The sequence below is a fragment of the Leopardus geoffroyi genome, chromosome D4 (genome assembly GCF_018350155.1).
Source record: "Leopardus geoffroyi isolate Oge1 chromosome D4, O.geoffroyi_Oge1_pat1.0, whole genome shotgun sequence".
NCBI lineage: Eukaryota > Metazoa > Chordata > Mammalia > Carnivora > Felidae > Leopardus > Leopardus geoffroyi.
The window spans coordinates 68,898,837-69,043,015 of NC_059342.1; positions in this window are offsets into that span (position 1 = coordinate 68,898,837).

Below are 144,179 nucleotides of genomic sequence, written 5' to 3' on the forward strand. Positions count from 1 at the left end.
CCGGGATCACGTGAATTGATTGATGCAACCTTTCTGAAGGGCATTTTGGCAATATATGTCAATATGTGTCAAGAGCCTTAAAGATGAACATACTGTTTTTGACACAGCAGTTAGAATTTTATAAGTTTGTCTTTTTTTTTTCATATTTATAAGGGTACTCTTTAATCCACATCCCTTATTTCCCCCCATCCCTCTGCCCACATCCCCTCTGGTAACCATCACTTTGTTCTCTGTAGTTAAGAGTCTGTTTCTTGGTTTGTCTCTCTCTTTTTTTTCCTTGGCTCATTTGTTTTGTTTCTTACATTCCACATATGAATGAAATCATACAGTATTTGTTTTTCTCTGACTTATTTCGCTTAGCATTTTACTCTCCAGGTCCATCCATGTTGTTGCAAATGGCAAGATTTCATTCCTTTACTGAGTAATATTACACTGTGTGTGTGTGTGTATGTATACATATACATATATGTACACATATGTATACGTATGTATATATATATGTGTATACATATCACATCTTCTTTATCCATTCATCTATGCATTGACACTTGGGCTGCTTCCATACCTTGGCTATTGTAGATAATGCTGCTATACACACAGGGGTGAGTGTATCCCTTTGATTTAGTATCTTTCTTTCTTTCTTTCTTTCTTTTTTTTTTTTTTTTTTTTTTGATAAATACCCAGTAATGCAATTCCTGGATCATAGGGTGGTTATATTTTTAACTTCTTGAGGAGCTTCCATACTGTTTACACAGTGGCTGCACAGGTTTGCATTCCCAGCAACAGTTCAAGAGGGTTCCTTTTGCTTCACATCTTTGCCAACACTTGTTGTTTCTTGTGTTTTTGATTTTAGCCATTCTGACAGGTGTGAGGTGATATTTCACTGTGGCTTTGATTTGTAATGAGGAATGATGTTGAGCATCTTTTCATGTGTCGGTTGGCCATCTGGATGTCTTCTTTGGAGAAATGTCTGTTCGTGTCTTCTGCCAAATTTTTAATTGGATTGTTTGTTTTTTGGGTGTTAAGTTGTGTAAGTTATTTATATATTTTGGATACTAACCTTTTATCAGATATGTCATTTGCAAATATATTCTCCCATTCAGTAGATTGCCTCTTAGTTTTGTTGATTGTTTCCTTTGCTGTACAGAAACTTTATTTTGATGTAGTCCCAATAGTTTACTTTTGCTTTTAATTCCCTTGTTTCTAGAAAAATGTTGCTACAGCCAATGTCAGAGAAATTACTGCCTGTACTCTCTTCAAGGATTTTTATGGTTTCAGTCTCAAATTTAGGTCTTTCATGCATTTTAAGTTCACTTTTGTATATGGTGAAAGAAAGTGGTCTAGTCCCATTCTTTTGCATGTAGCTGACCAATGTTCCCAATACCATTTGTTGAAGAGACTGTCTTTTTTCCATTGTATATTCATTCCTCCTTTGTTGAAGATTAATTGATCATATAACTGTGGGTTATTTCTGGGTTTTCTATTCTACTCCACTGATTTATTTTTTTGAAAAATAAATTTATTTTTATGCCAGTACCACACTGTTTTAATTGCTATCACTTTGTAGTATAACTTGAAATCTGGAATTGTGATACCTCCAGTTTTGTTTCTCTAGAAATTTATATATGTATGAGAGAGCGAGCGAGCAAGAGAACATGTACAAACAGGAGAAGGGGGCAGAGGGAGATAGAGAGAGAGGGAGAATCTTTTTTTTTTTTTTTTTACTTTATTTTATTTTTTAAATTTACATCCGAGTTAGTTAGCATATAGTGCCACAATGATTTCAGGAGTAGATTCCTTAATGCCCCTTACCCATTTAGCCCATCCTCCCTCCCACGACTCCTCCCGTAACCCTCAGTTTGTTCTCCATATTTATGAGTCTCTTCTGTTTTGTCCCCCTCCCTGTTTTTATATTATTTTTGCTTCCCTTCCCTTGTGTTCATCTGTTCCGTGTCTTAAAGTCCTCATATGAATGAATTCATATGATATTTGGAGAGAGGGAGAATCTTAAGCAGGCTCCACCCTCAGCATGGAGCCTAATGTGGGGCTCAATCCCATGACCCTGAGATCATGACCTGAGCAAAAATAACAAGTCGCACCCTCAACCGACTGAGCCACCGAGGCACCTCTAGACTTTTATCATATAGACATATCATAGATATACACAAAGGTTTAGCCATAAGACTGTTCATCTATTGGATATAAACTGTTCCAAAGTAGGAAGCTATTTACATAGTGTATTCATAGAACGGGATATTATAGCCATAAAATATCTGTTCATCTTCCTGGTTTGTTTCTAAACCTTCTTTAGCATCATATGCAGTTGAAAGAACATGAACTTTGGTGATAAAAGATGCTTATTTAAAGTTTTCATTCCGGGGTGCCTGGGTGGCTCAGTCCATCAGGCATCCAACTTCGGTTCAGGTCATGATCTCACAGTTCGTGGGTTTGAGTCTGTGTCAAGCTCTGTCTGAAGCTCACTGGAACCTGCTTCAGATCCTGTGTCTCAGATCCTGTGTCTTCAGATCCTGTGTCTCTGCCCCTTCCCTGCTCACGCTCTGTCTCTCTCTGTTCTCAAAAGTGAGTAAACGTTAAAAAAAATAAAAATTTAAAAGAAAAAAAATTAAAGTTCTCATTCCATCTCTTTCTAGGTGTGTGGCTTTTCAAGTCACGTGAGCTTCCGAGCCTGTTTCCTCACCCGCACGATGAAGTCAGAAATAATAAATACCTAATTGAGACGTGCATAGTACGTTGCCAACTCTTACACCATCCAGAACTCATGACTATGGCAATTTCTTCAGCATATAGCTGAAACCACAGCCAGAGCTGTCCCCTGGCTGTAAGATGATTCCTGGAGGGTGTGTCTGCTCTCCTTCCGCCTGTGGCAGAACAAAATCCCCCGGCCACCTGGTCCTCTCTACCCCTGACCCAGAGTCCATTTAACACAACTTCGGCACCCAGGGAGCCAGAGGAATGGAGGGCAGTGAGAACATCCCGTGACCGAGCCGTTCACATGAGTGAGGGAAGTAACCTCAGACACCAGTCCCCAGAGTTCTCTAACTGGGGTGGCAGGGCCATGGTGGTTGCCATAGCTGTGTGCTTCCTGTAACATCTGCTGCACGTTTTGATAATTCACTTACATTTTTTTTCAATATTGTGTTTGTGAGCTAGAACAAGTGGGGGAGGGGCAGAGAGAGGGGGGACAGAAGATCTGAAGTGGGCTCTACGCCGACAGCAGAGAGCCCGATGTGGGGCTTGATCTCACAAACTGGGAGATCGTGACCTGAGCCGAAGGCTGATGCTCAACTGACTGAGCCACCCAGGTGCCCCTGATAATTCACTTTTTAAAAATGAAATGAATTTATTTGCAAAGGAAACTTCACATCACTACAATAAATGAAAACCAAAACAAAGTTGCTTTTGCTAAAGTAGAAGTGAACCACGACAGACACAGTGATCACAAAATAAGGAAATTAAGTTCTAGGGACTCCTGCTTAGTCCCAAGATATGTCCTCAGTCAAGGAGGAAAGGAGCAAGTGTAGGGAGCTGTTGACATACAAGTACCAACAGGGGAATTTCTCTTTGGTGTGTAATCCGAAGAATAAAAGGAGAATTGAGAAGTGATTACCTTTTTTTTTATCCAGTTATTCTCTTTTAGGCTTGCGATTCCTAAAATTATTCCCCATAGGGGTAATTGTAGCGCCTACCCTTTGAGAAATATCGATACATCCGGTCTCCCACCTTCTCTCTGCCCCCCCCCCCACCCCATTTCATAGATGGGAAAAGTGTGGCCCAAGCAAGAGAAGAAACCTGGTCAAAGCTCACCGAGAATCAGTGGTTGAGCCGTGATGGACCCAGTGCCCTCTACCAACACTCCAGTACGCCTCACGAGAAGGCGTGGTTTTAAAAGATAAACCAAGACGAGCAAAAACAAGCTCTGAATCACCACGGTTTTGACTTGAAGAGATCACAGCTGCTCTTTTGAATTTGTGGTTCTGCTTTTAGAGAAAGGACAAAAACACCACGTAGCCTTCAAAGAATATATATATTGACTTATAGACTTTCTTTGAAGTGGCCTCTACTTTAAGGGTAGAGTTTAACATTCAGCTGAAAACAACACAGACAAAGCTGCTTCATCGAAGGTGTGTCAGGATCAGATTCGAGTTAAATATCGTCGTTTTTGCTGCGCTCACACAGCACTCTGTATTTGTGCACTTCTTCACAGATCGTGCATTCACAAGGCGTTTTCACACACTTTGGCTCACACTGACATGGTTATCATACCAACCACGGGAGAGGGGTTCTAATTCTTCATGCGCACCTCTGAGGGTGCTTGGAGTCTTGAAAGGGGAGGGTCCTTCTCCCCCGCATGGCCCCAGGACCGGGAAGCCAGGGAGAAGGATAGTTGATTGGGACGGCTCCAGTCACCAGTCCCTACCCCCCCGGGGTCCCCAGGGAGGTGCTGTTGAGGAGGAAAGAGAGCCCCAAGGACAGTGACTTGGCCGGCTTGCCTGGGAAGGGCACTGGGCTCTGTCACCTGCCCCTGAGAAGGCAGCCGTGCTGGCCTGGGCCAGGGAGAAGCTTCGATTCCTGGAAATGCACATCAGCACATTCATTACTGTCTTATCAGCAAAGTGCAAAGGAGGCCAGAGAGCAAGGGGACGGATCCTATTACTCGTGACGAAATGCCCTTCTGGTCAAGTATGAAAAATGTTTTAGGAATGAATTCCCAGCCATGGTGTGAAAACAGATGTTGGATTCTTTTTTTTTTTTCTTTTCTTTTTTTTTCTTTGTTTTCCTCCTCTGACACAGTTCAGGAAGACAGGGGCAGGAATCAAACGTTTGAAGCCTAGTTGCTCACGTGTGTAAAGGGCCCTGAAATAATGTCAGAAGAGAGGCTTCTGTGTCAAGGCTGTAAGCGCTGGGCGAGTCTCTCTCCATTCCCTTGTTCTACGTAAGGAGAAACTGAGGCCCATTTGAGAGGGCAAGGAGGTTCCCAAGGTCACGCAGCTTGGTTGGGGTTCTTTGAACCTTTTGCAACAGTCACGAAATTGGGGCTGACAATCTTGAATGGGGACATAAAACAATGAACTTGAGAAAAATTAGGTTTTTATGACGGGAGTAAAATTTTTACCTAGTCATTTTATTTTTTTTTTTCTTTTAAGTAATCAAGCAAAAAAAAAAAAAAAAATAAAGGAAGAAAATGTTCTTTCTCTCAAAAATGATTATGTTTACGAAGAAATAGAAGCAGCTGTGGAGGCTTCCAACTACAGCCTCCAGAGGCAGAAGGACTGACCAGGGAAAAGCGGTCAAGGTTTGGTGTTAAGTACAACCAGGATCGAAAATCCTGCTTCTGCCATTCAGTCGCTGTGTAATCCTAGGCAAGTCTCCGAGCCTCAGATTTTTCTTTACAAAATGGGGATACCGATGCTTTCTTGAAAGGGTTGTTGTGAAGAAAATTGAATTACTATGAAGAGCTAATGTGTTCGAGCCCTTCCTCTGCGCCAAACACTGGGCCATGGACTTTCGTGGATGATATTCATTTGGTCTTCCCAGTAACTCACTGACCGAACTACGGTAGGAGTCTTATTCTATAGATAAGGATATGAGGACTCCAGGAGGTTACGTAGCTACTCACTTAGACCACTGAGCCAGGAAGGAGCAGAAGTGGGACCTGAACCCATGCTATCTGACTGCACAGCCCGTGTAAACCCATACAGGGTGACTGGGATAGCAGCCACGTGTGTTAGAGGTGCAGCATAAGGGGCAGCCAATATTGGTATGATTGAAATAAACATTTCAGGGCGCCTGGGTGGCTCAGTCGGTTAAGCGTCTGACTTCGGCTCCGGTCATCATCTCTCAGTTCATGGGTTTGAGCCCCATATCAGGCTCTGTGCAGACAGCTCAGAGCCTGAAGCCTGCTTTGGATTCCTGTGTCTTCTTCCTCTCTCTCTGCCCTTCCTCCACTCTGTCTCTCTGTCTCTCAAAAATAAATAAAGGTTGAAAAGTTTATTTTTTTTTTTTAATTTTTTTTTTCAACGTTTATTTATTTTTGGGACACAGAGAGACAGAGCATGAACGGGGGAGGGGCAGAGAGAGAGGGAGACACAGAATCGGAAACAGGCTCCAGGCTCTGAGCCATCAGCCCAGAGCCTGATGCGGGGCTCGAACTCACGGACTGCGAGATCGTGACCTGGCTGAAGTCGGACGCTTAACCGACTGCGCCACCCAGGCGCCCCTGAAAAGTTTATTTTTAAATAAAAAAGAAATAATTGTGTTTCACTTCACTTGGGTTATGTAACATCACAAAAGCTGCATCCTTCTGAGATCATGATTGAAAAGAAGTTAGGAAAGTAGTACTAAGAAATATTTGAGGACGAAGCCCGAAGTCTCTTTGATATATGGGATGAAAAACTAATATACAGGCCGTGGCCTAGGGGTGCCATCGTGAAACGTTTGAAAAAAAAATAAGGGTTCCTATATCATAAAACTAAGAGTGGAAATCCTACATTGAGTCCCTGCTATCGATCTTCCTGGGGGGAACTGAACTGTCCTATTTCTCCGCTTTGAATGGGAATTATCCAACCCACTGAAGGGATGTTGGTTGCCTCATTCCCTGGTCACAAGGTCAGGTTGGCTACTATACGTAAATGTCTTGACTGAAACAGATGGATCACTACACAAAAAACATCTTTTTTAAAAAAATATGCATCCTTGGGGCGCCTGGGTGGCTCAGTCGGTTGGGTGGCCGACTTCGGCTCAGGTCATGATCTCACGGTCCGTGAGTTCGAGCCCCGCGTCGGGCTCTGTGCTGACTGCTCAGAGCCTGGAGCCTGTTTCAGATTCTGTGTCTCCCTCTCTCTCTGACCCTCCCCCGTTCATGCTCTGTCTCTCTCTGTCTCAAAAATACATAAACGTTAAAAAAAATTTTTTTTTAATAAAAAAATAAATAAATATGCATCCATTATGTGGAGCCCATGGGAGAAAAGTAGTGACAGTGTCCCTCCTTGATGAGAAAGTTGGGTGCCACTCACCCAGGAGCCAGAGCCATTTCAGTTATTTTATGACCAGAGGCTGTTAGGACTGGCAAGCAAGTTCAGAAAATGCTGGAGGACCCATTGACCTATAAACCCCCCGATCACTGGAAAAAACTAGATCCGCGTCTGCTCTATTGCATCATTTTAAAGCAGTAGATGGAGCTGAGAGAGTGGACAGGATTTGCCCAGGATCTCCAGGGAAATCGAGGCAGGTCTGCGGTCCTGAGCTGTTGTCCCATCCATAATGGTTTTCAGACATTGTGGGTGGGTTTTTGGAAGGGTTTTCTGAGCTCTTGTCATTCAATAACCCGAGAAGGCTTCCTGGAGGGTGACTTAAAGTGTCACATGAAGAAGTATATGCATACAGCTCAATGAGTTTTCAGGAGCCCGTGCGACCAGCACCCGCTTCATGAAACAGGATGTGACTAACAGCACAGACCCCATATCTTGTGCTGTGTTGTAGTAACTACCACTTCCCTGAGGGGTAACTACTATCCTGAATTCTAACATCATAGATTGATTTCGCTTGTTTCTGAACTTTTTTTCAATGGAATCTCTGGGATATACTCTTTTGTGCTTGGTTTCTTTCGCTCAGTATTGTATTTGCGATATTGTAGATCGCACATTCTCTTTGCTGTATAGTTTTCTACTCTGGATGTATCATAATCCACTGACCCAGTCTGTTGATGCACATTCGGTTACTATGCATAGTGCTGCTGTGAGGACCCCATTGTGTTCATTCGGTGCATGCATGTTCACGTTTCTGCTGGGTACATTCAGGAGTGGAATTGCTTGGAGAGGATGGGGATGAGAAAACTGCCCCAAAACGCTGGGGGAAGCCCCTCCAGCAGAGGAAGGGTCTGTGCCCAAGCATGAGGTGCCAAAAAAGCAAGAGACATTGGGGGACGCTGAGACACCTGGGAAATTGAGCATATGGTGCCCATGAATCCTGAGCAATGGAATGCTCCCTCTCCTGGGACAGCCCGCCTCTCCCCCCTCACCTCTCTCTGGCTAACTCCTTGTTCTTTATCATTTGAATCTCAGCTTGGAGGTCACTGTTTCCTGGGAAGCTTCGTGACTGCCTCTGCCTGGCTAGTTCTTTCCTCCGAGCTCCTGCAGCCTGGCATGGTTCTCGTTGCACACAGTACTGCCCCCACTGCACTGCCATTGTTTGCTGAGTTTGCCTTTCTCCTCTTTAGACTGTGAATTCCTTGAAGGACAGATGGGTTTGGCTCAGTGTCTTCTGTTTGTGTCTGATCCACTCTGCGCTTTCTCTGTCCAGGGAAGCTGACCTCTGTGGACTGCATCAAGAGGCCTCCTGGCGCTCTGTTTCTGGCTCTGGACAGTAGAGGGGTCCCCTCAGAAGCCTGGCAGGAGAGAGGAGAGTGAAGGCAGGTGATATTTCACTTAGCCCTTGCTCTGCAGGGTTGTCTTGGGCTGGCCACATTCCCTGCAGAAGGTCATAGCATCTCTCCAGCTAAGCGACTCTCACTTTGGGACTCACAGTGCACAGTCTCGAAGCTTCTTGCCTCAAGGAAATGCACTATCCTTGTGGTTCTCTGACTATTCAACCAATCCTGTTTGGATTGTCCTGGTTTATGTATGCCATCTGCTGGGACCCTGTCTGATGCATGCATTTTATTTGTTTCCGTACTATCTAGCACATGGCCTGGGATATGCTAGCTATCAGTGAGGGTTTATTGGCTAAATAAATCGGTGAAGAAACAGGAAAGAATGAAGATGGGGGAGTTGGCCAGAAGCCAACAGTGCAGGACCTTGAATGTCCTTCTGTGAAGTTTAGACGTTAATCCTCAAGACCAGGTGTTGTAACTTCAAGTGTTACCATGGGGGCCGGGCAGGTATAGGTGGGGGCTGTGCAAACCAGGAGGTGAATGCTGTTTATATTATGCCTTCGCTATTCCGCACCAGCCCGTTCACGTTCTGCAGGAACTCGGACCCAATACAGCCAGATCTTCTGATTTTTCAAGAGACATCAGAATCCTGATTTCTGATTTTTCTTTCTGTGAAATTTCTGATGGTTTCATGTGAAATGCCAAGGTTTAAATGGTGTCAACATTTCAAATTTTAAAACACTTTGCACTGACAAATAAGGCATGACTGCTAGCTTGTAAGCTCTCTGCAGCCAGAGGGGAGCCATCAGACGGTGTGAGGGCAGGAAGCGAGGTGTTCAGATACTACACAGCACTGTGAAAAAAGGTATCTCCAGTAAATGAACTGCAGAGACCGTGGGCCCTTTGGTCTTGGTCCCTAAAGCAGTTCAAATGTGCTGAGAATCTCTTACACTAAGAACACTAATCTTTCTCCATGATGGTTTTTTTTTTTTTTAAATCAGTTTTTAGTTCTAAAAATAGTGGTTGGTGGATTTATCCACTTTAGTCAGGTTCCCAGCCACTTTCTCTATTTCTGCTTCAAGCTGGGAGCTCTGAGTTCTTTTGGGTTTTATCAAATTATACACTGTGCAAAGGCATCCATTTCACCAACAGATGGACTTAATGTGCATGAAAATACATGCCTTTTAAAGAAACTAAATTAGTAGTTCCACTTCTTTCCCCTTTTATTAAAGACAGAGTCCTAGCAGAGCTCTCTGCTATAAAGTCAGACTTTACAGACATCAGCAAAATGAGATTTATTTGGATGGAAATCCGACGGAACATCAGACGTGTTGTTCGCAACACTGAACCTGCAGGTTTCACGTAGAGATTCGGAGGAGTCTGGCCCCCATAAAAACAGAAAAGGGAGAGTAAATTTTTGAGAAGTTTTAAGTCTGCAAGAGTCAGAGTTTCTCTTGAAAGACTGGGTCAAGGGCTCCCTTTGATCCTGGGCAAGATGGCGTGAAGATGTGGAAGCTGAATGCCGCTGGCAGTGTCGTGCATGAAGCCCTGGGACGGGGTCAAAGGACCTAGATTCTCGTCCTGACTTTGTCCCTAAGTCATCCTGCGACCTCAGACAAGCTTCTCCACTCAGACTGCCTGATTTCCCATTTAGAATGTTGGGGCAGACCTACTCTGTCCTCCCCACGAGATTTTTCTTAGAGGAAGGAAAAAGGAAGTATGGTAAAGGAGAACCCCTTCTTTCCCAGGCTTTTGTGTTTTTATTTATTATACACAATAACATGAATGCATTCTGACTGTGAAATCTCAATCAATACCTGAGCTGAGCGAAAGTGCCAGTTTGTGCCCCCTTTCCCTCATGTGTATTTGCCCTTGATTTTTTATGAAATTATATATATATATATATATATGGAGAGAGAGAGACATATAATGTAGACATTATGGTGCCTTTTTTTGGTCTCATAAACAATTTGCTAGAATAAAATGTTCTATGCCAGAATATACGAATCACCCACATTCTTTTGGATGGTTTCATTGATGCCGCAGTTTGGATGCACCGTGGTCTTTTTTCTTTTTTTTTAAAGTTTATCTATTTATTGAAAGAGAGAGAGGCGGAGAGAGAGAGGAGGAGAGAGAGAATCCTACATAGGCTCCACACTGTCAGCGCAGAGCCTGACGCAGGGCTTGATCTCACAAACTGCGAGATCGTGACCTGAGCAAAACCAAGAGTCGGACGCTAAACCATCTGAGCCACCCAGGTGCCCCTGGATGCGCCATGGTCTTTTTAATTCCCTAAGAATGGGTGATATGGTGCTACCAGTGTTTCATTGCTACCAATAAATGCAGTGTTTATGTCTTTGTACTCATGCGAAAGTATTTCCCGGGGGTAAGTATCAAGAACTAAACCCGCTTGATCAAAGAGAATGCACCCTTAACACTTTTATAGATACTGCCAAATTGCCCTCGGAACAGTCCACCAATGTGCATTTCTGCAAGCAGAATTTAAGAGCACGCTTTTCCCTCTCCCTCACTGACACCAGATATTATGAAAGCCTTTTAATTTTTGCCCCTCTGATGAGTGAAAAATGAAATCTTGCTGTCATTTTAATTAGTACTCCCAGATAACTAGTAAGGCAGGGCAACTTTCCATATATTACTGGCTATTTCTAAAGATGAGACCCTCGCTATATGTTAGAACAGCGACATGAAATGATGCTTGTAGTGGGATGAATGGCCCCTCCTGTTACAACCAGAGGAGGGCTCTGGGAATGCAGAGGGGGGCTGCTGGGAAAGGACTAGGGCACAGGTGCTGGTCTCTGTGTCCATCCGAGTCTGATTAGGTGACAATGGCAGCATTTGAGTTTCTCTGGGTGTCAGGGTAGGAGAGGATAGGGGAGACGTACCCTAAAGTAAGGCTTCTGTCCTAAGCACATCCGTGAACAATCTCTCTGCATTACTCGCCACTTTATCCCCATTTCTGCTGGCCTAGTACAGGTCTTCAGGAGCCCCCTCCTGGGCCCTTGTCTCCTGAATCATCTCCCACTTTATTCTGCAACCAAAGCAGCACGCGGGACTACTGCCAGATTTATTTCCCCTTGAACAGCTCAGGTGATGGAACTGCCAGCTCAAGAACTTTCCAGTCCTGTGTGATCTGGCTCAGACATAGCTTCCCAACCTTTTTTGTTTTGGTCCTTTAAAACATCTTATGCTGCAAATCAGGTCATTCATTTATTCTTTAAACCATTTGTTGATGACCACCTACCACGTGCCAGTATTGTGTCAGTCACTTGGGACACAAAGTCAAACAGAACCATGCCCCTTCCCTGCCGTGGTCTGCTCTGGAACCCTTTTTGCTTTTCCTATTGATGCACCATGGGCACGGCGTCCAGGAAGTCCTTTTGGAGACAACGTACACGTACGAGATCCTATCAGCTCCTGATTACATCTCGGTTCTAGATACTTTTGACACACTCTTGACACTAGCTTGCTGACACTCTTACTTGTCCCTCATTCTGGAAGTTCCTCTGGGCTCGGAGGTTGTCTTACTCATCTTTGGCGTTCTCAAAGGGCCCAATATTGGGTCTGTCAGGGCTCCATGATTATTTGCTGAATCCTACTGATACGGAGGCTGATGTTCTCACTGAGCTGGCTGTGTGGATTTCTTCCTCTGAATTTAAACAAATGGGATCTGAGAGCAGTGACTCTAAGCAGTTTCAGAACCAGAGCTGCATACAGAATCCCCTCTGGGAAGCTTCTAAGTCTCAATGTCCAGCTCATGCCCCAGACCAACGGAGTCAGAACCGTGGGAAGCGAGAGTCAGGCATTCCTACTTTGCAAAGTGCCTCATGTCCCTTTAACACACAGCCTCCTTTGAAAACAGCTGTCTTCGAGGTTAGGTTTGTTCTTCTCCAGACTGTGAGTTATCAGCCTGAGGGGAGTTTTGCACCCTGGCTATATTATGTATAAAACGGCTTTGCTATAATAATTTCTTTAGAAGGAAAACTTGGCAATTTTACAAAGAAGGATCAACGCGTAAGAGCAAGAGTGGCTTTACTGCAGGCCAAAGTTCAAAAGTTATATTTCAGAAATGAGGGCCCGACCTAAGGGAGAGCAATATTTGGCAGAATGAGGCTGTAAAAATTTACCAGCAAGCAAGTAAATAAAGGATCTAAGTGCTATGAAGCACATGGTAATAAAGAAATGCTAGCCCGTTGCCTTTTACCAAATACTAGCCCCCACACCAACACTGCTATTAATCCAGCGCTATCTGGAAAAGTTGGGCTGGGCGGGCTGTCCCTGATTAGATTGTGCAAAACACCATCAGCCGGCTGTTGAACCAGAAGGTAGTTGGGGAAGGAAGGGGAGGAGGAAGAAGGAAGATTGCTCCTAGTAAAATCCTGCTCTGACTCCCTCGAAGTGACTGGATTCATTTAGAAAGAGGAGGCAAACTCCCACGTGGAATCCCCGAAATTATGTTCTGTATTTGTGTTACAATCAGGATTTGTACTCCATAGTTGGCACACGCACACACATTTCATCCTCACCAGAGCAGCGTAAATGCCGCACAAAGCAAACTCGACTTCTTAAATTCACTTCCTGACATGTGCGCATTCTACCAACACTCTCTACCCTTGGCTCGCTGAGGGGTAAGGCGGACAAAAAGGAAAGTGAACTCAGTGGTTGGCCAAAACACATGGTAGCGCTGGCTGGTCATGCGAAGCAAGTTCTGGTTTTAATGAGAAGCATGGCCTCTCGGTACAGCCAGGGCCCTGGTCCTCCCAGCGTATTCAGTTGTATGAGGAGCCCAGTTGCTTTGAGCTTCACTGAACTCCACGCATTGGGGGTCCACTGGAATGTTGTACTTGGGACGCGCGGCCGATGCTACGTGAGAATGAGTGGCGAGGAACGGTGGACACACACCGTACTTGTATCTCTCCGCTCACCTGCTTGATCCCGTGTCCCCTCAGACTTTGCTTCCAAACACGTTCAAAGATCAAATTATTAACCATTTCAAGATGGTGCCAACAGGGCATTCAACCAAATGCGGAGCCTTTCTGAGTGCGGGGCTCCATGCAACTGCACAGATGGCACCCTGAGAAGGTGGCCCTTGGCATAGTGGAGGGAAATGCACTGTGATGAAGGACAGTGTGGGACAACCTTTCAGAGAGTGTCATGCAGGGGATGTGCTATTCATACCTAACATGCTAATTCCATATCTGGGCATGTATCCTAAGGTTACGATCATAATGTTTTCTTTAAAAAAAATGTTTTTTTTTTAGTTTTTATTTATTTTTTTTTCCAACGTTTATTTATTTTTGGGACAGAGAGAGACAGAGCATGAACAGGGGAGGGGCAGAGAGAGAGGGAGACACAGAATCGGAAACAGGCTCCAGGCTCTGAGCCATCAGCCCAGAGCCTGACGCGGGGCTCGAACTCACGGACCGCGAGATCGTGACCTGGCTGAAGTCGGACGCTTAACCGACTGCGCCACCCAGGCACCCCATTTTAGTTTTTATTTATTTTTGAAACAGAGAGAGACAGAGCATGAGAGGGGAGGGGCAGAGAGAGAGGGAGACACAGAATCCGAAGCAGGCTCCAAGCTCTGAGCTGTCAGCACAGAGCCCAATGCGGGGCTTGAACCCACAAACCGCGAGATCATGACCTGAGCCGAAGTCAGAAGCTTAACCGACTGAGCCACCCAGGCGCCCCACGATCATAATGTTTTCTAAAAAGCATTACTTACAAAGCCACTCATGACAGAATTACATAGAACAATTAACAAGTAGATATAACCGAAATACATAACAGCAGCAAAAAAGAATGGTTAATTAATGGGCATTTCCTTGATGGAGTATTTTGCAGCAGTATTTTGCAGCAGTATTTTGAAAATCCATGGATTTCAATGCAGGGGGAAAATGTGTCTGCTTAAGTGTTAAATGGAAAAACAAAATGATATAATATGACATCTGCTACACGCTCTGAAGTATCCCCATATATATCTCCAAGTACAAATGTTACCCAAATACTTTAGTCTCTGGGTGGTAGATTATGGGCACTTTCTTTGTTCTACTTTCCATTCCTTCCAAACTTTATTTGATGAACATTTATTCTTTAATTATGTTTTGTTGCAGCCTGATTTTTCTGGAAGTCCGCACGACTTTAGGGCTTCGAGGTAATGATGCAAGGGCTAGCAGGCAATTTTGTGTGTTTTATACAGCTCATGGTGTATGCCATTCTTTGCCTTTTCCTCAAAAGAGCATGGTTCCTATTAAAACACTTGGCAAGGGAGACTGAGGAAGAGGTTAAGAGGGTTCTTTGAGGAGGGATGTTTGTTGTTTGTTGGTTGGTTTTTATTTTTTGTCTGTTTGGGGTGTGGATTTTCACTGATCTGCATTAGAGTAAATTGAAAGTGATTGATGATGTCCGCTCTGAACTGAGAGAAGCTTGGGTGATACATGAAGTCCATGGGATGGAGATTCAGAAGGACCTGGGTCTGTAGTCAGTGTCACCTCTTACTAGCTGTGTGACTTCTGAACCTCAGTTACTGCAGCTGTAGGATGAGGATGTGCCCCTCGATCAGAGGGTGTGCTGTTAGGACATTGAACCATTAAGACATTGAACTGGATGCTGTGTGCCCAGGACCTGTCCTGGGGCAATCGCTCTGTGAAGTGTTGTTGTTGGTTGCACCCAAAGCCCCATATCCCATATTCCTCTAGGGGATTAGCAGGCCAAGGTTTGGCAATTGGAATGGCAAATTAGTTTCCAAATATATTGTTTCCAGTAAAATTATCTTTTCAAAACAGTTTATGGTCTTTCATGTCTCAAAACCACAGAGCTTATTGTTCATATTTATAGCCTTCCATGAAGTGTTTTTTGTTTGTTTGTTTGTTTTTGAAGTATTCCAAGAAAAATAAAAGAAGTTTCTGTCATGGTAAAAAAAAAAAAGAAAAAAAGGATCTTCTCCTTTGAATTCTATAAGTGGTCAAATCTAATGACTAGAAAAAGACAGAAGCATCTAGGAAACTTTTACTACACATCATAAGCAGAGTAAGTCATGATTCTGTTTGTTGTGTGTTCATTCATTCTTTCATTTACTCACACACTCAGTGGGAGTGCCTGGGCCTGGGTACTGGGGACAGAAAGATGAATAAGGTGTGATTCCTCTGCCCACCATCTCCTGCACCTTTGTTGTCTGGTAGGCAGCCTTTAAAAGCAACAATTACACCACTCTGTATACAAAGAATGTGGGAGCTGTGGTTGGGGGCACCAACTCTGGCTGAAGGCGTCGAGGATGGCCTCTCTGAGGACAGAACTTCACTCTCCCACATTCCTTTAGAGCTCTGGCACCTTCACCGTCACCACCACAATGTAGCGTAGATCAAGGCTGACCCCACCCTGGCCGTGCATGTTTGGCCGGTCAGGCAATCCAAAGATGCTCCTCTTACCACTGTCAGCATTAGGGCCTAAGGTTTGGTCAAGAGGCAAAATGAAACTGAGTTTTCCAGATTCCATCTCCCTACATGCCCTTTGTAACTGAGAACAGCCTTTGCAAATGTGCTAATGGGTTAGTCAGGCTATAAAATAAGGGCCTTGCTTGTGGTTGAGCATCTCTAAGAGACCAAATGGGTGAGAGGAGTACCCTTTTTCTGTCCCCCCTGAATCAGAATCACTTGCACAATGGATCCCTGGTTATTCTTGCACACAACCTAATATTTTTCAGAATCACTGATGCAAGAGACAGAAGAGCTTGGTTTTGTGGCATGGGCAAGTCATTTTATGTCTTTGAGCTTTAGTTTCCGCATCTGTAATTTGGTGCATGAGAATAATACTTCCCTTGCAGTGTGGCGGTGAGATTGGACAAAGTAACGTGGTGGCCTCACCTTGTAATGATAAAGTGCCTCATGGTGCTTCATCTTCATTATTCCTTTTCAAGACAGTGAATGCTCTTCAAAGAGCTCTTAATTGAATGAAAGTCCTTTTATAAATTTGTCGGGGGTGCATGGAATAGTCTTTATACCTTCTGGTCCAAGCTTTAACTTTGGAGGTGCTTCCAGCATAATCAATTTGCATTGAATAAAATGTGTTTTGGAACTACCATGACAGAGAATACCTTAAATTTCTTTGTGAGTCTAGTCTTGGAAGAGACATATAAACAAATAATTCCAATGCAATTTGAAAATAATGATGCTAATCATAATAGAAATATTAAAATTAATAATAATGATTATAATTAACATTTTTGGAGCATTACTATGCACTATGAGCTTTGCTAAGTGTTTGTTTTCTCATTCAAGCCTCATTATTATCCCATAAGATGGGCAATCTTGCTTGAATCTTATGGATGATGAAACTGTAGCCCCAAGAGGTGAATGACTTGCCCAAGGGCATACAGTCAGAAGTAGGAAAGTTGAGATTCAAATCCAAAGCTGTCCGATTCTAAAGTTCTCCTTTTTCTATTGGTCTACAGAGTCTCCAGGAAACTAATGGTTTGCGTTCACAAGTTGTCAGATGCAACTCAGTCTGAAGTCCTTCATCTGAAAGATGCATTAAAGCATAACTTTTAAACTCTTGACTGCAACCACAGGGACAAATTGATCTAACATCATGACCCAATGCATACACACACACCACACACGCACGCACACACACAGGCAACATAACTATATATGTTTGTGTGTGTGCATAGGTATGTGTATGCATTTTTGTGGAACAACTCACCTTTACTCTAATGGGTTCTTTTCCTTCCTTCTTTCCTTCCTTCCTTTCTTCCTTCCTTCCTTTCTTCCTTCCTTCCTTTCTTCCCTCCTTCTTTCCTTCCTTCCTTCCTTCCTTTTTTCTTTCATCTCTTTTTTTCTTTCTTTTTTTAAATGTTTGTGGTGACCCTGTTGATTTGATTACTTGCTCATGGGTCTGAACTATGGTTTGAAAACCCCACCTTAAGGGACAGGAGATTGAGAACAGCTTCTCTTCTGTAATATGAAAACTATGGGCAGGAGAGGGAAGGCAACCTGAGAAAGATCTCATTGTTAAGCAGCAGGAAAAGTGGTTTACACTAAGGCCACTCCACTGCTAGTCTGGATTTTTTTTTTTCTGTTACTAGGTCACCATTCTAAATGTTCTATAAACAGAGCAATCATTTTGAATCCAACAGCCCTAGATTTAAATCTGAACTCCACCTCGTCTAGCTATGTGACTTGAGATGTGACTTCATCTCTCTAAGGGGCAACCCCTTCTCTGGAAAAGGAGAGTAATAATACCTACCTATCAGGAGTATTGTGAAGAAGAACTGGTATTAAGGGCCAGTACCCAGTGCGCATTAAGTGCTCAATTCAGGTGAGATACCCAGGTAGCTGGGGGAGACCTAAGGTGGGGGTGATGAAGGCTGGGAGTCATTGTAAGGTGGGCATTAATGTAACCTCATGTATCCCCAGGATCAAGTGCAACCCGAGGATTTTAGATGCAGAGATGGCATTTGTATATGTTTGTGTGGTACAGTGGAGAAAATGTTGGCTTGGGAGCCAAACGGACATGGCTACAAATCCCAGCTCTAGAACCTTCTAATTTCAGTGAGGCTTGGTTTCCTTACCTGCAAACTGGGATGTTAAAACCTCCTTCAAAGAGGTATTGTGGGGATTCGTTGAGATATTTTTTCCATATTTTCTTCTTCCCCCCTGACCCGACTTAGAGATTTTATGTATCTGGGGATTTTATTTTACCTTTTTATTATGAAAAATTTCAAATAGACACAAAAGTAAAAAGGCATGGTAAAATGAATCCCCGTGTATCCATTACCAAATTTCCAGCTTTCAGATGACACTAGAGCCCAGGCCAGCTTGGCAGGAGCCCCTCGGGAGGCCTTGGGTCAGTGGCACCCAGCTGAGCCACATCCACATTCCTGGCCCTTGGAGACTGACCCATGATGAACTACTTGTGTAAGATTGATTTGTTATTCAGCAACAGAAAACTACCATAAGAATCAAAGAGAACGATACATATTAAAGCATCTAGCTCGGTGCTTAACACATGGTAAGTGCTCACTAAATATTAGTGATATGTGGGAGCAACCCCTGAACAGGAAAGCTTGATACTCTGTGGCTAAATCCTACAGCTGAGGAGCGTGCATCTGGTACAGGAGGCTGGGCGAGAGAGCTCCCGATTCTGGAGCCGGGGAAAAGTTCACAGAAGAAATTGGGGTTTGGGTTGTACGGGATGGACAGCAATAGGAGACAGATTCGCAATGAGAGTGTGCTTCGCAGGGGACACAGTACAAACAAGGTCAGGTGGGGTGAGCATGCCATTTATTGGAGGAACAGTAAGCTTTGCAGTGTGGAAGTTTACATGGCAAAAGCTGAAATTGAAGCCAGACCGCAAAGGACCTTGATTCACTAAAATATACTTTATATACGCATCTCTAGCTTTTCAAAAGTTTGTGTAACACCACTTTACTTTTCCAAAAGAATTACCCACATGAGGACCTGTTTTTGCTAGAAAACGGAAGAGGATTTTACATTTGTATTGCAGTGACCCTTTATATAGTGCACATCCCCAGCAGCAAGCGTGGCCCCACCAAGCCCCTTCCCTGGGAAGTACACTCAGCATCTCAGCATCAAGCCTCCAGAGCTCTGAGCTGCATCTGTGAGCATCTGTGCTTTATCTCGAGTTATTCTGTTCACTGTTAGCAAGATGTGTCCTAACGTACCAGGAAAGCCTAAGAGGGTTATTTTTTGGGTCTGGGAATGCTAAAAAAATTTCCTTATAAATCGATGGCAATTGATTCTTAGCTTTACCTCATTTTGGCTTAGGAAAGCTTTCGTAGGAATGCTCTACTTTTGGGGGGTGGGGGAGCCTACACGGGACTCACATTTCATTTTAGGACGCTCACTAGAATCACGTACTCAGCGAAGTAGAAAAGATCATAAAGGTTAGGTAATTCTTTGCCCACTTCCTCTCTTTTTCTGACAGTCTTCAAGGAAAGGTTAATTTCAATATTCACTATGGTGCTTACCTAAGTCCATTTTCACTCACCTAATTGTTAAATAGGCAAGGTAGGCAACCAAAGAGGTCTCATTAGGCCTAAGTCATCTCACATGGGAGTGCAAACCACCCACACTGGCTGGCATTGCTTTTGTCATATAATAAAATCATGCTCCTCTTGAGCAGCTGGTATTTCCTCTAATCTGACAGACACTATGAATCATACATCCTTGATAAGCGTTTCCCACTTTGTTTTTAGCCTTTGGAAAACTCAGAACATAATTTGTATCCTGACTTCCTGCTATGCAGTGCTGGGAATCAGTCTTCCTGGGTCTTCTTTCAAAGTTGCTAGCTATTTTGCCATTCTCATGATTTCTTTGATGATTTCCTTTGTATTATCTTGTAGATTCTTTTAAGTCACTTCAGGTTATTTTGGGGGAAGGCAGGAAATGGGCAGGGCTAACATAAATGTATATAAAGGATCATATTAATTCTGTGGAAGTAAAAACGAGGAAAATGCAGAATGAATCTCTATGTCCCTCAGTAATTCAGCAAATATTTGAGTACTTTCTTAGAAAATACAAGAAGGGATAAGAAGTTTTAGGAGAAGATGGCGGGCTACTTTTAGGACAGGCAAATTTGGGGTCCTTCTGGACATAATGGTGTTCAACACTGACTTGGTTATTCAAGTATGAAGTTCAAGAGCAAGGTGGATTCTGGAGAGAAAGACTTGGAAGTCATGAACCCATTTGTTGAAGCCAAGAGAGAGATGGCTCATCAAGAATGGTGGTGTGGACTCATATGCAAGCAAAAGGAAGAGAAAAAATATATGGCCCTTTAACAATGCAGAAATTATCCCATGACTGATGGCATACATATGCACATTACCCATTCACCCTTGCAGCTCACAAGTGAGTTGTGTAACACCATATTGACTCCTAATATGGAATCATATTCATGGATGTGAAATGTCAATTCATACTTAGTACTAGAAAATGCTTTCGGTGATATATACTTTTTAAGGATTTATTTTCTTTTCCTGTTGAGTTTCTACATAATTTATTTTCCCCTGGTTTAAAAACAAAAGTACAATATATTTGGACAAGGGATGTTCTGCTATAAAAATTATATGCTCAAGGTTGATGGGAAAATTTTGATTGCTTCAGGGTTCATTTTTTTTTTTTTCTGTGTTTGGCACATCCAAAATGAAGCAAGTTCGTATTATGAAATATTATGTTTTCTTTTTTTTATTTTAATGAAATGCTTTAAAATGTAAGATCAGAGCTGGCTTACCACTATTTCCCAAGTAAAACACCATCAAGAACAAATATTACAAAGGATCTGAGTCTTCTTGTTAAGTAGTCTACACATTTACATGAAAAAAGGATTTTTTCAAAGTTCCCGCACTCCTCCACACAGTGCTGGTTAATTAACCAATCATAAATAAAAGATGAAAGTATGTGAACCTCAAATCCTTGTGTTCTGGAAAAAATAGAGCCACAGAATAATTAAAATAAATTTCACTAATGAGAACCAGAAACAATGACCAGTGGAAATAGTGAAAACAGCTGGGTCTAACAGGTCAAAACTTCACAGAAAATGAACAATGGATTATTCCAGCTTTGCTACTGTGGCTGCTTATGGCCTTTGCACTGGCTGAATGACCATTGGTGGGAGCAATGGGGAGCTCTTTTCTTCAGAGCCCACTCAACCATTGACACGTTCTTTCAGCTTCATTGGCTGAAAGGGTTTAATGTGCCTTTTCACCTGGCTTCTACCTCTCTGCGGATATATTGGAATTCCCTGCCCTCCTGCTGGATTCCACCATCTTGAAACAGCCTGTTCCTCACTGAGCCAGGAGTAGACACTCCATCCACCCACTGCTATTGCACAGCAGGTGGCTGAGGTCAGGGTTTCTACATGACTTGATCGACCTGGAGGTAGGAATGGATCCATTTCATCTTACGTGCTGCTTGTAGCGGTGTCTATGGCTAGCAAAACCCATGTCTCTGTTCTAGGTGTCAGGGTAGATACATTTTTCTAGGTGTCTTCAATTAGTTTTGGCTCTGGGGTTGAGTTCTGGCTGAAGGGTTGGCCAGAAAGGATGTCCATGAATGCTTTTCATGCTGTGATGTGCGCATACATCACCCAGAGATCTTGTTAACATGCAGACTCAGATTCAGTAGGTTTGGGGTGGGGGCCCATGATTCTTCATGTCATTGAACTCTCAGGTGATGCCAGTGCTGCTAGTTTCATAGACAATACGTCAAGTATTAGGAATAGACACTAATTCCAGCCTGGCCATGAAGGGCCCTATGAACACTTCCACGATCTCATAGCCATATCCGCGTAGCTGGAAGCGAAGCACTCAAGATGCTGAGATTCATAAGAGATAGAAGGAGACGGGATTGCTGCCTCATTGACTGAAGGAGTTCTGCTCTGCACAGCTGCCTGACCCTGAGGGACTGCAGGTAGAGTGAGAGGTCACCTGTTACTGTGTTATGCCTTCAGTGTCAGAGTTTACTTGTTACCACAGCAGGGCTTAGTCTAATTCTCTCTTATCGACTGTCTTTTCTGACTCTTTCCTTGGCTTAGGATTTTGAATTAACTTAGTAAACTTGCCACATACCAACTTTGTACTGGGTATACCTCTAGGTACTGGAGAATGCATTGATGAAGCAGGGAGAGTCCTTTCTAGGGCTGGGAGGGGAGATAAGAAATGGGGTCGCATAAGGAGTCAACAAGGTGTCAGGGCCTAAGAAGTTTGCTGCCTCAGCTTGGAAGGGGGGATGGAAGTCCCAGCTGTGGACCTCAGAAAAAGAATTTCTGGAAGTGATTGCATTTGACATCAGCCTTGAAAGATGGATAAGGTCTGAACTTGTAACCATTAGGATAGGGAAGAGCACATCAGGGAAGTTAAAAGGATGGAACAGCAGGAAGGCGCACAGGGAAGTGTGAGACCTGCATTTGGGACCAAGTGTCGGATGGAAGATTGTGTAAGGGAATGAATGGTAGGAAGGCAGGTCAGGGTTAGATCATGGAACACTTTGAATGGCAGTCTGAAGAGCTTGGAGTTTTTCCTGAGGATGCCGGGGAACTCTTGGTGGGTTAAGCAGGAGAGCTCTCTCACTGGGCACAGTGAGGGGGGAGCAGAAGCAGAAGGTCCTGGAACCACTCTTTCCCCTCTGCTGCTGTGGTAGTTCAGGTACGAGATGCTGAGCACAAAGATTAAAAAGAGAAGTCTCCTGCAAATGCTGCAAGGAAGAGAGGGTCACATCTTCCCCACCCTCATCCCCTCTTCAGAAATGAGGAACTCAGGCTCTGAAAGGTGTATCTTGCTTAAGACATTAAGCCAGGGAGTCAGGTCTTAGACCTCCAGCTTCTTACTCCAAGATCCACTTTGGTGCAATGTTACTGCAGTATCACAGGCATCCCCTAGGGCTGTCCTTGGTGAGCCTGCATCGAACTAAGTACAGCATAATGCATACCTTACAATTTGGCCACCATTTCACATTTGAATTTAAATAGTTTTAGGGGCGCCTGGGTGGCTCAGTCGGTTAAGTGTCCGACTTTGGCTCAGGTCATGATCTCATGGTCTGTGAGTTCAAGCCCCGTGTCGCGCTCTGTGCTGACAGCTCAGAGCCTGGAGCCTGTTTCAGATTCTGTGTCTCCCTCTCTCTCTGTCCCTCTTCTGCTCACCCTGTGTCTATCTCTCTCTCTGAAAAATAAATAAACAATAAACAAAATTAAAATAAGTAAATAGTTTTGAGTCACCTCGATCAGGAAGTTTATCAAAACTCTATTTCACTGTGGCCTGCCAACAGCAAGTTTAAGACTCACTTTGAAAAACTACATTTCACTCCAAAGGGACTTCATCCAAACTTGCTGCTACCTCTTGGGGGTCTGTACCAGACCTAGGGGAGGGTTTAGGAAAGATCTACCTATCCCTGCAAGGACTCTTTGTCCCATGGCTGGACAGATAAGAGCGATGAGGAATCAGCTTCCACCCTTCTTTCCCGTCCTCATCTTCCCCAGATCCCAGGAGGGGTCCTATAAGCCAGTGAAGGAGTTCAGATCATGCACTCTTGCCCAGCGATGACTGTAGAGAGATACTCTTTCTGCTAAAGGGAAGGCTTCTCGTATCTGTTGTCAGACAGAAACTTGTCTGAATCTTATAGCTGCTGCTTCCTTGCCATCTGATCTGGAACAAATGATTTACTATCCCAAAACCAAAGTTTCTATGGTTTAAAATGGGGATGGAATTTTTCCGCCAGAATCATACAAGGGTTCTGTGAGATCCCAGTGATGAAGTTCTGAGCACGGTGGGCCATACACCATACCAAAGGTCCAGTCAGAGTCTATGCTGCTCTCCCAGCCCTGGGGGGCGGGTACTGCGGTAATGTTCCTTGCTCTAACAATTCTGAAAGTTTTCAGTAGCTTCAGAATAATAAAGCTTTATTCCTCACTCACCAAGCTGTCTCCGTGGGTGTTCCTGGTCGTCAGCAAGCCTTCCACATGGTGAGTCAGAGACACAAACTCCTTCCACCTGTGACTTCTTTCTCTGGGCGGGGAAAGAAGAGGGGATGGAGGAGGCATGCCTTGGCCCAGGAGGGAGACACATCACTTCCGTTCATTGGTGGGAAGCAGTCCCGTGGCCCCCACAAGAAGCTAGGGGTGTGTGCAAGCGGGATCACTAACATGGCAGCCACGTCCCGAGGAAGGTCCGTGCTACAGAAGGGGAGCAGGAATCCCTGGGGGACAGTGAAATTAGTTGTCGCTACCGCAGGAGGGGGAATACTGAGGCAGGATTGGACTGTGGACCTAGAGGCCGGGTTTACAGAGGTGGAAACGTGTCAGATTCACATTTCTTTCCTCTTAGTGTCTTGTAGAGCTCATTCTGGCAGATCCTGCCCCATTTGGAACCTGGCTGTGAGCAAGAAAACATCTGTGGTTGGAAAGCGGGGGCAGTGATTCAGGCCTGTTTGGGACTCGGAGAGGATGTCCTTGAACCCTTTGCTCAGCAAACAACTCCCTCCCACAAGGATGTGAGAGGTCATCTGTCTGTCTGCTTTGACACTTTCACCCAGTGACCTTCAGGGCTTCAGACACCTTCCCGGTAAGTTGGAGTGCACTCAGCACAGACTGTCCTTGGATTTGACCATAACTGAGTCACTGAAGGTCCGAGTGAGAGGAGAAGGCAAAAGCAGACAGACAGGCACTGAGGACGTTGCCATCCCAGACCTGTGTCGTGTAAACAAGCTGTCTGCTTCACAGCCAAGGAATGAGCCCGGACGTGGGTCGGAATTGGAGCCTTGACAGCTAATGCCCACAGCCTTTGACTGTGGAGTACTGTGTTCAAATGGGGCACATTGCCCACAACCAGGACACGGGGGAGAGGCAGGATGGTGGGGAAAGAATGCGGCTTTGGAATCAGACACAACTCCCTGCCGCTTACTCAGCTTTGTGACCCTGGATAAAAGTCGCCTGTTCTTTCTGAGGCTCAGTTTCCCTGTCTGTGAAATTGACACGATGGACCTCAAATGCTTCAGGACAGGCTAGCACATACATACAGCTAATATTTCCCCCCCTTGTTCCCTCTACGTGGAGGAGAGAAATCTGTGATCTCTCCAAATGAATTAATTAAATGGTAGTCAGTAGCCACCATTTCTTGAGCTCCTTTTCCTGAGGCACTTTGTTCTTGCAACACCGTGAGATAGGTGGCATTCCCATTTTATAGATCTGGGCACTGAGACTCAGGGTTTATAGCAGAGATAGTGACTTTGCTCTTTCTACTGCCCTGTCACTGAAGACAGAAAGAAATAAAGCAAAAAGAACTAAACAAAGGAACATACGGGGGCGGGGAGGGGTAAATGTCAAGTCTGAAAGTCTGGAAAGTACAGTCTTTAACCCCAGTCTAGCCTTGGATATTAGAATTTTCATTATGGTCTACTTGCCTCTCTGTATTATTCATTTGTATGTTCATGCATCAACGTATCTATGAGTAATGAATTAGCAAACATTTACTATGAACTTCTTAGGTCCTAGAGCCTTGCTAGTTTCAAAATGTGGTTCCCAGGCTGGAAGCCTCAACGTGGCCCGGGAGTTTGTTAAAAATGCAGAATCTCAGGGCTCACCCCAGGCCCACTGAGTGGGAATCTGCACTTTGGCAAGATCCCCAGGTCATCGATAGCATACACTCAGGATTGAAAATCACGCTACTGACGCTTCCACCTTGGCATAAACATTTATGGAGGCCCCTCCTCTTCCCAGGACCCCTGTCTTCCTAGTCCATACAAGGAACAGCGGGGCGGTCTCAGAGCAGGCTTTGTCCTGAGCTTCAGTGCCTCTGTGATTGCTTACAGCCTGGGTTATCCTGCCACACCGGATACGTGGGGTACACCCTTGGCCCTGACGAATGGGAGGTGCCACAAAAAGGCTGCCACCTTAGAAAGTGTTTGGGGGCCCCTTATCCCCTTTTTATCTGCTGCACCCAGCTTGTGGCCACAGGGCTTCAGCTGATGTTGGAGCAGCAGTATCCGAAACCCGAGACCTCTCCACGTGCTTTCCAGATACTTCTCATATCACCGCAGCACCCACAATTAACCCACCATTAACCTTGGCATCAAAGTTGTCCACACAATTATTTATTAGGCTGGAGTAGGGATTCCATGACCGTAGGATAACTCTGCCCCCTCTGTCCAACTGTGGACAGAGATTGTCTGTGGGGATTCTAGAGTCATAAAATATGGAAAATGGAAACAGCCATCACTCACTTCCTGTCCCATTTGAAAGAAGTTGGCTATTTAATAGGCACCAACTGAAGATTAGGCAGAGGGGCCAGGCACGCATTAAGTTCGTTCCCATGAACACTCGGGAAGTCCTGACGATATTTCCCATCGTGGAGCATCTGGCACATGCCAAGCTCCGGGAGGAGTGATGGCACAACCCTTGTGAAATTCTCATGATACCTTTGGGTAGGCAGCATCATTCCCATTTTCAGCAGAGCAAACTGAGGCTTGGAGAGACTACGTAACTTGACCAAAGTCACAGAGGCAGTGAATGGTAGTGCAGGGCTACATTCATGCATTTTTCAAAACTTGGCGTGGGAATTTAAATCAGGGAAACCATGCACTTTTCACAACCAGGAGTGGGAACTGACATTCAAATGAAAGAAAACATCATCAATGAGCCTCTGGAATGTATTCCATAGGCTTTTATTCCCCTGTCCCTTCTGAGATGGAGGGAGGGGAAGGGGTAGGAAGGATGGGCAGAGTTAGTCAAACCTGGGGTTTGGGGATGAGCTTGGATACACTCATGTCCTGATTTCAGTATATTCAGAGCCATCCCACCACTGAGCTTCCTCACTTCAGCGGACCCTGGTTGAACTCACTTTGGACCAAGAAAGTGGCTGGTGCTGGATGAACTCACCATCTTAGCGTTTGCCCCACCTCCCACTCTCAGCCAGCAAGTGCTAATGGCAGAAGTGCTAATGGCTAAAGCCTCTCCTGATTACCTGGCATGTGGCACAGGCAGCCCAACAGACCAGTATGGAGGCCTCACCACCTGTTTCCCAGCTGGGCTCTGCCTCCCTCGAGAGCCTGGCTTGGAAGCTTAGAGCCTTGTGTAGGACAAACGGAACTGTACTGAGGGCCTAAGCCTCACAGTGAAGGGCTGGCATCTTATTAACTAAACAAGCACGAAAGAGTTGCTGATTCCACATGAAGCTGCTGTATGTACTCTTCCTCTGGGAGCGCGTAGAGTAAACCCCGAGATGGAGGGTGGATCCCCCCCTCCATGGATCAGCTCTGTGATTTTTGTCCAAGTCGAGTAATGTCTTTGAGTCTCAGGTGCTCTTGTTCAGTGGGACCTTCACATGAGATACACACTTCTTGTCTTGGTACAGGTTCTGACTGTGAGTGGGTGTTCAATCAATAGTTGCGATGATAGTTCCATTTCACTGCTTGAAGATTACTTGAATATAAGCATTTTATTGTATTCACTTATATTCACCACAACATTTTGCACTCGAAGTTGCAGAAATCCAACTTCAAACTAGCCTAAGCATAAATGAACAAACAAATGAAATTTTATGTATCTGGCAAGTTCAAGGATGATCTACCTTAGGGCTGGTTTCAGGGGTTGCAGCTGTGACATCAGAGCTCAGCGTCTCTTTACCCCTTAACTCAGTGCCCTTCTGGGTATTGATTCTGTCCTATGGATAGGATCTGGACACCGAGACTCCAGATTCACATGTTTTCTAGTTTATTAACTTCCAATGCTCATTTATCGTTCCAGGCAAGAATTTGTTTGGCCTTGCTTAGATTAGACAAATACCCTGGACCAATCACTGGTGCTAAAGGCACAGAGCCCTGAGATTGGCTGATCTAGAGTCACGTGACCAGCCTTGTGATCAGGAAGGAGATGCTGGCAGAGGTGGAGACGGTAGCTCTAATGAGGTGACAAAGAACGAAGAAGGGAGCACTACCAAAGGCAGGAAGGGTGCTGGGCAGATGAGAAAAAAAGGCTATCCACCCCACCGCAAGAGCACTAGAGGAAGCAAGTACTTGCTCCTGCTTCTTCCTTACGTCTCACTATGAGTCAGTGTGAGTCCGGGATGGTTGTTTCTAAAGTTGTTAAAGTGAACGCTGTTGGTTTAGAAATAAATATATCTTCCAAGCAGAGTAAAATAACTGAGGGAGGAGCTGAGGGAAGGGAAGAAGCTGAGTTGTGCAAATCTGAACTGTAAGTAGAACCCCCCCAGGCTATGTCTGTCACTTTGGTTTAGAACACGTGGAGCTCAGGGCAAAATTTCACTCAACCAGCTGGGTATCATATGGATGTCCTTTGCTCTGCTTGCTTTTAGATCAGTGCCACGCACATCAAGATGGGTGGTATGCGGGATGCCTTCTCTCTTATTTTGAACGCCCTCTTTATTGGTTTTACTAAAACTTTCCAAAACAAGGACGATAGCCAAACACCAAAAGCCAAGCCAATGTCACATGAATAGATCTTTGGCCCTATGAGCTTTCACCTTGCCTGCTCTTTCTTGGCCGACAGTCGTGTGCTGTGTTAGCATGAAGCTGGGCAGGTTGGGATTGGCTTTTGCAAGCCAATAAGGAAAAGGCCATTATGTTTCTTTTCTACCCTTGCCAGCCCTCTGTGGTGGCAGGAACCAAGGTCTTCCTTAGGAGCTTTTCCCTAATATTTCATTTGTTTGACAACTGCTCGTTGAACACCTGTTTTGTGTAACAGGCTTAGGAGATGAAGCACACACGTGTAAGCCAGATGTGCATCGTCCTTCGTTTTCTTACTCTGCTTCTTCCAGTCCTCTCAGGGTTCCCCCCTGCCAATGTGAAGAAGGCTTCCAGCACCTCTTTACTCAGGATTCCTAAGGGGAGATGGAGGAGGGAGATTGCTTTGCACATCTCGGAGCAAACAAGTTACAACATTCTCCTGAAATATTTTCATTCCTCCATGTTGGTTCTGGTGTGTGGCCATATGCTGGGGTCATGGGTTTTCTCTTTCCCTTTTCCCCAGCCTTGTTGGTCCCAGTTTCCTCCATCTCAATACCCGATCCCTCCCCCCCCCCCACATGCTCATCCCTTTCTCTTTTGTGAAGAACTCTTCATCTCTGCCTCAGTTTTACCTCCAATCTTTTCTATGTAAATGACATCATAACAGAACATAACAAAAAGGTCCCAGTTTCTGGGATGTGCACTCTTATAAAGCAGTATTAATCTGTTTATCAGCCCCATTCAGAGCCCAAGGGCTATCGTGGTATTTCTCAAGTGTACTGGGAGCCCCTACCCCATGATGTTGGTTGAGAATTAAAATTCCTGGACCCTACCCCAGATGAACAGAAACAGAATCTCTCTGGAGAAAAGTCATGGTTCTCAACGCTGGCTGCATAGAAGAATCACCTGTAAAGCATTTTTAAAAATGGTCCCCAGGGATTCAGATATGTAGTCTGGATTTGCAATCGTTGGGGTAGAAATACTTGCATTGTTTATAAGCCACTGAAGTGACTCATATGCAGCTGAGCTTTGTATTGTGGGGATGCCCGGGAGAAAAGATAATTTCCCACCGGAGTCAGGGGATGGTGGAGTGAGGAAAAAACTTCCTAGAGTAGGTGAGTGGTATTTGAAGTGGACCTGAGAAAATGGGTGGGGTTTTTATCAGCTGTGGACCAAAAGGGGAGAGCAGACATTTCTAGTCACTACTGTTCAAACTCCAGGTTATTTAAAACAGAGGTGATGGCAGCCCAGTTTGGAGCATAGATTTAACCCTGAAATGGCATGGTCACCACCAGCTCCCTCAGAAGGTGCTGGGGCAGGAATGTGCACCAAATCAGCTGAGGCCGACACAGACAACAATCAGTCACTGTGGAGATGGGCCGCTGATTGCCTTCCTCAACCTAATGCCTGTTTGCTTAACTAATAGCAGTGAGAGTCCCCATTAAGGGCTGTTAACGCTCCAAAATGCCGTTTGTTGAGCCTGCCAAAGTGATAAGTGATGCTGGTATTTACTCTCGTTCTCAAGGCTGATGTTCAGAAGCTTAAAACACAATTTTGAAGTGGTTAGCTTTTAATGAAGAGACTAGTCAGGTCTACAAATATGCCAATGGTTTGGAAACAGAATCGCTAACACTAAAAGTCCACAAATGCTTGTTGGCTCATAAAGGATTTGCTTGATTATAACCACAAGGCACACAGAAACACACACAATACCTACTCAGACGCACACATTTCTTTGTATCAGCATACACTCTTAAGATCAGTGTTCTCTTATGCTCAGCTCTGAGCTTACAATTTAAGTGTTTCATTTCCCAGCTACACGAGTGAATTGCCCATACCTGTGTTCAACAAGGAAAGGAAACACCGGGATTGCAGGAGACATGAAATGAATGAGAGATTGCTTATTCCACACGCATATCCTTGTAACGTGAGCAAATGCTGGCTTTCCTTGCTTTTTCCCACTCTGACTCCAAATGTATGCCCATGGAATTTGCCAGTTATTGGGTCAAGGGGACCTCTCCTCTGGTGAAGTATAAAACCATTAAACAAATGTTTCCTCTATGTTTGTAAGCGGCCTGCCTGCCTCTGGAGTGGCACCAAACGCATTCTTGTGCCTTGACAATGAAAGGTTGTCTGTGACTCCTTGTAGGATTTTAAGAATCAACCAGTAGACTTCTGCATGTTTTAAGAGCCCCAGAACCAAAACTGGAGAGGTGGCTTTAGGGGATGGTAATAAATAGTCACATAATTTGTGTCCAAACGAGGACTTCTTAAGAGTGAAAGGATATACTATCAATAATTACGCCAGGACTATAGGTAGGACACTTGGTCTTCTCAGAAAAAAAAAAAAAAAAAAGATTATATTTATTGAGCTCCTACTGTATGCTAGGGATTTAAGTCATCATTTAATAATCCTTCTATTTAATCCTCAGAGTAACTTTAATAGATATTGTTATTCCCATTTTATAGATGAAGAGATGAAGGCTCAAGAAACTCATGTAAAATGGCTCTTCAGTCATGTTCTGGTTAAAGCAGACATGAGTAGAGAGTTGGACTGAGGTCTGACTGCAAAGTGCCCAACTTTGCACTATACAGTTTGGATTCTCATCCTGTAGTTCAATGTCGTCTTTTTCTCCTTCTCCTACTCCCTTCTCCCCCTGCCCCTCCCCGTCCTTGTTTTCCTTCTTCTCCTTCTTCTCCTTCTTCTCCTTTTCTCCTTCTCCTTCTCCTTCAACAAACTGGGTTCTAAGGAGATCTATGTTGCTGGTTAGCTGCCATATATGTTCCTGAAGGCAAGGAGAAGACCAGTGGGGAGAGCCACATAAAGAGTGGCTTCATCTTCATGGTTAATATGTTGGCTAACTGAATAGGCTTTCATTTGGGGGAGGGCTTTTACTGCTTGAAAGAAAGAAAAAGAGAGAGAGAAAGAGAAGGGAAAGGAAAAGAAGGAAGGAAGGAAGGAAGGAAGGAAGGAAGGAAGGAAGGTTTCTAAAATTGAGACCCCTTGTTTTGAAATGATAAAGCTGAGCTCCAGAGAAAGTTCCTTACCCAACATCCCATAGCAAATCGTAGAGGCAACAATGATCTGGAAAACCCATGTCTTTTGATTTTCACTTCATGTTCTTTTTGCTACACTTTGCTATATAAGAAACACATTTTGAGAGGATATGTTGTTGGCTGAAGCTATTTCCATATTTTACCTCATTTTGACAGTGGCAGTGAAAGCTGTTTTTAAATATTGACCAAGAAAAGCGTTCGCAGATTTCAGATACACAATGGGGGAGTGTATATGTTGAATTTTGTCGTGTTTCTTGGTAAAAAGAAAGGTAGTGTTATTGAATTTTGTTTTTATTTACCATGGTCCTGGACTATCTAAGGAAAATTAAGTGATTATAGTTTCAGGTTGCAAAGTGGAGAAAGCTACATTCACTTTTCAGTAAAGTAGGATTGGGGGAATGGAGTTGAAAAGGAAGCCACAGTCAACAGTAGGCCAACCACGCCCCTGCAGTAATTGCTGCTATGCATGTTGGACAGCGGTTATGCTCCTGAGCAATAAATAAGATGAGGCACTGGGGTAGCCAAGGGCATGGCATTTTCTTCTCCACCTTGAAATTATCTTCCTAGTCCTTGCTCCTGAGCCTTGACTATGGTGTCTTTGGGAAGTAGGAAGAAAAGCAGTTGATAAGCCCATTCTCCAGCAGATTTCTCCAGACTTTTCCAGATCCTTTGCAATTTGGGTTATAAGGTCAGATTCTGGGGCTCCTGAGCTCTGCTGCGCATCAGCTCTGAGCTCTGGGGGTGATGCTTTGTTCTGGGCTGAATCTTGGTAGAGTGCACAAACAGTGGCCTCCTGAATACATACCCAGAAATGAGATACCTTAAAAATCCTTGGTTTTATTCTTCTATAGTATGCATTTTAAGAAATTCAGGGGCCAATAGGTAAAGAAAGGTATTTCAGAACGGGAACAGATATAAAGAGTGGGAAAATCACGAATGAAGAAGTGTGAGGTGCAAAGGGGAGAAAAACAGATTATATATCCCCCAAAGAGATTATCTGTTACAACTACTTATTGAGTGACATGATGAACATGTGATTTCATGCCACTCTTGGGAACTTACCTATTTCCCAAAACCATGAAGAAAGAAATGTATGTGTATGTACTCTTATGCCACAGTGGAACTTGGCTGGCTCTATGGGCACTCTTCAAGAAAAATCGCCCTTGGAAAGTGATTCTGGCTGTGGTTGGGAGCCCCAGAACATCTCCCTGACCAGAGAGCTCTCTGGGAGTTGCAGTGGTTCACTTACAAATACAGAAAACAGAATCCATAGTGATTCTTCAGGTGGAGACTGAGAATTCTAAAGAAAGTTCAATTCATTAAAACTACTTTAAATGTTCAGGATTATGGAAAAAGGGCTCGGCAGAAGAAAGGAGGGAGTTTCATTCTCTGCTGCCTTATGGCTAGCCTGTACTTTGGTTTCTCATTACTGACCTTAAGAGCAATTATATATATACATAAATAATATTATGTATATAATTTCCAAGAGGGCTCCAGGAAAATCTTGCAAGACAGTTGTGGAACAGATGAAAAATACTGGATTGAAAATCTGAAGACCTGCATTTGGGTCTTGATTTGGTTACTTACAAAATCACTAAGTCTTGGTTTCTTCCCCTATAAAAAGGATTATACTGACCTCACAGGATTGTTGTAAAAATTAAATGAGAAAATGCATGTAGAGATGTGTTATAAAATAATTTCGTATTAGATATGAAAGACTCTGATATTTTTAAGAGAGAATCTGATCCATGTAATAAATGCCAGTGCATTTCAGCCAGTGCAAACCTTGTAAACAGATCTAATATATAAATTTATAGGCACACACTGTTACCTAGCCATGACTTACGACAACCTGGAAGGTCATCTTTCAAAACCAAAAGGTCAGAGCTGATGACAAGGAGAGAGTGGACTCTGTTTCTTTCCCAAGCATGAGAAAGTATAGGCTGCATCTTCTGGAAGGAAGATGTGCTCTTTCCACCCAACTGTGACTAAAGGCAAGCAATGAAAGTACCCTGGTATTTGCACAGGCTTTTTACAAGGAGCGTCTGGGAGTCAAGTTGACTTGCATTCTACGCAAAGCTTTAAATTATTACCCATTAGCATTAATGCCTCTGTTTCCAATGAGGCTATTCAGTCCATGGAATAAGGAAAAACTCCCCTTTTGAAATAAAAACTTCAGTCCTGGGGTGCCTGGGTGGCTCAGTTGGCCAAGTATCTGACTCTTGATTTCCGCTCAGGTAATGATCTCATGGTTGTGAGACCGAGCCCTGTGTCGGGCTCTGAGCTGGGCACGGGACCTGCTTAAGATTCTCTGTGTCCCTCTCCCTCTGCACCCCCTCCACTCTCTCTCTCTCTCTCCCTCTCTCAAAAAAAAAAAAAAAAAAAAGAAAGAAAGAAAAAGAAAACCTGTCTTGCAGAGAAAATTCACTAAAATGGTACATTCATGTTTTGTTTTGTTTTGAATCATCCCAATAATAGGTGGATACTATTTTCAAGTGTGGATGATTAATCTGATGTTCCTTTAGTACTGCCTAAGATTGAGGTCCTAATGGTGGCCCCGCTTCTTGTACCATTGGCCTTTGAGGCGCAGAATCATATTTCATCTTTTTAAAGGACCCCGAACTCTCAGGAGCTAGAGAGATGGTTTGCCTTTGTTTATTTGTGTGGTCAGGAGGAGTAACTGAAGATTGCTCCTTCCAGGAATTCAGATGCCTGGATTTCTGGAATGATGAAAGAACAGAAGAGGAGGGATTAGTGGGCTGCTTTCTCCTACTGATCCCACGTCTTACTGACCTCTTGGAATGTGGCTCAAGGGCAGAGTAGAGGGTGCTTCTGCCTGGGGACCTGCAGACTCCACAGTCTGCAAGTGGAAGGATTGAATGATCATATCTGTGTTATAAACTCGTGTTTTCTCAAAGCCCAGCATCTGGCACAGGGTAGGCACTCATTAAATATTGAATGATTGGATAGTAAGTGAAAGAAAGCTTTTCTGAACGTCCCTTAAAGATGACACCCCATGAGGGGAATAGAAGGCACTTATGTTAATAGGAATGTGCACTGTGTTTGCATGTCTTTATTTCATTCCACTTTGACTCAACTAGAGAGAGAGAGAGAGAGGGAGAGAAAGGGAGAAAGTGATATGCATGTGATTCCTACTGAATGGAAAAGGAAGCAGAGGATCATAGTGTTCAAGCTCCTCCCTCCAGGTCACAGCTGGGCAGGTCTCAGTTTCAAACCTAGGTCTGTCTGAGAAGAAGGAAAGCCAGCACTCTCTCTACTCTGCTGTGCTGATCAATGCCCACAGTGTGGAAGCAAGGAGGTCCATATTCATGAAGATGGGAAGTGAAGTGGGGATGTAACTAGACATCCAGTGGAAGGGCAGTCATGGCATTTTCTAGTTGCTTTGAAATCCGGGTTCACACATCTGGCAAACAGGGTTTGTTTGTTTTGTTGTACCTGTAGATGAAATTTGAGTATCCTCAAGCTCTCTCACTGGTGTTCTGGCAGGTGTAAAAACATTTCTTGGCCACTTAATATACGTTTAGATGCTGTTAGAATATCCCATGTGTATCCTGTTGTATAATTCTCATAAAAACTCAGTATGCTATTACGACCCCCCATTTTACAGCTGTACAAACTGAGGTTCAAAAGAATGAGTTATTTCATTGAGGTCATACACTGTAATTGACAGAGCCAATGTGTGAATCTAGAAATGTCTATCAGTTAAGTATTCTTTTTACTTCTTAGTTTGATGACATTGCAATTGACAGAAGAAAGAAGAAGAAGAAGAAGAAGAAGAAGAAGAAAAAGGAGGAGGGGGAGGAGGAGAGGGGAGGGGGGAGAGGGAGAGGGAGAAGAAGGAAAAAAAGGATTCCAACTCATTCTTTAAGAAGCAGACAAACTGTGCCAGGAGTTAATCTATTCAATTTCTAGGAAAAACTGATCATTATTGACAGGATGAAAAATACTGACATTGTTGTGGTTGATCAATCCTGGTTTAGTTTTTAAGGTTCCTTCTCACATGTTCCCTCATTCAGCAAATATTTATTGAATGGTTCCTCTGTGCCCCCTGGTTCTCTAGGCCCCGAATACAACTGAAAAGAGAACGAAGTCCAGCTTGCCTCCTAGGTGGGGAGAAAGAGACAATACACTGTTTTCATTCTATTATTTGATTGCACAGCTGTATTAAGACACAATTCACGTATAAAACTTATCCATGGTGGGGCACCTGGATGGCTCAGTTGGTTAAGCACCTGACTCTTGGTGTCAGCTCGGGTCATGATCTCACAGTTTGTGAGTTTGAGCCCTGCATCAGGCTCTATGCTGACAGCATGGAACCTGCGAAGGATTCTCTCTCTCCCTCCCTCCCTCTCTGCCCTTCCCCGACTTGTGCTCTCTCTCTAAATAAATAAACATTAAAAATATTTTTAAAAATTCACCCTTGGTTTTTAGTACATCACAGTGTTGTGCAGCTATCATAGCTGTCTGAATCCCAGTCAAGTGGATATATAATTTGTCAGGAGTGATAAATGCTCCGAAGAGAAACAAGTGGGGTGAGGGTGACTGTGCTGCTGGTCTACCTGCAGTGGTCAGGACAGGCCTGCTGGACAAAGGGATATTTGAGCAGAAACTTAAATGAGGTGCGGGAATGGGACATGGACATCTAGGCACAGAAAAGTCCAGGTAGAGAAAACAGTGCAAGACCCTGAGGCACAAGCACACCCTGTGCTCATGGAAGGGTAGACAAATCAATGACTAAAGGCCAGAGGGCTAGAGAGAAGACAGTCTCATCCATGAGTTGTAAGGGACAGTGTGTCAGAGTACCTAGTGCAATGCCTGGTATACAACAGGTGCTCAATAAATGAGAACGGTGGTTATGATGGTCATTATCCCTGTTCTCGTCTTAACGATGAGGCACCTTGCTTCCTGAGCACAGGAGCTCTGACTCACCTTTGCATCCCCCCAGAGACAAGACCAATGCCTTGCACTTAATACACAGTCGTTAAACATCCATCTGCTTGGTGAAAAAATAGAATTTAATCTTTAAAATAATAATCTTTGTTTGTTATGAGAACAGGCAGGAATAAGTGCCTGGATGGACTGATAAATCATAAAGACAAGTTAATATTGGCAATACTGTTAAGTAGTTCTACCGAAGAGGCATGGGTTTCTCTAAGGCCTTCAAAGTTCCTATTTCCTTAAGAGATGGAGTGAAGAGTTTTGTTTTGTTTTGTTTTGTTTTGTTTCTTTCCCCAGCCCCCGGTTTGAAGGCAGCTTTGTGATGGGGTTTCTTTATAATTGGGCGAGGGGGTGTCTGGGTCAAAGTGACAGCTAACTTGTGCTGCTATTACAACACATTACATAAATAACTCTAGATAATTGCTACCATCCATCAATTTGGGGAGATCAGTGGTGAGGGACGCTGCCAGTTTCTTGGAATGAAAACTAAAGCTGCAAATAGCCCATAAAGTCACACTTGCTAATCAATGCCAGTGTTTTTAAGGGAGGGCAAATTGGTCTAGTCACCAATTCAACCTTGAGAAGGATTCCCCTGTGTATCCTTCGTATTGCTTTGCAAGACTTTGCCCAATCCTCACTTAGAATGTTTTTTTCTTCTCTTTCACCGACTTTTCTTTTTTTTTTAATCACAGTATTATTCTTAGCTCTGTCTTCCCGTACGTTGCAACCTGAAGCCTTTGCTGAATTGGCTGAGGACAGTTAAGATTTCTAATGGGTTTAGGTTAATCTGACCACTATAGGCAGCTGAACAGAAAGAGCATCCTGGCTCCTATGCAGATCTGGGGAGTTCTAAATGTGCAGCTTTCGTCTACACGGGTTGAGTTAACCTGATTCTTTTTGAATTCTTTATTTCATTCTGGGTTGGCAGAAGACTAAAAACCAACCAACAAACATCAGATAGCAGCACTCAAGGAGTGTGACATTTGCAGACAGAAAGGATTCTCAATGATCTCCTCCTGCTCTTGACCCCAATTAATTTAATACCCTGGGTTGTAAGCACCATGAGGCAGAGGCCACCTAACTCCAGGCCTGGGACAATGTGTCTGGCACAAAGTGGCAGAATAATCTTATTGAATTGACCCTGAAGTAATGAAGTCACACTTTTGGTGACTGAAAATGAAATTGAACAGGCAGCTCCCACAGTTAAGTCTCTTTTGAGCAGAGATAAATGGTCAACAGCTTGCTTTGCAATAACCCAGGAAACTCTGGAAACTCTTAGAATATAGGGCCCTTGATTACTTCCCATGTGAATGGACCACAAGGTCTTCTCAGGGGTGGTGATGGGGGTGAGTGTGTATGCTCAACAGGTGTGCATTCCAAACACAACGAAGAACTTTCCATTGCTGGCACAGGGTCTAGTTTTTTTTCTCCATGAGGAGTTTGCCCCTTTTGTAAAAAATCCTCTTTCCATCAGAGTATCCCTTTAGGTGCAAGCCCCTTACATCAGGGCGAGATGCGGGGCCTGTGAATTCCCTTTTGCTTCACTTTCCCTGCTCTAAGTCTCACAGTTTGTCCCGATAAATGTTGGATGTTCTTCAGGATGTTAGACTCTATTATATTAGTCAGAAGTACTTTTGTGAATAATTAGTAGGAAATTAAAGGATTCAAGGGTGATTTGGTGTTTCCAGAAATCTTTAGAAGTTCTTTGACGGGGGAAAAAAATAAGTAACTCTTGCTAAAAACCCTCAAGCCAAGGGACATTGTTCTTTTTCATGGAAAATTGCTACTTACAAGCATGCCATAAAATGTGTCATACTTTTGGGTCAACAGACACAGAGCATTTAAATTTTCTTGGGCCAAACAAGATGTTGCCGGTGACAGTTTTACCTTTTCTAGGTGCCAGTGCAAAGGGCTGATCCCATCAGTAACTCTCCCTTCCTGCCAGGCAGCCTACGGTAACAGCAATGATAGTGTTAGCAAGACTATCTTCTCTTTGAATGGCACTCTATGACTCCCGAAGCTTCATTCATTTGCATGATCCTTTGGTCTTCATCACAAGCCACAAGGATGGTTGAGGCAGGTGCTACGATGGTGATGAAAGAAGCCGAGGACCACAGGGTGTGTGGGAAGTGACTCAAGGCTTCATAGTTAAGTGGCAATGCCAGAACTCAGGTCTCCCTGTTCCCCAGCTGGCACCCTTTCTGCTCTAAGAGGGTCTCTGAGGAGAGGAGGGACGTGTATTCTCGACTTTAATTTCTGTTCAAGGCTTGGTTCAATCCAGAGAGAGATTCCCTGTGCTCCCAGGAGTCTGTAGTAGCATTTGCCCAACCCAGACCTAAACAAAACCAAGCCAAACCCAAACAAATAGAACAAGCAACATCTTGGCTGACCTTGTCAGGCCTGCTTGCTTTGGGGCTTGGTTCCCCAAAGCAGGCCTTGGCTCCATGACCATCACCGCTCATCTCAGGCTTGTCCTGTGCCCTCACTTTCCACGGTGAGCACTTCTGTCCCTGGGGCTGCCATCTACAGGGTCTGGCCTTAGAGCCCCTTTCTTCTGCTCAGCTAATTTGTCCTTGAAGTCATCACTTCTCTGCTGGGCTTCTCACTTTTGTGCCTTTCCTGCCAACTGTCCCTGCTCTACCTCAAGGCCTGCGTCTTCTTTCATTTGATGAGACTTTTGGGCTTCTCGCTGTTCTTTTCTCCTCCTCGGTCCATCTTCTCAGCTTTCCAGCATCTTCCTAAACATACGCCTGCTTTCTGATTCCCATCAGGGGAGGTCGCAACCTATGGAGCGTGGCATTGGAGTCCCAGCCAGCCAACCTCACCACCCTGTCTTTCACCATTTCCTTGAATGGAAACCCCAGCCACACTGTCCTGGTCACTGCCTTCATTATCTTAACTACACTCCCTGCCTCTGGGACTTGGCTCACACTATTCCCAATGTAGAAATCTAACGAATCAGCTTTCAAGGATTATCGCGAGTACTGTCACCTCCAAGAAAACTTCCAGTCACAGCTCCTCCAGAAAGGGAGTCTTCCCCCACCACTGACAGCTGATGCGAAGGCCTCTCTTGTTTGCAATATTTACGAATCTATCTGCCCTCATTAGGCTGTGAATTCCGTGAAGCTCAAGACTGGCCCTTAGTCATTTTTGTATGCCCTGCATCTGGTGTGAAATAAACACGCAAAGGTTTTCTTTTAGCTGAATTTGGCCCTAGGTGAGTTATATTTTGATGGCTCGACTATCTATACCCTCTCCTCCATGATAGGGTTATCAGGGAATATTAGAATATCCGTAGCTGGCTGGTTGATATTTATTTGTCAAGGGTAGCAAGAGAATAAAGTAGGAAAATGGATACTGGACTTGGGGTGCCTACCCTTTGTGGGCCCTCGACTTTTGGGCAAGCCTGAAGGAAACACTGGCTGGAGGAAAAGGGGGCTAACTTGAGGGAGCTTCCAGGAAGGGGACTGGGGTACTCATGTTTCCAAATACACATACCACTGGTGGCACTGGTGGCATTATTCTCAGAAAGGAAAGAGATGGGGCCTTGGGACTGGAAACTATCTTCTAGTTCTGTGTTATCCCTTGGGCAACAACCTTGGACAAGCCTCTTAGCTCCTCTGAGTTTGGGGGTTAATTATGGCTCTTTCATAGATTTATTGTGGGAGTGGTTCTTAAAAACTTGGACTGGGCCTTTAAGTCAAGGAAAGACGTCGAAAATATTTGAGATGGAAAATGAGTTTGGTAAGTTGGTAGTAGCAAGATCAGACACTTTGAAAGGCTATTTATCTAAGAGAAGTAAAAACATACGTTCACAAAAGACTTGTAGAAGAATGTTTTCAGTGGCTTTATTTATAGTGGCACAGAACTGGGAACAACCCAAATGTCCATCAATGGGAGAAAGGACAAACTATGGTATCTTCATACAATGGAATATTACTCAGTAATAAAAACTAAACTACTGATATATGAAACAACAAGGATTAATCTCAAAAACATGTCGAATGAAAGAAGTCAGACAAAAAGAAAGAGATACTGTAAGATTCTGCTTATATGAAATTGAAAATCACAGGTTGAATCTTTGCCGAAAGGTATGGGATGATGGTTGTCTATGGGGCTAGAGATGGGAATTGGCTGGTAAGATGAGGGAGTAGTCCAGGCTGCTGATAATGTTCTCATTCTTAATTGATGTGTTTATTTTGTGAGTGTCGGTGTTTGTTAAAACTCATCTAAGGTCTGTGTAGTTCAGCTTATGTTTGTCAATTAAACAAAAAATGAAAATCCTGAGAAAAATTGTACAGAATCATTTTAGGCCAGACTTGGGAACTGGTGGCATGGGGAATTCACACCATTGACAGTCAGTAGAGCCCCAGAAGCAACTCCTCTGCAACCTAGAAACATCAAGGGAAGTTTCTAAGAGAAGAAGACATTTGGGATGAGTTATGAAATATAGATAGGAATCTACCAGATGGACCAGGGATTAGAGTTTATTTCAGGAAGAGAGGAAGGAAGAGCCAGGGCCATGGATTGAAAAGAGTTAGAAGCATCTGAACCTACAGGTGGGAGGTTGTGGTAGGGGAGCAGATCAGCACAGGAGGTGGAAGATGAGGTCACAAAGGCAGCTTGGGTGACCCAAGGGATGGTGATCTCAGCTGCACAACAGGGCAGGGGACACACAGGACCAGATCTCAGAGGAGATGTTTGCAGACAGAATTTGGGGAGAGTGGTCAGCATAAAAGGAACAGTTAAAACATTTGGGAATGGATGAGCTGACTCAGAGAGTTAGAAAAACACACAATATACAAGGTCAGCCAGGCTAGCCTTTGGCCGGGACTCAGTAGCTGAGAATGGACATGAAGTTGGCTTCGCGTGCAGACTGATGGAGAGAGAGATCATTCTTTCTTCCATGAAGTGTGCAGGGACAATCAAACGTGGTGGCCTTTCTTTCTGAGCTGGGTGATACTGCCTTTGTTCAGGAGCTCTGCCGTGACAGAAGCTCATACACTGCGTTATTCAGGCTGAATGGACAGAGACTGTGTCTCAGCACACGAGAAAAGAAGTCCCAGGAAAAGAACGACATCCTAAGATGACCAGCCGTTATGCTGTCTGGTGCCTCCTGATGCCTATTATGTAACTCCTCCATGCCTCAATTTTTCATTTGTAAGAAGAGAATATCACTACCACAGGACTCTTACGAGGATTCAGTGAGTTATATTTATAAAGAACTCAGAATGGTTCTTGGCACAGGATGAATGTTATATAAATGGTTTTTCACATAAATACATGTAAATTGTTAAATAAAAAGCAGGGTTCTCAATGAAAAGAGCTATAAAACAGAACTTCCCAAGTATTCTGGTGGTTAACCGGTAGAAGAAAATTTCCAAAGGAAGAACAAATTAAGTTTTGTAATTAATTCATATTGTGGAATAATTTTAGAATTATATGAAAGTTGCCAAGTACAGAGAGTTCCTCATCAAAATAGTGTTTTTCAGTCTGTGCCCAGTACTAACAAAGTGCTAACCTGGGCTCAGGGATGGGAGTGGAGTGGGGAAGGAGTAACCATACAGTAACCACTCACCCAGTCTCTAATATCTGTTAGAGAGAAAAGCCGATTTTATGTTTATGCATTCATTCAGTAACCACGGAGAGCCTCGTAGGTGGTCAGCACTGTGATAGGTGTTGAGGAGTCAGTGGTAAATTCCCTCATCCATCAAAGACTATGAGCACCTGCTGTGTTCCTGGCCTTATGCCAGGCACTAGGGATGCCACAGTGAAACTCACTATCTATGCAGGTTGTTCTTATGAGAAACAGAAAAGAAAGAGAGATGCAGGCCAAGCATGATGCGAGCTTCAAGGACAGAGGGTCATTTCTAATTGGGCTGAGGCTTCACGGACAGGGTAGTCTTTGGGAGACTGAGACGGGTAGTTGGAAAGCCTCACCTCCCTCCAATAAGGGCAGCTGGAAAAGATATGCAGCCTTTAAAAGGCTTCAGACCTTGTACCTAAACCTGAATTTTTGGTGATATTATGCTATATGGACTGGGGAGTAAGGGGATTAAATCAGTTTATTTCTTAGCGCCCATGTTCCAGAAAGAAGGAGGTGGTGGGAAGGTGGGAGGGAGGGAGAGAGGCAGGGCGCCAGGGTGGGTGAGAGAGAAGAGAGAGGGAGACTAGGGGAGAGAAGAGAGAATGGAAATTAGGTTCTCTCTTCCCCTTAGGGAGAAGCAATGTCTGAAGGATGTCTAGAAGCCTGGTTCAGGCCTTGAACATTTTGTGACTCAAATCATCTATGGCTGCTGATTTCCAAGTTCTTCCTGCATGAACACAGGGACTTGTTCCTTAAAATGACCTAAAGACTGTCACAACGCACTCAAATCAGAAACCACTTTATTTTTAGTTACTTTCTCCCCTTCCTCCTGCAAGTGACTTCTTGTATCAGAGGAAGGCGGCACATAAACCCTGTGGCCAGCTGACCTTGTGCCCCTGGAGAGAGTGAATGCCCACAGCCAGGAGAAGGGTGGGCTCCTCTCTGTGACGCTCCTGCCCCCTCCTGGCCCCCCCACTCTTACCTGCTCTTGCTAACTTCTCAGATACTCTGAACTTTCAAAGGACAGAGACAATGTTTGAGTAGTCCCTAGCACATGCCTGACACACGGCAGGTACTCAAATCCTCATAAATAATTGGCCAAAGGACCATGGAAGCTTCACGTTCTGCCAGAATTGCGACGCGAGCCTCAGATTGTGTTGCTTCTATAAAGACTTACAAGGGCTATGTTATTCCAAGGCAGGCCCATCGTGGAAAACAAAGAGCCAATAGGCCCTCTGATTCTCTCCAGTTCACTGACATGTCTCAACCTTTACCAGTGCCTATGTCTGGGACCAAAATTGTCATCTTCAACCCATTTTCCTAAACCTGCTTTTAATTTCTTTTTTTTTTAAAGGACACCACTTTCCTCTCAGATAATCAAATTTAAAAACTACGAGAGATTCTCAGCTTTTCTTTCCCTCCGCAAATGAATTGCTACCAACTCTGTGAATTCTGCCATTTCAATATTTCTCTAAAATACTCAAGCCCTTATCATCCACCTGAGAATAATCGCCATCCCCCCCAGGTGAGTGTCATGCCCCCAATATTTCAGAGCAGTCCTGCTAACATGCACAATGGACTACTTCTCACTCTGGTTTATACCTCCCCACCCCCGCCTGGGGGTAATCCCTTGCCTTTCATTCAGGTCCAGGATTCAGAATCTGCACGGTCATGAACACAAGTCACAACTCATTCATACCACTTTGCCCCATTGCCCCCATGCCCCAAATAACTTGTCAGTCATAACAAGTTATTTCTTAAAAACACCAGCCCCTCTCTTATTCTGTGCTGGTTGAATCTTCTCAAAGCTCTGGGGAGGGAGAGTGAGATTTGGCAAATCAACTCATTGTGCTGTTCCCACCACTACTTTTGACATGGAAAAGCCCCAAACTGGGTAAACTCACTGCCATTGAAATACCATTGAGGTCATTGTAGTGCAAACCATGTGAGCTCAATACAGTCAGAAATTTTGCATCTCTACCAAAAATAAAATAAAATAAAATAAAAAATAAATAAAGGAAAAGAAAAATAAAGAAAGGAAAGGAAAGGAAACAAGGAAAGGAAAGGAAAGGAAAGGAAAGGAAAGGAAAGGAAAGGAAAGGAAAACTGCAAGTTAAGTTCAGCCCTTACAGAATTTATAGTAGTAACCCAGTCACTAGAAAGCCAATCAAGGCTCAAAGCCCAGAACTGCACTGGGAGAACACCCAGTATGATCTAACACCTATTTCCAAATTATAGTTAATTTTTATGACACCATGGACCTTAAAATATGATGTGTTTCCCTTTACTAAATACCAAATGCCTAAATACTTCTTTCCTATAAACTTTCATTATATCCTTCAAGTAAAACCTAGGAAAAAGAGACACAAAGACAAGGATGGTTGAGACCTTTTGTCATCCAATCAGTTTCCCTGCCAGGATCATTGCGAGCTCGACTGGAGGGGTTCACACAACCCCAAGGCAGGTGGATGTTGAGTAGGGTGTTTAGCCCAGCTCGCTGAACCTACAGGCAAGTGCAGCATGGTCAGGATCCTCTCTAAATAACCGGAAGATCACTGTTTTTTGGCCTGTGAGACATTAACCAGGTTTGTATCCAATCTTGAATCTTACTCTTACATTAATTTCTCATTTGAACTAGTTTTAACATCTTGTTAATTAAGGAGAAGAATGAAGTCTTTGACACTGTTTTATATGTGTAGGAAAGGCACGCTTTTAGCTTTGCAAACATTATACTTTAACGATGTTCTTGACACACATGCTTTTGAAAATGGGAATGAGCTTCCATGTCAGATTTGTCTGGCCCAGCCTCACCTTGCATCTTCGCTTTGGTAGAAACTTCTCTGCCTACTCACACCCAAGTTATCACTGTCTACTCTGCTCTTCCCTCCCTCTAAATATAACCTAGAGTAGAACACAACTACTTTGCCTTATGGGTATTTACATGTAGACCTTGCCCTCCATCTCTATCCACAAGGCTGTGAGCCTTTTGAAGACAAGAATTGAGTCTTCTTTCATTACATACCCCCTCAAGCATCTATCGACCCAAGTGGGCATTCAGATTTTAGAATGAATGAGGGGTCAGCAGATAATGGATGAATAAATGAATAAATGAATTGGGCATGGCACTTGGAATACAAAGATGAATAAAATCAGTTGACCTGGTGAAGAGATGAGCTTGCATGGGGATAACCAGTCCTGAGCTCAGTTAGATATATGTGTGTCTTAGTTTTAATTTCAAATCCACACATACTTGAATTTCCTTTGGCCTGGTCCCGTTGTTGTGTAGCTATGTACTTTTTGTTTTCCCCATAGGGATGGCTGTTTGATGATTATTGTTTGAACAATGCCAACTAATCAGTTATGTACATGGGATTTGGGAGCATTGATCTATATTCTTTGGAAAAGGGTACGTTGTTATTTAAAATGTAGCATAGGCCAAGTGTCATTACTAACATATCTCATAAGAAACCAGATGTTGCCAAGGTTTACCTCACTTCACTTAAGTACCAGTCACCATAAAATTACATTTTGTCCAATGTTTTTGGATTGAAGTTTAGTATTTGTTGTAATGCGATTATCTTATTATCTTAATTATTACTGGATTCTCAGGAAACTTTCTCCATGTTCCAAGTGGGGGCTAGGGACTCCTCACTTTGCTCCCACAGCTTCTATGTGTGTTCCGCCTGTCTCAGTATTGTGACCTGGAGTCGCTGAATGGTAGGAACCATGTTTTACTCATCGTTGGCCCCCAGCACCCAACACGGGGGCCTGGAACTAAGTAGGTGTTCAGTGATGGGTGGTTGATGAACAGGATGAGAGCAAAGAGCATGGGCTCTGGTCAAAACTCACTTTCGCTAATGATCATTTTCAAATAAGGATAATATTATGACTCCCATACAGATAGAAAATAGCCATGTGCTCCAAATTTCATGTAGCTCATGAGTCAGTGAGGGAACTGGGCAGATGTTAAAACCGGAAGAATCCAAAGAGCTGGCACACGTCTAGATGAGGAATATTGAAATGAATGTGCAAATGGAGGCAAAGTCTGCTTCTTTCACGGTCAGGAGAAAAGCCCGTTGCACCTCTGTAGATAGGACAGGATTTACATGTCTATAAACAAGGATTATTTTGCATTGCTATCAGTTATCTACAATTCCAGAGTTGTAAAATAGCTCCCCTAGAATCAGAACCAGATCACCTGGAAGGTGTCTTCTGGGCAATATAGGTTCCCATTAAAGCACAAATTTTCCCCTGCGGTTCAGCTCTCACCTGTGCAGACAGGTCCTGAGATAGGGGCATCACGTTCAGAGAGAAGAGCACTCTCCGACACCTGGAGACTCGAAGCCCTGTGTTTCTGTAATGGGAGGAAAGTCCCTAGAAAGAAGAGTGTAGAGGTAGGCAGTAGCCAGACAGAATACATCTGGAAGGCCAAGATAAAAAGTATGGATTTAATCTAAAACTTTTAATTATATAATCATAGCAAATATATATACATACATATATATACATAAATATATATGCAATACGTATATATATACATACATATATATGCAATACATATATGCAATACGTATATATATATATACATACATATATATACAATACGTGTATATATATATATACACATACATATATTCATATATATGCATATATTTCAAGCATTCAGCCCTAATTTGTGTACCTTTATTCATAAATTAGGCACATACGTTATAGTACCCGAATACTTCTATGAGCATGAGTTTGGCCACTTCTTGGCTGTGTGATCACAGGCAAGTTACTGTACATAGCTGTGCCTCAGTTTCCCTGCCTCTAAAATATGATGGTGGCCCAGAGCTGCTGTGATGGGGCTTAGCAGATTAAGTGCTCAGTAAATGTTAGCTTGAAAACATTCACAAATAGAAATTAAAATGAATGAGATATAACATAAAGTGCTGACGTTTGTCTGTCTGTGCTCAGTGGATCAGCTTGAGCACCCACAGGTGTATGAGCACGTCATTCCAGAGGTTATACCTAAGAGGCTTGTTAAGGTCTGTGGGTTGTAGAGATGGGGGTTGCAGCAGGGAGAAGTGTCAGAGGCAGGGAGGCCAGGAGGCAGGGAGGCCAGCATTGTAGCACAGGAGGGAGCTGACATGGGTCTGGGCACATGGGGGGAGACGCGAGGATGGCTCACTGAGGACAATGGTGGAGGCCCTTGTCCCATAACCTTTGGACATGGACTTGGTAGGCATGCCAGAATGAAGACTGGGAGAAGATCCTCGGTGGGAGAGGTGGATAGTGCCTAGAACAAGCTTTGGAGTTGGGAAAGACAGGAGGTGAGAAAGAAAAGAAAAAGGCAGAAAAAGGATAGAGCAGGAGGCTTGAGGGGCAGTGGGCTGGTCTCCCATTGTCCCCACGGCTTTGGGAGACACTGGCAGCTTATGATGCCTGCCGCTTGCATTAGTATTTATGACAGACTACAATGGGCTAAAAGGGAGCAGATTTTGCTACCCCAAAATATGTCTCTTTGACATAAGGCTTTTTTGAGCTGAAGGCAGTTAAAACGCAGCAGATTCAGGAAAAGGTCTTTTCCTCCCCATCAACCGCCTAAATTTGCATTGGAAAGGGGGCCTGTGCCAAGAAGGGAACGATTACTAGAGATACCCCTTTTTTTCTTTTAAACCTAAGAAACTTATCTGCACCACAAGGCAACTTTGTTTTCCAAACACCTCTCCCGTCCTGTGAACGAATGGCCTTCCTGCCCTTGACCCCAGACCCAGACCCAGACCAGTACCCCTTCCCTTGGCTTAGGATGTTATATAAGCCTCAGTTCCCTGGCTGCCCTTTGGATCTCATGTTTTTATAGGGCTCCTATATGTATGAAAATGTTTTTTCTCCTGTTTATCTGTCTTATGTCAATTTGATGACTAGATGAGCCCAAAGAATCTAGAAGGGTCTGAGGGAAAATGTTGTGCCCCTTCAGGGCCATGGTGTTACCTACTATTTCCAGGCCTGCTATTCTGCACAGAGACAAGGCTTGTTACTTTACAGACAGTAGTTTCTTTATATAGTCTTCCCGGGAAACCTTTAAGGGTTATTATCATCCCCATTTTACAGATGAGGAGTCAGAAGTTGAGTGGCTTGAACTGAAATGAGAAGCTTAGTAAAAGCACCCTGCTTTATAACCCCAAAGAGCACATGCTCTTTTTCTTCTGTACCCCGCTGGCTCCTGCTAAAACTTAGAAAACTGTGCACCCTCTTTATGCCCTGGGTATCCCAGTTCTCAGCATCCTTTCAGGGAAGAGCTTTCCCTCAAACGCTGGGGTACCTGTGTCTAATGAACAGGACACCTCCACACTCGCTTGCCAGGAAGTTCCCCCTGTGCATTTCCACCCTCACCTAGGAAACAGAGAGGAGTGGGGAGAAGCCCAGGCCAGGAAAGAAATTCTCCTGTGGCCCACGAGACCAATCAAATATCCCCTAAAAAGGCCTGGCCTGCACAAGTCAGGGTGGTAGGCTGGTAGAACCTAATCTTTTAAGAAGATTCAAGCGCAGAAGGACCGGCTGAGACTCTCCGGGTACCTCAGGCCATTGCAAAGGAGGCGAGTTATAGACCTCCTGTTACCTGTTACCCTCACCGGAAAAGGCCATGTATGTGTTTCACGTCCTGCCCTCCACTCCATGTCTTTTCATTGCAGAATCTTCTTACTTCGAGAGAACTGGAGAAAATCTACCTGGAAATAGGTAAGTTACAGATGAATGTAGTGCATAGATTTAGAATATGTTTGACCATTTTCAACTCTTCACGCAGACCTGCATCAGATGGTCCAACAGGAAATGAGAGGAAGCTCTGGGACCTGCTTTAAGTAAGAGGCCGAAATGATATCTAAAGTGAGTGGCTTACCTCTCTATGACCTCAGAAAGTTGAGGAGCAATTTCTCACCCATCTTTGGTAAATGAATATTTAACATGTGGTAAGCCTGTGTCAATTGTGCTTTTAAAATGCTTACCTTCCCCCTTATCTAAGGCTTCTGTTTGAGCTTCCTGGTAAAAGGCACCCAAGGCTTGTTGAATGAATGAATGAATGAATGACTAAGAATCTTTTTCACCCCCCCCCCCCCCCCTTTAGTACCAAAGGTCAGTTTAAGCCAGGCCCTTGGCTGAGTCATCACAAACTCCTGGAATTACTCATAAACATGCAGTCTTACCATAGATTACACGTTTGCCGGAACCAGATCAGAGGTAGTCCTGTTGAAACTATTTCATTTAAGCATGGGAGGTGCAGTTAGGGTTGTGCCTGTACATTGTTGAGTTCTATTCCGGATCATGACTGTGATGATGGCTCCCGGGATCGCCCCATTCACTAACTTGTGCAGAATTAAAACTCTTGCACAGACGTGTCTCACTGACAGGGGATAGATTAGCCTCTCAGCAGCCTTTCTGGAGCACGTGGCGTGGACTCAGAAACGGTGATGCCGAGGTTCAGAGATGTTTTGAAGCCTCGCCAGTCTGTCCTTGGACCATAGAGCAGACGGGTGGCCCCTACACCACAGCAGGAGCGGCTTCTCTTTAAAAGGGGATATTGTTCTTTCTGTTCTCTAAAGAGGCAGCTCAAGCTCATTTGAGGTTACAGAGAAATCAGCTTCCCGATTTAGGGGAAATTGGAGCAGAGCATGTGAAATGAAAATCAATACTTGGGAGTTTTCATAGAGTCCTCCTTCTCCTCCTCCTCTTCCTCCTCCTCCTCCTCCTCCGGGCTAGGCACGTAGCATTCTGGCAAGTTCAAGATGTTTTAAATTCAGGCTAATTCATTTGAAACAGCACGAGAGAGAGAGAGAGAGAGAGAGAGAGAGAGAAAAGCAACTAAATCCAAGTGTTGCAAACTCCTTTAGCAAATAATTGTGAAATAGCGTTGACTTTGCCAGTTCCTGTTTTCATTTTCCATAAATCTATTCTGGTATCATTTTATTCCCTTGAAGTAGATGTAGCAAGTTCTCGGTGATACCAAATAAGACAACAAGAGGGTAATGAGAACCTCTGCTACTTATTGAATAACAGCAGAACCCTAACTCCATGTTCAACCTAGAAAAATGCTCTTTTCAGGGAAAATTCAAAATGTTTTTGTTTTTTTTTTAAATTTTTTAAGTGTTTATTTATTTTGGGGAGATAGAGAGGCAGAGTGCGGGGAGGGGCAGAGAGAGAGGGAGACACCGAATCCGAAGCAGCCTCCAGGCTCTGAGCTGTCAGCACAGAGCCCGGCGCGGGGCTTGAACTCACAGACTGTGAGATCATGACCTGAGCCGAAGTCGGACGCTCAACCGACTCAGCCACGCAGGTGCCTTCAAAATGTTTTGTTAAAGCGACAACACTGCTTGCAAACGTCCCCGAGCCAGTGTTGACACACGTGCAGTGAGTAGGAATGATAAGCTGGAGAAGCTCAGGGGACACCAGGTCCCAGGAACTCGCAGCAGGGTGGGGTGGGTGAGCCTGCCACTGTCCAGTGGCGGGAGCCCGGGTCGGTGACTTTGCTTCTCTGAGCCTGAAGGCCCCGTTCGCGAAGGCCAATGGTGATACTGGTCTCAGAAGGGTCTCCAGTTAGTCCCAAGGGTGGGGAGGGGCCTCCACCTAGTAGGAGTCAGAGCACGGTCGCTGTTCTTGTTGTGAAGGTGGGGGAGAGAAAGGATGAAGAAAAAGAAGCCGAAGCTTTGCTCTCAGGAGGCGCGAAGCAAGGGAGTTTTAAAAACGGGAGGGAAATCCTATCAGAAGCAGATTGCTATGGAAGCAAAACAGCCCGCTATCTAAGTGAGGCTTTCGGGATAAAAATCTGACACCCAAATTCTTTCCGTGTGCTACTCCCAGTCCTGCCGAGCAGAACAAATGGAAGGCATTTACCTTTCACCAGTCCTCCCCCCGTGCCGGCTTTTGACGGCCCATCAGTTCAGGCCTCAGAGCCGGCCACAGGCAGCCCGGGCTGGCGGGATCCAATTTGTAGGCTCTTCCTGGCCTGTTGCTTCCTTACTGCAGGCCCACCTCGCCAGGCCTCACGATCCTCCCTCCGGCCCCTTTCAAGCAGAAAGGCACCTGGCGGTGGCCGTGCTGAGTGGGGAAACGCGGGCATCCATCTGTCACGTTCTTTCTTGTCATGCTGGGCTTTTGCAAGATCGGAATTAAAAGGGGATCAAAATGTCACTCCGGGGTCACCTGCCCTCATTCTTTTCGTCGGCCTAGTAGGAGCTCCAAAAGCCCGCTAGAGCAACGAGTGGAGGTCAGGCAAGCATTTGATGTCAAGAAAAGACAGTGTGGACTGGAACATCGCGTCTCAGCAGACTGCCTCGCCTGCAGAGCTCTGGGCAGTCCCAGAGAACAGTCTCAGCTGGCCAAGATCACAAAATGAGAAGCACGCAGTTTTTTTATCTTCCTCTCAAAGCTGCATCCCGCGGCTGTGCTTGCTCGTGGCATCCCCGCGATCACTCTCATCTCCCTGTTGCCTCGTAACTCCTGGTTCTGTGTTCTGGTCACTTTACCTCCCCCACTGCCCTCCGGGCCATTAGCTCCTTAAGGGGGGGGGGGTGCTGCGTATCTTGACTCGCTGTGACACCCTGGGCTAACGTGGCCCCGGCACCAGCTGGCGCTCAGCGTCTATTCCCAGGATGCACGACTTGAAGTGAATGCTGGATTCTGCCTTACAGCTTTTTATCCCAGGACTTTGGGTCCTCAATAACCTTTGAAAAGTCCCATTAAGCTCTTTCTAGAGGAACATAGAAACTTGTATTATAAAAGGTTCGGCTTCCAGCTCAGTCCATTCATGAAGATACAGCATATATTGTGGGCCTGGAAGGCCGTTAGAAATCTAGTCTCTTCGTGTTACCTGATGAAGGTGTGGACACCGGGAAAGGGGTGAGAACTGGCATTTGTGCAAGGAGGTGGCAGAGTCAGCATGGGAACTCGAACAGCCTGTTTCGTTGAAAAGGGCTTCCCATACCCTGGGAGGCAGGATGGTATAGTGGTTAAGCGTACAAACTCTAGCCATCAGGCTTTCGAGTTCAAATCTTGGCTTTGTCGCTTGTTAGCCGAGTGACCTTGGGCGAGTCATTAAGCCTGCCTGCACCTCAGCTTTCTTGTCTGTAAAATGGGGATGACACTTGTCCCTACCTCCTAAAACACCCTGAAGAATGAAATGAGTTAATATCTCTAAAGTGTTTAGCAGTTTTAGAAGCAGTACCTGGCATGGAAGAAGCCCTATTACATGTTTATTAAAATTATTATATATTCCATAAGAATTCCAGCTCAATAGCCACTTCTGGGCTCTGTTCTGTGCCAGGAGCAGCATGTGGATGGGAGATTCCAGATGAACAAGTCACGGCTTTGGCTCCCAAGCTGCTTACAAAATCCTTTTAATGGGGACACAGTGAAGGAATGATGGATGTGACCCAGCCTTGGGCTCAGAGAGAAGCGGCCTCTTATAGAGGCCAAGGGCAGATGTCAAAGCTGTAGCTCTGCACATTCTACAGATGGAAGGTGAAGGCCCTGCGTGATAAATACCTGCTGCCCCTGCGACAGACCGGATTTTCTAAGGATGAAAGTGATAATACTTCCCATTCACATGCTTTTCCAGAACCTTACCATTTTCCCATCGAGAGGGACTCTGATTCCTCTCTGTCTGAATCTGGGCAGGGCACCCAACTTGCTCAGAAAGGACAGAATGCTGCAGAAGTGTGGCTGAGTGACTTCTGTGGCCAGGGCAATAAAGGTCGGCGCTGGAGAGCGAGATGGATTTCTGTCTTTGAAACTGGGACGTTTGCCTCTGGAGTCCTTAGCTGACATTTAAGAAATGTGCGGCTACCATGCTGTGGGGAAGCCCAGGCCACAAGGACAGGACACGTGCAGGGTCTCTGGCTGACAACACCAGCTGAGGTCTTTGCCGACAGCCAGACATGTGACTGGAGATGCTTCCAGATGATTCCGGTCCCTAGCTGCTGAGTCACCCCCGGCCTCTGAATTTTCCCATTTCAGTCTTCAGATACTGGGGAACAGAGTCGAGCCTGCTCCCTCTCCAAATCTCCAATGCACAAAACGTGTGAGTATACTAACATGGTTATTTTAAGCCACTACGTGTTGGAGTGATTTGTTATGAAGGAATAATAAGCAGAGCCCTGCCCTCAGACCTTCGGCTATGACTTGTCTTTTAAGACTCCCAGCAACAGACAAGTCTGTCTCCAGAGATCTTAGAGGAAGAAAGCAGGCTTGTAGCACAGTTAATAGGATTTGTTTCTTCACGAGTCTAGAGAATCCCCCGTGATCAAAGGTGTTACAGCTGGAAAAGTTTCTAGAGCTGTTGTGCTTGCCGGCATTTGGCTGTGACAGCTCCGGAGGGAGTCACCATCAGCACCTCTAGCAGAGAGGGCCTGCGATTGGACCTTCTTCCTCACAGCTCTTCCGAATGGGCACGGATCGCAATGGCTCGGGCAGGTGGAAGTGCCAGCTTAACACTGGAGCAATGGTACATCCACCTGGAGGTATGGAATTGCCCTTGAAGGAGGGGAGGAACTCTCCATACGACTGGCAAGACAGTTCCCACATTTTCTAGATCGACTCTGTTATTCATCTTACTATCTGCTGTTTGCTCTATATTTAATGGCTACTATTTTGTTCAGTCCTCATGATCAGAAGGGGAAGTAGTTTGTCAGCCCCATCGCAGACATGTAGAAACTGAGGCTCGAAGACTAACTCGGGAGCACACGTATCCAATTAATGGGGAGGCATGGAGAAACCCGTGTCTTCTGATTCCACGTTGAGGTCTCTTGTCATCGTACTCTGCGAAGAATACCTGTTCTGGAGGGAAAAAAAAAAAGTGACGTGTGTTCCAAGGCTGTTGGGAGAGTGCTTGTGAAAGGTGTCACGTTCCTGCCTGTGTAGCTTTTCAGGTCATTCCCACCTACTGGAATTCTGCACATCATCTGTACAAGGAAGTTCGTTTCCTGCTCTGAGTGTTGACTTTTTGTAGTTCTTCCTGGGAATGAGATGGAATCAGTGATTATTTGAAGTATCTGCCACTATCTGTGGTGCAAATAGTCCCTCCAGGGCTGTCCTTAAACCGCCAAGTTGACGTCATTGACCAAGGGGCTGAGAAGGGGATATGCATCTTCTGCTCTCGTGAGGCAGCACTAGCCAACTCCAGCAATAGATGAAGCCAATGCAAGTACAGAATTTTTGTGATGCTTTGTTTTCCCCAAAGCAGTCAAATGCTCCTCCCGACCCCCGCCAGATTTTCAAATTATCAAAGACAGTAAGCAAAAACAGTGCTGCTGCTCCCCAAGTCAGAAGGACAAGTCTATTTGTGAAGACCAGTTCCTTTAAAGGGGCACCACTCTGGAGAGGTGACGGTCATCGTCTCCAGACAACTCGTTGTGTCTTTCACCAGTAATGCAGCGCCCATGACACAGGCACCAAATACTGATGCCTCGGCATGGCATGTAGGGGTTGGGGTGGAAGACAGCCTTGTTGCAGGGCTGGGTAGTAGTAGCAGGAGACAAGCCCCGGAAAGGAACCCCACACGCTTCAACCTTGCTCCATAAGTCATTCGCGGCAGGCCTGAAGCTCAAGCGGTCTCCTCAGCTTCCACCCTTCTGGGACTGTGACTAAAGCGTTGAAGGGAACAGGAGAGTGTGTGACTCTCTTAAGGGGTAAGAACGCGCGGCCTTTCTTCTCTTACTGCCGTCTCCTCAATGCCTCCATCCCTCTCTCTCCCTTAGATGTCTGGTAGTATGTCCTTCTACTCCTGTGGAAGAGCGGATGGAGAGAGGTGGGTGGGGACTTCAAGGGGGAGCTCTGGTCTGGATGGAAACCGAGATCTGAGGGGGTACTGGTGCGCAGAGAGCAGGTGCGGGTCCCCAGCGTGAGAGTGGACGGCTGGTGGGGATTTGCCCGCACTCTAGCAGCCAGCTGCTGGCCCGGAGCAGGCAGAGGTTGTCAGAATGAAGACAGGGTCTTTGATCTGGCTCCTGCCCTTCTCTCGGCCAACCTCCACCCACTTCCACAGACAGACCGGACTTCGCTCAATCCCTTCCACACCCGGAAATTCCCGCTTTCAGTAAGTCTATCATCCCTCACTCTGTCCTGCCTTTGTAACTCCTGCTTACATTTGAGACCCAGTTGGGTTTCACCTCCCAGAAGACACTTCTCCAGCTGCGGGCCACCCCCCCCACCCCCTGCACCATGACGCAGGCTGCTCTGGAAATGCCGTCCCGATCCTGGTCCCCAAGCTCCCGGGACAGTTAAGGCCTACACCAGCTCTAGCCTCGTCCTCAGCTGCAAAACTAGGGGGTGGATAAGCACTTCCTTTAGTCCAGAGTTCTGGGGCCGTCTTTGCCACCTGTGTGTCCCCACGCAGTGTCCAGCAACCAGCACAGCCTCTCCGTTCTGTTCTACATAGAAGTGCTTCAGGTCAAAGCAATTGATTTGCAGTCTTGCAAAAACACTTGCAATGCAGTCTTGCCTACAGTGGCTCCAATTCGATGCTGACATCTTCGATAGAGCTGGCTTAATGGAGAAAAATGACTTTATTCCCTAAACAAGACAGACTTTGGTAGGGGCTGGGGTTTGTAGTGGGGGAACTTTTATTTACGTGTCACATTACTCTAATTCTGAGGAATTTAAGCATCCTTTTGGCTATGCTTTCCATTTCTACCCATCCCGTTAATAAAGATTAATGAAAGGACTAGAATTTATTGAGAAAAACAAATCAAAATGACAATTTTTAGTCCCTTTGCCTAGAATCGTGGCGTGCCCAATTCAGGCATCTCATAAAATTCCATCCATTTAAAACTGGTTATTAGGCTGTTAATACTTAGTTTTGGTTCTGCTTACTCTCTGGAAATGCTGTTTTCCAAAAGCATAAGTGTGACAGGAAATTTCTTCACTCCGTGTATCCCTAAGTAGTTTAAATATTATTTCATAACAGCAAATGGGCTTTTCTCTTCTTGGGCAGGCAGGCTAGGGCTGGCTTTCTTATCTGGGATATGGGTATGACAGCGTGTTTATTCCCAGGGTGCCAGAGAGGAACAACTGAGACCGCGGGTGGGAGAACTCTTTCCAAGCTCCAAATGTCAAATGTAAGGAGGCTCCATGGCCAATGGTCATCCTGGGCAGGCTTGCAGCTCTAGAAGCCCGTGTCCTTTTGTTCTCTGGTGAGAATGGGGTGACAATCAGACAGGACTGTGGGGGAACTAGGTCCTGGGATACAGACCCCATTAGCACAGTTTAAGAATCTGAGATGGAAATGCTTACACAAGACCAAGGTTTCTCCATGTTCTTTATTTCTCCCTGCCTTTCACAACTTACTCTCACACGTGCCTCTTTACCCTCTGCTCAAGGAGCGACATTTCTGTGAGGCCAGTTCCTCAAACTCAAAATTCGAGGAATTTGCAAACAGTCATCTCCTGTGGCCCCTGCCACAAAGTTTTCTCCCATTCCACATCTTCCAGTACATCTGTGATCTTTGGGTCCCTTGGCGCACCGGAAAATTCTGAATGCCGCTGTAGTCTTATTTATACTTACCCTCAAACGTAAATGTTCCTCCAAGAAAAAAATACTCAGGGATGCCTCTTTTGTAAGGGATGGCTTTGTAAGAAATTTAAGACTTCAGGGGTCAGGGTGGTGGATTTTCAGTAGAGACTTCTAGATTTATGTCTTTTCAGTCGCGGCCTGACGAGGTCCTGGCTGATTGATCCGCCAAGGAGAAAGAAATGCATGCACGTTTGTATCTCCTCCCAGTGACTGAGCCATCTTGGCCTTATCCCACCACTTCTGCTGCCAAATGAAATACAGTCCTTTGTGTGTTTCTTACCTGCACTAGAAAACCGGCACCACAGAAGAAACTCTGACCAAGTAGACCTTTCATTTAGAAGAACGTGACCACTAGGTTATTGCAGAAAGGGTAGACCTCATTATTCAAAGCATCCAAGAGGCAGAATATTTGAAATGTCAAGCTATTTGTGTATTTCAGCAAATATTTTAATCTGACTAGTATAGGGGGTTCACTTTAATGCGATCAAGTATTTATTGATCAATTATTTTCTACTAAGCATTAAAATCAGAGAACCTAGAGTTGATTAGAGCTCCACACCATGAGTAGAAACACAAAATCTGACATCTGAATAGTGCTGTATGGGTCACTCTGCAAATGCCCATCATTTTTAAGTTTTCCCAGGCTCCTGGTAGGGCAGGCAAGTCTGTGCTTGTTTGTAGAAGACAAAGCACAAGGAAAAGCCTTGTGTTGCCTGAGGAGACACAAATAGTTTACTGACCTAGTCCAAGCCAACTCACCTGGGTTCTTGCTCCTCAGGATTTCCCTAAGGCCAGGAGTTGTGTTCCTAGGAAACAAGGTCCTAGATGGTAGATGTTGAATTGAAACAGAGAAGGATAAGATCCAAGAGCCCTCAACATGAAACAGTGCAGAAAGTGCAAGGCCAGATGGTGGTGTGGGGAGGGAATGTAATACAGCAAGCACAGCACCATTGGGCATGGCTGTGGGCAGGTCCACTCTTGACAGACTGGTCAGAGGGTAGTCTTCTGCATGACTCGGCCTTTGGGTTATGTATGTGCCAGATGTTCTTAGGACACCCAATGTCTTGTGGGAAATCAAGAGCTTTGGACTTCTCAGAAACTCATCTGAGATACTAGAAGGTCAAGAGGTTATAGCCACTGAGGTTTCTGGCCTGGGAAGTCTTAAGATTTGCCAGTGGCTTTTGTTTCCCTGACCAGCTTTCACAGACACTGTGGTCATAATCTGACTGCTGGGCACTTTAGAATCCATTATCAAGAGCCACAGCAGACCTGTGAGAATCCATCCCTATAATGGAAACCTATGTAACATTGTGTGTCAACTATCCTCCAAATAATAAATAAAATTCACGCATTAAGAAAAAAAAAAAAAGAATCCACCCTCAAAATCTCAAGAGATTGCAAGAGAACGGATTGCTAAGTAGAGCAAAAATAGAGCTAACAGGCAGTCCACCCAGTTTTCTAGTAATTCTTCTTTCATTTACCTAAGAGCAAATTCTTGGATGACCTCCTGCTGGTGAAGTGCCTACAGCACCCAGTGTATTCACATACACGCTGGGGTGTCCAACGCCATCTTGGTATGAGTAATCATTATTTTCTCTATTTGAGACTCTGAGGAGTTAGTGTTTGGCCCAAGGATGGCGGTGTTAAATTTTCTGAATCCAAAGCCTGTGCGTGGTCCATCACAGCAGTGGTCATTCCATGACACCTGATGCAGTTCAAGAGAATCATCAATGTGGTTTTGGGACACTTCAGTAGAGGAAGGCAGAGCCCTGAAAGACACCATCCTAACCTTGATTTAATTACAGTAGTTTTAGTTTTAATGTATGTTATACGCTGGATTTCATGTACAATTTCATTTGAGTCAAAGGTTTTGGACATTTAAAAAGTCCTGAAATTCATGATTCTTCACCTTTTAATCTAACATTTCCAAGTGAATAGGCCCAAGGACCTCAGATTATTTTCCTATCCACTGGATCCTTGAGTGGTTGGAGCTTTGGATCAGTTTTTGCAGATATCCCTGTGGTAAGGTGCCTCCGTTATTCATGGCAAACCAGCTCTGGGCCCTGAGACTGGGACTGCATCCTGGTTGTCCTACTGAATCCTTGTGTGACCTTGAGCAAGTCACTTCTCTCTGATCTCACTTTCCTTATTCGACTGGATCAGCTTCTAGGCCTGACATTGGGAGAAAGGGTGAGGAGGCATGGAGATGGTTACAGTCTTCTGAAATATAGTACCTGTGCTTGCTGGCTGGAGGCCTGGAAGTCGGGTTCCCAGATTTGGCAAAGTAAAATATAGGCCACCCTGTTAAATTTCAATTTCAGAGATACAACAAATACTTTTTAGTAGAAGTGTGTTCCATATTTGGGACATGATTACACTAAAAAGAATGCTGTGTATCTGAAATTCAAATTTATCTGAATATCCTGCATTTTTGGTAATACTACTTTGAAGGAATATTGTCCTCTCTATCCCTTTAGCAAAGAACTGGGGGGAAAACCCCAAAAAGCAAATAAACAAGCAAATGAACAAACAAAAAAAAACTTGTTAATTTTTGGTTTTGTTATCTGGGTGAAACCTTCCTTTTTGATCTTTCAACTTGTGACATCATGGCACACCCAAAAATATTAAATACAGAAGGTAAAAATAATACTGTATCCAGTTTTTTTTTTAATTTAACATTTATTTACTTATTTGAGTTTAGGAAACACAATTCTGTGTCTGTATGCCACATTTTGTGATTGTCTCGAGAGATTTTTTTTTTTTTCTGTATCTAATGGCTCTTGACTTGAATAAGCCTATCTTCTCTCTGTCCCAAACATGTTCTTTTGGCCAAAACCCACACCATTACAAGGAATTCTGCTGGCTGTCCGAGTTTCCTTCAGACTTTATTATTTGTGTTTTAATTCTCTCTCTCTCTCTCTCTCCCTCTCCTCCCAACACAAATACACACACACACACACACACACACACACTCACTCCAAACGTGCACTTTTTGCTTTTCAGCCAGTGATTGCATGTGGCTGGTGGTTTGGCGATTGTGAAATAGTCTTGAAATATCGGTGAGGAAAGTGTTCCCCCTGCATTGTGGTCCAACTCCCCACAGGAACTTCAAGTTTCTCTCTGTCTCCTCGTGCAGGAGGAAGCACCAACTTGGGGTGGCAGAGGCTGGCAAGACAGAACTCCCTACTCTCTCCATGTGTTCCTGCCATTTTCTAAGTATCCTTTGCAAACATGATTTGGTCCCATTGGGAAATTGCATGCATCCTGGATAGAACCGATGGCACATCTGGGAACTGCCAAACTCATAGGTGGGAAGTCAGAGAGAAGCTATCTGAGAGTCCAGCCGGAAGATGGCCCCTCAAGGCCAACCCTCTGACATCTTTGCAAAGAGATTTGAATGAAGAGGTGCTGTGTGGAGGAAGGTGCCATGTCCGGGAATCTGAAGACTTGCATTTTCTTCTTGACAAACTGGCAGACTCAGGTCGGGGTCTCAGGGTTCATCTGGTCATTGAGGATCGGTTGAGCTGATATCTGAGAGATGTTCCAGTCCTGCCTTTTTGTGATTCATCCATCCATCCATTCATTCGTTCACTGTGCAACAGTTTACTCATCTAAACACAGGCCTGGAAATAGTAAATTCTGCAGCTTGAGGAGAACAGCAACAGACTGTGACACATACTTTCCCCTTTTCAATTCACCCAGAGAGACTTGACATGAGAAATCAAGATAAGTATCAAAATACACAGGCTTAACCAACTTTCGTTTTATTCTATCCATACAGTGAATACTTATATGTACTAAGCACCAGACTCTGCTCAGGGGACAGAGATGAAGCAGGCGGGGTCCCCGCACTGGGAAGCTGACGGTCCAAGAGGCAAGATAACCCGGGAGACCAGCAATCCCATACACTGTGGCCTTTGCAGGGGTGGAGGGAAGGGCAGAACCCTGAGGGAGAACAGAGGAAGAAGTGGTTCGTTTACCTCTGCTTATTTCTCTTATGGAAGTGATATGTAGTGGGTGGCTCGGACCTTTGGGACAGCAAATAGAGGAAGTATAAGCTATCAAAAATAGAGGAGCGAGGAGGAAATAAAAGTTCTCATCTAACAGAAGCACAAGAGGGGCCCGACAAGGACCAGGGATGAGTAATTTTCCCTGGTGCCTCTGAAGCTGGCGTATTTCTCCACTGTAGAACCAGGCTCAGGAAATGGAACCTTCCTCCTCAGTCAAGAAGGGCCACTTCCTAGATGTCCAAGGCAAAGCACTGGGTGCTTCTGTATCCTTCAGGAAAGAATATTCAGGGCTTCCCATGGGAGGAGGGGGAGGCTTCTCTCAGAGGTTTTGTGTTCCTCTTCAGGCCACCTGGTTTGGCTACTGCCACAGATGGGGACAGGCTGGGCCCATGAATGCCTTCTGTTCCCAGACTCCCCATCGAGGTGTGAGAACTCCCATTGCAAATGTACGTCTCATATCAAGGCTACAGCAGCCCACGTGGAGGGGAAAGGCTGGCCTGGGAACAAAGAGCCATACTACCGTCTTGACATGGGGCTCCCAGATGCCCCCCTATCGTGGGATGGGTGTGGTGTCTGTAATCATCCCTCATTTCAATTCCAAAGATTCCTCCAGTTGTACAACCTCCAAGTCTTTATCCACAAGTCCAAACTCTTCTCCTGCCTGAGAGCTCACAGCATAATCCATCCATCCATCCATCCATCCATCCATCCATCCATCCCTCATATGTTACCCACAGTCCCTGGCACATTATCAGCAGTCAGTAAATATTCAATAGTGTGTCAGTTATACCCCAGTTAAAAAAAGAAAAAGAAGCTATGATGAAATCATACTGAATTAGGGTAGCCCCCAACTCAGTGACTGGTATCTTTATAAGAGAAAGAAAGGAGAGGGAGACTGGACACAGAGACACACAGACATGGAGACATACAGAAAGGGGAGAAGACAAAGCCACGGACGTCAGAGGCAGAGATTGGAGTGATGCAGCTATAGGTCAAAGAATGCCAAGCATTGCCTGTAGCCACCAAGCTAGGAAGAGAAAGGAAGCAATTCTTACCCAGAGCTTTCAGAGGGGGCGTGGCAAAATAAAATAAACAAACATAAATAATCGATGCAGACTGAATGCTGAATGGACATAATAAATGAATGGAGAAAACATAGAAAGTGATCATAGTCAGGTGTAGTGGGGGGCTTTTAGATTGGCATTTGAGCTGGGGTCACAGTACCCTTTTCCTGCCATAGAAACCAGAAAGGCATCCCACTAGGAAGGAGCGCGTGTACACAGCGATGGATGTGTTAAGTCATAGGTCTGTTTAGGAGATAAGCTAGCACCTAGGTTTGAGTAAAATGTGAGGCTGGAGAGGTTGGTTGAGGACAAGTCAGGAGGGCATGCAGTAGTGTTTGTGTTTGATCTTATCAGTGAAACTACACAGATTATGATGTATGCTTTATGTCCATCAGAGCTCAAGAATCTCCTAGAAGCCTTGTAAATCTTATCTGGAACATTTTTTTTTAAATTTTTTTTAACGTTTTATTTATTTTTGAGACAGAGAGAGACAGAGCATGAACAGGGGAGGGGCAGAGAGAGAGGGAGACATAGAATCGGAAGCAGGCTCCAGGCTCTGAGCCATCAGCCCAGAGCCCAACGCAGGGCTCCAACTCACGGACCACGAGATCGTGACCTGAGCCGAAGTCGGACACCCAACCGACTGAGCCACCCAGGCGCCCCTATCTGGAACATTTTGAATTGTCCCTAATATTTGTTTAAGTCATCCACAAATAATTCTGTATTTCTGCTGAACACCTCCAGGCTTTCCAAAGCTGGCTGTGCCCCCCGCTTTGCTTCTGCCTCTGCTGATGCTAGGCCACATTGTGATTGCCCCACACTATGGCCTCAATAGCTCTCAACCCCTGATGGAGTCAGATAGCTTTTTTGGAAACCTTCCTTGAGGTCATTACTTAAGTCAATTCTCAGATCTCCCATCCAAGGCAATTCCAGTAAGAAGTGTTTATGGTTGGGTGCAATATGGTGACCCCCAAATGACTACCATGACATTTAAGTTTTATTGCCCTACTTCCTACCTAGCTCATACATTGGAGAAATTGAGAGGATCACAGGAATAAGGCTCATAAGCATCTGGGTGTTTTGGAGATTGGTAAGTCAGATTTGGAAGTTGATGGGCTTAGACACTACTGGACTATGTCCCCCCAAAATGTGTGTTGAAGTCCTTACTCCCAGTACCTTACAGAATGTGACCTTATTTGGAAATAGGGTCATTGTGGATGCAATCGGTCAAGTTTAGATAAAGTCATACTGGATTAGAGTGGACCCTTAATGCAATAATGACTGGTGTCCTTACAAGAAGATAATGTGAAGATACAAAGAGAATGTCGCCATGTGAGGACAGAGGTAGGGATTGGAGTGAGAAAGATGTAAGCCAAGGAGCACCAAGGGTTGCTGGCTGCCACCAGAATATGGGAAGAGACAAGGAAGGATTCTACCCAGAGTCCAGAGAGTCCTGGTCCTTCTCACACCTGGATTTTAGCTTTCTACCCTCCAGAACTATCAGAGAATAAATTTCCACTGGTAAAGCCACTGAGTTTGTGGCACTCAAAGTAGCCGTAGGTAACTAATGTGGACACATATTGCTGTTGGAGACTCAGACACTTCTGATCTTATCTTCTTGCCCCGGGAGCAGTGCTCTTGCCTGTGTGAGAGGTGGACTGCATCTCCTGGACAAGAAGGCCAGTGGTCTGTAAAGGGGCATTCTGAAGTATCTGTTAGCGTGTCACTAGGTGTCCTGTGGGTGTTCAGTAATGCCTTGTTTGAACCAGATTAAGCGATGGTTAAAGATTCATCAGAACAAGACTGGGGAGGGGGTGCCTAGGTGGCTCAGTTGGTTGGGCATCCGACTCTTGATTTCAGCTCAGGTCACGATCTCACGGTTCGTGCGTTCGAGCCCTGTGTCAGGCTCTGTGCTGATAGTGCAGAGCCTGCTTGGGGTCCTCTCTCTTCCTCTCTCTCTGTCCCCCCACTTCTCAAAAATAAACAAATACACTTAAAAAAATTAAATAATGGGGCATTCTGAAGTATCTGTTAGCATGTTGCTAGGTATCCCGTGGGTCCTCACTAATGCCTCGATAATGCCTTGTTAGAACCAGATTAAGTTATGGTTAAAGAGTCATTAAAACCAAGACATGGGGGAGGGGTGTCTGGGTGGGTCAGTCGGTTGAGCACCGACTCTTGGTTTCTGCTCAGGTCATGATGTCACGGTCATGGGGTCAAGCCCCGTGTCAGACTCCATGCTGAACATGGAGCCTGCTTGGGATTTTCTCTCTCCCTCTCCCTCTGCCCCTCCTACATTCATGCACATGCACACATGCTCATTCTCTCCCAAAATAAATAAAATAAATGAAACTTAAAGAAAAAAAGGAGACGACTGAGGGGAATTCAAACTACGGAAAATATTCACCATGTTCCTTCTTCATAAAACTTTCCCTTTTTCATGGCCCTTGCCGGCACGCTTCCATTTGCAGTCATGGGTATGTGCTTGCAGCCTCAGGCCACGTGCATCCTTGCGAGCAGCCCTTTGTCCCCCAGCCAGTGTTGTTACATCCTGTGACAGTGTCGGCCTCATATTTTATCCGGTTGTTATACCACAATCATTTCACCATTTCGCTCCTGTTGGTCATTAATTTGAAGGTTTTTTCTTCTTTTTTTTACTCACTCAGATAACATTGCAAAGAACATCTTTGTGTTTATATTTTTTCTCCAGGTTTATTGTGAAATAATTGACTGACGTCACTGCCTAAGTTTAAGGTGGTTTGATGGTTTGATTTCCACGTGTTATGCAATGACCACGATGGCTTCTGCGGACCTCTGTATTCTCCTACAGATACAATGAAAAGAAATGGGTTTTATCAATTTTGATTCTTTTGGATTATCTCCTTTGAATAAGTTTCTAGGATAGATTTACTGGCTCAAAGACTACATGCAGGGTTAAGGATTTTGTCATATATTATTTTACTGTTTTCTAAAAGGGCAAAATCAAAATGCAGTGCTGTCAGAAAGTACCAATCAAATGGTGCTTCATTACATTTTTACTTTCTGAGGTTGAAAATGCATTTATTTCTGCTGTGGGATTGTCCTCGTGTATTTACCCGCTGCTGTATTGGGACCTAATTGTACTGGCTATCTATTTTTGGAAACAACTTTCCTTTTATTATAATGAAATTTGCATTTTTAAACTCAATTAATCAAGTATTATTTTTTATTTGAAGTGTAGTTGGCATAAAATATTATTTTAGTTTCAGGTGTACAACATAGTGATGTAACAATCGTATACTTTATGAAACGTTCACCATGACATATGCAGTTACAAAACAGTTATTACGGTGTTATTGGCCATATTCCCAATGCTGCACTTTTCATCCTTGCGACTTAGTTTATAACTGGAAGTTTGTACCTCTTTATCCCTTTAACCTAATTCTGCCTGCCTCCCCCCGCCCTCCCCTCTGGCAACCGCTAGTGCGTTCTCCATATGTGTGAGTCTGTTTCTCTCCTTTTTGTTGTTGCTGTTTGTTTTGTTTTTTAGATTCCACACGTAAGTGAAATCACATGATATTTGTCTTCCTGTGACTGATTTCATTTAACACAGTACCCTCCAGATCCATCCATGTAGTTGCAGATGGCAGGATTTCATTCTTTTTTATGACTAAATAATATTCCATTGTGTACGTATACACACCACATCTTCTCTATCCATTCATATATCAGTGGGCACTTAGGTTGCTTCCATAATTTGGCTATTATAAATAATGCCGCAATAAACCTAGGGGTGCATGTATCTTCTCAAATTGTGTTTTCATTTTTTTTGGGCAAATACCCATGTGTACATTATTGGATTGTATGCTACTTATTTTTTTAGATTTTTGAGGAGCCTCCATGCTGTTTTCCAGAATGGGTGCACCAATTTACATTTCCGTCAATGGTGCACAAGGGTTCCTTTTTCTCCACATCCTTGCCAATACTTCCTACCTCTTGTATTTTTAATGCTAGCTGTTCTGATAGGTATGAGGTGATATCTCATTGTGGTTTTGATTTGCATTTCCCTGATGATGAGTGATGTTGAGAATCCTTTCATGTGTCTGTTGGCCATCTGGATTATTCAATTAAACAATGGGCAGAGGACCTAAAGTGACATTTTTCCACAGAAGACATACTAAGAGTATTTGTTTTTATTGAAGAGAGTTACATTTCATTGAAGAGAAGTTGTTATAGACTTGAACTTTTTCCTTTTTTTTATTAAAAAAAGTTTAAGTTTATTTATTTTGAGAGACAGAGTGAGTGGGGGAGACAAAGAGAGAGAGGGAGACAGAGAATCCCAAGCAGGTTTCGTGCTGCCAGCACAGGGCCTGATGCAGGGCTCAAACCAATGAAACCGTAAGATCATGACCTGAGCTGAAACCAAGAGTCAGACACTTAACTGACTGAGCCACCCAGGCACCCCTGAATTTTTTCTTTTATTGGAAGTTATAATATTATTTACTATTTATCAAATAAATGTTCTTCCAAAATTGTGATTAAGTATTCTGTTTTATTTCTGTTATTTCTATGGCTCATTTTAATAGTTTCCTTTTTTATCCATTTGGTGTTTATTTTTTCATATCACATAAGGTATAATCTAAATTATCTATAAATTGTGATCCAGTTACATAAAATAACTGATTAAATAATTTTTGATGATTACTTGATTATATACCAAATAATCTTATGTACTTTTTCTGTTATAAAAATTCATGTTCTTTGCTTTTTGAGTATTTTATTTTTTTATTATTGCTACTTTGTGATTTGGTTTAACTCCTAGTAGGTCTTGCTTCTTCTATTTTTGCTCATTTTCCAGCATTTCCTTTCTTTCTTTTTTTAAGTTTCTTCATTTTTGAGAGAGAGAGAGAGCTCATATGTGCTCTTGCGAGCAGGGGAAGGGCAGAGAGAGAAGGAGAGAGAGAAACCCAAGCCAGCTCCATACTGTCAGCCCAGAGTTCAATGCGGGGCTGGATCTCATGAACCATGAGATCATGACCTGAGCCAAAATCAAGAGTCAGAGGCTTAACTGATTGAGCCATCCAGGTGCCCCATATTTTTCTAGCATTTTCTTTTTTGTGTGTGTTCTCATGCAGTTAAATGAGCTTTAGATTCACTTGCCATGTTCTGAAAGAAGACTCTTTGATATTTGGGTAGGTGGGCACTTAAGATATACATCCATTATTGGGTAGGTCAGGATAGGCTGAACTTGAGTCATTTCTGATTAAGAGGGGTAGCTGGGTGGAAAGAGCTGGGCTTTCCAACTGGACCATCCCTCAGTATGAGTCTTGTCCTGCCACATGCTAGCTTGTCCAGGTGATTAACCACCCTGACACTTATTCCCCACTTAACCACGCAGAGATAACAAGGCCTTCCTCAGAAGGGTGCCATTCTAATTAAAAGAGAGAAGGGATGTGAAACACTCAGTACAATTCCTGCCAAATGTGGGCATTTGACTTTCATTGCCCTTTTATTCAATCTCAATCACAATTTGTAACTTCATCTGACCTTCTCAAACTTGCCCCCAATTTTTATGTATCATAAATGGATTCCTTTCTCCCGTTACACGTTCACAACTGTTTCTTGTTGACATGCAAGGACACTAAAGATATTGCCCTTTCATCCAGTGCCCCATCCCTCTGTGAGGCTCTTGTATCACTATGGATGGTTCCTTTCAGGATCTTGTGGACTTTTCAGGTAGACACAGTGCTACCCTGTGGCTTATAGCTTCTGAAAGCCACACCCATGTCCCTAAAGAGATGCTAGAATGCTTCAGTTCCTTGAGCCATGCTGAGATTGCCCCTGCCTATAGTCAGGAGCTGCTCTTGCTTTATTCCCGCAAGGCCTGCATTTTGGGTCTCTACTCTCTGACCCTCTCGACCAAAAGAACTACGTTCTTCCCTAGGAAGATTCCAGGTCTGAGCTCCCCCTCGGCACTGCCCACCCTGTTCTCAGCCAGAACCCAACAAGCCTGTGGTGTTTCAGATTGGGAATCTCCTTTTGCCTTCCTGTGGACTTTCCACCTTTGCAAATGCATGTTTCCAGGCCAACAGGCCCCGGAGCAGAGAAACTGAGGTGACGGCTGGCTCAGGCACCTGGGACCTGAGCTCTCTTCTTGGCTGTGCTGCTACCTGACTATTGCTTTTTCATTTACTTACACCTCTCTCTCTCTCCCAAATAGGATTTGAAGTTGCTTTCTACTATAGGAAATATGCAGAAATAAATTACAAGCATAGGAGAAAGAAAGCAGGAAAGTCAGGGCTGGAGAAAAAGCGGAGCTGGGAAACCACAAATAACAAACCCCTGTGCACTTGTATTTGACCAAATTTAACCTTGAGCTTCCCTGTCATCAGAAGGAACAGGAATCTCTGGGCAAGTTACTCTATCTCTAAATCTCAGCTTCGTTGTTGATAAAATGGAAATAAAAACACCTACACCAGAGGATTGTTCTGAGGATGACATAAAATGAGGATGCGAGACCCTTAAGTTGAATGTGTAACGCACAGTATAGATTCTGCAAATGCTAGTTTTTATTCTTACGAGGAGTTTTCCCCAGGGCTTCCACTTGTAAGTCAGAGATCCACCGAGTTTGGCACTGTAGCTGGTTGCTTCAACTGACTCAGCTCCAGAGTTTTATTATCCCTTTTCCGACACGGTTGAGGCTGAGAAATGATGATCTCTAGCTGACTACAGTACTGATCTGGTGGATGGAGTGGGAGGGGGGCGTCTCTGCTTGCAACAGATGTGACGGCAACTAAAAGTAATGATCTTCCTTTGTGCCAAGATCCTTACTCCGACCCGCTCCCCAAGGTGCATCAGAATAGGCTGCTAGAGCTCCCAGGAACCGCGACGGCTCATCCGACACCCTCTCTTCTCAGAGTTGGAGTGGGAACGGTTGAACTTCCCAGCATTACCCAGCTAGACTTTGATGCTCTAATTCTAGTTCTTTCTCTTAAAGGGCCCATTCATGAGAAGGACCAACATGGAATACGAGTAAAGAAAAAAAAAAATGCCATTTTATTTATAGTTTGGGGAAGTGAGAGTCCACTTGAGTTTGGACCGTTCAGTTCATTGTCATTACTTCCAGTGGCTGGTACGATGTCCCATCCTTCTCTGCCCTGCTGGGCCTGGAAAGTCAGGCCTGTGCTGTTCGAGAGGCTTATTGTTAGAGCTCACATCCTCTGGAAATGGTGACCTTGTGCAATTTCTTGTTGGTGTGGAGGGTGTAGATATTTATAGGGCTGTGCTTTCCTACGTGCTTACATGCTTTAACAAGGGAGGATCAGGCGCATCCCCGAGGCCACCTAAAGCTTCAGAGGAGCACCTCCTGAGTGCGCACGGGTGCCCCGGAATCGCCGTGGAGCGTCGGCATATTTGGAGTGGCCGCATTTGACACTCTGAATCACGGGCTGCGTCCACTATGCAGGCAACCGAAGCTGCAAGATGTGATGAAAGAGGCTGGGCCCCTCCACTACCTATTCCTAGCGAGTGAAAGCCCACACACAGGGAAGAAAGGAGCAGTCAAAATGGTTACGGTGAACTGATGCAGAAAGGGAATCCAGCTCCCAGCAAGCAGCAAAGTCCTTTTCATCCAGGCTGATTAGTGCCAAATGTATGTCTGGCACTTCCCATCTGACCCTCCTGCCGGCGGGGATGAGTGTGTGGTGTTATCGGCCTCACCGTATGCACAAGGGGGCTGACGTCAAGGTCACAGTGATAGCCAGCTCAGGTTCCTGACTCCAAGCCCAGTGCTTTTTCCTCGATGCAGAGTCTCTCAAAACAGCCATCTACTCTTCCTGAAAAGGTAGGGGGCCATAGAAACCCAACCCTCAAATGAAATCAGTGGCCTCCAGGCAAGTTTCATTTTCTCCAGCCCCTGGTGTGGCCACCGGACGATGACTTTGGTGTCAAACTGTGCACCAGGGAGATGAACGCTGAGAGCCTCTGGGGCAGCGGCGATGCCACTTGATGATTTTAAAATAATTTATTTCTGAGGTCCGCACCAGTGGAATTTGTTTGTCTGGTGAGTTGTACTTCCTCTCTCTCCCTCTCCTATTTCCCTTTCTGGATGGGTCACTTGGGATGCTCGTCTCCACGCGCATCTGTGTGCTCTTGAGATCTGAAACCCAAGCCGGTGCCACCACCAGCTGCAGAAGCACGTCACTCACCGCCATTTTTGGAAACCAAAAATGACTGGTCACATAACTGTGATTAGATAAAGCTTGTAATTTGTGTTTGCTGTAGTCAGCGGCGCGGTATTTTGGGACAAACAGCCGCTCTCTACTACATATAGCTTGGAATTTGCGGCTTTTGTGCACCCCGCCATTGTATGATCAAGGAGGTAAAGGAGAAAGAGGGGAGAGAGAAGGGAGGAGGGTGGAGAGGTCAGGAAGCTGCCCTCAGCAGATAGGCAGACAACTAGGGAAGCTTGGAGCCGGAGGAAGCTTGGAGCCCACAGGAAGTATGCAGGTGACCTGCCCTCAAGAGGGACCCGGTCAGGGGCACCTGGGAGGTTCAGTCGGTTAAGCGTCCAACTCCAGCTCAGGTCATGATCTTGTGATTCAAGAGTTTGAGCCCCAAGTCGGCTCTGTGCTGACAGCTCAGAGCCTGGAGCCTGCTTTGGATCCTGTGTCTTCCCCTGTCTCTGCCCCTCACTTGCTCACACACACTCTCTCTCTCTCAAACATAAATAAACATTAAAAAATTTTTTTTTTAAAAAGCGACCCAGTCAGATGTTGTCAGACTCTGGAAAGGGCACAGTCCTCCTTTCCGAACGGTGGAGCTACTTGACTCCCAGTCAGAGGCTTAGTCCGACCCCAGGCTCAAGGAGGAATCCTAATTTGAGGCACAACATGATTTAAGAAGCCCAAACCTACTTCTCCAGAGACTCAGCCTTTTATTTTTTATTGTTTTTAAAACTGATTTAATTATTTCAAGAGAGAAAGCAGGGGGAGGGACAGAGAGAAAGAGAGAGAGAGAGGGAGAGACAGAATCCCAAGCAGGCTCTGAACTGTCAGTGCAGAACCTAAGGCAGTGCTTGAACTCACAAACCATGAGATCATGACCTGAGCAGAAATCAAGAGTTGGACGCTGAACTGACTGAGCCATCCAGGCGCCCCGAGATTCAGCCTTTTAATCTGGCTGATAGATATTCTCTGATTGAATGCTTCAGTTCTAATAGGCCAGCCTCCTTCCCTGCCCCCAGTTCTGGGAACAATATCCTTGCCTTTCTTCTGAGTCTCAGCTGCATAAAACCTCATTCATTCACTAGACATTGACCTAGGCCGGGAAGGGCACCGGGGATATAGGAATATGTCGGCCTGAGTTCCAGACTTCCACACGAAGGCACCATCAGGTGAGGTGCAGCTCCCTCTGTGTCGAATCTGTAGACTCGTGTCTTCCTCTGAACAAAGAAGGTATGTCCCAAAACAATCTCTCATTTTTAACCCCAGACAGGAGAGAGAAGTGTTGACCTAATCGGGCACCCCCATTTAACTCTGCCTTATCAGCTATCCTGTCACAGCGGTTTTGGAGACACTGTTGCTTTACCGAGGGAGAAACTGAGGCCCAGAGGGATGAGGCGATCTATCTAGAGATACAGAACTGGTGGCAGCAGATCCAGGGTGGGACTCACGTCAGCCTGACTCCTAATCTAGAGCTGTTTCCACAGTTGCCTTGATTTTAGGACATCCAGATTACGGCCCCAAGTCATAAACTGAAATTGCCACAATTAATGTATATTCTTACTTGGCTGTCATTTTCTTGGTGGGACACAAATAGATAGCAGATAGAGACCATGCCCTTAAAGCACTTACATTTGTGGGTGGCAGTAACAAATGCAGAGAAAGTTAGGCTAGAATGTAGAAAATGCCAAGTGGCCCCCCAAAAGGAGCAGAAATTTGTTGGGAGGTCTTGTATCTGGGTAACATGAGATCACTTTCTGTAGGGAGCAGGCACTCGAGCCAACTCTTGAAGGATCTGGACAGAGGGGGGATTGAGAGAAGAGAGCAAAAGCTCGCTTCCAGCTGGGGGCACTGGGGCCTGGGGTGGGAAGTTTGGGCTGGGTAGGAATGGGGAGAAGAGGCATTTCAGACAAAGGAGTGAGCGTAAGTGCAGGTGAGAGGTTTGCAGTGCTTCGTTCGGGGAAAGGCTGTGGTTGTCCAGAATGCCCGAGAAGGATTGGAACAGGGAGGTGGAATCCTCCTTCATGCAAGCGTGTGTGACCAACAGAAGCACACTGACCAGGGAAGTCTCTGGAATGGGTGGGTCTTGATAACCTTGCTCATCTCAGATATACCTTCTGGATTCATCTCTGGGCCCCATCTCGCAGGCAGCCTCTAGAGTACAGTGAGTAGGGCCAAAATTCCTGCCCTTGGCTCTGTCTTTACTGAATTTTCAGCTTTATCCATGCTCTGTTTCCATGATACCAAATATCTTAATAAAATGTGACAAAGACACAGAGCTGTTTGGGTTATATCAGGGAGAACATCTGGATATTTGGAAACATCTGGACAGTTTGCCAAAAAAACACACAAAAAACAAAAAACTTTGTATCTGAGTGTTTGGTATTATGGTACAGAGACAAAGTCTGAATCATCAGCCTGTCTTTTAGAGTTTGAAAAATACATTCCTTTGAGAAGAGAAGGAATTGTCACCCAGAAACCCTACTTCTGCCTCTTGTCCACTTTCGTCTTCACTGTTTGTGTGGATACGATAAAGAAGTACTCCTGGAATATTATGGAACTGGATGGTTCACCTCCTAGACTTAGATCTCTGAGAAGAAAGAGAAAAGGACATCTTCTCTGTTTATTTAAAATCCAGTTCATTGATTCTACCTGAATTGATTCTACCTGAATGAAGGCCCTTCTTTTTTTTTTTTTTTATGTTTATTTTTGAGAGAGAGAGAGAGAGGGAGAGAGAGAGAGAGAGAGAGAGAGAGACAGAGTGTGAGTGGGGGAGGGGCAGAGAGAGAGGGAGACACAGAATGTGAAGCACATTCTGTGAGCTTCAGCTCAGAGCCTAGATGTGGGGCTCGAACTCATGAACTGTAAGATCATGACCTGAGCTAAAGTCGGACACTTAACCAACAGTCATCCAGGCACCCCCCCAAGGCCCTTCTTTGTCTGAGGTCCTGTGCATGACTTAAGAACAGAGGGATGGCCAGGATGCAGTCCTTACAGAAGGCCGTGGTCCCATAACCAAGTGATCTCAACACTGTGATTGGTTGGAGCTAATAAAGGTGTGTGCAGAAGGCTTAGAGTGGGCAGACAAGAACGTTTTGGGCAGGTGAGAAGGGGAAAGTGGGGGAAAGATTCAGGGGTGGAGTAATTTTTGCCTAGAGCCTTCAAGGGTGGAAGGAGCTCTCCAACAGAGAAAGGGGAAGAAGGCGTCCCAGGCAGGGGAGATGGCAGCAGCACTGGTGGAGGCGCCAGTCAGTGAAGAACACCAAGGGAAATGTGGAAACATCTGGACCGTTTGCACACACAAAAAACCAAAAAGCTCTGTATCGGAGTGTTTGGTATTACAGTACAAAGTCTGAGACTTAATTTGCAGTGAATGAAGTCTGAGAAGTGGTTATGGGGGCGGTGTACTGACTAGGAGAGACCATAAGAGAACATTCTAGGGCACCTGGGAGTTTTCTATGTCTTGACCTGGTGGTGTTCAGATGGCTCCTGAGCAGGTTGTCAGAGGGCCGTGGTGAAAGAGAAGCTCAGAGAGGTAGACAAGGGTGTAGGGTGGAAGGCACCATGTGTTATAAAGGGCTGGCCTTATCCTGTGGGTCACGGGAAGCCCCCAAACCTCAAAACACCCCTGCTCTTATTTCCTACAGCTGAGCATATACCAACCTAGGACCTCTCAGATACGTGACCAAGAGAAAAAAGTGCACATGTCCACCAAAGACAAGTTCTAGAATGTTCACAGCACCTTTATTCATATGAGCCCCAAACTAGAAGCAATCGAATGTCTATCAGAAGAACGGCTACACATCTTGCAATATTTCCATAAAACAGAGTACTTCATGGCAATAAAAAAGTGAATAAAGTAATGATACTCGGCAGCAAATGGATAAATCTCACAGACATTACGTTGAGCAAAAGAGGCCATTTATATGTCATTTCATTTATATGAAGTCCAAGAACAAGAGACTCTATTTGTAGTGATTGAAGTCTGAGCAGTGGTTACGGGGGTGGCACACCGACTAGAAGAGAGTGTAAGAGAACATTCTAGGGGGCATGGGAGTGTTCTATGTCTTGATCTGATGGTAGTTATGTGGGTGTATACATATGTAAAGATTCAATGGGCTGTACAGTGAGATTAGTATACTTACCAAATGTTTGAACTTAATAAAAAAGTAAAACAAAACTAACAAAACGTTAAAAAGAAACTCTAAAGAGAAATCTAGAAAATCAGGTTGTAATGTGTGCCATTGTGACCCAGTCTGCTTCCAAGAAATCCCTTTCCCTACAACAGACCCTCCAGTCACCCAGTAATGTGTACCTTCTATGGGAGCTGGTTAGAGACAAAGTACTTCTGGGCTGCTGAGAACAAAACAGCCAGTAACTGAACAGAAAGGAAGCAAAGTGAAGCAAATTTTGGCAACTTTCACTCAGCACCTCACCCTCTCTGCCTCTTGCACGACAAAGCCCCATGTGTTACTTGTACACTCTTGACTATATATTCATCTCTTAGTCTGAACCAGTCCTCTTGCAGCCTGTAAAGTATGAATTTAAATTTCCTTCATCTTCAAGAACAGACAAACAAACAAAATCCTTCTTTGGTCCTGCCTTCTTTCCAGCCTTCTCTCTCATCTCCCTCTTCCTCTCCTAAGCCAGACTTTCAAAAGAGCTTTCCAAACCCACTGGTTCCACTCTCTCATGTGACATTCACTCTTCAAATCAATGGATGTCTCCTCTCCTTGCCTTTGAGCCTCACCTTACTTGGCCTCTCCGTTGCCTTGGGCATTGGTGATAATGTCCTCCAGACTGAAAATGTCTCTCTGCCTTGATTTTTGTAAGAGCCAACTCTTCCTGTGAGCAGAATGGTTATCATACCCACCTCCACGAATGCTTGTAATGGAAAGAATAACTTGGAAGCCCAAGTGGATGGAAGGGCAGGCCAGCTGGACCACCTCCAGGGGCACCAATCCATTGCAGGCCAGATTTCCTGGGAATGAATGGGAATATGGTGCCAGTTTATTTAGAAACTCTGGGTAACACTACATAATTGGCAAAATGTAAATTGGTCCCTCTCTCACCCAAGTACAAAACGCCTTTGAGTGGAAGTTAAAAAAAAAAAAAAAAAAGCCTTGCTAGCAATTGCCTAGTTTAGCTGCCTGTTTCTGTGGCCTGCTCAGGCAAGACCTGTCAGCCGAGACTCTGAAACCGAAGAGTATGTAGGTGTATTCTTTGCTAGCGATTCATTTTACTCTCCAAATGTAAACCTTTATTAGTCCTCCGAAGACGTTAGTTCGATTCAGAAAATCACTAAAGACAAGTGAAGGGAGTTTCAGAACCACAGAAAAATGCGAAATGTCTCTTTTGAATGTCCTTTGGCCATGGGGGTGAATTCTCAGAACCCGTTTCTGAATGTAATCCATATTGAGAGAAAATAAATTTCTCACCATCTCCATTAAATGAATGCTGAACGAGTATTTGAAGAATATTGTTTTAAACGGTCACAAAGTATGATCCCGCCGGCCCCCACGCACCACTGCATGAAGATGGATTAAATCTGAGAAGACTTTGCCATGAGGTGGAAAAAATCGTGCCAAGAATACACGGAGGAGAAAGGGAACCAGCTCAGTTCGCATTGGAAGGGCGGCTGTGATTGGCAGAAGGGCCAAGAAAAATCAGGTTTGTGAAAAACCGGCTTGAGAGCAGTGTTTCTTAACCTTGATTGCACTCTGGGATCACCTGAGCGGACTTAAAAAATGCTCATGGCCTGGGTCCCACTGCCAGATCTGAATGTAATTGGTCCAGGGTGTGGACTGAGGTGTGGGATCTTTTACAAGCTCCCCAGCTGATTATATTGTGCGGCCAGATGGAGAATTCCTGCTTTAGAGAACAGTCCAATTGCCAGAAAGCAGGCCTTTTCCCAAAGAAGATCAATGACCAGTGGTTCTCAAAGCGTATTCCCCAGACCAGCAGCATCGGTGTCACCTGGGGACTCATTAGAAATGCAGATTCTTGGGCTTTACTCCAGACCTACTGAATCAGAAACTCTGGGGGTGGGGAGACCCGATCTGTATTGTCAGTCCCCCCAGGGCTTCTGATGCACTGAAGTCTAAGAACCACCGATCCCAGGAAAGGTAGTCTTCAAGAGGCCCTGAGGAGGAAAGCCACGTCATGGTGGCCCAGGGACTAAGGCCACCTTCAGAGACTGGAGGGGGTGGGGTGGGGGGAGAGGAGCAACGGCAGCAACCAGGATGGACTTTCTCTGAGGATGGACTTCACGCACAAGGGAAACATTTGAGGGAAACAAAGGCAGGATCCAGGAAGGTCAGACTTAGGCACAGAGTGATGCCAAACAGGTCCTCTTCCCAATCCAGGGGCTGCCATTGCCTTTCTGTCCCACGTTCCTCACACCTAGAGCAGTGCCCTCAGCTAAATGGCTGACTCGGGATGTGACACAATAAGGTACCTCATCTCCCCCCTGGCTCGGGGGCTCTGGGCTGCTGCAGGGGTCTGGGCAACAGGGCTGGGGTCTCCCCTCGCAGTGGAAAGAGCAGAGCCCCTGTCTCGATTGCACAGGACGTGCCTTCTGCACTTGTTCCATGCCAAGTGCAAGCCAGGGAGGGCGTCTTTGCTTTCTGGCTTGCTTTCACTTCTGCTTTCCACTCTGACTCACACCCAGCACGGTGGCTCCAAGACAGTCGTCCCTTCCTCGTAGGAATCAGAGCCCGGGAATGAATGCCTTTATGGGGAGCACAGGGAAGGCAGACCCTGCAGCAGAGAAGATGCGTTGTCTGGCTTACCCAATTTAGTTCCATTTAGCAAATATTTCTGGTGTGCCTGCTCTGGGCTGGGCCATGGACCAGCCACTGGGGACACAGATCTGGCCCTTGGGAAGCTTTCAGTCAGGCTGGTGGAGGAGAAAAATCCACATTTCAATGTCTTCCGCTTAAGAGATGCTATATTTAGGGCAATTCTTTAGGTTTATATCCAGACCAGGACATGTTTGATAGTAAAAGCATGAGCTACTAACAGTTATTCCAGAACACCAGGCAAACACCAGGACTCTCCTGCCCATCCAGGAGGCATGGCCACGCTAGCCATACTCTGAAGAGGTTGGTTGCAGCTGGGTCAGTGGTGTCGGCCCTCTACAGCCTGGGGCCACACCCCACCTGGCGCGCTCTCCCTCTGTGGCTCCATCCCATACCAGCACCTAGAATGATCACCAACCCTGCACAGAGCACCACGTGACTTCTGTGAAGACCCAGGCATGGCTCTGATGCTCAGATATAATGCCCAGGCTTCTGCTTTGGCCACTGTCACAAGCTCTGCTTGATATTCTGATTGTACAACATTGGTCGGGGTATAAGCGTCTCAGATCTTCCTCTGTCTCCTCCATAAAGCAGTATTCCAGTTTTATAGAGGTTTGTTGGCTCTGGAGGAGCCATTTAGACCTGTTTTAGACAAGACATCTTTTCTCCTCCTAAGGTGGTAGTTTAATGCTTACATTTCAATTACACTCTACCGTTTGTGAAGATGTCCTACTGATTTTGGACTTCAGTTTCCCCACTCAATGTCCACGCACGGCAATGTGAGAACATCATTAAAGGTGACCTAAAATGATTTCTCTAGCTCCAATCAGCATCTCTTGAGTGCGATGTTCCAGGCACCGAACAGCACATTCAGGCTCTTTTATCTTCAGCCTTAAAATCACATGGAGTGTAGGTGATGCTAGATGTATTTTACATATGCCCCAAGTTCCACAGCTCAGAAACAGTGAGATGATTTTACCTCCAGAGCAGGTCAGAGTGTGAGGCTGGCCTCAGGAAGAAATCGGGGGATCCAGGTCTAGGACTAGGGTGCGGCGAGCTAGGCCATCAGGCAGAGTGCAGGGTCAGATCCTATCTTCATTTAAAATGTTGATATTTTGTTCATGGATTTATTGTTTTGCATTAACTTTGAGTTTTAAAGGGACTTTATTAAGATGCTAGTTTTATCTTTATTAGTGAGTTTTGACACCCTTCCCCCTAAATTTCATGCCTGAGGCCAGTCCTTCTACTCGTCTTATCCAAGTCCTGGCCCTGTGACGATTTGACTTGATATGCAATAGCCACTCACTGCCTGCGTCCCTTCTCACCCTCCCTGTTCCCTCATCCCCAGGTCAGTGCGGGTTGTATTAGTAAACTGCACAGTCAGGCCCCAGGCCCTCTGTGCTCCAGTGGTTTACACAGGCTCCCCCCACCCCACCCCCTATAGCCCCGGTTTGTGCCCAGTCCCCTCCTCCACCCACTTCCTGGTCCGTGCTACAGGTTGAAGAATGACCTGAAGGCAAGGATGCGGACCTTTTTAGCCTGCACAGCCTTTCAGAGGGAAAAAAAAAATGCACACATGCCTGTGGGCTTGTAAAATGCTAATAAAAGCCTCTAGAGGTTATTTCTCCTTGGCAAAGCCCTTCTTGACCTGTGGCCTTCAACTGTCTACCACCTCCATCCCAGCCAGGACCCAGAACGCATGCCATAATTAACATGTGTTGGACACTTATTAGGCACCAGGCACCATATAAGATCTTTACGTATGTTCACCCAGTTAACCTCCCAAATAAGCCTATCAGAGATTACTGTGAACTCCACTTTATAAATGAGAAAATTAGCGCACAGAGAGAATACGTAATCTTTGCAACGTCATGCAGCTAGTAGGTGGCAGAGCTGTGGTTTGAACTGGGCAGGCTGGCTAAAGCCTACCCCCTGCCCGCTCCTGGTTCTGCCTGCTCCTGTGGGAGATGAGTCCTTAGAATGGTTGAGCAGAACCTGAGAATTGCTTTATGAGTTGGGGTGGGTTTGCAAGACACTAAGCTGGTGGGGGGAACTGCAATGTCTCTCTCGGATACAGGCTGAATCATGTCCCCCTCCCCCATTTATTTGGTGAGGTCCTAACCCTCAGCATCTCAGAATGTGACTGTATTTGGAGATAGTATTTAAGGAGGTAATTTAAGTTAAAATGAGGCCATTAGCATGGGTCCAATGTGACCGGTGTGCTTATAAGAAGAGGAAGTCTGGACACGGGCAGGTGCCGAGAGAAGACTGTGTGAAGACGTAGAGAGGATGGCCATCCACAAACCAAGGACAGATGCCTCAGAAGAAATGAACCCTGTTGATGCCTCGTTCTTAGACTTCCAGCCTCCAGAACTGTGAGAAAATGAATTTCTGTTGTTTAAGCCACCCAGACTCTGGGACTTCTTTGTTATGGAAGCCCTAACAATCCTCCAAAGTATATATTCAAGGTGAGATACAGAGACACCATTCACCCGTGCTCGGGATACACAACCTGGCTGAATCTTGCTGGCACATTTGAGCTGCTGTCAATGCCCCTCTAAGGAGCAAATGGAGAAAACAGTCGTAGGTGGTCACATTTCTACTTCTGGCATGCACATTCTCTGCCCCTTTCTACCACTGTCATCGCCCCCCTCCCCACCACCCTTGCCTGGGTAACTGTGCCATTGATCAGCCTGCCCCTCCTCCTCCCGCACATTTCATCTAAAGCTTCCAGTTTAACCTTCTGAAAAACATAGCTCTGATCATGTATGTCATACTGCTGCTCTAAAACCTCCTATGGCTCCCCATTTCTTAAAGGAAAAGCCTAGCTCCTCTGCTTGCTTCGATCTACACATCAGCGCTCAGCAGGACCTACCAGCATCCCTTTCTAAACCCATCACTGGAAATCAAAGGAAACTACCTGCTATTCCCCACATGTTCCTCCTGCTTTCCTGCCCCATACTTTTGCTCGCCCTGTCGCCTCCACCTCGAGTATCCTTCTTTCCCTGTGCATGTTTAAATCCTATTGATTTCCCAGGCACAGCTCCCTGAGGCCTTTGCACCCCTCCAGTCCCTGCCCATTCCTTTTCTCAAATCCCACCACACCATCTCTCATGGCTCCAAAGTTCTTTGCACCGTACATTATGGTTACTTATTCATGTACTCCATCCCAGTCCCCTCTCATATTTGCAGACCTCCAGGGAATTTTCTGGAAGGAAGGCAGCATGGTGGCTTAGGAAGGGAAAGAGCTGGTGAACCCATGTGTTCACTCCATTCTCAGCCACTTGTTAACCACAGTGGGAAATGGACCCTTATCTCTACGGTCTGAGTGGCCAGCACATGGGAAGGAGTTCAGGAAATAATCAGTGAGCAACTTAGTGAGCAACTCCTCTCATCTCTCTGAGCCTTAGTTTCCTCATCAGTAAAATGGGGATGAACATAATGATGATGACAATAATAATAGCTTATGGAATAACATTTGTGAGCAGTATCGTGTGAAGAAGAAATTTCTTTATAGATAGCCTTTGAGTATCCTGCTAGAAAGCAGACGTGTCTCTATCAAGCAAACCGTTCATTTCCCCTAAAGCCCTAATGCTCCGCTAGGTTTTCTAGTTGAACCAATAACAAATGCATGATGTGCTCAGTTACTCTGCTAGGTGCTATTACCCGTTCCCTCATTTAATCCTCCCAAAAGCCTCAGGAAGGAAATGCAGCTATTGTCCTCTCACTGCACAAAACTAGAGCTCTGGCCTGATCTGGATCCGAGTCTCCATCTCAGGAAGTCTTCTGGGCCCAGGGACCCAGGCAGGATGGGAAGGAGGAGAGGGAAACTGAGCCTTGATGGGTTGACCGGACGGCACGTCCAGCTGGGGACTCAAGACGGATCACCAGGATTTATTGATTTCTCGGGACCGTGACTCCCCAGCCGGGCTGGACATGGTCTTGTATCTCGGCCTTTGTGGGCCTGGCCGGTGACTGAGAATTTGGAATTCCTGGGCCTGAGCTGGCAGTGGTCTCCCTGAGCCAGGAGTGGGGTAGCTCTGATGAGTGGATAATTAGGACTCTTCTTTCAGCTGGAGATAAAGTCCAGAGCCGCACTCCAGCCATTATCCTGCCAACCCTAATAGAGCCAGATTGATGGATACAGCGCGGAGGGAATTTGGAACATTCTTGTGCACACTATATCACACTCAATAACCGCCCGTGCACAATGTGGGACTTTTATAAGCCATTACAAAATCCATTTTGAAACATCTCTGGGTGCGACAGCCAGCTGCAAAGCATCTGAAGTATCCCTGACATTTGGGCTTTGGTGGAGCCTGTGAGAACATAAGGGCCGGAGAGCAATCTTGCGCACACACAAGCCAAGAGAACTCCGTCGTAAGGGAAACAGATGCGGCTACAACCCACTGTACATCTTACACTGTATTTCGGCAAACGCACTAATCCTTCTTGTTAGACAAGAACAGAAACCCCCCAAATGCTTTCCATATGTCCCATTGTCTTCCTAGCTCTTTAATTCTATCTCAAAAGCCCCCAACTTAGCAACCTTCATATTAATGCTAAACATATTACATCAGTTCTAACATTGATATGTTTAATATGAATACAATTAAAGTTGCTTCAACATAATCCTGGTAAGATAAACAGCACTGCTATTATTATAAACATCTCTGCAAGGTCTCTTGTAAAATATTATCAATACTAATAGAAGCACCCCCTCCCCACCCCCCAACCCAGATACTCGGACTAAACAATGCCACTGCCTCCCTACTCATGACAAATACGTCCAGTGATTTAAACATCGGTGCATCTAATGTAAACACCATTATAGCTAATGTAAAACAGTTACCCGGCCCGGCAAATCTTCCACCAGAAAGTTACTGAAGAGAAAGAGCAGTTTCCTCGGCAAGAATGCATTACAGCCTGCTGGTGACATTTGCAATAGATTACTTAAGCCCATAAAGAAATGAAAATTGCAGGCCCATTTTGAGCCAGAAATGATGAAATTGGAGAGCCCGGGCTAAGTACGGTATGGCACAGGCCGGCTTCTGCCCAGGCTCTGCGGGCCCCGCATGGGTTGGAATGCGTCCGCCTTGAGCGTGCATACGTGGCCTCAGACACATCACGTCTTCTCGGTCTCGCTTCCAGGCCATCGTCCCCACACACACAGGCACAAAGCACTAGACTGGCCTTCTCAGAGCTCCAGTGCTCACGAGGGCTGGCGGGGGCCGAGTGGGAGCACACGGGGGCGTTTCTCCGTGGAAAGGCCTTGCCTGGCCTGCGGGGCAGCGGGGCAATGCCGTGATCTCCACCTCAAACTGGGGAGCTATTCTTTCCCTGAGATGACAGAAGAAGCCGGGGCTTCAGGGAGGCGAGCTAGATACTTCTCCAGAGTCACCCGATTCTTAGCTCACCCGGTACCCCTAAAAGGAGCAGCTGGAGACCCCCAAGACAACCCCTGACCGTGTTCACAACAAGCCCTTGTTTATTCTTGCCTGTTTTCCCCTTTTTACCTGCTTTCATGATTTATTAGCTCCTGAGCTCTCCTCTTCTCCTTTGCTCCCATTTCCAGAATCTTGATGCATGTGGTTCCAATGATTCTATAGTGTTCCTTTTTTTTTTTTCCCCAATTTGTGATGCCCACTCACTAAGTACCCCAACTCCTTTTGCTCTGGCTTTGGGGGCTTCTGAAGGGTAATCCCCCAAAGAGGTAGTTCAAACTTCCAACCCTCACCCCGTCGCAGAAGGTGTCAGTGCTGTATGGTGAGCCCATGGTCCAGATTTCCCACTGCCTCTTCGGGGTCTACCGAGAACATTTCCAAAGGGGAGTAATGCCTTTGGGGCTAGGCTCTATGACTTCTTCTATAATGTCCCCAGAATAATAAGTTTCCATTGTGACTCAGAGAAAGGAAAAGGAAATTGCTCACTTATTTGTCTCCCAAATATTTCAATCAAAATTAACCACCTTACCCTGAAATAACTTTCGTGAAAAATGTAGGTATTCTTTTCTATTGATGACAGAACTTGTCAATTATCAAGGAATTCTCATTTTTCTTGGTGTGACTGTTAGAACAAGCATGTGTATGTGTCCTTTAAAACCATCACGTGCTCAAGCATTCATCTGGCGCTTAGAGTCAGCTCAGTGTTTCTGATCTCAGTACTGTTGATATTGGGGTCAGATCATTCTTTGTTGGGGGGGGGTTCTGTGCATTGTAAGATATTTAGTTGCATCCCATAGGATGCTATTGGCACTCCCTGGTTGTGACAACCAAAATGTCTCCAAACATGGGCAAATATCTCTGAGGAGGCAGAAGCAATCTGTCTGTCTGTCTCTCTCTCTTTCACACACACACACACACACACACACACACACACACACACACACTGAGTCAGTCGGATGAATCAAGGCATCTGACAAATGAATAAAGACAAATTCAGATGCAAATGTGTAGCCTGTGTGGTCTTAGGCAAGGAACTTAATCCATCTGAGCCTCAGTTTCCTCATCCATACAGTGGGCTTGATGACATCCATGTACCAGGGATGCGAGAAATCGCCTAGGTCTTACATATGGAAATCTGTGATGTCAGATGCACAGCGGCTGCCATTCTTATTTGCACCCTAAATCAAGCATGTCCTCCTTGAGGAAGCCCGTGGAGCCTGGAGCATGGACGGGGTGTTCTCATTTCCCCAGAGTCTGGAAAGAGGGAGAGCTGGGACTCCATCCCAGCCAAACATCATATTATTAACGCTGGGCAGCTCTTTCCTAATAAAACCCCAAACCATGTAAACACTAGTATAGTTTTCAATTTGTAGTCAGATTAGATGCCAGGAGTGTTTGGTTCCATTTCATTTTATTTTATTTATTTATTTTTTTTTAGGTGAAATCTTTACAGTGGATTTGAAAGAAAGCTATTTTCTGCCTCTCTGGAGAAGTGTAAGTTTTGGAAAGTGATTTTCCCCTGGAATGTTTCAGCTTCAATCAGGGTGGATGGAAAAAAAAAAAAAAAAAAAGCAGCTAGTTAAGTCACATGATAGAATTTCTGCATCCAGATTCATCAACTCATTTAGGAAGTGCCCTATGGAGTGAAATATGCACAAAAAGGAGGCATTGTGTCATTCTAAAAGCTATTTTATGTCCTTGGAAAAGCAGGTGGGTGTTTATACTCCTACTCTTTTGAGTGTTCTGTTTTAAGTATCGCACACTGCAAATGCTGTATCTCCAAAGTCACCCCAGAAAAAGATCTTTCTTTTGGGAGGGGGCACAATTCTCAACTTCCCACATGCTCTTGTCTGTCGAAGTGCAGAATTCACAGCATTACTGTGACTCTTGGTGCCAGAAGAAAAGGGCCCACATCCATTAAACATCTCCCATTAGACACTGGGCATCCAAGGACGGAAGGCTAAGTTTCTTACCCCAAGGGGCCCGCAGGCTGGCAGAGGCCGTGGGAGGACAGACCCTGAGGGAGGACAGACCCTGAGGGACCTGCAGCCTGTTCTTCATTTTTCCTGTGACAAGGAATTAGGTTTCAGGAGGCTGTTTGGAATGGAGGAGTAGTTCTCATTCTTGAAGCTCTGGGAGCAGCTGGGCTCTGAGCTCCACTGAGACCCCCGGGGGCGTGGCACACAGTTCCGGTCGCAGGGGAGCCTGAGACCAGTCTCCCTGTGTGCTTGATAGCACATTGGTAAATGGTGGAGCATCTGAAAGGGGACGGGAGGGACGTGTAGGAGTGGCTGATCCAGAGCCCTTGTCCCGGGAAAGGGGCTGGCAGAAGGGAGAACAGGCTGTTTCCTGGCCCGGGGCTGGTCTCCCAGAAAGTGATGAAACGCCTTGCAGGTCTTGGCCTCCCCTGCGAGCTCACACCGCATCCATTCTCAAGCACGCTGGTAGTCAGTCCACGGACATCTGGAGCCCTAGTCTGTGTTTGGACTAAAGGCCTCTTCCCATTCCCACCGGCTCTGGGTCAGGTCTTCAATTCCTCTGATCCCAGTTATCATCACCATGCAGAAGGCTCCATCCACATCTCCGGCCAAGACCTGCCAGAGAAGCGGCGGGCTCCAGAGAAGCAGCAGGCTAGGGTATCCGTCGGCCTCCTGGAAATCTCTGCTTGGAAGCCCCTCAGGCACCTTCGCCTCCACGGGGAAGCCTCTTCTGACCGCCCCCCGCCCCCCAGCAGAGATGGAGGTTCCTCCACTTGCCATCATACTGGGCAACCCCCTTGAGCGTGCACCGGCCTGTCCTACGGTTCATCTGTTTGCACGTGTCTCCATTTGACTGTCGGCACCTAGAAGGCAGTTGCCACGTCTGATCGACTTCCACCTCCTCAAGGCTTGGCCGGCTGTGTGCTCAGTGAATTCTTCTGAGGCAAAGCATCTCCACTGATTAGGGCCCCTGAGAAGAAGACGGTGCCACGGGGAGGGATCTTATACTTGCCAAGGAGCACGTGCCAGTGTGTGAACTTAAGGAAATTTGTGAAATGAAGGTTGTCACATGTGAACAGTGACAACTTTCAGCTGCTTCTCTGTGACAAGGAGGCTCACAAAATGTGGCCTGCATTCCTCCCTCTACCCCACGCCTTTCCAGATGCCACGGGGGGACCCAGGTCGATGGTGGATGGCTTGCCAGGGAGACAGTGGGCCCAGAGCAAGACGGCCTCTCCGGATTCATGTTCACCACTGCTTAATCACCTCTGCACTTTCCCCAGGACCTAACGCAGAACAAGCAGAGGAAGAGGGTTAGTGGGCATTCGTGCTGTTTGGGAAGATGGACTCCCGGCTTTGACATGGTGGCTGAGAAAAAATGTGACAGAAGGAAGGAATCCTAGAGTGAAAACACATAGCCCTGAGCCAAGAGGAGCAGCCAGTCTTTACCCCACAGCGGGGCAGGGAAAGTTGACTGATTTGCTAATGTTTCCAGGAGAGGCAGTTGGGACATGAGTGATAGCGAGTGGGAGTAAGGAACCTGAAGTTCCCGCCAGCTGTGCCAGACCCAGAGTCAGGACCCATCGGGCAGGGGTGAGAGGAGAGGTCTTTCAAACCAGGATCTGGCAGAACATCCAGAGAAATTATTTGGAGATACTCAGTGGTTCCACTTAAGAATTTAACTCCAGTGAGGAAGGCCTCAAACCAGTCTTTGCAAAGCAGAATTTTGTAGGAAGGTGGCTCTTCTGGGTTTGCTCACCCTCTGCACCACACCCCTACATGCGATTGCCAGGAGAGCACTACCGATTATAGCAGTTCTTAGGTGTGGGTGTGGAGAGAGGACCTCTATCTAGAATTAGGAAGCCAGCAGAAAGGTTTTGCTAGGAAGTCTGAATTCACACTGTGGGGTAAAAACTAAGTATGATCTTCTATAACAAACACCTGTATAGTATTTGCTATGGGCTGAAACTCTTCGAAGTGCTTTACAAAGATTAATTCATTGAATTTTCAAAACATCTCTGTAAGATATGTTCTATTAGCACGTTCCTCCTACAGATGAGGAAACTGAGGAACAGGGAGTTGGAGCTCACACACTTGTTAAGTGGCAGAGACAGGATTTGAACCCAGGAAAACTGCCCCAGCATCCATGCAGTTGTCAGTGACTATACCATGCTTCCTCACAGCCACAGTAGTCATGGATACTTAATATAGTTTTAAAACGGAATTTAGGTACTATTTTCCAAATTCCACCCCCCCGTCCTGGAGGGAACTGATAATAATACTTAGCTAGGTAAGCCTGGGTGTTTAGAATTTATGCAGGTCCTGGGCCTCTTTTCCTTCTTGTACAAAGTTGGTTGGTTGACCCTTCTCAGGGCCTCATCATTCTTACTCCATGGGATCCCCACTTCTTTTATGTGAGCCTCTTTATTATTAGATTCTGAAAATGGGAAGTCAGCCGACATGATACTCTACACGTAAAACCTGAAAGACTCCACCAAAAGGCTGCTAGAACAGATACATGAATTCAGCAAAGTCGCAGGATACAAAATCAATGTACAGAAATCGGTCGCATTCCTATGCACCAATAATGAAGCAACAGAAAGAGAAATCAAGAAATCAATCCCATTTACAATTGCGCCAAGAACCGTAAAATACCTAGGAATAAACCTAACCAAAGATGTAAAAGATCTGTATGCTGAAAACTACAGAAAACTTATGAAGGAAATTGAAGAAGACATAACGAAATGGAAAAACATTCCATGCTCATGGATTGGAAGAATAAATATTGTTAAAATGTCCATGCTACCCAAAGCAATCTACATATTCAATGCAATCCCAATCAAAATTTCACCGGCATTCTTCTCAAAGCTAGAACAAACAATCCTAAAATTTGTATGGAACCACAAAAGACCCCAAATAGCCAAAGTAATGTTGAAAAGGAAAACCAAAGTGGGAGGCATCACAGTCCCAGACTTTAGCCTCTACTACAAAGCTGTAATCATCAAGACAGCATGGTATTGGCACAAAAACAGACATATAGACCAATGGAATAGAATAGAGACTCCAGAATTGGACCCACAAAAGTATGGTCAACTAAACTTTGACAAAGCAGGAAAGAGTATCCAGTGGAAAAAAGACAGTCTCTTTAGCAAATGGTGCTGGGAGAACTGGACAGCAACTGGACAGAAGAATGAAACTAGACCACTTTCTTGCACCATACACAAAAATAAACTCAAAATGGGTGGAAGACCTAAATGTGAGACAGGAAAACCCTAGAGGAGAAAGCAGGCAACAACCTCTTTGATCTCAGCCACAGGTTCTTGCTCGACACATCTCCAAAGGCAAGGGAATTGAAAGCAAAAATGAACTATTGGGACCTCATGAAGATAAAAAGCTTCTGCACTGCAAAGGAAACAATCCACAAAACTAAAAGGCAACTGACGGAATGGGAAAAGATATTCGCAAATGACATATCGGATAAAGGGTTAGTATCCAAAATCTATAAAGAACTTACCAAACTCAACACCCCAAAAACAAATAATCTAGTGAAGAAATGGGAAGAAGGCATGAATAGACACTTTTCCAAAGAAGACATCCAGATGGCCAACAGACACATGAAAACATGCTCAACATCACTCATCATCAGGGAAATACAAATCAAAATCAACTGAGATACCACCTCACACCGGTCAGAGTGGTTAAAATCAACAACTCAGGAAACAACAGATGCTCGTGCAGATGTGGAGAAACGGGAACCCTCTTGCACAGTTGGTGGGAATGCAAACTGGTGCAGCCACTCTGGAAAACGGTGTGGAGGTTCCTCAAAAAATTAAAAATAGAACTACCCTAAGACCCAGCAATAGCACTACTAGGAATTTATCCAAAGAATACAGGAGTGTTGATTCATAGGGATACATGTACCCCAATGTTTATAGCAGCACCTTCAACAATAGCCAAATTATGGAAAGAGCCTAAATGTCCATCAACTGACAAATGGATAAAGAGGATGTAGTTTCTATATACAATGGAATACTACTTGGCAATGAGAAAGAATGAAATCATGCCATTTGCAGCAACGTGGATGGAACTGGAAGGTATTGTGCTAAGTAAAATAAGTCAACCAGAGAAAGACAGATATCATATGTTTTCACTCATATGTGGAACTTGAGAAACTTAAGACCATGGGGGAAGTGAAGGGGAAAAAAAAGTTACAAACAGAGATGGAGGGAGGCAAACATAAGAGACTCTTAAATACAGAAAACAAACTAAGGGTTGAAGGGGGCCGGGTGAGGGAGAGGGGAAAATGGGTGATGGGCATTGAGGAGGGCACTTTTGGGATGAACACTGGGTGTTGTATGTAAGCGATGAACCGTGGGAATCTACCCCCCAAACCAAGAGCACATTGTATCGACTGTATGTTAGCCAACTTGACAATAAATTTATATTTTAAAAAAAGAGAGAGAAAAGAAAATGGGAAGTCTGCTAATCTGCCCGCAGATTACTCTAAATACCACATGAGTTGTCAGTAGTATTCCTAAAATCTGTTTTCTCCAATTACTCTAAAAAATACCTACTCCATGCTACTAAAATAATGGGTTTTCTTTGTGTTTTCACAACCTTGGAACTTGATGCTTTTCTTCAGTCACGACATTCCATATCTCTGCTGACTGTGTCTGTCTTCCACGCACGGCCGTTCCCTCTGGACAGCCATCACTTTCTTGGTTCTGGAGCCAAGCACCAGTGGTGACCCTGGGGCCACAGCGTGCAGAGGAGCAGGTACGTGCAAAGCCAAGGAGAGTTGGGGACCACTGGGGACCCAGGGGGCACCTCCGTGCCTGTCAGTCATCATACCTGCTCGTGACTGACTTCTGAAAGCAATAGCTGCTGCTTTTCCTTGGTCTTCTACATCCCACGCAAGTTCCTCTTTGGGCCAATTTGTACTAGAATCATACAGCGAAGGGGATTCTGGGAAACCTAGTTCCAGCCTCCCTCAGTTGGCACAGTGAATGAAACACATGCTGTGCCCTTGCGAGTTCTTTCTGTCAGCCACATTGGTGACTGCTGTTTTGGAAGGAGGTGACGGAGAAGACAATAATCTTGACTTGATAAGGGTGGCTGGATAAGGGTGATTTGAGGATAGCTTCCTCAGCTAAGATAGCTCAATGCACTGACCCCACCCAGACCCCGATGTGGCTGGCCCAGAGAGTGGGACCACAACCTTTGAAATCTATTAGCTGGAATGCACCCCCCCCCACTTTTGTTTTCTAGAAAGTGCTGTAATACACATTTCTGTGACTAAGAGTTAATGAGAAACTTATTTTGAGCCTCTGAGTGTTGAATCAATGCTTTTATCAAGTGACCCATCTTTCTATGAAGGTACATGCCAGCTCTTTTTCAGCCAGGATCTCTAATTTAAATGAAGCAGAGTGGGGGCGCCTGGGTGGCGCAGTCGGTTAAGCGTCCGACTTCAGCCAGGTCACGATCTCGCGGTCTGTGAGTTCGAGCCCCGCATCGGGCTCTGGGCTGATGGCTCAGAGCCTGGAGCCTGCTTCCGATTCTGTGTCTCCCTCTCTCTCTGCCCCTCCCCCGTTCATGCTCTGTCTCTCTCTGTCCCAAAAATAAATAAACGTTGAAAAAAAAAATTTTTTTAAATGAAGCAGAGTAAACGAACACTTGCCCAGTGGGTGGGGTTTACATTATTACAGTTGTATCATGTCCACAAAACTGGAGCTTGTCCAGGACTTGTCAGTGCTTCAACAGAAGTGAAAGCAGGATCCTTCAGTGTCTGTGCTGGGTACTTGGGTGAGCACCAAGTATCTCCAGGTCATAAAGCCAGGCACCATCCAGGAGGGACGCGCTAACAGGGCTTAGCATGTGTTCTCTAGAATGGGAGGCTGGTATTTGACTTCCACCGGTGTAGAAATGATATGGCTGAAAGCCCCTGGCTGGTGCCAGAGTGGCCCCTCTCCCACTGGAGGCGTCCACACCCCAGAAGCAGACCTGCTACAGGTACAGGGAGAGGTTTTAACTAGACTCAGTTGCAGTGTTATTTTCTGAACAGGTTTTTTTCCTCCTAATTATTAAAATGAGAGCATTCTTGTGAATTAAAGTAACTGGAAGATTTATTATGCAGAAATGCCTGAAAGGTTAGGAGACCCATCTGATTACCCCCCCTACGCCCCTTGCCAGCCGGGAAGGCAAGTAAAGAACTTCTCACTGAGGCCTTGTTAATGGAAAGTGGTGGGAAAGAATAATGGTTTGCTGTTGTACACATCAGGATCTGCTCAACAAGTAAAACAGTGACCCGGTACAGCTTTGTTCAGCATGGTGCTGAACAAAGAAGGGAGTCCTCCTTCTGGATGATTATGAAACATCTGGGCAGGTAATCTGAACTCTCTGAGCTTTAATTTCCCAGTGATGGTGTGGATGATGATAGTGAATACTTCATGAGCACCTTCTGTGTTATTTTAAATGAGACCGAGCCAGGCACTTAGTAGGTACTCAATAAAACAAGGAAGCTGAACAGTGACCTCACCTCCTTGCATGGGCAAGGGTTTCTCAGGAAACCCATGCCTCTGTATCCTTCTGTGTCCACTTTAGCTGGAGTACCACCTGTCTGTGGGGGAAGATCCTGCTATCCTGGGCACTCAACTAAGTGACACACACACAAATAAAATACAAATATTAAAAATGAAAAGAAAAGCAGAGCTTCACCATCTCCCTCCCCCAGGCTGGGAAACACCATCCTCATGTTTTGGCTCCCCACCCACCGCTCTTTCCTTGCTTCCTGTATTTAGCTGATGTTCTCCTAGCAGTGAGAATGGCTTTTTGTGTGTGTGTGCACAAGGCAGGAGACAGGTCATTTAGGAGAGCTGGAGGCCAGGACCATGGCTTCAATTCCCAGCCCTCCTTTGTCTGGCACTTGCCCCCGAAACAGGCATGGCAAATTTTGATTGCAGTGTGCTTGAACCTGTACGTGTAGATATAGAGACAGGTGAGGTCTGCTGGCTGCCTATCAGGCAAGGTGAGAGAGAAGTGGTGTGAATATTAAGTGTGAGGAGATGTGAGGAAGTCCATGTGAATTTGCTGGTACAGAGGAAGGCTTCAGAAATGCTAGTTTCCTTTCCCTTTCACTGTAGACACAATGGAGAATCAGGACTCACAAGTTCATGGCATTTTCAAGGTGCAAAGTGCCCTCTTCTCACCTGACACAGAAATCTACCCCCTCTGTGGGCCCCTGAGACCTGCAGGGGCAGGGATTGGTCTCCCTCCACTGACTGGAAGCAGGCCACCATTCCCCCTGCACCTGTGATGAGCTGTCATTGCTGGAGGTCCCCTATTTCTGTCCCCTATTGCTCCCCCAGTCCTACTGTCAAACCCCATTCATTTTCCAGAGCCACCTAGAAGAGCCCTGCTTGTTTCTCCCTTGTGGTAGCTCCTCTGAAAGCTGGGGCCACTTTGAGTGACTTTTTGGTGTTCCTTCTCCAGGGTAGACATCCCCAGTGTCTAAGTCACGTCTTAAGTAACTCAGTTTCCTGACCTCTCATTTTCTCGGTGTCTGAAAGGTTACGTGATGTGATGGAAATGTCGGCAGAGACAGAGCTGTGCGGGGCAAGCCGTGTGACTCTGGCCAAGCCACCTGCCTGCCTCTGTGTCTTAGACTTTTCATCTGCATGGTGGGGGGATCAATGAGATAAGCGCTAAGCACAATGCCGGGCCCACAGGAGATTGGCGATCCTTGATTTCCTGATGATGCTCTTCTGGACATAGATGGCTTGCCTACATCACTCTTGAAGACCACTTAGAGGCCAAAGTGGCCAATTCCAGGAAGCCTACACTGGAGCCCAGTAGTGGACACCACTTGCCGCTGCCATTTTGGACATATTACTCCAACAACTAGCAGTCTGGGGTAGTTTTGGTCTACAGCATCACATGCTCCCTGTCCTAGCCCCTAGCTGGCAGGGGTGTGGGGCGCAAGTGATCTTTCAACCACTCTATTCATAGAACCATTTCTAAGTAGAAGTTTCCCTTTTGTTAGACTTAATTCTGTTCCCCGTAGAACAGAATATTCCCAGCACAGTTTGCATCCACCCTACCCTTTTCCCTTTCTGACGCCATTGGGTGGGATGGGGACAGTTACCAGTGTTTGTGTGGCAAGCAGGATTGCAGACGAGGTGCTGGGTCAGGCTCTCCTCCTGGGAAGGGAGAGAGTGCTTAATTCTATCAACTGAGGCGAGGATGAGTTCCAGACGTGACAATACTAACAACAGGCCACAGAAAAATCAACCATAGGTGAAGGCAACATGATCATCCTCATCCAAGGTTTCCATTTCTAGTTATTTCTATTTGTATGTGTATCTGGCACCACTGAGTGTTTGCCAGGTAGTGGTGGGTACCATAGCTTTAAGACGAAAAAGATGACAGAAGATGGGGTGCCTGGGTGGCTCAGTTGGTTAAACGCCTGACTCTTGATTTTGGCTCAGGTCATGAACTCACCATCATGGGATAGAGCCCCAGGTTGGCCTCTGTGCTGAGCATGGAGCCTGCCTGGGATTCTCTCTCTCCCTTTCTCTCTGTTCCTCCCCCACTTGTGCATATTCTCTCTCTCTCTCTCTTTCTCAAAAAGAAAAAAACAAAAGTAAAGACGACAGAAGAATTTAGCATTGACAAGACTCCACACCTTGACTTCCTTGTGTCTGTAGTGAAGAAAAGGTGTCAGTGATTCAGTGGCAGCCCTTGAGTACCTTGGTCCCCCGAGGAATGCCAGTTCTCCGGAAAAAGTGGGACTTTCTGGTCAAGAAAGATCCTGCAAGTTTCTCCAAGAAGTGACACCTAGATCCTTAAAGGAAGAACTGTCCGTTTCCAAGCCTGAATTATTTGTCTTCGCATATTCTCTTTCTGTTCTGACCTTCATTTACATACTTTTTAATGTGAGAGGTCATAAGGAATTCATGCAGCGATCTTTGTTTTTTCAATTATGTCATCCCACAAAGAGCTCTCTGTGTTCCTACAAGATCTTTATGATGATCACTTTAAAATATGAATATAATATTACTTCATACAGATGAACTGTACTGTATTAGGTTTCTATTGCTGCCACAAACATTACTGCGAATTTAACAGCTTAAAACAATATAAATGAATTATTTCACAGTTGTATAGGTCAGAACTCTGGGCCTCACAGGCTGAAGTCAAGTGTCAGTGGCTTGGGCTCTTATTAGGAGGCCTTGAGGGAGAATTTGCTCCCAAGTTCATCCAGGTTATTAGCAGAATTCGATTGCTTGCCCTTACAGGGCGGAGGTCCCATGTGCTAGCCAGTTGTTAGCTGAGGCCAACCCTTACCATCCAGAGGCTTCCTTCTGGTTCTTGCCATTCAGAGCCTGCAATGGTGCATCAATTCCTTTTTGTCCTTGGAATCTCTCTGACTTCTCTTCTGCCACATTCATCTGCTCCAGTTACAGAAAGTTCTCTGCTTTTAAGGGCTCATATGGCCCTAAATCCATCTAGATAATCCAGGATAATCTCTATATTGTACAATCTGCAACCTTAATTATACCTGCAAAGTAGGTCCCTTTTTTCATGTCATGTACTGTATGCATAGGCTCCAGGGATGAGGATGTGGGTGTTTTGCGGGGGGGGGGGGGGGGTCATTATTCTGTTTACCACACATGTAAGGTAAGCATTACCTAGTGCTGGATATCAAGAGGGTTTGTAGGTGTTTTATTATTTATCTGTTTACTTTGTAGATACCACTGCAATGAACGCTCCTGCCGTTTCGATTTTGCTTCCATAGACTAGCCTCTTAGATAAATGATGGAGGGATTACTGGTCAAAACTACGACCATCTTTACAACTTGATATTTATTTCCCAAAGAGTTGCACCTATATATACTGCTACTGACTTGAGATTTCATCTGTTCGCCTCTAACTTTTTCCTAGCTGGGTGTCTGCATCAGCTGTAAAAAGAGATGATGGGGGGTTCTACTAACTACACATTTTTATCTTCCAAATAAATTGTAAACGAACAATGAAGAAACACTTTTGCAGATAGGGACTGTTATTGCTCCTTATCCCACAGTGCTGTGTTGGGATACTGAGATCCCAGCTGAAGGTGGCTGCGTGCTGGGTCCATTGTATGCCCGCTGGTGATGGCAGGTTGTGTACATCTCCTTCTCACCTTGCATTCAGTGACTCAAGTTGGTAGCTTAAATCCGCCATGGTGGGAATATTTATACCATGGAAACCGGCAAATGCTAAGCAACAATATTAGTGTTTTTTCTTGAGAGCTACTGGTTGTTGTGGAGTTGATGTGGTTTTTTTTTTTTTTGTTTTTTGGGTTTTTTTTTTTGGTTTTCAGTTCTCCTTGGGGTTCTGTAAATTCATTTCTGGTGTCAAATAGATTTTGGAGGGCAAAGTTTGGAAAGGAATAAGAAAGTTGCAAAAAAGGAGGACAGTACTTTCAGAAAACAGCCTGGCATAGAGGAACAAGTACAGATATGGAAATGAGACCGATCTTGTTTCAAATATTTGTTCCCCAAAACTATTAGCTTTGGTATTTGAGGCAAGTTGCCAAACTTCTGTAAATCTTAGTTTCTTTACCTGAAAATGGAGAAATTCATACCTACCTCATAGAATGTTTGGGAAAGATTAAACAGTATATTGATATAAGTAATATGGAAAATATACAAACAAAATATGTAGGTTATGATAAGTATAAATCCCTGAAGTGGTTGCCAACTTACTCTTATGTCTACCAAATAAATGGCTCTATTATGTGTTACCACTCCCAAAACACTGTGCTGCCTTACATTTGGACTGCATTTGCAATATCCAGAGAAGCAATGTTGAATGCATTCACCAAAAATAAAGCCCCATATTCCCGTCATCTTGCTCCAGATGCTCAGGGAGATTTATAAATTGAGGACCAGGATGCATGCCTAACTTACGTCAATCCTTGGGTGCTATTTGAATCTGTATTTTCTAGAAATATTTTTCTATATTTTACAAGCAATCATTCATTTGACAAGGATTTATTGGGCTGCTACCTCTGTGGTGGTAATAATAACCCCTTTAATTTCCACAGCACTTGAGAGCTTACAAAGCAAGTTTATACCTATGATTTTATTAAAACCTCATAATGATGGACAAGTTAGATATTGTTATCCCCATTTTAGAGATGAGGAAACTGGGCTCAGAGAAGAGAAGCCACTTTCCCAAGGTAGCCCAGCTATTAACACGATGAGACACCAATCATTCTTCCACGATGAGTAAGAAAAAGTGCACCCATCCACCGCAAGAGAGCAAAGCCACTTGACTGGTTAGTTAGCCCAATTGTCTCAATTACTTTGTAATGACGCTTTATACTGTATCACATAATTGCTGTTCACAAAAAGAATTCACAAAATACTTCTTCGTGTATTATCTCAACTGATCCCCACCAAAAACTATGAGATCCAAGAAGGAAATATGTGGCTAAGAGGGAAGAGAGAGGACATTAACAGAGTACCTACTGTGTACCCAGAATAGGTCATATCAATACAAGTTGGATTTCCTAGAATGTTGAGTCAGAGGCAAAGCTCATATGGTGATGTTTCATTGAGAAGTGTAATCCAGGGAAGCAGAAGTGAAGAAAAAAAGGGAAATGAGACAAAAAAAGAAGAAAAAAATATAAGATGACACTTTATTGAGCTGGCTACTGCTTCTCAAGAAAGCAGCATAGGTTGCTTGGCCAAGTGGGAAATCTCCGAAAGGCTTATGGAATCACTGTGACTTGGCCCGTTCTTTTCTGTGTCCTGACTGTAATGAGGGACAAAATCCATCCCGAGGGCATTAACTCTTCCACATTTCTGGGCTGTGTTACTTAGCCTCTCTGGGCAGTCACTGGGAAAGGCCAGAAGCTTCATGGGTCAGGTCAAGTTAGTCCTGGGAGCTGCAGCTACAGTGGCTCTTATTAGGGTAGGCACAATATAAGCTATGCTGATGCCTGGCCCCTGCTCTAGGAGGGGGAGAAGGAGGCAGTATTAGGGGACGGTGTGACAGATGGTGGCAGTGGGGGCTTGGGGGGGGCGCTTTGTGACCGTGTGTGTGATGTTAGCTTTTGCTGGGGGACAGGCAGGATTGGGCCATGCAATAAGTCTGAAGCATGAATTGTCTCATCTCACGTGTACCATACTCCTGAGAGATGGATGTTGCTCTTTCCAGTTTTTCCCCTGAGACTCACTGGGGTGAGAGATGGGATGAGAGACTGAGTACAGGTCTGTGTGTCTGCAAAATCTGTGCTCTTTCATCTTAACTTAGCAAAGTATGAATTGCTATACTTCTTGATTTTTATTAATTTTTTTGTCAAGAGAAAATGTGAGAATTAGGCATATCTATTTTATCTGTATTCCAAAGTCACAGAAAAACAGAGTGGTTATCACACTAGTTCCTCTAAGTAGAAAGGGTATCTCTGGATGCCAGCTTGCTCCTGATCCTTGTCGGGACTATGGCCTAAGTATGGATTGGCCCTTGTTGAAAGAGTCTCACACGCCTGTACAATCAGCACTAGGCACCCAGGCTCTTCCTGGGGATTGTCCTATTTCCTCTCGCTTCCCAAAACGCCTCTGCATGTGCTTCCTAACCCAGAGAGATGATGTCCTCCACTGAGGATTCCTCTGCCACACTGCCTAGATTTGAGAATCATCATTCCAAAGTGCTAACCTGGTTAAGTCATGTTCCCATGGAAAGATCTTTCTACCGCTCCAAAATGAAGTTCAAGCCCTTAGCATCCTTGGTCAAGCCCCTTCCCCCACTTTTCATCTCATCTTTTTGAGCACTTCTACTCCATACCTTATATTTGGATGTAGAGACAGAAAAGCTCACCTACTCTCATGCCTATGTGCCTCTTTTCGGGCTGTTTCTTGTTTTGGAAATGACTTTTGCCCTTGTCCTTTGAGAACTTTTGTTTATTTAACAAATCCTTCCTCAGATGCTTCCTGTTTCCTTGACTCTCCTGTTTAATCAAAACAGAAGGTTCAGAGATTTGTATTTTTCTAAGGCTTTATTAATACCCCATCTAGTAGCCATGATCACAGAATCTCATTGGTATGTTTATTATTTTAGGTATCCACTTCTCCCTCTAGTCAGGGCAGACTATGCTTTATTCAATACAGTACCCGTGGCACTTAGTAGAGAGGCTGGGTCATAGCATGAGCTCAATGACTGTTGGTTGATATGATTTCTAGATTCATCCTTGGGTGGCCAAGCCTGAGTCTCCCAACTAAAAGCAGACTTATAAATTTCCATTGCATTCTGGGTCCTGAGACTCAATACAAGCTCCACCAAAAAAGGCCCCCTAGAACCTAAATAGTTTCTGTAGCAGCAGCCTATTATTTGGTGTATTTTTCATCCAAAAGACATTCAAATCCACTGAAGATGTAATTTTGGTTACTGAGTGGTAACTTCTTTATCCTAAAACTACAGAGATATTTCCTGTAACATTCGCCTAAATATAAATCTATATATGGAAAAAGTGAACCTGCATGAGGCCAGGCAAAGAAAAACTATCTAGGAGTAAGAACTGAACCATCTCAGAATCCACACTGATGGGAGTGGGAATCCACACTGAGCGGAAGACATTCCTGTTTCAGCCAGTCACAGTGAAGAGACCTCACTGAATACCCAAGACATTTAGTAGAGACCCTAGAAAGGTCACTTCTCAGCATAGGAACCAGAGACAGGAAGGAAGAAATGGAAATATGCTATTGTAGAGTTATTACAATAAACATGAAATGATATAATATTTTTCAAATACAACATACTTCTAGATAACTCATGGGTCACTAACAGACTATTAAGGAAAACTAAACAACGTACTAAACTGAATTACAATTTCAAAAATTCACTATTTGTGGGATGTCGTTAAAACAATACTTATAAGACAACTAATAGTTTTAAATGTTTATATTTAAAAAGAGGAATGTCCATAAGTTCTGTGACTGGTCTGAGATTTTTTCCCCCTAATTGCAAGCTAGTGAATTAGTGGCCACAGTTTGCTGAATACTGGCGGAAGACACGATTCTTTTGGGTCAGAAACAAAGGACTTCATTTTATACAATAGTGAAGCCAGAGTATCAGCATTTGAGAGGAATCCCTGAGTCCCACATGGTGATGAAGAAGGGGCCACATGACACCTGAATATGCAGCGAGCTGCATTACAGGAGAAGAATCCCAAGCTTAGGAAATCTGGATCTTTGATAATGGATAGAATCCCGTGTGATCTTTGTCCCAGAGGGAGACATTGTATTTATTATATTGATAAGCAAACACACCTGTCTTCTGCTTTGGCAGGAGACACTATATTCTCCATAATTGTTTGCCCTACAAACACACTGGAAAAAGATGGTCCAGAACCAAGGCAGTTAGTGCTTCTATTTATAAGATATGCAGAGATACCCATGGAGAATTGTCTTCAACAGGGTCTAAACCAATCATCTAAATTATCTAAATAAAAAAGAAGTGCATATTTAAGCCAAAAATAAGTTGAAGGAAGGAAATAATAAAGGTTAGAATAGAAGTAAATGAAATAGAAGCAGATTTTTTCAAATCTGCAAAAAATAAATTAAAGGCTTGTTCTTTGAAAAGGTCAGTAGAATCAATAAACTTCAAATTTAAGTGATCAAGATAAAAGGAAAGAAGGTGGAAATTATCAGTATCAACAATAAAGAGGATCTGTCTGTGCAGATCCAGTGAACATTAAAGTGCTAAATAGCACTTTAAATAGCATTAAAGTGCTATTATTTATATTATAAATAATTTTATGGAAATAAATTTGACATCTTAGATAAAATTAAGAGCACATTATATTAGTTTTTAATTGCCACTGTGACAAATTATTACAAACTTAATTGCTTAAAACAACACACAAATTTGTCACCTTAAAATTCTGGAGGTAAGAGGTCTGAAATGTGTCTCACTGGGCTAACATCAGGGTATCAACAGAGTTGCATTCCTTTTGGAGGCTCTAAGAGAAGAATCCATATATTTGTCTTTTCCAGTTTCCAGAGGCTACCTACATTCCTTGACTCACAGCCCAACTGTTCCATCTTCAAAGCCAGCAATATCGGACCAAGTTATTTTCATGCTGCTATCTCTCTGGTTCTTTCTACTCTGTCTCCCTCTTCCACTTATAAGGACTCTTGTGAATGTGCCGTGTGCATCCAGATAATTTAAGCTTACTTTGCTATCTCAAGGTCAGTTTGTTAGCAACCCTAATTTCATCTGCAACTTTACTGCCCTTTGGTCTGTAACATAACATGCTCACAGGCACTGGAATTTCGATGTTAACATCTGTGGGAAGCCATTGTTCTGCCTACCATTCACACGTGGATGGAACATGAAGAAATGGAACCAGAAGAAATAGAAAATATAAATAGCCCTACATTTCCAAAAAAGAAAAAAAAAGGAAGAAAAGAAAAAGAAAGGAAAATAAAAAAGAATTAGTGACTAAAAACCTGTTCACAGAGAAAAGTTTGAGCATAAATGGCTTTTCTAGTGAATTCTATCCAACAATTAAGGAAAAGATACTATTTTTACAAAATATCTCATAAAAGAGAGGTGGAAAGAATACTTCTTATTTTATAACCCCAGCATTGCCTTGATATTAAGATAAAGATAGTAACCAGACAAGATATTAAGAGAAAACAGACTAGTATTTAGAGACAAGTATCTAGGGTAACTAACAATCTGGGTTTGCCTGGATCTGTCCCAGTTTTAGCGTTGAAAATTCCATACCCTAGGAAACTCCTCAAGCAGCAGGCACACTACATAATATCTGCAATAAACACAGACACAAAAATCCTTAGCAAAGTATTCCAGTACTGAAGTCAGCAATATGTTATAAATGTAGTATAATATGTCCCAATGGGACTTATTTCAGGAATGTGGGATTAGCTTGTCATTTAAAAACCAACACGTAACCCATAAAGAATAAGAAAAGCATATGATTTTCTCAATAGGTGCAGAAAAACCATTTGACAAAATGTAGCACTCATTTATGATTTTAAAAATTCTCAGCAAATTAGAAAGAGAAGATAACTTCCTCAATTTGAAAATGACCATGTACAAAAACCTGCCACTTACATCATAATCAATGGTGAAAGATTAGCTGTATTATCTTCTAAGATCGGGAACAAGGCTATGACCACTACTGCTCAAACCTGTACAGATAGTCTTTTATAAATATGTAACAAATAACTCTAACCATAAAGACAGCAGTTAATATAACCTCTACATGAAAACTACCAAGCATTATTGATAGAAATTAAGGAAGACTTTAAAAATCAAGAGATATACCATGCTCATTGGAAGAACTGATAGAGGATTTCAATTTTCCCAAAACTGATCTATTGATTAAATGTGACTGCAATAAAAATGCCAGGATTAATTTTATAAACTCTAAGATTTATATGAAAATGCCAAAACAATTTTGAGAAAGAACAAAGTTGAGGAACACATACTGCCTTGTACTTAATATAAAGCTATAATCGATACAGTATGGTATTGGCATAAGGATAGACAGATCAATTGAATGGACTAAGCAATCTAGAATATATGGTTGTTTTGACTGATTGTCAACAAAGGGGCCATGGAAATGGGGAGAGGATAATCTTTGTAATAAATGGCACCAGGATAGTTGGGTAGCCACATTTAGTGACCTTGATCCTTACATCCACACAATAATCAAAAATTAATTTGAAATGGATCATAGACCTTTACATGAGCTAAAACTTTAAATCTTCTAGAAAAACAAATAAAAGAAAACCTTTTCATTATTGGTGTAGGTAAAAAATGTCTTAGGATAAAAAAAGCATTAACCATAAAGGAAAAAATGTAAAGGTTATATTTCAACAAAAGCTCGAGGGGAGTGGGGGGAGGGATGGGCAAAACAGGTGAGGGGGAATGGGAGATACAGGGTCCACTAGTGGAGTGAGTAAGTCACGGGGATGAAAGGCACAGCACAGCAAATATAGTCAATTGTATTGTCAGAGGACTGCGTGGTGACAGATGGTAGTGACACTTGTCTTGAGCAGAGCATAATGTATAAAGAAGTTGAATCACTACGTTGTACACTTGAAACTAATGTAGCATTGTGTATCAAAACTAATCAAAATAAAGGTTAAACCTTTTTATTCTTTATAAGACACCATTTAGAGAATGAAAAGGCAAGCCACACATTGGAAAAAAAAATTGTACAACATGTATCTGACAAAGGACTTATATCCAGGATATTTGTCTGTCTCTCTCTATCCATCTATCCATCCATGTATCTCACAACTCAATAATAAGACAAACAGCCACAATTTAAAAAAATGTGCAGGAGCTTTTCACCGACTACAGAAGATAGTATAGGAATATCCCATAAGCATATAATGATACTATTCATCAGAGAAATGCAAATTAAAGCTTCAATGAGATACTACTACACAGTCACTAAAATTAAAAAGATCAATTATATTAAGTGTTGGTGAGGTTTTGGAGCCCCCTGGAATTCTTGTACAGTGCTGGTGGGAATGCATAATGGTGGAACAACATTGGAGAACTCTCCCAGCTTTTTACAAATTCAAACGTACATTTGCTGTACATTTCCGCAATTTCACTCCTAGGCACTCCCTCAAAAGAAATAAAAATATTATTTTTACCCTGGCCTTGTAAATGAGTGTTCATAGAAGTTTTACTCACACACCTTTCAAAATTGCAAACCATACAAACTCCAATTGACTGGTGAATGAGTAAACCAGCTGTGATATGCCCATACAGTGGAGCTCTACTCTGTAATGAAAAGAAACAAGCTCTAGATGCAAGCAAAACCATGGGAGAATCTCAAAAATATTATGCTGAGTAAAACAGACCTTACATAGTAGAATATATACCACATGACTCCACGTACCTTATACTGTAGGGCTGGTACAACAGGAAGCAGATCAGTAGTTTCTGGGACTGGAGGTGGAGGTGGAGGTGGAAACTGATGCCAAAGGGACACGAGGGAACTTTCTGGGTCAGTGGAAACGTTCTTCATCTTGATTGGGGTTGATGCTGCCGGGGTGTGAGCATTTTGTCAAAACTCATCAAACTATCCACTTAAAATGGATGCCTTGGGAAGGAGAGAGTAGATCTCCAAACTTGGTACAATTTGATTTGTCTGGAGAGAAGGGTTTGGGGGGTTCTGATCACAGCTCAGCCGCTGCCAGTCAGACCATCTCTGGTGCAGCCTAGGGAGATAGAGCAGGTGGGAATGTCAAAGCCTCGCTTCTGTGATTCTTCTGCCAGAATGGGTTATAGGGCATTGGTCTTTGCTTGGGAAGGTGGAGGAGTAAATTAGGAACAGTCCAAAGCAAGGTAGACATGGCCACTTGAAGACAGAACAGAATGGCCGTCTCCTGAGAGGAAGAACAGCCATCATGCTGTTGTAGGTGTGGTAACAGTAGAGGCTGTGACAGATGTCTGAACCTAGGCTCCAGAGCAGGCAAGGAGGTGGACCGCAGACCACAGGTCACTGGAGAGACTCACCAGTAGGGACTCCCAGATGGTTGGTGGGAATTTGAAGGGGTCCTAGAGGCTAAGGGCAGAGCCAGTGAAATGCTGTGGTAGAATTTTAGCTCCTAGATAAGCATACCTTTGCCAACCCAGGATGGGGCAAAACAAGATTTGTGAGGGACAGCAAACAAGACTGAGAAGTGGGTGGTTTGGCCTATGGATGAAAACCATAAATTTTAAGCACTTCAAAAACACTAGGTGGTAATTTAAATAACTGATGCATTAATTGATTTTAGACCAACAAAGCAGTTGCTTTGGATTTATAGGGTCCCCCCCATTGTGTGGGTCACACCCATTTGGGCCAGTCCCCGGTTAGATTAAGTTCAGACAGGAGAGTAGGCATTAGAAACATTGGTATCAATTTTCAGCGGACTTGTATTTTGTAGCTTTTCTTTTCTTTTTCCTTTTTATAGCTTCCCATTTGGATATAAATTTACAAAAGTATCTAACTGAGAAAACTTGGAAATTAAAAAAAAAAAAATTGGTCATTTACCATATACAGTTTGAGAAGTGTTGCCACAGAACAGAGGTTGGGAAACTACAGCCCACAGGCCAAACCCAGCCCATCTGTTTTCTACAGACCATGAAGCTAAGAATGGTTCATGGATTTTTAAGGGTTTTAAAAATCAAAAGAAGAGCATTCCATGACATGTGAAAATTACATGAGATTCACATTTCAGTGTCCAGACATAAAATGCTGTTGGGACACGGCCGCCTCATTCATCTATGTGTTGTCTATGAGACCATTAGGCCCACAAAGCCTAAAATATTTACTATTTGGCCCCTTACAGGAAAAAAAATGTGCCCATCCCTGCTCTAGAAATTGCCACAACTCACAAGCCTGCATCTTGGTCATGTAGCTATTTAAAAACCATCAAACACTAAAGTCTCTCTTCAAAAATTGTCTTTAAAGCCCCGGGCTGATCCTGTGGGTCTGCTCCCAGTTAGTCCGCCTTCCCGGGGTCGGCTACTGTCCTCCTCATTGCTTTCCCCTGGGTGCCCCGTGACTGCCAGCACGTGGCTTGGCTCACGGTCTCCTGAGGGAAACCGCCTGCTGCCTTTGTTGTTCTGGGCATTCCCATTCACGTTTTTACCAGGCCTGACCCTGTCTGGCTTGTAAAATCTGATGGGATCCCTGCCCACAGAAGGATGGCTGCAGGCGGGTGGAAGTGCCACTCAAAAGAGGTGGTAACATCTGAGCGGAGGGCAGGCTGAGCAGAGATGGGCGGCACCTCAGGGCGGTATGCCTAGGCTGTGATCGCTCGGCTCCTGAGTTTCCTGCACGTGAAACTCACACACAGCTTAGAACAACTCATTAGCGAGCCCAGGAGACTTGAACAATTCAGGCTTCTCAAGAGTCCAGTGTTTCCCTAGGAAGGAATTTGCAGGGGAGGGGGTGGGACTAGGGGTAAAAGACTCCTCTACGCTCGCAGGAACATCGCCCTGGGTTCCCTGGCAGGAGCCGAGCGCGGTAAATACTTTATTACACAGAAGCCACATGAGGAGGAGTGAGCAGATGTCCGAGCCGGGCTTTTCATTTTGGGTGCTCGTCCGATCCTTGGACCAGCAGGGGGGTGGCTGAGATACAATGGAAAGAATACAGTGCCTGATGCCAGAAGGATATGCCACTTACCAGCCGCGTCATTGGGACAGCTCACATTGCCTCCGGGAGCTTTGTCCATGAAGTATGTAGTTCGTGGGGCAGTTGAAAGGGTCACAACAAAGCAAATGAAGAGTTTTTTTTCAACTACAAAGCCCAGTGCAAATGTGAGGGGTTATTACACGGCAATTTGGGAGAATCATTCCCTTTTGGTGCCCTGTATCGACTAGGGAGCAACTCCACGGTTAGCGATGGGCCAAAAGTCTTTTGACTGTTATGAGAATCATTTTAGGTCTTTCCTAAAGCCTGATGCTCAGGTTGTAAGGCATCTTTAAAGGCTTTTAGATATCACATTCCCCTCCCCCCTCCCCCCACCTTCCTCTGCTACTTGACTTGCTGTCTGCAACATCCTTGCCACGTGATTTGCCAGGCTCTGTCTATATCCTTCCAGGGATGGGAAGCTCACTCCTTGTCAAGGCATTGCTTTGGTATGGCATACCTTTGGTATGGCATTGCTCAGGGCACTGAAAAGTTCTTCTTGGGTTGAAATTCACTTGTTGGGCTTTTACTTCTGGGTCTTATTTACATCCCTTGAGTACCCTTAGAACAAATCCAACAAATGTGGTCTCTAACTCCAAATGCACTAATCTAATTTTTTTATAAGTTACATGTACTTTCATAATTCTTCACCTATTTTGTTTCCCCCATGCCAGCATTTTAGTCTCCAAACACCTTTGCACTTTTAAAAACTGTGGAAGGACCCAAGTGGCTTTGCTTTATGCAGATATATTGCTACCAATAGTTTAACTATTAAAAATTAAAACCGGGGTACCTGGGTGGCTCTAGTTGGAGCGTCCAACTTCAGCTCACGTCATGATCTTGCAGTTGGTGGGTTTGATTCCCACATCAGGCTCACTGCTGTCAGCCTGTAAGTGCACAGCCCGCTTTGGATCCTCTGTACCCTTCTCTCTGCGCCTCCCCCACTTGCACTCTCCTAAAAATAAATAAATATTAAAAAATGAAAACCAAGAAATTTACAAAGTTATTAATTCACTTAAGAACAAAAATAAGCCCACTGTATATTAACATAAACAAATATCTTTACGAAAAATAACTGTGGAGTCCCAAAAATGTTTAGTGGGAAGAATGGCTTTGTTTTACATTTTTGGCAAATCCCTACAATACCTAGCTTAATAGAAGACAGTGGTGTTCTCACATCTGCTTCTTCGTGCAGTCTGTTGCCATCTATTGTTTTGGTTAAAGTGTGTAAAGAAAATCTGGCTTCACATAGATATTTAGTGGGAAAAGGGGGAATATTTTAATAGCCTTTTTAGATAACTGTGGATATGTCATGTAACCTCTAGAAATCACTGCACACCTGTGAGAGGGTTTTAAAAGGTAGATAACACCCCAGAATTATTCTGAAAATAATTTTGACCTTAGGCACTCTCTGAAAGTGTCTCAGGCACCTTGGGGGTCTCCAGGCCACATTTGGGGAACTGCCGCCTTAAAGCATGATTCTTACAACTTTAAGCTTGTTCCAGAATGGATGCAAACGCTGTTCCCCTTCCTCCTCCACACGCCTCATTTCTCTAACTTGGTTTATCATTACAGATTCCCAGCCTGATGTCTTTCAGGCAGAGCCTGCGTTGAATGTTACTCAGAACGGTATCAAAGCCAGCCTTCTGGCTTCCAGTCACAGGTAGCTGCGGATACCTGAGAGTGACAAATTGATGCCCATGGTTAACAACAACATGACCCTTACGGTGACACCACAGACCTGACAAAATGGAATTCTCCTCTGCCCCAGCCTGAAGTGGTGGGGTGCTCCCGGAACATGGGAGGGCAGCCTTATTTTCCCTGGTGACTCAGGGTAAGCTCCAGTGTCAACTTGTGCACATCCTGACTTCATGGAATGAGCACGCAGAAGCAACGTGTCTCAGGGGCAGGAGGTCAGCAGGTCTCCTCTCCTCTGAAGCTCTGGTTCTTCCACCACATCCCCTACACCTCCCCAGATGGGCAAAAGCCACATGGTTTTTGTGGGCTTTGCTGAGCAGAGTTTTTTGGGCACAGTCGGAACAGGGAACAACCCAGATGTTTTCCTTTAGGAACAGATCTCAATCCCTGGGCCCATTGCTCATCTCTATAGAATTTCCAGAACCTACAGTTTTTCGTTTCTCATTTTTGACCCCCTTACCACGCCCACCTGCATTTCTGATCTTTTTATGTCATTAACTTGCCAGAGAGTCAATTTTAAGAGCCAACAGCATGTTGATCACCTGTTGTTTAAGTTCTTTTTCTTTTAACACAGAAGTCTCTTCTCCAGGCTCACATATGGGCAAGCACATAGCGACTGTTAGCATAACCCTCGACATTCATTTCCTTTTTTTAAAATATATATTTAAAATTTTTAATTTGCTTTTGGGAAAGAGAGAGAGAGAGTTGGGGAGGGGCAGAAAGGGAGGGGGAAAGAGGATCCGAAGCGAGCTCTGTGCTGACAACAGCTAGACCGATGTGAGGCTTGAACTCATGGACCATGAGATCATGACCCGAGCCGAGGTCAGACACTTAACCCACTGAGCCACCCAGGTCCTCTGACGTTCATTTCTAAACACACAGATTCTATCAAGGAATCCTACATGCGCGATCTTGCTGGACCAAAGGCTCTCTGTTTTCTTTTCAAAATCTGGCTAATCTAGGTTCCAGAAAGCCAGTGGTATACATTTGTCCGAGTCCCGTTTACTATTCAGTGTCTGTCACAAGGATGTAGGAAGGTGGAAGAGGGCTATCATTTATGGAGGACCTACTATATGCCAAGGTTTCTCATACCCTATCTGTCTTAATCCTCATTATACAGTCAAGGTGGGTTTTTTTTTTTTAATCCTCATTTTACAGCCGAAGAAACAGTCTCAAAACAATGAACAGAGTTGCCAGATAAAATACAAGATACCCATTGAATTCGTTTGTCAGATAAACAATGAATAAATTTTATTTATTTATTTTTAATTTTTTTAAGTTTATTTATTTTGAGAGAGAGAGAGTGTGTGAGAGGGGCAGAAAGAGAGGGAGAGAGAGAATCCCAAGCCATGAGCACAGGGCCTGATGTGGGGCTCAAACACATGAACTATGAGATCATGACTGTACTGAAACCAAGAGTCCGATGCTTAACTGACTGAGCCACTCAGGTGCCCCATCAATGAATAAGTTTTAATATAAGTACGTTTCAGGAAATATTTGAGACATACCTATATTAAAAATTATTCATTGCTTATCTGAAATTCAAATTTCACTGGACCCTATGTAGTCTTATTTGCTAAATTTGGCAACCCTGGAAATGAAGCAACTGACCCAAGGCTATAGAGCTAATAATTGCCAGGAACCAGAATGCCCTTTCTGCTCTCTAGATATCTCTGCAATAACCTGTACTCTGATGTCAAAAACTAATGCAAAATGGAAAAATGTTTTCCTAGATTCCTGCCAGCCCACAGCATCAAAACACTCGAAAACTCAGAATCAAAACAGAACCTGGTATGAATGTAAAGTGAGGAGATGCGAGACGTTTTCTTAAGCATTTGTGTATTTCTAGTTTTACCAGATTTTAAGATCTTCACAGGCAGCAGCCATGTCTAGTGCAATGGCTTGCACACACAGGGCCCCCAAGAGAAATTTGTCGAGTTGGACTTAAAAAACAGGCCTTGGACAGTCCCACTGAGGATGCTGACTTTGGTGGCTGGTTGGCTCTAGGACTTAAGTTTTCTCTTCATTCTTATCTGATTTTGAGTGTGAGAAGGAGGAATCTTCATGCAAATCCTTGTGTTCTTCTAACATTAGGACCAGGATATGGAAGATTGACAGGAGGGTTAGGCATGTGCTATGGTTTGAATGTTTGTGTCCCCCCTCAACCCCCAGTCCCTATTTTGAAGTCTTAACCTTCAGTCCGATGGTATTTGGAGATGGGCCTCTGGGAGGTGCTTAAGTCATGAGAGTGGAGCCCCCATGAATGGGATCAGCGCCCTTATGAAAGAGACCCCAGAGAGCTCCCTCGCCCCTTCTGCCACGCGACTATACAATGAGAAATCTGAAGCCCGGAGGAGGGTGCTTACCCAACCAGGCAGGCACTCTGATGTCAGACCTCCGGCCTCCAAAACCGTGAGCAGTAAATTTGTGTTGTTGATAAGCCACCTAGCCTGTGGTAGTTTGTTACTGCAGCCCAGATAGACTAAGACAACATGGCATCTGATCCTTGCTCTGGCCCTCATTGGCTGATAACTCTGATCCCTGGATTTATCTCTTGAGGATTGAAGCGCTCTGACTACATTAGACTTCGAGCCCCTTCAGGCTCTACCATTATCCAGCTGGATGATTGTGGATGTCTCTGAAGGGGGAATGGGCATTTGGTAGCAATGGCAGGTATGTGCAAGTGGCTCCTATGGTAACGATGCTGTGAAAAATTCTTTACAAGGCTGGGTTGTCATTTCTTTGCATGCAGAGAGAAATTAAACAAGCTGGAATAATTATGATACATAGATACCCTATCATGTTGATCTCAACAGTGACAATAATAAAAGATATCAAAATTATTTGTCTCACTATAGGCAATGACTAAGAAGATGCCCAGGTGAATGTGGAGATGGCTTCCATGTTAGACAGTGGCCAGCCCTAGCCTGATCTGCTCCCGGACTGAAAGCCCTCTATCACTGACCTGATTTTCCCCTCATCAAAGTCACTGAAACTCATCCGGGTCATCCCATTGGCTGGTGGTGGGGATCCTGGGCTTGAAATCCTAGTCTTAAGTATTCTTTGTGTGGGGCCACTGATCTAATCTAGTCTCTCATATTTGACAATTGTCTTATATCTTTCTTTTAAAGAATAGGATAATTGGACAATCCACTGGGCAAGTAGTTGGCTTCCTCAGCTGCTCCCAACATGTATATTCCTCCTTGGAATAACTTATTATTTATTATTATCTGGAGTATATCTCAGGGAACCTTCCCACCCTTCTGAGCTATCTTCTCTTGCAGCATTTCCTCACCCACATTTAAAAATGTGTCTCTTCAATCTGCAGCTGATTTCTCTTCTTGGAGTATCATGAGGGGTAATCTGACAAGGTCCACTTTCCACCAAGGTCTTGTCTCCCTGCTGTCACTGATCGGCTCCCCTGGCCATCCAGAAGGAGATGCGGAATTAGTTATCCTGTGAGCTTCTGCTCTCTAAGTAGGCAGGAAGTTATATTTTTGCTTTTGCTAAAACAAACATCTAGAAAGTGAAAATCTTTCTCAGATGCAAAGGGTTTTTTTTTTTTCCCTTCTGATATGGATTCTGCAATTTTCTTAGTGATATTGCTTTGATAAGTTATATAATGTTTCTTAGATACTTCAAATCATACTGTGACACTATTCCTTTACCAAAATGTCTCTGAGAAAACTGACTACTGAGGAAAGAGAAAGAAAAAGAAAACTAGCATTTAAATGAGTGCCCACTTTACTTCAATGCCTGTTCTGAGCACCCAACTTACATGGTCTGATTTAATTTTCATAATAACTATGTCTTGCAAATGGGAGAACAGAAACTGTGTACACACACACACACACATACACACAGTTTTCAGGAATATACATAGATACAATAAAAGTGTATGTTAAGGAAAGTAGAATGAAGAATACAGGATTTAGGGTGATGGTACTATGTGTGAGGGGGGACAAAGGAAGAAGTTGGTAGAAGGACCCTGTAGTCGGAGGAAGGTTATTATTAAGGACTTAAAGTTCTGACAGCTGGTTTCAAGAATGCATACATTATTTAAAATAACTAATTAAATAGCAAACAAAATAAAAGTGGGCCATGCAAGGACCAATGATCAAAATGTGTCATGAACCATTAGGGTTAATTCAATTATATTTACCTATGGTCCAAAACACATCTCAAAATGCAGATGCCCCTGGATTTACATAGTAAGGCTTATATGTCATGTACATAAAATCTCATGAAGGTCCATCTTGTTGCCACACCAGCTGGATTATGTGGCTTCCTAGGTAAACAGGCACAGAGAAAGATAGAAGAACCCATTGCTTTTAATTATCTCAGTCTACAAATAACACGTGTCACTTCTCAAAATTCATTGACCAAAACTAGTCACGTGGCCCCAGACTAATTACAGGGAAGGGTGGGAAATGAATACGTAGTAGGTACTATCTGTCTCTACTAAATTTCACTTTTTCCCCTATTAAAGAGGAACAATTCTGGGTAAGATCCTATTTTCATCTACCCTTCCTATGGGCTTTAATAGACAAGATAGCCCCATGGAAAGAGCTTGGGTTCAGAGTCCGACATATCTGGATTTGGATCTTAGTTCTCCTCTAACCAACTTAGGTGAACTTGGGCAAGTCATGTCCCTTTTCTGAGTCTATTTTCTTGTCTGAAAATTGGGGATACTAGTCTAAATGTTACAGGATTAGCATAAGGGTGAAGTTGGCCAACACTGTAAGGTATCCACTAACACACTGGAATCTCAGTAATTTACTAAATGATCATAATTATTACTATGCAAATATACTGTGAGGTCATTCTTCAAGTTATCCAAATCTCAGTATAGCTTTAGGGATTATCAACAATATCTTCCCTCATCATTGCTTCAAAATAAAGCCACAAAGCCCTCGGTAGTGCTACTACCTTGAACAAATCCTTTCTAGAACTAGGAAGGCATCTATGTGTGCCAAAATTCTGGAACAAATGGAATCTCTTTCTCTGGCCATAAGGATGCTTAGGACCAGTATCCTCAGAGAAGCAAGTGAACATATTAGGGCCAGGGTGGTGTTCATAAGATTCATGGCATCTTTTTAGAAACACTTTATATTAGTCAGAATAAACTAGGTTATGCTAATCATAACAAATATTCCTAAAGTCTTAGTGGCTTAACAGGGGGTTATTTCTTATTAAAAGTTCACTTAAGAACTAGGAGATTTTCAGGGGTGCCTGGGTGGCTCAGTCCGTTAAGCATCCGACTTCGGCTCATGTCATGATCTCACAGTTTGTGAGTTCTAGCCCTGTGTCAGGCTCTGTGCTGACGGCTCAGAGCCTGGAGCCTGCATCAGATTCTATGTCTCCTTCTCTCTCTGCCCCTCCCCCACTCTCTCTCCCTCTCTCTCTCTCTCTCTCAATAAGTAAACATTAAAAAAATGTTTTTTTTTAATTTTTTAATGTTTATTTATTTTTGAGACAGAGAGAGACAGAGCATGAATGGGGGAGGGGCAGAGAGAGAGGGAGACACAGAATCGGAAGCAGGCTCAGGCTCTGAGCCATCAGCCCAGAGCCCGATGCGGGGCTCGAACTCACGGACCGCGAGATCGTGACCTGAGCTGAAGTCGGACACTTAACCGACTGAGCCACCCAGGCGCCCCAAAAAAATGTTTTTAGGAACTAGGAGTTTTTCTAAGTCACTGACTCTCTATGTAACAGTCCAGTGATCCATATGTAAGCAGCCTCCATTGTTCTATACACATACTATTCGGAAAATACCTTTTCAGTTGATATGGCAGGGGAAGGGGTGCTAGGCATTATTGCATTGGCAATTGCTTTGGCCAGGAAGTGACACTTACCACTTCTACACACAATGCATTGGCCAGAATTAGTCAGATGGCCCTGCCTGACTACAAACTACAGGGGTGGTGGGGAAGTAAAATCCTCCCTGTGTCTTGAAGATAAAGAACTCTAATTAAGGGTGAGCACCAGAAGTCTCTGCAGGACTCTTGTTCTCCACGCAATCTCCAGCATAAAGGGGCTGTCTTCTGTGAACAAGGGTGCAGCAAGAAGGTTGTTTGTATGTAAGGTGTACTGCATAGTCCATATACACCAAACTCCTTACTCTTTAAAACCCTGTGAGTATTCTGCGCCTATGTCTTTGTTTATGTTGTTCCACTGGCCCTAGAATATACTTCCTTTCCATTTCTATACTTCCAAATTCTACCTGTTTTTCAAGGTTCCATCTCAAATGCTGCCTTATCATTCCTCATCTCCTGTGTTTTGTTTTTTTTTCATCTGTTTTCCTACAGGACTTTATCCTTCTCTTAAGATCCTCTATCCCATTTGTTTTCACTCACTAATTTTGTGCTCAAACATTTGAATGAACCAAATATAGAATACCAATGGGGCACCTGGGTGGCTCAGTCGGTTAAGCGGCCGACTTCGGCTCAGGTCATGATCTTGCGGTCCATGAGTTCGAGCCCCGTGTCGGGCTCTGTGCTGACAGCTCAGAGCCCGGAGCCTGTTTCAGATTCTGTGCCTCCCTCTCTCTCTGCCCCTCCCCTGTTCATGCTCTCTCTCTCTCTGTCTCAAAAATAAATAAATGTTAAAAAAAAATTAAAAAAAAAAAACAAAAAAAACACCCCAAATATAGAATACCAAAAGAACATGTGGAACTTGGAATCACAATCAAAACTTTAAGTCCAAGGATCTGAAAGTAAAACTGTGTCCTTTACCTGGGTAAAATTCTGCCTGCCATTGGAAATTTACAAGAGGATGAGCAAAGAAGCAAGTATGGGTTCTCAGAAGAATCTCTTCCCTGGACTTCATGGTATCACTTATTTAGGTCAGTAAGTTCATCTGGTGGGACGTCTGTTCCATACATATGACAGACAACTACTGGCAGACAGCTACTACTGGCCAGGTGGATTAGGTAGTGAGACTCAGTTCTGCATCAAGGGAGCCGTTCCTGGCAATTAGAAAATTTCCTTTGGAAAGTGCCATTGCTTAACCATTCCAGTGAAACTTGGTTATTAATCTCAGCAACACCTGCTATCCAAACAAGCAGTTGGCTACAAATGGCAGTATTTTGGGGTTTCTTCTGCTTTTGGGGTCAGACGCAGAAAACCTACTGGTGACTGTTCTCTAAATGCTTTAGGGACAGACATTTCTTCTACAGCATCTCTGATAAGGTTTCCCCACAGATCTACACGTGGGAAGCAAAGCCCTTCTTGTTCTGTGCCCCTGTGGGATCCTCCTTTGCGAACAGCAGTGGCACAATGTGTGCAAACCTAAGCAGGTTTTCAAGATCACACATGAAGGAATAAAAACCCATTGACCGTCCCCAACATTCTGGGCACCGTGCCAACGTGTTCACACACTTTCTTTTACTTAGTCTTTACAACAGTCCTGTAAAGTAAGGTAGCCACTATCAGCTATATTTTAGCTGAACATCAGTCAAAATGCTAGTGCCCCAAAATGCTAGTGCCCCAAATTCCATAGCCAGAAGGCACAGAGCAAGAAGACAGACACATGAACTCTATGTGATAGTTTGCGGATCATGGTGGACCACCAAATTCCTGACCTCAATTTGTTCTGTAATAGAGCAAGTGGATATGATCAGCCTGAACTCCAGTATCGAGATCACACGCTGGGCATTATCAGCAGCTCTACACTGGACGCCTCATCCCGAAGAGGACTTAGAGTCTGAGTGAAAGCTCACGGTGTTTTCTATGACTTCAATTACAATCTTCCCAGGTATTCAGTGCCTCATGATGTATAGGGAATACACATGGATTCTCTCAGTGAAACCCACAAGCACGTTACACATGGGCAGGTGATGGGGAGCCCCAGAGCACACTGTTGTTTGGGCTAGTGCAGACTGCTGCCATCCTCCTCCCATCGGGCGCCCTCTCTGAGGAGTCACAGTCAGAGTGACAAAAGCCAGAACAGATGCTCTAGACCCAGCGGCGTGACGTTTGGAAAGGCTTCTGCAGAGAGTACTGGTTTCTCCTCTGTTCCCACCCTGCCCCTGGGGCCTTGCAATGGGAATAATAATTCTAACATTTCAGGTTGGTTGTGAAGATGAAGTCACGGTGTATGAAAGCTCCCAGCACACGGAGATACCTGAATTAACATGGGCTGAACTATTAGCTGACTATCCTCACATCATTTCTAGAAGGTTGGAAAGAGACTGCTCTGGGCCTTCCTCTGTGGAGCCTAATTCATCACCATATGTACCTCACTGGTAGGGGTGGAGGAGCAAAAAAGGAAGGCAGGAAGGATGGAGAAGGAGTCGGTACAGCACTCAGGGATGCCCCTCACCTCTCATTTATTCCCTCTGGGTACAGTCATTTGCAGAGCAGCTGGGGAGGGGGGGATAGAATCCCTCAGGACCTTATCAGCGTTTTACCCTGGTCTTGAGAGGGCTGAGCTGTGACAGAGCCTTGGGAAGCAGAGCTGCTGTGCTCTCTGGGTAATGGCTGTGTTTAAGCACTATCTGGCTTTTCACAGCCAGCTGACTGATAAAAAGGATCTTGACAGGGAACCCACCCCAGCAGCGGGTAGTTAATGGCACTTTCGGCTGAGCTCATTGCTGGCACGAGAAGCAAAGGATCATAAACCAGAGCTCTAACCTCAAGATGGATTCGATTTTCCAGATATGGATGGTGGTTTCTAAGCCTTGAGCAACGTCGAAGCATCCTGTTTCCAGAAGTTCTGTTCTGTGTGGTGCTTCCCTGTTTGCAGGGCAGACTCCTTCATGCAAATGCATTCACCCTCCCGACAGCTCTGCAAGGTAGAGCTTATGTAGAGATTACGGCCCTCTGGCCTCCAAGAGAGGACTGAGGCTCAGAGAGGGTAAGGGGTGTGCTCGAGCTTGCACAGCTGGCCCTGACCCTCTGCTTTATGACCCCTCGGCTAGAATTTCTTTCCCTTACGATTCCATTTGTAGAGTAGGATTCCAGGAGGTTTTCTCACCTTTAATCAGTACTTTTGGGCCCAGTAATCTAAAATGAGGAAATTGAGGCTTTAGAGAGATTACGTTCCCTGCCCCAAATCACACAGCTAGTAAATGGCAGAGCTAGGATTAAAATATGACTTCTGACTTCCTAACTGCCCTGCCAGTGTTTCTCAAACAAGGACTGATTTGTGGTTCATCCTTGGGGAGCCCAGGGTTACACAGTTTTAAACATTTTGCATTTTTTGCTTTGATAAGACCTTCAAAATAATCTCATTTCACCTATTTACATTAAAAACTACTGTAAACAATTTTAGTAATCATTTGAGATGGAAGCATCTCTTTTTAATATATAAAATAAGTCATTCATTGCTCAGTTTGTAGATCTCAAAGTTGAGACTGTGTCCCATGTCCAAGGTCACTTTCTTTCTTTCTTTCTTTCTTTCTTTCTTTCTTTCTTTCTTTCTTTCTTTCTTTCTTCTTTCTTCTTTCTTTCTTCCTTTCTTTTCTTTCTTTCTTTCCTCCTTTCTTTTCTTTCTTTCTTTCTTTCTTTCTTTCTTTCTTTCTTTCTTTCTTTCTTTAATTTTAGAGAGAGAGAGAGACAGAATTCTAAGCAGGCTCCTTGCTCAGCACAGAGCCCAGTGTGGGGCTCAATCCTACTACCCTGGGATCATGACCTTAGCTGAAATCAAGAGTCAGACGCTCAAACTACAGAGCCACCCATGTGCCCCCCGAGGTAATTTTCTTAGGGTTCTATGCAGACGGTTTTCCCCCCCCATGTACAAAAGTTTATATATTACACAAGTTTCAGGAACTCTGCACTGTGAGTCCCAGCCTCCTTGTCAAGTTGTGGAAACATTTCCTCATTCTCTCCTTAAAGTATGGGAGTGAGTGGGTATCACAGTCATTTTGCAGGTCAGGACTCTGAAGAGAGGTGTAGATTTGTACCCAAGGTCACAGACCTAGGAACCAACAGAAGTTTACCTCCAATCTGACACTGAATATCCAGGCTACCTCCTAAGAAAATGAAATATCTGGTTTTCTAGCCAGGGAATGACTAAAAGGCTCCGATTTCTCCCTAAAAAGATTTAGAGGGGGCACAGATTCAAAGTGGGTGGGATTGGAAAAGAGGAGTGTTACAAACTTCCTGTTGGGCAGTAGGGTCCTCCTAGTAGGAGAAGGAAAAGGTGTTTATCTCACCAGCTTTGACTATCCACCTGTCCCAAAGCACAGCCACCTCCATCTCCGGGATTCTACAAGGTGATGATGCCTGAATTCCATTACGGTGTTTACAATGCCACGGCCAAGTACTCCGCTTACTTCAGCTTTAAGCAAAGGACTGCAAATGTTTGCATCCCCTTTCTTATCTGGACCGGTTCTCCCACGTCTCCTACATGTGGTTTTCATATGGCTTTTATGAATGCCCGAAGTCTGTTCCAGCTTGTTCTAATGTTGCAGTGTTTTAACTGCCATAACACAGTGGTATCAACAGATAAATCAACTAGATATGTTGAAAAAATTATGGGCAAGAATCCTGTTCTCTTCACCCGGCCTAATTCCTCCACAAGAAGAATCTGCCCTGGGAGTTGCAGGCAGAAGAGAGATGTGGACCACGGTTGAGAAAAAGCCAGTCCAGTGATCCCATTATTCCTAAACTTCTGGACTGTTTTCACTTACAATCAATGACAATTTTCTCTAGAGTTGCCCGTTCTCTGAACCTCATGATTCCCGCTTTCGGGGTGTTTGTTTCTTCTCATCTGCGGACGTCCCTTCTGCCTCTCTCGGTGACTTGATTCACTGAATGGGACTTGCTGCTGTGAATCACAAGAGTTCAGGTTGCCGGCTCATAATATTTTTGTATCGCTAAGGATGTCCTGGTTCAGACCTCAAGTTCCCTCCTCTCACTTCCCGAAAGGAGAAAGTTTCTGAACGATTGTTAGAGCACACAGCGCAGAGGCCTCCCTCCCTCCCCAGCACATTCCAGCACACAGGGCTTTCCTCTGCTCTGCTCGCCCTCCGCATCTTGTTTCCAGTCTGATGAGGAGAGGTGGGGGGACATTTGCTTTGGGGAAACAGGCTCTGTAATCCTTGGTCCCTGAAGTGATTTTCAATAGGAAATCTGAATTCCTGCTTCATGTAAAATGAGTCTCAGATGCTGAGAAATGAGTATTTGAGAATAATTTACGATTTGCTTTCCATAAATCAGTGCTGTTTTGCCTACAAATCATTTTGAGAACTGTATACGGCTTTATAAAAAATGAGTCCGGGCAGATTGGGAAGCGAGCTTTATATGTTGATTCCTCCTCCTGTCACCAATTAGTTATGTGACTTTGGCACGTTGCCCCAAGTTTTTGAGTTTCATGGGGGTTGTAAAATTATTAAATTACATTCTTCACCAATTAATCCATTAGCTCAGCAAACATTTGTTGCCTGCCATCTCCCTGCCCGTCACCACGTGGGGTCCTTCCACCTCTCGCATGTTATCAGAACCAGGTTTCCGGATCGGCTCCATTCTAATAGGATGCACTGGAGAGAAAGGAACTACCATTCAACATTTATTAGGAATCGGATGATTTTATTTGATCCTCGCACTAACTCTGCAAAGTGGGTGCTCCATTTTACAGATGAGGAACTGAGGCGCAGAGAGGCCGAGCGCCATGCGCAAGGTTGCATCTCTTGTTAAGTAGTAGTGTCTGGGCTGAGACTCGGGTCTGGCTGGCCGTTTCTCTAAGACTCAAAGACTCCCTAAGACAATTAAATCTTCATGTCCATTCTTAGTATTTTTAAGTGTTCCAAGAAACTTGCGACACAGCTTTGTTTTCAGGGAAAAATGTGGAGATTCGGTCGCTCTCCCTGATTGATTTTGCTGGTTTTGTCTAAACGGGGTTAGACATTCCCTCCCGTGCCTGAAAGTGGCGCAGCACGCCGTCCTGTGCGTGGGCAGAGGGAGTAAGTAGCCAGTGCGCCCCCTGGGACGTGGGGCGGAGACCCTCCATGGAAGAAGGCTCCTGAAGTTTGGAGTGCATCACAGTGTCTGCGCTGCCTTTGAGATATGGATAGTCTAGTACAAGAGTTCACAGCTAGAGAATATAAGAGGATCATTTCATAAGTCGGGAGGGCAGGTCCCAGGGCAGAAAGTTAGCTCCGGGTTGAGCAGTCACCAGAAGCTCCGTATTTCCTGGATGCTTCCCATTTTGTGTATGGAGGAGACCAGGGCATATTAATAGCTTAGAGTTCCACAAGGAAGCCTTTACCATGGTGGACTTCAGATGACAAAAATATGTATCAGTTAGTTTAAGTATAGGAATCAGAAATCACTCTAGTTATTTGAAGCAGGATAGGATTTAATATGAACAACTGAGTGCTTACAAAATAGTTGTGAAGGCTGAAGGAGCAGGTTCTAGGCTGAGCTTTTTGGATGACTTCCAAGCAATACAGCACTGACCCAAGAGGGAAGCTACTGCTTCAGAGGGAGCCATTGCTGCTAAGTGCACGTTGAGGGGGAGCCACCGCCATAGCAGGAGACAGGAGGATGGCTGCCCATAGAAGTCCAGGAATCAGCAAGTCCTATCAAGAAACTGGCGCAATCACCACTATTTGCCGGTCCTCAGAACCCTGGAGAAGGAACACTGACCCACTGCAAGAAAGTCTCAACTTTCCTAAGCAGTAGTGACAACCAGAAGCCAAGGAAATGACCTCTACTTCACTTCTTTCTTTCAAGTCATATGAGTGCATCTAATTGGCTTTCCAACCTCTTCAGGTATAAGAAGGGTGACATGGAGGTTGAAATGTCAATCCAAGTATCTACCACAAAGAGGTGAGTAATTCTTCAAAGAGGTGCTTTTCCAGCACTACTTGACAACTCCAAGGATAGAACTTCCTCCCAAAAAAAGCAAAGCAAAGCAAAACCAAACAAAACCATTTAGACATTCAATGTTTATTCCTTTGAGAATAGAAGCCATCTCAATAATGGAGGCACTCCTGCTCAGTATTTATGTTCTCTTTGTCCCATTCAGGAAAGGCCAAGCCAACTGTGCCCAACCCTGGGCTCAGGGCCTTTCCCTACGTGAGCCCCACCCAGCTGGTGTTTAATACCACTCCAACCCAGTGGGAAGTTTTCTCATCAAAGAAAGTTGAGTCTAATGGGAAAAGTGGTATGCCTGTCCCCTTGCTAGAACAATAGATGGCAAGTGTAAGTTTAGATTCATTGACAACAGACTCAGCACTAGCTCTGTCCCAGGCCCTGAGATACTGTTGAGTATGAGAGACAGAGCATTAACATAAATGCTATGAGGGGGGATAAGCCTGAAAGACTGAAGGCATGCAGCTAAACCTGGAAACTGGGGCAGATAACATTGGAGGAACCAGACTTCGTAAGTCTTCTTTGAACAGCCAGTCTGCTCTGGTTGTCCACACAGGCCACACCTTGACATGGGAGTAAAATTTTCCTGATGGGAATGGTTGTGAAAATCAAGGTGTTCTGATAACCCCTTGGGGTAGGCAGCTTTTGAAATGGCTCCCCCGGATCCCCCTGCCCCTCCCCCCACTCCTGGTATTCTTGCCTGTGTAAACCCCTCCCCTAGATGTAGTGAGTTGCTTCTAACAAATGGAATATGGCAAACCTGAAGGCGTATCACTTCTAAGATGAGGTTACAGGCAGAAGTGTGAAATGTGCTAAGGATGAGAAACCCTGGGCTAGAGCTGGGTCTTCCTTCCCTGGCTGTGTCTTTGGTTCCCCTGGATGACCTGATTCTGACTTTCTTACCTCTAGCCACTTCTGGTAAACCATCCCTCTCAACCAGCACACCCTACCCCCAAGCACACCCATCACCCCCACTAGACACCCTGGCTCCATGAGAACCCCCTCTCCCAACTGGTGTTCTAATGTCACCTGTTACTGTTGGGAGCATGTTCAGTCTCTTGTCCTCCTCTGTCTCTCCCAAACATCATCTCTCTGGGGACCTGAGGGGTGCAAAGTGCCAGTGGAGTCAGCTGTAGCCTGTGAGTCAGTTCACCAAAAGCCAGTCTCTTTCGAAAAGGTCTGTTTTCATTTAGCCCACACATGGGCTCAACTCAGAAACACTGACACAAACCCTCAACTCAGACCCATTGAAAACTATGCTGAGAGTTTCAGGCAAGGACAAATGCATTTCCCAGAAGAATACCACGTAGCTAGGCTTCACAGAGACACCAGAAAGACATATATTAAAATGCAATTCGAAGAAAAGAAAACATACAAGAATATTCAAAACGTTTCCTGTTGGCAAAGAGCAGAAGCACCATTGTTTCTACATCACTTCCTTGTATCTCTTCTGAAAGTACCAACTCTGAGAAGGACTTCTGCAGACAATCACATCAGCTGGTGGACACAAATAACAGCTCTACAGGCAGTAACCTGAGGAAACGGAGGGAGTCAAGAACCCCAGAGGGAAGACCCAGAAAGAACGCCCTCCTATTGTTAACCAGAAATGTGCTTTGTAACTGAGAAGTCTTCCCAAAGCTTTTTAGTGAGCTGGAGTCTTGTTTGTATTTTCCCTTCTTGCGAGTGAGACAAACACCAGGTTTCTGGGAATGATCTAATCTGTGCTCCGTGGTAACTTCAATTTCTTCCCTGCCTGAGGTCTGCTCCTCGCCATATGCACCTTATCTGTCAAGCTTGGAGCCCAAGAAGTGGACCATAGAGGATGCTCCATTCGACAGCAGAGTCTGTACTTATATAGACCCTCGGCCCTGAATCCATGTTGTTTTCCCCACCCTGTGAAAACAGAGAGGCCAGTGGAAGGTTCTTGTCACCTTTGTTTAGTTCATTCATTCATTTAATGAACATGGAAACTCTAATATACTGCAGGCTCCATGCTAGGTGGCAGAGGTTTGGAAGTGGCTCAAACACAACATATAATTCTGGAAGTTCATGGTCTTTGGGAAAGGGTGGGGGTGTGGATGAAGAGGGATAGACAAAGGACACCGGATGGAGCAGGGAGGTCAGGGATGGCTTACAGGGGCAGGTGACATGAATGGAGACACAGAGCTCATTCCCCCCCCCCCCCCCCCCCCCCGTTGCCTGTTCCTCTTGAGCACTTGGAAAACAATTATGGTGTAATTGCCTTCTGACAACTTCTATTACAAATACACATGCCTATACAGACTCAAATATACCCTTTAAAAAAAAAAAGATTGAGGTTTTTTTTAGAGCAGTTTTAGATTTACAACGGAACTCAGAGAAAGGTACAGGGATTCTCAGATATGTCCTTAAACCAAGCCATCGTTATCCTGGGAATTCACAGCATAAATAAACCACTAATACATAATGGCATGGATACACAGATGTTTTTTGGAGCATGGCTTATACTGACAAAAAACCCTGGAAAATAAGAGAATTACTGAGTAACTGATCACGCGTCCATCTTATGGAATATTTTGCAGCTATTTAAAGAGAATAAAAAGAATGAATGCAGCCCTATGAGATGACAGATTTGTCTGTGAGCTATTGTTGAATGAGAAAAGCAAGATCAGCAAAGCATGTGCAGTATGATGCCTTCTTTTGTAAAGCAATGATAAAAAATCTCATGTATGATGTATATGAATATATAGATATCTAGAGAATTATATGCCTGCAGAAAAATCTTTGGAAGAGTGCACATCAGGCTGTGCTGGGCATTTTCTGTTTACCTCCAAATCCCTTCCGCATCCTTCCTCGACCAGTGGTGCGCCCCACAGCCTGACCTGTATGGGCTGTGTCTGTGGTCCACTGTACCCCTGGGCTTCTGGTTGGTTTGGCAAATGGGAGGTACCAACAGAGGGTGGGAAGCGGGGAGGAAGTGAGGTCAGGGTATCGTGTCCTGGTTCCATTCCTGCCAGTGGTCGTGGCTGCATACAGGTGCCATCACTTTTCTGAAGACCATCTTCCCTGGCGGGGGCCTCCATATAACCATTCTCTTTGTTTTCTAATCTTTATCTTGGACTCTTGAAGCTGAGAGGCCTATCTGCTCTCTCTTCACCATCTTTTGCTAGTTTTTCTCAACCCACCTAACACTGGGTCCCTTTATTAAAACCCCTCTGAATACTCAGCTTGAGGGTGCCATCTGTTCCCTGCAAGGACCCTGCCTCACACGGCCGTGAACATAGTGTGTCTGCGGGGGGCGGCAGAAGCGACAGAGGCAGGGGAGGGGGAGATGGGGAGCCAGGCTAAGAGGGAAAAGAGAAAAGACACACTTATGGAGTCAAGTACATTTATGCATATGCGTGAGTATATGTAGGATGAAATTAAATAAAATTTAGTAAAATAAATAAATTTAATAAAATTTAATAAAAAGAGAAAATAAAAAGAGAAAACATTTCCCATGCCCCCGGTCCTTCTTCACAGCAGTGGTGCTGTGAGGAGCTTAGATCTGTGCTCGCTGCTGTTGCCGCATGTGCCTTTCCCCAGGCTCAGAGCAGGAAGCTCCACGGGCTCCTCCTCCTGGCTCTCACCACAGCTGAGCGGCAGGAAAGGTCACTGTGAATATACACAGGACAGGGACCCGAGAGGAGACGCAGCCATGGGGGTGGGGGGCCCTCCTAGGATTCTCCAGCCACAGCAGGGCATTTCACGCATTCAACACATTTCTCCCGGCAGGCTTTATTCACACTGGCCATTCTGCTTGGTCCTTCAAAGTCTAGTTGATATCTTTCTTCCCCAGAAAACTTCCCCAGACCTCCTCCTGTCACACTACAGACAGTTTAATCACTCCTTCCCCTCCATCTCCTCCCTTTTCTGTATACTGTTGGCATTTTTTTCCACCTGCAGGTCATTATTTCGTCTGTGTCAGGCACTAAACAGGAGCGCATGGGGGACACACGCTGAGCGTAATGCCCACGCGTAACTCTAGTTCAGTCCAGGGCCCGATACTTGGGAATGTTCACTGTGCAATGGATTGAATTGATTGATTTATTGATTATAGATGGCCTAGCTTGCTGAGCTGAATCCACCTTGTCATTGTACCTATGAAGACGTTAAAAAAAAAAAGAAGTTTATTGGGGCACCTGGGTGGCTCAGTCAGTTAGGCATCTGACTTTAGCTCAGGTCATGATCTCGCAGTCCGTGAGTTCAAGCCCCGCATCGGGCTCTGTGCTGACAGCTCTGAGCCTGGAGCCTGTTTCAGACTTTGTGTCTCCCTCTCTGCCCTCCCTTGCTTGTGTTCTGTTTCTCTCTCTCTCTCTCTCTCTCAAAAATACATAAACATTAAAAAAAAATTTTTTTTTAAGTTTATGTATTTTTGAGAGAATGCAAGCGGGGGAGGGGCAGAGAGAGGGAGACAGAGGATCTGAACCAGGCTCTCTGCTGTCAGCAGAGTGCCCCATGCGGGGCTTGAACTCACGAACCACGAGATCATGACCAGAGCCAAAGTGGGACGCTCAACCGACTGGGCCACCCAGGTGCCTCCCCCATTTAAAAAAAATGTGTATTTCATACGAGGACTTGTGAACACAGACAGAAGTAACTGGCCTGAGGTCTCAGAGCAAGCAGCAGCAGAGCTCTCTGGAGTCCCCTAGTCCAGTGCCTGTTTTGAGGACATGCCTCTCTCAGCCTCACTATGTCCTGGCTGGAGACGCATGTGGCTCCAACTGCTTCTTTCTCCTGCCACGCTGAGCCCTACATGGCTTCTTGCTTGGATCCAACTGTTCCTCTGTGCCTGACAATGTCCACTCTAGGATGGTTGCTTGTCACCAACCCTACAGGGAGAGGCATATCTCCTGGGGCCCTGACATGTTATATTTTCCAGAAACCTAGAGTGAAGCATGTGAGGTTGACGGTCCTGTTTTCTTTCAGGAGAGAGAGCTATGTACTCTGCGTGAACAACCAGAAAAGAAATGCTTGTTCATCTTTTTCAGGCTTCCAGAAAATTTATATTCTTTCCAACCCAAGGCTTGTTGCAAATATCTCCCTAAAGAGATGATGGCCCTGGTGATTTATGGCCCAAAGCTGACTGCCATCCAAAAGGATTATTAGACACACTGGGCCTGAAGTAAGTTTGTGTCACATATACATATATACACAGACACACGTCTCTCTCACTCTCTTTCTCTCTCAATAAAACCTATACACAAGCTCCTATTAGGCTGCAGACTTTCTGGAGCCCATGATGCCAGTACGGTGTTAGGATTCATCTCTGTCATCGTGTTCTGCCCTCTGAACAAGAGTCCTTCTGGGCTGTACCTTGAACATTGTAAAGAACTGTACAAATATGAGATATGAAGGTTAAGATGGTTGTCGAGGCAGTTCAAAAGGGAAGTTCTCTTTTCTCAGTTGAGTAATTTGGGGGGAGACATTTTGACTTCAGTTACCCAGATGATTACCTCAACTTTCCAACTCTCATGCTTTGTGGGGACGTAACTTTTGAAATTTGGAAAGGAATTCTGCCATGAGTATGACATTGGAAACTCCTTTTTCCTCATGTGACTTTTTGCAATATCTTTTCATCCTTCTTTAGATTCTCCAGACTGGCCTTTTCATGATGAGAGTTCTCAGGTTGGCTAGAGGCAAAACCCACCTCCAGTTTCTTGGCTGTGCCTCCTGCTGATCCAACCCTGCTCCTCTTTACTCGAAGGGAGAGTGAGCTTAGGTATGCAGTACCTTTAAACACATAGGGTGGTGCCCACTTTTATTTAATATCTGGAAAAGACAGTTATCTGCTGGGCGGTGTGACAAAACTGCATTATGATTTCTTGTGCTCTAAAGCGGAAGGGGGAATAGAATTCCTCCTCCAGAACTCTTTGGTTTGGCAGTTGGGGTTGTTTGAGTTGAGATAAAGGCTAATATTTTTTCAGCCAGCTTCCCAAATCTGACCTGCTACTTGGAATCTGCTCAGTGGTGACCAAGAGTTAGTCATCTTAGAGCCCTGCTTGTTATCACAGCCAAGAGCACAGGCTGGTATGAAATACCAGTACGTTATTCCTCCAAGACTGGCTTGGAAACATGTGGCAGGGCCTGATGGTGGGTTTCTGGTTTAATTCATGCTAGTTTGTAGAAAGACAATGCACAAAATAATGAGATCTAGGAGTTGATTGAGGGCTTTAAAGACCAACTAATGGTGTCAAAAGATCATAGATGAAGACTCAGAGGCCCAGAGAAGGTGAATGACTTACTTGGATTACTTGGCTGGTTAGGTGCAGAGTCATAGCTAGAACTGTCTTGGCTAGAGTTGCCGTTTACTGAGTTACAGGTATGTGCCAGGCATTGGAGACAACCGGCCAAATGTCCACATACGCTGCATGGGTGAGGCTCCAGCCTTTATGTAGGCGATCTTACATGGATAAGTGCCTGGGGAAATGGACCTGGGAGATCAGGCATTTGGCATTACTCTTTGGCATTTACTTTAGGGAAAGGAGAGTCCGAGAAGCTAGGTGAGTGCCAGGGTGACCAAGGACAGCATGGACTCAGCTGGGAAGATATGAATGCATGCCTTCCCACCACCCCTACCACCCCCAGCCCCGACCTCCTGCCATATGCTGCCACTGTCCCTTGAGAAACAGTGGGCTTTAGGACAGTATTTGAGCATTTGGGACAACAAGAAGAGCACTGAGCATGGAGTCAGAGACCCTGGGTTCCAGTTCCAGCCTCCTTCATTTACTGGTGCTGTGGTCCTGGACAGTCATAGCACACTCTTTCTCAGAGCCTCAGTTTCCTTATCTGTAGAGTGAGGAAGGTAAAACCCATCCTATCCTATTTTTGAGGTGAAACGTGGATAATAAATACATAGGGAAGTTTTAAATGCAGAAATATCACATACAGGTGAGAAATCACTTTTGTTAGTCATCCACGAATTCTTACTCACTTGCTATTGTGACCAGTTTGGCTAAACTCTGGCAGGATTGAGAGTTTAGGACATTAAGACAGAGAAAAGCTAACTGCCTCCAACCAGGTCTAAAACCTCAGCCACAATGGTGTAGTTCTACTGACACTACAAAATGTCCCCATTTGTTGGGGGAGGGGAGCTATTTAATTGCTCCAGCCTTAATTCCCAAGTTGGTTAGTGCAAAGAGCACAGTACTTAGAGAAACAGGGTTTAAGATCTTGAGTACAACATCAATGGATATCTAATTTGGGGCAATTTACTAGCTTGTTGGAACATTAATTTATTGATTTGTAAAATGTATCAAATACAGCCAATTCATATGGCTGTTGTGAGGTTTGTTTATGAGTAGACGCCCCATGCATGTGGCTGAACTTGAATCTGCTATTTATTTAGGTCACATTCTGTGTGATGTTTTTATGACAAAATGACATTTTTGTGTTAGGTCATCTTAGTGTACCAGTGACCCCAGAAAAAGGAAGCACATGAGGGAGGGCATCCATGTCATTGTGAAGCTAATTAATTACAGCAATAAGAACTTTTGTAATTCTGAGGATGAAACATCTGGTGACTATTGCAGGGATAATTACTAACCCTTGTAATTGCAGGTATTCCTGGACATGACATTTCCTGGTTCTCTGGAATTCTCACCAAGTGGCAATGGCTAGGACATTTTTCATTTGCATTTCATGGGATACTTTATGCAGCAAAGCATTTCACAATGATACGTTGTTTCTTCCTCCCAAGCAAGAACCCTGGTAAAAATGTCCCTGTCCTTCATGGTTCCTATGTTCCCTTGATGGACTGCTCAGGGCTGTGCATGAATGGTCTTCAGCATTGGAGGCAATATAATTCTGTCTACAGTTAATGTGGTTCCATCTGTCTGTCTATTGGTTTGTGTGGGTTATTTCACTGACATAGTAGCTTATATTTTGCTATATGACAAAGTAATAAAAATTTAAGAACCATAAAGAAGAATTTCACTTCCCCGGGAGCTCTGAGATCTTCCCTTTATATATATGGAAGTAGAAAGAATCAGGAGCAAGGAGGCATGGGACTCTCTAGGTCTCCTGGATCAGCTCAGCACAGCCTATGTATGGTGGTCACTGCTGATTAAGAAGCACGATGAGATGGCCCAATGGTGAAGGAAACCATGAAAGGGTAAAAACAGGATGGCACTGAGATACCTAGGTAGGGAATGAAGGGAAGACAATGAGAGAGATGAAGAAAAGAAAATAATATCTAAAGAAGATTTTGTTCTTATTTGTTGGATTCTTCCCAGTCCTTGCATTGACTCATTTAAGAACACCTAGAGTACAGATCAGTATTAATTCCTAAGGCCTTTTGAGTTAAAGCTGTTACTGAATATCATTCCATGTAGAAAATGGTCCACATAAGGATACAACTCATAGGAAGGTAGTGTGTGATTATAAATTCTCAACGGAGATCTCCCCTCTACCTTATACCACCAGCAAGTGAGCTGTGCAGTTTCCTTTATCTTCTTAGAGGCAATGGGGGCCATGTTAACCTCTAGCTCACCATTGCATTGAGGGTGTAGACATCTAAGAGCCTAGCTTTGTGAGTTTCCTTAGGATTGTCTTTTGTCACTCATTCACCACAAGGCAAGAGAAAAAAAAACTTCTATTTATCAGGCTTGGCAAATGTCATTGAAGTACAAATTGTCTTCAGGGCTCTACCAGCCTCTATGAGGTTCCACCTTGATTCATTCCCTCATGTGAATATTCTTTTATTTCTTTTTTTTTAAGTTCATTTATTTATTTTGAGAGAGTGCACACACAAGTCGGGGGGGGGGAGCTGAGAGAGTGGGAGAGAGAATCCCAAGCAGCCTCTGCAATGTCAGCATGGAGCCTGACACAGGGATTGATCCCACAAACTGTGAGATCATGACCTGAGCCAAAACCAAGAGTCAGATGCCCCTTCTGACCTTCTGAGCCACCCAAGTACCCCTATATTCTTTTATTTCTTAACATCTCATGCATTGGAAGTCTTAGCTAGAGAAATTAGGCAAGAAAAAGAAATAAAGGGCATCCACGTTGGATAGGAGGAAGCAAAATAATCTCTGTTCTAAACAACAGAGGGAAAATAGACTGAAAAAAAAAAAAAAAAACAAAGAGAAGCTCAGGGACTTGTGAGATTATAACAAAAGAGGTAACATTCATGTCATTGGAGTTCTAGAGCAGAAGAGAACTGTCAGTATAAAACCCTGCACCCTCTGAAAATATCCACCAACCAACATGATGACATTTAGAGAACACTCAACCCAACAGCAGCAGAATACATATTCCTTTCAAGAGCCCAAAGAACATACATAAAATATATCCTGGGTTATAAACCAACCTTCCAAAAAATGAAAAGAGAAATCATATGGAATATGTGCTCTTACCACAATGGAAGCAAAGTAGAAATTAAAGACAGATAAGAGAAAAATCTCCAAATACTGGGAAACTGCACCACATATGTCTAGATAATCTGAGGGTCAAAGAAGAAAGGACTCTCAAGGGAAATGTGAAAAAACAAAACAAAATAAAACACATTAAACTGAATGCAAATGGAAATCCAACTTCTCAACATTTGTGGGGCACAGCTAACACAGTGTGAAATGGAAATTTATAGTACTGATGCATAAGTTAGAGAAGAGGAAAAGGCTCAAATCAATAATCTAAGCTCCCACCTCAAGAACTTAAGGGGAAAAAAAAGCAAAATAAATCCAAAACAAGCATAAGGAAGTACATAACAAAGACAGTTGCATAAATTAGTGAAATTGAAAACAGAAAAATTATAGAGGAAATAAAGGAAACAAAGAACTAGTTCTTTTTTTTAAAGATCAATAAAATGGACAAAATTTTAGCAACACTGGCAAAATGGAAAATAGAGACAGAAAAGAGGAGATCCAAGTTATCAGTATTAGGAATAAAACAGGCGTAACATTACAGATCTTGAAAATAATCAAAAAACAATAAGGGAAAACTATAAGCGACACACATACATCTGACAACTTGGATGAAATGCACCAATTACTTGAAAAATACTAAGTACCACAACTCACTCAATACGAAAGATAAGTTCGGTAGCCTCGTAACTATTAAGGAAATTGAATTTATCACTGAAAAACTAAAAAGAAAAAAAATACCCTCCAGGCCTGAGTGGTTTCATTAAATACTTTTACCAAACATTAAAAAAAAAATTAACACCAGTTGTACACAACATCTTCCAGAAAAAACAGGAAGGAATACTTCCTAATTCATTTTATAAAATATACATACTGCTGGAAGTTCTAGCCAGCACAACAGAGAAAGAAAGAAAGAAAGAAAGAAAGAAAGAAAGAAAGAAAGAAAGAAAGAAAAAAGAAAAAAAGAAAGAATAAAGGAAGGAGGGAAGGAAAGGGGAGAGAAGAAGGGAATGAAGGACAGAGGAAAGGATGGTGGGAGGGAAGGAAGGAAGGAAGGAAGGAAGGAAGGAGGAAGGGAGGGAGGAAAGGAAGGAAGGAAGGTGGGGAGAGGGGGAAAGGAAGGAAAGAATGTGGGGAGAGAGGGAGGAAGGAAGGAAAGAAAAGGTAGCAGTATGAGGAATGAAAAGCATACACATAGACTACATGGAGAATTATATGATCACTCATATATTGCTGGTAGGAATGTAAATGGTACAGACACTGAAAAATGATTTGGCAGTTTCTTAAAAATCGAATATGCCAATACCCTATAATCCTGCACTCCTGGGCATTTTTCCCAGAGAAATGAAGACTTACTCTCACACAAAAACCTGTAGATGAATGTTTACAGCAGCTTTATTCACAAAAGCTCCAAACTGGAAATAACCCATTTGCTCTTCAACAGGTGATTGGTTAGACAAACTATGGAATATCTATACCATGGAACACTACCCAGCAATAAAAAGGAACAAGCTCTGATACATGCAACAAGGTGGATGAGTCTCCAGAGTGCCCTGCTGCGTAAAAAAAGCCAATTCCCAAAGGTTACATACTGTTCAGTTCCATTTACCTAACATTTTTGAACAAACAAAACTACAGAAATGGTGAACAGAATAGTGGTTGGCAGGGGTTGAGGAGTGGGTGGGGGCAAGAAGGAAGTAAGTGTGGCTATAAAAGGGTGACAGGAGGGATCCTTCTTGTGGTAGAAATGTTCCATATCTTGACTGTATCCATGTCAATACCCTAGTTGTGATACTGGGCTATCGTTTTTCATGATTTGCCATGGGGAAAACCGGGCAGAAGGTACACTGGATGGAGACCTCTCTGTATTATTTCTTCCAACTCATACGAATCTACAATCCTTCAAAATGAAAAAAAAAAAAAAAAAAAAGAGTTCAAGATCAATTAGGATACTTAAGTTCATGCAATAAAAGGGCTTCACAGCTGCTGCTTGACAACAAGTACACAGACTGATCCGACAGTGCCAGCAGATGTCATTTGTGCAGCCTGTTTGGTAATTATACCTCATGGGTTCCCTAGTAATTACAGTGGGACTCACACTGTATTTCCCATGCCGGAAATCACCACATTCCCTTAGTAATTACTCAGGGCCAAACACCTTTGGCAGTGGAGGGTTTGCAATTGATAGCTGACAAACTGTCAAGAAATAAAGAACTCAGCCTAATTTGGAGGAAGGATTGGGCAGGGGCCCACAGCCCCTTAAGTCTACCATGACCATTAGCAAAATATCTGGGAAAACTGTGACGAATGTTCTAACAATAAATGTGTAGGTTGTTTCAATAATATTAGGGCTAAGCTAGTGCTTAATTTCGCTATTTATTGCAAAAAAAAAAAAAAAAAATTAACTCAAGAAGGACATGATGACAAGTCCTTGGCATACAGTCACTGTCTATCCCTCTTGCCTCCCGAAGCGGAACCTTGGCAGGAAGGCTTAGCAGTGGTCTCCAGAAGAAAGGCACTGACCACTCACTTGTGTTGACTGTTAAAGAAGTTCAGGAAACTCATGGACTTCATTCCACGGAAGCCTCACAACACAGTGATGTCCATTTTCCAGGAGAAAGATGTAAGGCTGCAGGAGAGTAAAGCAACAGCCTTGAGTTTGTGAGTGGATTTAATGAGAGCTGAAATTTGGACCTGAGTCACTTCAACCACAGAACTCTGTCCGTCTCCTTTCTGCCCCATAGTAGCAGGTGCTGCTCCCGCTTCTCCAAGACATTGATTCCAAAGCTGAGGCTGCCAGCAGGTCTATGAGCAATTTCGGCACAAAGTGGAGAGAGAGAGAGGATCCTGTGCTGTGGAAAGAACACTGCATCTTGATCTCTGAATCCTGGATTCTCATACTGCCTCCAACTCTGAGGCCTTGCATGAAGACTTGCACTTCCGTGAGCCTGGGGTTCTTAATTTGTGAAATTGTTATTTTAATAAATTATATAACAAATGAAAAGTATGTAGCACAAGGCTTGTCCCATAGTTCAATGAATGATGGATATTGTGGTTGTGGTTGTTAGGAATTCTTTGAGCTTAGGAGAGGGCAGAGCAGACACTCTGACTCTCGTTAATCATTAACCTCTAGTTTACAGCAGATGCCTCTAGGCCACTTGCTTCTTGGGGACTCACTCCAGGTACATGTAGGGTAGGAACCTCCCCATTTCCTCTTTGGAGGCCTAATTTAATACTCTTAAGTCTTGCCAACCCATGTGCTCCAAAGGGAACATCACTGACTCAAAGGTGTTCCTCTCCAGAAGCCTTCTAGAGCTGGGGTCCACCAGCTGTGCGCTCTCGTCTCTCTCCAGCCAAGCTCACATGGCTGTCACTGTTGTTGCCCGTGTGCCTGTCTCCCTGTTGGAATGCCAATGCCCTGAGAGCAGTAGTCTGCTTAAAGCAGTGTCCTCAGGACCTAGTCCAGAGCTAAGAAAAGACAAGTCATGACATCTATGTTTAAAAATAAATTAATAAATGGATAAGCGCATGCATGGCCTCCTGGAGGCCATGCTGACTTTTCTCCTCGGCATGCAGTGTTTGATGTCAGAGGGAGACAGGGCTGTGTGTGTGTGTGTGTGTGTGTGTGTGTGTGTGAGAGAGAGAGAGAGAGAGAGGAGACAGAGAGAGAGAGAGAGAGAGAGAGGAGACAGAGAGAAAGAGAGGAGAGAGACAGAGCAAGGAGAGAGAGAGAGAGAGAGAGGCAGTTCCAACTGTAGGCATTTTGCGTCGGGCAAACAGGAACATTTCCAGCAGAGCTGATGCTATCTTATCACACCTGTTAATTTTCATACTGGTCATCAGGTGTGTATAAAGGACCTTTGACATGAGGGACCTGAAGTGCTCTGGCTTTTGCGCTCACCTCTAACACTCTTGTGTTGATTAGCATCTCTTTTATTTCCTTCCCCAAAAGATAATCACAGCCTGGCTCCCAGCTTGGGTTCCTAGAGACTGTTGGCAGGGACCAACAGCAATGGCAAAGGATGCCTCTTTGGGAACGTCTACATTTTTCCAACGTCACAGAAGACATAGGCCATGCTGGTTGTGGTTGCTGGTGGGGAGCGTGGATCCAGGAGAGTCGAGTAAGGGAGAAGCAGCCTCTGCCTCCTCCTCTAGCCCCTCTTCCCCCCTGAGCAAACACTGAGATTTTGAATCCCAGCTCTGCCAGAATCTAGCCCCTGCTAGGATCTCTAGCTGTTGACTTGGTGCATAGAAGTCTGATCTTGAGTTTTTGAAGCTTTACAATGGGGACAGTAAGAGTCATTTTTACAGGGTTGGGGAGAAGCTTTATTCATCAATTCTGCAAGGCTCTACTAACTGCCAGCTGCATGCCAGGCACTGCTCTAAGTCACAGGAATGCATCAGGGAACAAATCAAACAGAAATTTCTGCTTTCATGGTCTTTACATTCTAGAAAATGGAGACAGGCAATGAACAAGACGATAGGTGCTGTTGGCGAAAATTATGTCAGCAGGGACACCTGGTGCTGGGAGGAGGGATGTGTGGCATTAAACCAAGTGCTCAATGACAGGAGGGCTCACTGAGATGACAGTAAAGCCAAGCCTGCAAGTTATAAGGAGGTGAGCCATTGGGATACCTATGGGAAGGCATTCCAGGCAGAAGGGAAGATAAGTGCAAAAGCCATGGGTCTCGGGGGGGCACCTAATTTGTAAAGCTACAAGGAGGCTTACAGTTGCCCAGTGGACAATTATCTAACAACAACAAAAACAACAAAACTGAAAAAAAAAATTTGTAAGTTAAATTTGAAACTTTATTTGCATACAGTTAGGGTACCCAACTTTATGCAATAAAAAGGCAGAGACAGGGCAGCAAGGGGAGAGAAGAGAGGTATGGGGTCGAGGGGGTGGGGGCAGAATCTGTAAGAGCGTCGTGAGCAGAAGACAGAACTGATCTGGCTCGAACTTTAAGAAGGCTCCTTTGATCACAGCGTTGAAGGAGGCCATAGGGCTGATGAGTGCACCAGCAAGGAGGTCACTCCACCAGGTGGGGTTGCAAACAACAACGTCGGGAACAGTGACCAGCAGGTGATGGAACATCCGCAAATGTTAGTGTTTCTATTACAGTGTTAGTGAGAGACCTCTGCTTCGTGTTCATGGCCCCGGTGATGGAGATCCTCAACCACCGTTTCTTGGCCATGCAAACCTGATATGCTCTTTAGGACAACAGTCTCCTGTGCAAGCAGGGGAAGAAGGTAAAATAAATCCGTGACTTCTGTAGTGAGACAAGTCTATACTCAAATCCTGGCTCCACAACTTTCTCTATGACCTTGGGAAAATTCTTTCACATCTCCCTGAGCTATATAGTCTCCTCACTGGCAAACTGAATAATAACAGTCCCCTCCATGTAGGGTTATTGTGAGCACTTATTATAATGATACATATAAAATGTCTGGCAATAGTATGCACTCAAAATGCTAGTTCCATTCACCAACTCTCATGCTCATTCATGCCGGACTTATTTATAGTCTATATTTCTCTAAATGATGCTTATTTCTTTTAAGTATTTTCTGATTCAGAGTCTTTCTGAAATAAAAGGTCTTTAATGTTTACTAAACTTTCATGTTTAATAAAATAGCCTCTTTAATTTTAAAAGGACAATGTTAGAGGCATGTACTAATCACTCTTGGCCTAGTGCCGGTGGGAAGCTTGTTTGTTCAGATTACAAGGCTGACCCAGCACCTGAGTGCTGGGCACATATTCAGTGCTCAATAAATGTTTGTTGAATGAATGCATGAGGCTATAATCAAGGACCCATCACTCACGTAGCTGATGACATCTGACCCTAATGATAGGCAAAAAGGAAGCTAAGGGATAATTATACTAATGATATTTTATACTTCCAGAAGTTTTCAGTGTATTAGCTAGATTGATTCTTCCACAGTTTTAAATTTTGGCATTTTAAAATGCATTTCTACATTATACAATGTTGTACCCTCATGAGAGCACTGTACTTGGAGTCCAAAATTCTGGGCTGCCAGTTGGATTCTCTCTTAGTGCTTGCTGTGTGGCCTTAAACATGTGGCCTATAGTGTCTAGAAACATTGTAATTAAAATAGAATTGACCTTACATGACAATGAAGCTGACGATATCCCAGAAGCAGATGGTCCTGAAAGACCTATACGGATCCAAACTATAGTGCCTGAGAAAGGGGCGGTGGGCAGGGGTGGGGGCTTCAGTGCACAGATCACTCTTTCCTTTTTCACTATCTAGCACTGAGGTGGAGAGTAAGTAACTTTGGGCAAAATATTTCTTTAGCATGAGTCGCTTTCTTCATTTGGTGCTTTCAAATTATGAGAGCAATACATCCTTGTCGTAATAAGACCAGTGATGCAAAGGTACAGAACCCCAAAGCTCTCTTTCCCCACCCCACTCCCTCTACCCCGTCCCACACAGTCAAGGTCCACAAACTAACTTGAATCCTTCCACCATTTCCTCTTTTTTCATGCATGCATAATCAATTATAAAGACACATACATAGGGCTCTATTTTTTCCCTGAAATAGAAACATACCATGCTTATCATAAGTATAAGCATAAGTATATACATAAGTAAATACATAAGTATATACCCACATATACAGCTAAGAGGTTTGTTTCATTGGAAAAAATATGGGATCATATTATAGACACTTATCTGCATCTGGCTTTTGTCTCTCAACATGATCTCTAGAAAAAGCCTTTCCTAAGTCAACTGATATAGTTTGAATTTGTTCTTTGTGATGACAATTAGTTCATGGTTAAGAGAAATCATAATTTACTCAGCCATTTACCTACTGATGAGCATTCTTAGCTTCTAGCTTCAAGGCAAATTACTTCAATTCTCTAAGCCATATCTTCTTCTAAAAAGTGGGGTTACTAATAGAACTTGTTTGATAAGGCTGTTTTAAGAACTAAATAAGAATACACATGTAAAACAGCAGAATTCTGGCACGTTCTAAGCACTCAAGAAATACTAGCTAATTTATTATTTCCCATGAAATGCTTTACTGGAGTGTACAATCCTTTCTTTTCTTTTCTTTCTTTTTTTTTTTTAGATTTAAACATTCAACAACCGTGATATTTTGGTTTCTTAGACTTTGCATACCCAATTACAGGTTTCTTTCTTCTTATGTTTCCCCTATCCTTTTAATGGAACTCCATCAAAGTCTTTCTCTGTGGCTAATTTAATCACCCATTTCCCCCGTTATCTTGGCTTCTCCCTAGGGCATGGCAAATCTTCAGCTCAAAACTTTCTATTTGTCCTCATTGAGTAAGGCTTCTTGGGAGAGAAAGAGGCTTCTTGGGCAATATGGAGGAGAGGCCTACCTTCCTAGTTGGAGGAAATATTGAAGGGAGTGAGTGTCCACAGTCCAAAGGGGCATGCTATTCCAGGAGAGAAGTTCAATTTAGCATGTAGGGAAGGAGGGCTAAGGACACTCAGGTATGATGCTTCATTGAGCACATAGGCAAAAGAGCCCTTGGAACAGCCAATACAACATCAGTTGGGAGGTTTCTGGTCCCTAACATGTGGCAACCAGAACCCCAGTCACCATTGGGGTTCCCTGGAACAAGTCTAGCCTTTGGAGTGAGAGTCTGGCACAAGCAGGTAGATTGGAAGGATCCACATAGCAGGGTGAACTCCAAGGCAATAGCAAAAAAGAATGCTTGGCAGGGAAACTGAGACAGAAACCCAGTCATATGGACTGAATTAATGCACAAGGGATGAGGCCCAGGACTGGCAGGCAGTGGGCATGGAAGTATATGATCTTCCCCAGGGTTCTCTGAGGCTAGATCCGATTCTTCCCTTGTTGTAGACTGGACTCAGAGACAGAGGACACAGGTCATTCTAGCTGGATGGGTGTGGATAAAGAGGAAATGGTGCCACTGTCTTAACCAAACATTCCACATGGCTCTCTGTCGCCAGGCTGCACCTTCCAGACAGGTAAACAAACAATGATACCCAGAGTGACACTTGCTGTAATAGATGTAAGTGCAGGGGATTATGGGAGCACAGTGCAGAGTGTATACTAGGCCTTCAGCAAATGTTTGTGGATTGACTATTCAATGCAGCCACTGTGCTTTGAGAGCAAATAGGAGAACGCCTCTGCTTCTTCCTGGAGGAGTCAGGAAGTCTTCCAGAAATAGTTGGGGTTGGGTGGGCCTTAGGGTAAAGAAGAAGGAAAGAGAATTTAGTGCAGAGGGAGCTATGCCCATCGGTAAGGAGATAAAAATGAATATGTATAGGGGCGCCTGGGTGGCGCAGTCGGTTAAGTGTCCGACTTCAGCCAGGTCACGATCTCGCGGTCCGGGAGTTCGAGCCCCGCGTCAGGCTCTGGGCTGATGGCTCAGAGCCTGGAGCCTGTTTCTGATTCTGTGTCTCCCTCTCTCTCTGCCCCTCCCCCGTTCATGCTCTGTCTCTCTCTGTCCCAAAAAGAATAAATAAACGTTGAAAAAAAAAATTAAAAAAAAAAATGAATATGTATATTTAGAAAAAGCCTAAAATTTGATGTGGCTGGATCACAGTCGGAATGAGACCAAGAGGAAGCAGGAGATAGAGTTAGAGAAGCCAGTAAGGTCCTAACATAAAAGGCTTTAACTGGCATGCTAGACAGTGTGATTCTTAAAGCAAATACAGAGCTAAGAGAAGAAAGTAAGAAAGTCAATGCCACTGCCAAACACTTCAAGCATGTATTTCTGAGAAACTATGTACGAGTCAGATAGAGACATACCAAATTATTTTCCCATTCTGTTGTGGTGCAATGTTTTCATCTTTATGGCTACTTGAATAATTTGGGCTGCCAATGCTTTAGCCTTCCATGTCTGGGTCCTTGCCACTCTCAAATATTAACAAAATAGGGGCACCTGGGTGGCGCAGTCGGTTGAGCGTCCGACTTCGGCCAGGTCACGATCTCACGGTCCGGGAGTTCGAGCCCCGCGTCGGGCTCTGGGCTGATGGCTCGGAGCCTGGAGCCTGTTTCCGATTCTGTGTCTCCCTCTCTCTCTGCCCCTCCCCCGTTCATTCTCTGTCTCTCTCTGTCCCCAAAATAAATAAACGTTGAAAAAAATATATTAACAAAATATCAGAGCAGTCATCATTTAGTATAAGAAGGCTTACCAATGAGGCCATCAGAAACAAAGAAAGTACTGAGTATTAGAAAGATACAGAACGTGCAATCAGGAGAGTTGTATCACCATTACTGGGAGCCCCTGAAAGATCTAGCACATCTATTGGTTATTAATACCTTTGGTAAAGGATTTCCTTGAGGAGGTAGGAGAATGTTAAAGATACTTGCTAAAGAATCAGGAAATTAGAGTTATTGTCCTGTTTTAAATAACCCAAGAGTAATGTGGGACTTGGACCCCAGGCACTGAGAAACACATCCTGGAAGGTTTACTTATTGAATCCTACAGTTTTCTGGAAAAATGTGAACAGTTCCCCCATTTTCTAAGCAGAAGTGGTATATGGAATACCATGACAGACTGAGTAGATCAGGAGATGTCTAGTGCCAGACTCCAAGCTGGTGGCCCATGAGACAACTTGCAAGCTACTAGTTAGGGTTCACTTTGCACATCAGGTAATGTGGCTACTTAATGGAGAAACAGTTGCTGGTTCTTCTCTATGCTAGGCTCAGGGAACTTTCATCTTCACTTTGTTTTCTTTGAGTATTTATTTGTATCTGCTTTTATTTTTTTTTTCATTTTTTTTTTCAACGTTTTTATCTATTTTTGGGACAGAGAGAGACAGAGCATGAACGGGGGAGGGGCAGAGAGAGAGGGAGACACAGAATCGGAAGCAGGCTCCAGGCTCTGAGCCATCAGCCCAGAGCCTGATGCGGGGCTCGAACTCACGGACCGCGAGATCGTGACCTGGCTGAAGTCGGACACTTAACCGACTGCGCCACCCAGGCGCCCCTTGTATCTGCTTTTAAAAGTAATACGCTCTCACTATTTAGAAAGAACAAAACAAAATGGAAGATCATCAAAGTAGAAAGAAGCAGGAAATGTTTTTATGCTTTGCAAACCAGAAACAACCATTGTTTCCAAACATTTTACAATATTTTCTTCTTGTCCTATCGTTGAGTTTATAAAACTTCCATAAGCAACAAGAGGGCATCTAAAACAAATAAGCTCAATATAAGGAAAATTGTAATAACAGCATATTTTTTAAAAAAATTATGAAAACATGGGAATCAGGATAACAGTTGTGTCTAAACTAATAACTCATGTCTGGTGGGCTCCAACTCCTGTGGTCATTCCAGCTCACCCACCTACCCACTCTTTTTATACTATATAGCTGCTTTTTACTTCTAGAATTTAAAAACAAATCCTCTTAGGTGGACTATTGAAACAATCAAGTTCTATTAAGTTTTATTTTGAAATTCTATTATGTATATATAATTATACATATATATACTAATATCTATCTATCTATCTATCTATCTATCTATCTAGATATATTTGGTTTTTAGGGTTAATTTTAATATACATTTTTTCCCATTGGGCACTAATTTTAAAAATTTTAATTCCTGTGTAGTTAACGTATAGATATTTTAATAGTGGATGTTTGTGATATTTGTGGCTGCCCACCATCTTTTTTTCTTAATAGACTATTCTTAGATCAGTTTTAAGTTCACAGCAAAATTGAGCAGAAGATACAGAGATTTCCCATGTACGCTCCTATGTTTAAGGAGATGTTATAAAATTTTCTTTCCATACCAGTAGATAGATTATCTCGCCTGCCAGCTGCCTTACCAGCTGCCAAGACTTTTGCTCTTGCTTGGCTCTCTGTGCTGATGCCAGAGCAATCTCCACATTGCAGATCTCACCGGGTTGGTTCCCTGCTAGAGCCTTCTGAAGCTCTTAGGTGAAATGGACTTCTCATCATCTACCTAACTGCTTTCCCAGGTAGTGGGATATGAGCCCCTCTTCGGCTTTGTTTCAAGACAAAGCTACACAGGCTGGTTAGTTGGTTTCCCTGAATAAGGCGAGACAGTACATTCTCCAGCACTTGGTTCCTGTTCCGTCTCTCCCACCCTGGAGAGCCATCCCCATGGGTCCATACCTGAGCTCAATGCACTCAGCTTCACCCACCAGAATGCAAAACCCATATAACTTTGTGCCAAATGCCTGGTGAGTTTCATTAAAACCTCTGAAGTATACTTATTGAAACTTCGAATAATCAAATGACTTTGATTATATTTACATTTCTCAGACTATAAGTTATGGAGGTGGTAGGTATCGTCACCCTCCTTTCCAAAGGGAAAACTGAATTTCACCAAAGTTAAGGGACTTGCCTAAATTCACATAGCTATAGAAGCCAAGCTAGACCTGGTGTCCAGATTTGGCTGGTTCCAGGCTCATGCTTTCCTCACCATCCACTGCTCCTCTGGTAAAATAATGAGAAAAATGAGTCTACAATTTAGTCCAGCCCTGGGGCCTCCCCTCCCACCCCATACTAGTCGCTAGCCAGAGCCCCTTTTCCCCTTAAATCCGAAGTTCCCAAATGAGGATAGACATCTACACCTTCCCACTTAACAAGGCTGCTGGCAGGATTAATGAGCTAATGTTTGCAAAACACTTTGAGCTTCAAGAAAAGCCAGGCGCCAAATAACTACAAAGAGTTATTAAGAGGGTAGACTTTAAATCCCCTTAACAAGCTCCCTCCCCTCAGAGCTAATCTGGGGTGGATCCTCCTTTTCCTTCTTAAAGCCTTGGAGAATTGCTCACCTCTGTATCTTGAAGGTGAGAGTGATTTCTCTTCTGTTCACTCTATTTCTAGGACTCTCACTGCTTATAAATCCTTGAGCCACAGGTATTTTAATATGGCACATAGAATCCTTATAATGTTCAGAATCCTATCTTGATAAGGGCCCTTTGAGATAGCATCTAGCCCAACTCTTCTTTGCATAGATGGGGACAAAAGGGGACAAAAAACCCAGAGACTAGTGGCAAGATGAGCATAGGGGCTATGAGCCTTGAGTTGCCCATTCCCATGCATTCAGGAGCAAACCTGGAGAGGCTCATACAGCCTGCCCCTCACTCCTCCTGCAAGGTCAACGACATGCCTATGAACTGAGACTGGCTCTAGGCTGATAGGGTCCCCAAAGGTATTCAGCCAGTCCCAGCCCAGGTCTAGATCTCAGACTGGGGAAAGCAACATGGTGGAGGGAAAGAACACACACATGGGCTCACACCACCTCAGTTCCACCCCCAGCCCCTTCCCTTTGTAACTGTGTGATCACAGACTGGAAATGGTCCACAGATTCTGGTTTCCTGACCCCTGTTCTAAAGCACAAATCTGGGCATGTCACTTCTATGTCCAATGCCCTTCAACTATCCCTCCATTGCCTGCAGGGATCAGAAGTTTTCGATATGGATGTTGTCTGCCTCATCTCTTGCTATTGGCATTCCTGCCAATGATTCCGTGAACCTGCCCTATTTTCCTCATCCCTGCTTCTTGTCTTGTCATGCGCCATTCCTTCTTTCTTCGCAGAATACTCTTTCTCATCTTATTGGCTTAGAGAACTCTTTTAGTCAACCCAAAGTTTGTAATTTCCCATCTCCATTTACCCTTCTTAAGATTCTCCCACCGAGTAGTTATTTCTGTAACATGCACCGTGTATGTACCACTGCCAGGGACCCGATCAGAACCCAGGGAAGCAGGAGCGAGTGGGACTTGCTGTCTTCCAAGAGCCAAGTTGTAACCAGATAACTGTAAGAATGCCACAACAGAGGATAGAACAGACTGTTGGCAAAAACAGAGGAAGAGCCGGGCATAGGGTGGAGGTGAAGGAAAGCTTCCTGAGAGAGATTCACGCGAAGCTGAAGTGTGAAAAGCACACGGGATTTGGCCAGAGGTGAATGGGGGACGAGAAGTAGAGGAATTCAGGCAAAGCAGCAACATGGGCATCGATGACAGGGTTCTTGAAAGGGTTTCAGGTTTACGTGTCTTTTACCCTGTTTGCATATGTCGCCATTAGGATAACAATTCCTCCTTATTCACTAATGGAAAGAGCATAGCGTGGCTTAGGCCGGAGGTCAACAAATGATGGCCCAACACCATTTGTTATATGGTTTATGAGGTAGGAATGGTTCTATATTTTTTAAATGGTTAAAAAAATTAACAAAATATTTTGTGACACATACACATTCTATAAAATTCAAATTTCAGCATCCAAAAAGATAATTTTATTGGAACACGGCCATGCTTATTTGTTTTTGTATTATTTATGGGCACTTTTATGCTACAATAGCAGAGCTGAGCAGCTGAGACAGAGAACAGATGGCTGACAAAGCCTAAGCTCTTTCCTATCTGGCCCTTTACAGAAAACGTGTGTAGATTCCTGGCTCAGGCCATGGAATCAGAATGCCTGGGATCAAATCCTGACTCCTCTTCCTACTTCTTATGTGACATTGGGCAAAATTCTTAACCTGTCTGTGTCTTCGTCTCCTCACCTGAGGATTAAAAATAGGGTTGTTATGCAAACTAAGTTAGCATGCTATTAAAATATGAAATATTTAGAATGGTGCCTTGCATGTAGTAAGTACTCAATAAATGGTAATTATTACTGTTGAGTCTCCAGAAACCAGCAGCGCGCTTGGCACACTCTATTATTCAAAGGGTATTTATCGAAAGAATGAATGAGTGAGTAAGTGCGTGGAGGTGTATTCTGCCTCACCTGGTTCCGTCTAGCCTTTAAAAAAAAGGCAGGGAAGGGAACCCTGGCCGCAAACTGCCTTATTCCACTTGGGTTTTCTCTTGCCAGCACCCTTCAAGCATCTGCTAGCAATCTGGGTCTTGTGGCATTTTCCTTCTTGTGCTGTTAATTTTTAAATAAATTTTCAGGCTGCGGATGATGGAGGGAAAAGCAGTGGGTGAGGGGAGGGAATCCATAAAATATGGACAGTGGGGAGCCGTAATTGTGGGGTTTATGCACAAGGGATCGTGTTTCCAGAGAGTAGGGAGCCCCCCAACATAAACAAATTCTCTAAGAAAAAGAGAAGAAATAACCATTTCCCAGAGCCCCCTTGAGTCCCATTGGGAAACGGTCTTTTTTCTCATTTGGAACTTGTTTCAGCCTTCCAGGGAAGCCCATGGAACAGAAGGGCAGCGTCACTCATGTGTAAGCTGAAGCTTTTGTGGCTGCAAAGCTCCGTTGTGGTTTGGAATAAGGCTCCTGTCCCTGATGAGGCATTTGTCCTTTAAAAACCAGCCCAGAATGCTCTGAACCCCTCCAGTAGGTCTCTGAATTCATCCTTCAGGGAACATTTTGTCTACAAATTGACTGGCATGCCAATGATTCTGAGCCTCCCCGGGCTGGGTCACTACAAACTCTGCTTCTAACTAGCTTTAGTTTCTACATTCATGCTAACCTTAGTGTGCGAGGCCCTCAAAGGACAAAGCCTTTGGATTCATGTCTGCCTGTCTACATATTCCCGAAAGTTAGCACAGACCGGAAGTGTAGACGCAACAAGCGTAGACAGAAGTGTCAACGCAAGCAAGTACGTGTTGACTTGGAAAACACACACACACACACACACACACACACACACACACACACAGCTAAAGAATCCTTTTCCATGTACTGAAACTCCAGAGGCTCAGACCTGTCAAGAGAAATACTGCGGCCTGTGGTTCGACTGGTGATCGTACTGTTTTTACTTCCACCTTCATTCCTTATTTTCAGCCCCACCGCCTATTCTGAGATGGGAAAGCATGCAGCGTGTGACTCTTACTCACTTACCTCCCAGTACATCGAGAACTGGAATCTAGCTTCAATAGTAATTACTATGATTATAGTTCCCTGTGGAACTCGTAGGGTGAGCTCCAAACACAATTCCTCAAGCTTTTCAAATCACTGCGTCGATTTGCTTATGAAAGGCAGTTCTAATCAAGAGGGGTAATTACAATATTAAGTGCCAAGCCTTGGTGTGCAAACTCTTGAGTCATAAGATATTAAGCCTAATTTAACTCCACTGAAGGAGGCGTGCAGCATCATGCACTCAGCTTTCTGAGTTGAGGTGAGCCCAGGCTGAAAACTTCACTCCAGGAAAGTGGACAAATTACTTATCTATTAGCCATTCAACTATCACATATTATACAAGCCAGAGCGCCTGCCTTAGGGAGATGTTTCCTCTCTGAAATCCTAATGCTACAGGGGTTGGTGAGCAAGATCCCACCCTGCCTTACAGAGCTTTCAGTCTTTCTTGGCTATAACCACACATTCATTCATTCATTCAATATGTACTGAGATTCACAGTATGCCACGTCCCGTGCCAGGCACTCTGGATGCTGAGACAAGTAGATGAAACATGGGAAAGTTAGGTTCATAAACAAGCGATTAGCCCACAATGTAGAAGTTCTGTAGTAATAAAAACATTCAGGAGGAAGAGAAAAAGGAATGCCCCAGCCTATCTTGAAGAAGTCAGATAAGGTTCCACGGGGAGCTACCACCTGAGCTGGTTCTAGAAGGATGTGTGGGCATGACAGGCTATAGGGTATCTCAGGCAGAGGGACCACCTCTGTCATATGAGATGTGACAGAGTTGAAGAACTCTACCTATTTCAAGAAGCTATAAATGGTTCACTGAGATTTTTAAAAAATAATATGTACACATACAGGCCTGTACACACAGGCACTTGGGTAGAGGCTGTGAAGAGGCCCAGGAGAGGGACGAAGGAACTAGTAATAGGATGAGTCTTATTGGTCATATGAGTGTTATTCTAAGCCTTCTCTCAAGTGCTATATTTTGAGGAAATTACGCAAAAATATGGTGGCAATCAAGCAGATCGCACAAATTCAGACCCTGACACACACCACACACATAGACGTAACCGCCTCGCCCCCACAAAGCACACAGGTGCTTCTGCTGGGTGTGGTAGCAACCAAATGGAGAGTACCCTTTTACACATACAGAAAATGACCCGAGTGCTCTCGGGGACACACCCTCATCTTACGACCAAGTCTGATCTGGGGTTCATTAGCAGCAAAGAAAGTTTTCCCATAAAAGGAGCA